The sequence below is a fragment of the Ranitomeya variabilis genome, chromosome 4 (genome assembly GCF_051348905.1).
Source record: "Ranitomeya variabilis isolate aRanVar5 chromosome 4, aRanVar5.hap1, whole genome shotgun sequence".
Taxonomy (NCBI): domain Eukaryota; kingdom Metazoa; phylum Chordata; class Amphibia; order Anura; family Dendrobatidae; genus Ranitomeya; species Ranitomeya variabilis.
In genome coordinates, this window is record NC_135235.1 from 660109965 (window position 1) to 660254143 (window position 144179).

At 44.8% G+C, this 144179-nt stretch overlaps 1 protein-coding gene across 1 annotated transcript; it reads right to left on the reverse strand.

Moving 5' to 3' along the window:
• Positions 1–58739: 58739 nt before the first annotated feature.
• Positions 58740–116001, reverse strand: LOC143767529 (uncharacterized). The gene is made up of 7 exons (XM_077255940.1): positions 115936–116001; positions 95008–95145; positions 94699–94878; positions 94493–94616; positions 94316–94413; positions 74199–74289; positions 58740–60527 (listed from the first exon to the last, which is right to left on the reverse strand). Exons 2-7 carry the CDS (start codon positions 95137–95139, stop codon positions 59341–59343), a joined length of 1812 nt encoding a protein of 603 aa, XP_077112055.1. The 5' UTR covers positions 95140–95145; positions 115936–116001; the 3' UTR covers positions 58740–59340.
• Positions 116002–144179: the final 28178 nt, after the last annotated feature.

Consider the following 144179-nt stretch of genomic DNA (forward strand, 5'->3'; position numbering starts at 1 on the left):
GTTGTTGTCTGTTTTCCAGTGAAAAGCATGAACTCATCAAGAAGAAGTTGTCTTAACGATCCAGACTCATTCTGTTCAATTTGTGGTGAATACACACTGCCAAAACATAGAAGAAACATAAAAGACTTCGTAAAAAAAGTGTATTTTGCCTATTTTGGGGTTATGCTTGGGGACCAAGACAAGTTTTGGGCACCACACATAGTGTGCAAAGCATGTATCGAATTATTACGAAAATGGAGCAAAGGACAAAGAAAAAGCTTCAAATTTGGTGTTCCAATGGTGTGGAGAGAGCCAAAAAATCATCATGATGACTGTTATTTATGGTAAACACAGGTACAGGCACATCTTCACAATGAGGGACAGGCCTTCTTGCAGATTCCATGTTACTCCCATTTTCGTTTCTTATGCTTATTGAATCCTTGCACTTACACTGCACAGAAATAACAGTCATCATGATGATTTTTTGGCTCTCTCCACACCATTGGAACACCAAATTTGAAGCTTTTTCTTTGTCCTTTGCTCCATTTTCGTAATAATTCGATACATGCTTTGCACACTATGTGTGGTGCCCAAAACTTGTCTTGGTCCCCAAGCATAACCCCAAAATAGGCAAAATACACTTTTTTTACGAAGTCTGTTATGTTTCTTCTATGTTTTGGCAGTGTGTATTCACCACAAATGTAACAGAATGAGTCTGGATCGTTAAGACAACTTCTTCTTGATGAGTTCATGCTTTTCACTGGAAAACAGACAACAACATAAAGTTAGTGCAAAAATCAAGCTATGAACAAACTTTTAGAACACTAATTAACACAAAACTATATTGAGAACTGCTCAGTTCAAGTACTAATCCAAAGAAATTAATGAGATGATGCGTCGCATTTACCAACAAGTGCTATAAATAAGATACCAAAAATCTCAAAAACTTGAGCCAATCTGGCAAAACTGATAGCATATTCAGAATCAGCACCCCAAAAATACCCCAAATTCATTAAAATATTTTGGACACCAGAAAAAAAAAATTTTTTTGTTGACCTGTGTTATCAGTGGTCTTGTATGTCTTCCATTTTCTTATTATACTCCCACAGTTGATTTCAGAACACCAAGCTGCTTGCCTATTGCAGATTCAGTCTTCCCAGCCTGGTGCAGGGCTACAATTTTGTTTCTGGTGTCCTTTGACAGCTCTTTAGTTTTCACCATAGTGGAGTTTGGAGTGTGAGTGTTTGAGGGTGTGCACAGGTGTCTTTTATACTGATAACAAGTTCAAACAGGTGCCATTACTACAAGTAATGAGTGGAGGACAGATGAGCCTCTTAAAGAAGAAGTTACAGGTCTGTGAGAGCCAGAAATCTTGCATGTTTTTAGGTGACCAAATAGTTATTTTCCACAATAATTTGCAAAATAATTCTTGCTAAATCAGACAAGGTGATTTTCTGGATTTGTTTTCTCATTTTGACTCTCATAGTTGTGGTCTACCTATGATGTCAATTACAGGCCTCTCTCATCTTTTTAAGTGGGAGAACTTGCACAATTGGTGGCTGACAAAATACTTTTTTCACACTGTATATATGCATCCCGGTCCCTTGTCTTGCCCTCCCCCATATATATATATCCATCCTGGCCACCAATATATATCCATCCTGGCTCCGCCATATATATATCCATCCTGGCTCCCCATATATATCCATCTTGGTCCCTTGTCCTGCCCCCCCCCCCCCGATATATCCATCTTTTTTTAACTTCGTTTATTGAAAATATACATAAGAACAAACACATTTCCATGCCCATAAACAGGAGTACACTTTGTTATTACACTAGTTTACAAAATTAAAAGCAACAATGTGTGAATTAGTAGTGTTCATTCCCATGTCTGGTCATTAACCGTCCAGCAATGTTACACTGTGGTTATATATTTCACATACATCTAACCACTCATTCTAACTTATAATCTCAGTATACGTACATTTACTGGATGCATATAACGTTGACCTCGAAACTTGGAGATCGATATCCAATAACTATTTACATAACAATAACTAAAAATTAGCATTCCTGCTGAAAAAAACCGACGCACCTGTAAATGTAGTTTGGGCACATCCCCTCTACATCAATATTTTTAGGCACTTGTTAGATAGTGACGGGTGTTGAGTTCCAAAAGTCCTATATTTTATAGAATTTCCCAGGGCACCCTCTATTTTGATAGACCGTGTTTTCATATGGAATCACTGAATTGACAAGTTCTACCCAGGATCTCAGTGTTGGGTGTAAACTACCAATCCATCTCAGAGCAATTAATTTCCTAGCCAAAAATAGTGTCTCTTGGAGAAATATTTTAATATAATGGTCCCAATTATCTTGTTCCACGGCCCCAAACAGGCACACCAAAGGATCCAGGGGAATTGGTATTGCTATTAGGGATGACAAGAAGGTGGCAACCTCCTGCCAGAAAGTATGAATTACTGAACACCTCCACATCATGTGTATGAAGTCAGCCTCCAACCCCTCGGGGATTCTGAGGTCTGAGAATGACCCATTTTTGCCCATTTAGCTGGTGTAAGATATGCTTGATGGATTATATTTAATTGGGTCATTTTGTTGTTAGCTGATGGGGAAACCTTGATTGAGGACTCCAGCATCTCCTCCCAGTCCTCCTCCTGAATATCAGGAATCGAGAGTTGCCATTTTCCTTTAACTGTCAAAGGACTAGAGTCCATGTTTGCTGCCAGTAGATAGGTGTATAGAGTGGAGATAAGACCTTGTGGTCCCTGTGATTTAAGTATGCCAATCAGCGGGAGAGAAGATATCTGCGTGCCTGTACCTATGTGGGATTGGATCGCTGATCTAAGTTGTAGATACTTGAAGAATTGAGATCATGGGACTGCATACTGAGTCTGTATCTGTTCAAAAGACATTAGACTATTTTGATTATATAAGTCTTTTACTTTCAATACATTTCTGGAGCTCCAGAAAGCAGATGAGAGAAGGGAAGTATGTGTTCTGCCATAGTGACATTTCTGCCACAATCTCAGTGAAATCAACTACTTTTTTAGCTTGTCTCCAGGTCACACAGACCGCTCTCCAGCGACCAACGATGCCGAGGTCCCCGGGTAACCAGGGTAAACATCGGGTTACTAAGCGCAGGGCCGCGCTTAGTAACCCGATGTTTACCCTGGTTACCAGCGTAAAAGTAAAAAAAACAAACAGTACATGCTCACCTGCACGTCCCCCAGCGTCTGCTTCCTGAAACTGTGTAGCGCCCCCACCGCCGCAGGGCCGAGGGGTACCCGGCACCGGGCCTGCGAGTCTCTGCTCAGGGGTTGTCACGGTGGCTAGGCCCGGTCCGTGACCCTGCCGTGGGGCGCACAGAGAATAAATATGGTGTAGTGGTGCAGTGCAGTAAATAACGAGGACACCAGGTTGCAGTCTCTTTACCTCTTTACTGAAGATCTCTGGGTCCTCAGTCCGGAATCCAGATCACCAGGCTGCGCAAGTCCGGCCGGTCCAATGGCACCTCCAGAGTTCTCTAAGCAGGTGGAAATCTGTGCCTTCCTTCTAGCGCTAGGTGTTGCGGTCCTTCCCTGCTGTGCTTACGGAAAGTCCCCACAACTGTTGTGTCCGTTTCTTAAGTTCCCTCACAACTCAATTAGATGATGTTCTGCTAATTCTTCCGTTCCTCCCTGTTGTTACTGTTAGAACGGCACCCGTTTGACGGGTAGGCTCGGAGCTCTTCCGGGACCCTAGAGTCGCCCCTCTCCAAGTTGCCCCCCAAGACTGCATAGGTGATTTAGGTGAGACAGCCCGCCTTAGACTGACTGTCCTGCCGCTGTTTAGAGTATTGCTTGAAGCTGAATATTATAATACTCCCTCGGCGTTCCGGCCGCCGGTTGTGCGCCTCAGTAGGGTGTTGCCTCGGTCTTACAGCATAACCCCTACTGGTATTCTCCTCTTGCTTTGATCTCGTTTCTCACTCAGCACAATCTATCTCGCTTCTAGTCCTTCCTTGGGCACCGCCGCTATACTGAGCAGGCACGGTCCCTTTACGTTCTCTCAGTTTGCCAAGCCTCTGTCAGGATCCCACTCCTGCCAGAGACCCTACCGAATCTTCCCCTGCAACACCCTCTGCCACAAGGTGTTGCCTGGCTCCAACCCAGTCAGCTTTCTGATCTAACTTCCTGCCTGACCCCCAGTTTACCCACTATGGTGGGGAGTGGCCTAATGAATAGCACCCTTAGCTCCCCCCGGAGGCCCGGCTGTGAAATGTATTGGTGTCTGTGATACCTGATCAGATGAACTCCTTCAGTGCCATCAGACGTACCATGGCTCCCCTTAGTGGCGGAGCCACAGTACTGCAACGACCAGGACTCTGGGGCGCTGCACTCCCCCCTGGTTAAATCCAGTACTCCGGGACTGGGAAGAAAACAACAATACAAGTTAGCAAACAGACATACAATTTTGTTGAGTGCAATAACAATAAGTATATTTGAACAGAGCTTCCCTTTATGGGAGGTGAGGACACTTGAACGTTACAAACATGGTTAAATATCATAGCAACATGCTATAAATAACTTTTTCTTACCCAACCGGGTATTCTACTTAGTACAAATTCTTGAACAATAATTTAACATCGCCTTTAAGGATGTACACTCTGAATCCGCTAAAGACCTTCTTATAATCACATTATAAGGCAATTTAACTTTTCCATTCTCCTTCTTTAAATCTGCAGGACCGCCTGTCCTAACGGCACCAGACCTACTGCCTCTCCTTTCTTACAGGACCGCTCCTTTCAGCCCGAGCCTTCTGTCTTTTCAACTACTATACACAGTATAGAACGTAACATTACTTTCAGTTTTAAGAGCACTGAGCCATCTCTATATGGCTCCTAGGAGGACTCAGGGTTTACCTTCTATCCTCATTTCCTATCAACGTTATCAACATTTTCTTAAAGCATTAACTTCCATCATTACTTTCTTACTAGCAACTATGCAGGACACTACGTCTACCCCTACGGGCCCACTGCATCTTTCTTCTAACTTTCACTTTGTTTCGGGAAACATTATCAGCATTCTTTTACAATTAACTAGTTCAATACATATAACTTTTACATGTAAACATTATCATTTTCTTTCAAGGCATCGTTATCACTTTACTGTTTTAAGGCAGTATTACTCATAAGTACACAGATGGACATCCCCTTTAAGAGGGGAACAAGTCTTTATGAGGTAGCATATCTTCTCAGGCTACCAGTCCATACTCATCAAAGGCTCCGGTGCGGTATCTTCGCAAAGAGTCTCTCTTTAAGTAAAACCAGTAGGGAGCACCTTTAAAAAGGTGCAAACTATTTACAAAAAGTTTGTATCATGCACTGTTCATGATGGCGGCAGTTCTTTGTAAACTTGGGTAAACAAGGAGCAAAAGGAAAATAAAAACTAAAATAAAAGCAATAGGGATCCCGGGTAAACTAAGGGATCCCTTTAAGAATAACCCAGTCGGGTTTAAAGCAGCAAAAAGCAGGGAAACAAGCAGTTAACTATTTACATATTCAGGTTTCCGAGGTTTAGTTGGACGGCTTCCAGGGCTGCACCTGGCACTTAACCCTTCCTGGCCTGGGAAAAGTGAGGTCCAGGGCTACACCCAGTGCTGGACACACGCCGTTAATCCGTCTTTCATGTACGGTTAAATCATGCGCAGCGATGGAGGTCTGCGCAGCTTTAGTATGGGCATTTGCTGCAGCAAAGGTAGCGGCTGCTGCAAGATCAGTCACTGGAACGGAGTCAGCAGTTGTGGCACTAGCAGTCGCTGGAGTGGTGTCGGTCGTCAGGGCAGGGTCGTCCTTCATACCTGCTTCAGATGCGGTCCCTCCGGTGCCGATCTGCTCCGTCTCCGCTGGGGTCTGGAACGCTGGTTGCGGGACCTTGTGCTGCGGCGTTGTCATCTCTGCTCGCAGCATACCCCTTCCCGGCAGGGCCTTGCTTTCCAGCTTCGGAGCGCTGGGACTTCTTTCCTGCTCCGGACCAGATGAGGCTGCCGACAGATGTCCGGTGAGGCTCCTGATGATGGCCTTCTTCCACCCGGCCTCGGTGCTCAGCTGCGTCCGCCGGGGTCGGTCGCCGAGCTCATCCACTCCGGCCTGCAGGAATTCAGCATCAGCGGTGGAGGCCTGGTTGCGGTGCCCCTCCGGGTGGCTGGGGGAGTCCTCTGCTCCGACCCCACGCTCCGGCTCCGGGCGGCTCGCCATGGCGTCCTCCATGTCGCTCACTTCTTCTTCCTGGTCCTTTTCCCGCTCTCTCCTTCGTGGGCGGTTTCGCTTTCTCTGTCTCTGCCCACCATTGAGGATCAGGAGGCGGATCTCGGCTGCTGACGGACACGTCCTCAAGGGGCCGACATATTTAGACTGGGCGGCCATTGTCTTTCGCGCTCTTCAGCTTGTTCACGCCCACTTCCACGCCCTTCTTCTTCTCCTGCGCTCTCCTTAGCGCTGTAATGGCGGCGGTTTTGGCGGGAACTTCTGGCGGCAAGTGGCAATACACAGTCTTCTAATAAAGTACAGTCCAAGCACAGTAAATCACAGTTCCAAGGCACACATGACCTGATTCTTCAGGCTTAAGTAGATCCTGTTCGTGACGCCAAGTTGGAGCGCCCCCACACCGCCGCAGGGCCGAGGGGTACCCGGAGCCGGGCCTCTGGGTCTCAGTCCTGGGGTTGTCACGGTGGCTAGACCCGGTCCGTGGCCCTGTCTGTCAGTGGGGGACGTCCGGTGCAGTAAGTGGTGTTGTAACGGTGCAGTTGTGGGGTGCAGGTCGCGATAAATAACGAGGACACCAGGTTGCAGTCTCTTTACCTCTTTACTGAAGATCTCTGGGTCCTCAGTCCGGAATCCAGATCACCAGGCTGCGCAAGTCCGGCCGGTCCAATGGCACCTCCAGAGTTCTCTAAGCAGGTGGAAATCTGTGCCTTCCTTCTAGCGCTAGGTGTTGCGGTCCTTCCCTGCTGTGCTTACGGAAAGTCCCCACAACTGTTGTGTCCGTTTCTTAAGTTCCCTCACAACTCAATTAGATGATGTTCTGCTAATTCTTCCTTCCTCCCTGTTGTTACGGTTAGAACGGCACCCGTTTGACGGGTAGGCTCGGAGCTCTTCCGGGACCCTAGAGTCGCCCCTCTCCACAAGTTGCCCCCCAAGAATGCATAGGTGATTTAGGTGAGACAGCCCGCCTTAGACTGACTGTCCTGCCGCTGTTTAGAGTATTGCTTGAAGCTGAATATTATAATACTCCCTCGGCGTTCCGGCCGCCGGTTGTGCGCCTCAGTAGGGTGTTGCCTCGGTCTTACAGCATAACCCCTACTGGTATTCTCCTCTTGCTTTGATCTCGTTTCTCACTCAGCACAATCTATCTCGCTTCTAGTCCTTCCTTGGGCACCGCCGCTATACTGAGCAGGCACGGTCCCTTTACGTTCTCTCAGTTTGCCAAGCCTCTGTCAGGATCCCACTCCTGCCAGAGACCCTACCGAATCTTCCCCTGCAACACCCTCTGCCACAAGGTGTTGCCTGGCTCCAACCCAGTCAGCTTTCTGATCTAACTTCCTGCCTGACCCCCAGTTTACCCACTATGGTGGGGAGTGGCCTAATGAATAGCACCCTTAGCTCCCCCCGGAGGCCCGGCTGTGAAATGTATTGGTGTCTGTGATACCTGATCAGATGAACTCCTTCAGTGCCATCAGACGTACCATGGCTCCCCTTAGTGGCGGAGCCACAGTACTGCAACGACCAGGACTCTGGGGCGCTGCAACTGACTGAGCTCCGGCCCTAACAGCACAGCGGTGACGTCACCGCTGTGCTTTCACTTTCACTTTAGGGCCGGTGCTCAGTAGTGTCAGGAAGCAGACGCTGGGGGAGGCGCAGGTGAGTATGTACTGTTTTTTTTTTTTACTTTTACGCTGGTAACCAGGGTAAACATCGGGTTACTAAGTGCGGCCCTGCGCTTAGTAACCCGATGTTTACCCTGGTTACCAGTGTAAAATATCGCTGGTATCGTTGCTTTTGCTTTCAAACACAACGATACACGGCGATCGGACGACCAAATAAAGTTCTGGACTTTATTCAGCGACCAGCGACATCACAGCAGGATCCTGATCGCTGCTGCGTGTCAAACGAAACGATATCGCTAGCGAGGATGCTGCAACGTCACGGATCGCTAGCGATATCGTTACAAAGTCGTTTCGTGTGAAGGTACCTTAACATCCTAGGAATGTTTGGCTTATCTGTCTCCAGAAATCCCAATAAACAGTTCGTCCCTGCTGCTTGTGCCAAGTCATTCCCTGAGTTAGGCAGGGGAGTATCTGACATCCATGAGTCAATTGCCCTAAGTTGTCCCGCTATGTAGTATAAAAAGAAGTCTGGCAGCGCCACGCCGCCTTGCTTTTTGGGCCTTTGTATGGTAGACAGTTTAAGTTTAGGCCTAGAGTTTCCCCAGATAAATCCAGTGATTAATGAGTTAAGAGTTGAAAAGAAGGACTTAGGTATGGGTACCCCACTGTGTTGAAATATATAGCTAAATTCAGGGAGTAGAATAATTTTAACTACATTTGTCCTTCTAGTAACTGAAAGTGGTAATTTGCTCCTTTGTGTGAATTTAAGTTTAGCGTGGCCAAACAAGGGGGAGATGTTAGATGGGAATTCATTTATGCTATCTTTCTCTATAATAATGCCCAAGTATTTAAATTGAGACACAGTTGGGAGCGGAGATAGCTGCTTCAGATGGACCCCTGATGAATGTTGGAGAGGTATTAGTGCTGACTTATCCCAATTTATGTAGAGTCGAGGATATTTCCTAAGTGTGTCTATAGAGGATATGACCTGTGGTAAGGGTTCTTCAACCTTGTCCATAAATATTACTATATTGTCCATGTATAGACCAATAGTATCGGTTCGGTCTGCTATGGTAATGCCCATAATTGTTGTTGTTGTTGTGGAGCATATTCTTATTGCTAAAGCTTCTATGGCTAAAGAAAATAGGGCAGGGGATGGAGGGCAGCCCAACCTCTTCCCCTACCAAGGGGGAAGGGATTGGATGAAATGCTATTGATTATTAATTGAGCTGTAGGGGCTGTATACAACATGTGGACACATTTGGTGAATTTAGGACCAAATGCGAATTTCTGGAGGAATGCGGACAAGAAGGGCCACTCAACCGAGTCAAAAACCTTAGCTGCATCAATTGAAGCCTGGGCCCACTCATTATCTTGTATCAGTGAGCTATATTGTACAATGGTTTGCACTCTTCTGATATTAAATGTGGTTCTTTTCCCTGGCATGAATCCAGTCTGATCTGGATGTATAATTTCGAGAATGGCTCTATTAACCCCTTTCCGACATCTGACGTACTATCCCGTCGAGGTGGGGTGGGCCCGTATGACCACCGACGGGATAGTACGTCATATGCGATCGGCCGCGCTCACGGGGGGAGCGCGGCCGATCGCGGCCGGGTGTTAGCTGCCTATCGCAGCTGACATCCGGCACTATGTGCCAGTAGCGGTCACGGACCGCCCCCGGCACATTAACCCCCGACACACCGCGATCAAACATGATCGCGGTGTACCGACGGTACAGGGAAGCATCGCGCAGGGAGGGGGCTCCCTGCGTGCTTCCCTGAGACGATCGGTACAAGGCGATGTACTCACCTTGTACCGAGCGTCTCCTCCCTGCAGTCCCCGGATCCAAAATGGCCACGGGGCTGCATCCGGGTCCTGCAGGGAGTACTTCCGGGTCCGGAGCAGGATGCAGAGCAGCCTGCTCCGAAGAAAGTAAGATCGCCGATCTGACAGAGTGCTGTGCAAACTGTCAGATCGGCGATCTGTGATGCCCCCCCTGGGACAAAGTAGAAAAGTAAAAAAAAAAAAATTCCACATGTGTAAAAAAAAAAATAAATAAATAAATTCCTAAATAAAGAAAAAAATATATATATTATTCCCATAAATACATTTCTTTATCTAAAAAAAACAAAAAAACAATACAAGTACACATATTTAGTATTGCCGCGTCCGTAACGACCCAACCTATAAAACTGTCCCACTAGTTAACCCCTTCAGTGAACACCGTAAGAAAAAAAAAAGAAGCCAAAAAACGCTTTATTATCATACCGCCGAACAAAAAGTGGAATAACACGTGATCAAAAAGACGGATATAAATAACCATGGTACCGCTGAAAATGTCATCTTGTCCCGCAAAAAACGAGCTGCCATACAGCGTCATCATAGAAAAAATAAAAAAGTTATAGTCCTCAGAATAAAGCGATGCCAAAATAATTATTTTTTCTATAAAATAGTTTTTATTGTATAAAAGCGCCAAAACATAAAAAAAGATATAAATGAGGTATCGCTGTAATCGTACTGACCCGAAGAATAAAACTGCTTTATCAATTTTACCAAACGTGGAATGGTATAAATGCCTCCCCCAAAAGAAATTCATGAGTAGCTGGTTTTTGGTCATTCTGCCTCACAAAAATCGGAATAAAAAGTGATCAAAAACTGTCATGTGTCCAAAAATGTTACCAATAAAAACGTCAACTCGTCCCGCAAAAAACAAGATCTCACATGACTCTGTGGACCAAAATATGGAAAAATGATAGCTCTCAAAATGTGGTAATGCAAAAAATATTTTTTGCAATAAAAAGCGTCTTTCAGTGTGTGACGGCTGCCAATCATAAAAATCCGCTAAAAAAACGCTATTAAAGTAAATCAAACCCCCCTTCATCACCCCCTTAGTTAGCGAAAAATAAAAAAATTAAAAAAATGTATTTATTTCCATTTTCCCATTAGGGCTAGGGTTAGGGCTAGGGTTAGGGTTAGGGCTAGGGTTAGAGCTAGGGTTAGGGTTAGGTGTCATGATTCTCAATGGCGAGAGAACATAGCCCAGCATATATGAGAACTAGCTCTTGGAAGATGGAAACTATACTGACCATGAACTAAACCTGCCGCACAACTAGAAGTGGCCGGGTAGCATGCCTACGTTTTTTAACCCTAGATGCCCAGCTCCAGCCGGAGAACTACCTAATCCTAGCAGAGGAAAAGACAGTCCTGGCTCACCTCTAGAGAAATTTTCCCAAAAGGCAGACAGAGGCCCCCACATATATTGGCGGTGATTTTAGATGAAATGACAAACGTAGTATGAAAATAGGTTTAGCAAAATCGAGGTCCGCTTTCTAGATAGCAGGAAGACAGAAAGGACACTTTCATGGTCAGCAGAAAACCCTATCAAAACACCATCCAGAAATTCCTTTAAGACTCTAGCATTAACTCATAACACCAGAGTGGCAATTTCCGATCACAAAAGCTTTCCAGACACAGTAACGAAACAGCAGCTGTGAACAGGAACAAAATGCAAAAACACACAAGGACAAAAGTCCAACTTAGCTGGGAGTTGTCTAGTAGCAGGAACAAGCACAGAAGGCTTCTGATTACATTGTTGACCGGCAAGAAACTGACAGAGGAGCAAGGTAATATAGCGACTCCCACATCCTGATAGGAGCAGGTGAACAGAGGGGATGATGCACACAAGTTCAATTCCACAAGTGGCCACCGGGGGAGCCCAGAATCCAATTTCACAACAGTACCCCCCCCTCAAGGAGGGGGCACCGAACCCTCACCAGAACCACCAGGGCGATCAGGATGAGCCCTATGAAAGGCACGGACAAGATCGGAGGCATGAACATCAGAGGCAGTGACCCAAGAATTATCCTCCTGACCGTATCCCTTCCATTTGACCAGATACTGGAGTCTCCGTCTGGAAACACGAGAGTCCAAGATCTTTTCCACAACGTACTCCAACTCACCCTCAACCAACACCGGAGCAGGAGGCTCAACGGAAGGCACAACCGGTACCTCATACCTGCGCAACAATGACCGATGAAAAACATTATGAATCGAAAAGGATGCAGGGAGGTCCAAACGGAAGGACACAGGGTTAAGAATCTCCAATATCTTGTACGGGCCGATGAACCGAGGCTTAAACTTAGGAGAAGAAACCCTCATAGGGACAAAACGAGAAGACAACCACACCAAGTCCCCAACACAAAGCCGAGGACCAACACGACGACGGCGGTTGGCAAAAAGCTGAGTCTTCTCCTGGGACAACTTCAAATTGTCCACCACCTGCCCCCAAATCTGATGCAACCTCTCCACCACAGCATCCACTCCAGGACAATCCGAAGATTCCACTTGACCGGAGGAAAATCGAGGATGAAACCCCAAATTACAGAAAAACGGGGACACCAAGGTGGCAGAGCTGGCCCGATTATTGAGGGCGAACTCCGCCAAAGGCAAAAAAGCAACCCAATCATCCTGATCCGCAGACACAAAACACCTCAAATATGTCTCCAAGGTCTGATTAGTCCGCTCGGTCTGGCCATTAGTCTGAGGATGGAAAGCAGACGAAAAAGGCAAATCTATGCCCATCCTAGCACAGAATGCCCGCCAAAATCTAGACACGAATTGGGTCCCTCTGTCAGAAACGATATTCTCAGGAATACCATGCAAACGAACAACATTTTGAAAAAACAGAGGAACCAACTCGGAAGAAGAAGGCAACTTAGGCAAGGGAACCAGATGGACCATCTTAGAGAAACGGTCACACACCACCCAGATGACAGACATCTTCTGAGAAACAGGCAGATCCGAAATAAAATCCATCGAGATGTGCGTCCAAGGCCTCTTCGGGATAGGCAAGGGCAACAACAATCCACTAGCCCGAGAACAACAAGGCTTGGCCCGAGCACAAACGTCACAAGACTGCACAAAGCCTCGCACATCTCGTGACAGGGAAGGCCACCAGAAGGACCATGCCACCAAATCCCTGGTACCAAAGATTCCAGGATGACCTGCCAACGCAGAAGAATGAACCTCAGAGATGACTCTACTGGTCCAATCATCAGGAACAAACAGTCTACCAGGTGGGCAACGATCAGGTCTATCCGCCTGAAACTCCTGCAAGGCCCGCCGCAGGTCTGGAGAAACGGCAGACAATATCACTCCATCTTTAAGGATACCTGTGGGCTCAGAATTACCAGGGGAGTCAGGCTCAAAACTCCTAGAAAGGGCATCCGCCTTAACATTCTTAGAACCCGGTAGGTACGACACCACAAAATTAAACCGAGAGAAAAACAACGACCAGCGCGCCTGTCTAGGATTCAGGCGCCTGGCAGACTCAAGGTAAATTAAATTTTTGTGGTCAGTCAATACCACCACCTGATGTCTGGCCCCCTCAAGCCAGTGACGCCACTCCTCAAAAGCCCACTTCATGGCCAAAAGCTCCCGATTCCCAATATCATAATTCCGCTCGGCGGGCGAAAATTTACGGGAAAAAAAAGCACAAGGTCTCATCACGGAGCAGTCGGAACTTCTCTGCGACAACACCGCCCCAGCTCCGATTTCAGAAGCGTCGACCTCAACCTGAAAAGGAAGAGCAACATCAGGCTGACGCAACACTGGGGCGGAAGAAAAGCGGCGCTTGAGCTCCCGAAAGGCCTCCACAGCATCAGGGGACCAATCAGCAACATCAGCACCCTTCTTAGTCAAATCAGTCAATGGTTTTACAACATCAGAAAAACCAGCAATAAATCGACGATAAAAGTTAGCAAAGCCCAAAAATTTCTGAAGACTCTTAAGAGAAGAGGGTTGCGTCCAATCACCAATAGCCTGAACCTTGACAGGATCCATCTCGATGGAAGAGGGGGAAAAAATGTATCCCAAGAAAGAAATCTTTTGAACCCCAAAAACACACTTAGAACCCTTCACACACAAGGAATTAGACCGCAAAACCTGAAAAACCCTCCTGACCTGCTGGACATGAGAGTCCCAGTCATCCGAAAAAATCAGAATATCATCCAGATACACAATCATAAATTTATCCAAATAATCGCGGAAAATGTCATGCATAAAGGACTGGAAGACTGAAGGGGCATTTGAAAGACCAAAAGGCATCACCAAATACTCAAAATGGCCCTCGGGCGTATTAAATGCGGTTTTCCACTCATCCCCCTGCTTGATTCGCACCAAATTATACGCCCCACGGAGATCAATCTTAGAGAACCACTTGGCCCCCTTTATACGAGCAAACAAATCAGTAAGCAGTGGTAACGGATATTGATATTTAACCGTGATTTTATTCAAAAGTCGATAATCAATACACGGCCTCAAAGAGCCGTCTTTCTTAGACACAAAGAAAAAACCGGCTCCTAAGGGAGATGACGAAGGACGAATATGTCCCTTTTCCAAGGACTCCTTTATATATTCTCGCATAGCAGCGTGTTCAGGCACAGACAGATTAAATAAACGACCCTTAGGGTATTTACTACCCGGAATCAAGTCTATGGCACAATCGCACTCCCGGTGCGGAGGTAGTGAACCAACCTTGGGTTCTTCAAAAACGTCACGAAAGTCAGACAAGAATTCAGGAATCTCAGAGGGAATAGATGATGAAATGGAAACCAAAGGTACGTCCCCATGAGTTCCTTTACATCCCCAGCTTAACACAGACATAGCTCTCCAGTCGAGGACTGGGTTATGAGATTGCAGCCATGGCAATCCCAGCACCAAAACATCATGTAGATTATACAGCACCAGAAAGCGAATAACCTCCTGGTGATCCGGATTAACACGCATAGTCACTTGTGTCCAGTATTGTGGTTTATTACTAGCCAATGGGGTGGAGTCAATCCCTTTCAGAGGTATCGGAGCCTCCAGTGGCTCCAAATCATACCCACAGCGTTTGGCAAAGGACCAATCCATAAGACTCAAAGCAGCGCCAGAGTCGACATAGGCGTCCGCGGTAATAGATGACAAAGAACAAATCAGGGTCACAGATAGAATAAACTTAGACTGTAAAGTGCTAATTGAAACAGACTTGTCAGGCTTCTTAGTACGCTTAAAGCATGCTGATATAACATGAGTTGAATCACCACAATAGAAGCACAACCCATTTTTTCGTCTAAAATTCTGCCGCTCGCTTCTGGACAGAATTCTATCACATTGCATATTTTCTGGCGTTTTCTCAGTAGACACCGCCAAATGGTGCACAGGTTTGCGCTCCCGCAGACGCCTATCGATCTGAATAGCCATCGTCATGGACTCATTCAGACTCGCAGGCACAGGGAACCCCACCATAACATCCTTAATGGCATCAGAGAGACCTTCTCTGAAAATCGCCGCCAGGGCGCACTCATTCCACTGAGTAAGCACAGACCATTTGCGGAATTTTTGGCAGTATATTTCAGCTTCATCTTGCCCCTGAGACAAGGACATCAAGGCCTTTTCCGCCTGAAGCTCTAAATGAGGTTCCTCATAAAGCAACCCCAAGGCCAGAAAAAACGCATCCACATTGAGCAACGCAGGATCCCCTGGTGCCAATGCAAAAGCCCAGTCTTGAGGGTCGCCCCGAAGCAAGGAAATTACAATCCTGACCTGCTGTGCAGGGTCTCCGGCAGAGCGAGACTTCAGGGACAAAAACAATTTGCAATTATTTTTAAAATTTTGAAAGTGAGATCTATTCCCCGAGAAGAATTCAGGCAAAGGAATTCTAGGCTCAGACATAGGTGCATGAACAACAAAATCTTGCAAATTTTGTACCTTTGTGGTGAGATTATTCAAACCTGTAGCTACACTCTGAAGATCCATTTGAAACAGGTGAACACAGAGCCATTCAAGGATTAGAAGGAGAGAAAGAGAGGAAGGCTGCAGTATAGGCAGACTAGCAAGTGATTCAATTAAGAGCACACTCAGAACTAGAGGGAAAAAAAAAAAAAAAAAAAAAATTGTAGCAGACTTCTTTTTTCTCTCCTTTCTCAGCCAGTAATTTAACCCTTTTTTGGGCCGGTCAAACTGTCATGATTCTCAATGGCGAGAGAACATAGCCCAGCATATATGAGAACTAGCTCTTGGAAGATGGAAACTATACTGACCATGAACTAAACCTGCCGCACAACTAGAAGTGGCCGGGTAGCATGCCTACGTTTTTTAACCCCAGATGCCCAGCGCCAGCCGGAGAACTACCTAATCCTAGCAGAGGAAAAGACAGTCCTGGCTCACCTCTAGAGAAATTTTCCCAAAAGGCAGACAGAGGCCCCCACATATATTGGCGGTGATTTTAGATGAAATGACAAACGTAGTATGAAAATAGGTTTAGCAAAATCGAGGTCCGCTTTCTAGATAGCAGGAAGACAGAAAGGACACTTTCATGGTCAGCAGAAAACCCTATCAAAACACCATCCAGAAATTCCTTTAAGACTCTAGCATTAACTCATAACACCAGAGTGGCAATTTCCGATCACAAAAGCTTTCCAGACACAGTAACGAAACAGCAGCTGTGAACAGGAACAAAATGCAAAAACACACAAGGACAAAAGTCCAACTTAGCTGGGAGTTGTCTAGTAGCAGGAACAAGCACAGAAGGCTTCTGATTACATTGTTGACCGGCAAGAAACTGACAGAGGAGCAAGGTAATATAGCGACTCCCACATCCTGATAGGAGCAGGTGAACAGAGGGGATGATGCACACAAGTTCAATTCCACAAGTGGCCACCGGGGGAGCCCAGAATCCAATTTCACAACAGTTAGGGTTGTGGCTAGGGTTGGAGCTAAAGTTAGGGTTAGGGTTGGGGCTAAAGTTAGGGTTAGGGTTTGGATTACATTTACGGTTGGGATTAGGGTTGGGATTAGAGTTAGGGGTGTGTCAGGGTTAGGGGTGTGGTTAGGGTTACCGTTGGGATTAGGGTTAGGGGTGTGTTTGGATTAGGGTTTCAAGTAGAATTGGGGAGTTTCCACTGTTCAGGCACATCAGGGGCTCTCCAAACGCGACATGGCGTCCGATCTCAATTCCAGCCAATTCTGCGTTGAAAAAGTAAAACAGTGCTCCTTCCCTTCCGAGCTCTCCCGTGCGCCCAAACAGGGGTTTACCCCAACATATGGGGTATCAGCGTACTTGGGACAGACAAATTGGACAACAACTTTTGGGGTTGAAGTTCTCTTGTTATCCTTGGGAAAATAAAAATTTGGGGGGCTAAAAATCATTTTTGTGGGAAAAAAAAGATTTTATATTTTCACGGCTCTGCGTTGTAAACTGTAGTGAAACACTTGGGGGTTTAAAGTTCTCATGACACATCTAGATAAGTTCCTTGGGAGGTCTAGTTTCCAATATCGGGTCACTTGTGGGGGGTTTCTACTGTTTAGGTACATCAGGGGCTCTGCAAATGCAACGTGACGCCTGCAGACCAATCCATCTAAGTCTGCATTCCAAATGGCGCTCCTTCCCTTCCGAGCTCTGCCATGCGCACAAACAGTGGTTCCCCCTGACATATGGGGTATCAGCGTACTCAGGACAAATTGTACAACAACTTTTGGGGTCCAATTTATCCTGTTACCCTTGTGAAAATACAAAACTGGGGGCTAAAACAATTATTTTTGTGAAAAAAATAATAATTTTTATTTTCACGGCTCTGCGTTATAAACTGTAGTGAAACACTTGGGGGTTCAAAGTTCTCACAACACATCTACATAAGTTCCTTAGGGGGTCTACTTTCCAAAATTGTGTCACTTGTGGGGGGTTTTAATGTTTAGGCACATCAGGGGCTCTCAATTCCAGTCAATTTTGCATTGAAAAGTCAAACGGCGCTCCTTACCTTCCGAGCTCTGTCATGAGCCCAAAGAGTCGTTTACCCCCACATGTGGGGTATCAGCGTATTCAGGACAAATTGCACAACAACTTTTAGTGTTCAATTTCTTCTCTTACCCTTGGGAAAATAAAAAATTGGGGGTGAAAATATCATTTTTGTGAAAAAATATGAATTTTTATTTTTACGGCTCTGCATTATAAACTTCTGTGAAGCACTTGGTGGGTCAAAGTGCTCACCACACATCTAGATAAGTTCCTTATGGGGTCTACTTTCCAAAATGATGTCACTTGTGGGGGGTTTCAATGTATAGGCACATCAGGGGCTCTCCAAACGCAACATGGCGTCCCATCTTAATCCCAGTCAATTTTGCATTGAAAAGTAAAATGGCGCTCCTTCCCTTCCGAGCTCTGCCATGTGCCCAAACAGTGGTTTACCCCCACATTTGGGGTATCGGCATACTCAGGACAAATTGTACAACAACATTTGGGGTCCATTTTCTCCTGTTACCCTTGGTAAAATAAAACAAATTGGAGCTGAAATAAATTTTGTGTGAAAAAAACTTAAATGTTCATTTTTATTTAAACATTCCAAAAATTCCTGTGAAACACCTGAAGGGTTAATAAACTTCTTGAATGTGGTTTTGAGCACCTTGAGGGGTGCAGTTTTTAGAATGGTGTCACACATGGGTATTTTCTATCATATAGACCCCTCAAAATGACTTCAAATGAGATGTGGTCCCTAAAAAATAATGGTGTTGTAAAAATGAGAAATTGCTGGTCAACTTTTAACCCTTATAACTCCCTAACAAAAAAAAAATTTGGTTCCAAAATTGTGCTGGTGTAAAGTAGACATGTGGGAAATGTTACTTATTAAGTATTTTGCATGACATATCTCTGTGATTTAAGGGCATAAAAATTCAAAGTTGGAAAATTGCGAAATTTTCTAAATTTTCGCCAAATTTCCATTTTTTTCACAAATAAATGCAAGTTATATCGAATAAATTTTACCACTGTCATGAAGTACAATATGTCACGAGAAAACATTGTCAGAATCACCAAGATCCGTTGAAGCGTTCCAGAGTTATAACCTCATAAAGGGACAGTGGTCAGAATTGTAAAAATTGGCCCGGTCATTAACATGCAAACCACCCTTGGGGGTAAAGGGGTTAAGGATAGTGGCTAGAATTTTTGTGAATATCTTATAATCTACATTTACTAATGAGATTGGACTGTATTTTCCACATTCTAGTGGGTCTTTCCCTTCTTTTTTAAGAACTATTATGTTTGCCTCATAAAAGGAGTTTGGTAAGTGTTCCCCTTGTTTGGTCTGCTCGAAGACATCCGATAAAAGGGGAGCTAGAGTATCTTGGTACTTGCTGTATAACTCAATGGGAAAACCATCTGGACCCGTTGTCTTTCCTTTAGCCATTTCTTTAATATCAGTAATTATCTCATCCGATGTAAAATCTGCCTCCAGGATGGATTGCTGAGAATGGGTTAGTTCCGGGAATCAGAAGTCTGACAGGTATGAGAGGCAGTGTGCAGTGTTATAGTCGCTTTTAGACTGATATAGTGATTTATAGTAATCATGAAATTGAGTATGTCTTCAGCAGAGGTGGCTATAGTGCCATCTGGCCTCCTAATTTGAAGTATAGTGTTAGATGCATTATGTTGATGGGCCATGTAAGCCAATAACTTGCTAGATTGGTTACCCAATTCAAAGTAGGATTGCCTTGCGAAGAATAATTTCCGTTAAGATCTAGGTGTTGTGTGTACAATCTATGTGAGCAGAGCCATTCTGACCTGTTGCCACTCTAGGGATCTGCAATATATTTATTTTCAGATTCATTTAATATAACCTCTATTTCTGCATCTTCACTGGATGTGACTCTTAACGTATGAGATTGTAGATGAGAGACAGCCCCTTAGATATGCTTTCAATGTGTCCCAGAATAAGTTGACATTAAGGGGTTCAGTATGTGTTGATATAAAACAGTCTAGTTGTTCTGTCATATGGGCAATTTAATTTAAGCCAGAATGAAATTAATTTCCAAAATGGTCTGCGAGTGATACAACCAAACTTAAGAGTTAACACCACCGGGCTGTGGTCTGACACTCCTCTGCCTCCATGTTCTACTTTATCTACCCATAATGCCAAATTATTAGAGCCAAATATATAGTCCAGATGCGACAAGATGCTTCTGGTAGAGGAGTGACAAGTGTATCCTCTTTTGCACGGGTGTCTCAATCTCCACAGGTCTATCCAACCATTCCCTTCCATACATGTAGCCATGTTGGTGGGAGAAGGTGTCGTTGGAGTGTCACCACTATCTAGTCGTAGTCTATGTAGGGTGTTATCCATTATGAGGTTAAAATAACCCATGCATAAAATATATGCCTCTAGGTAGTTCAACGCAAAGCTCTCAGCTTTTTTTTACAATGCTTATATTGAATGGTGGTGCATTATATATACAGAGAATAACATAATTTTTAGAATTAATATTCGCGTGGACAAATACAAAGCGTCCCTCCAGGTCTCTGCGGGAGGCCTTAACCTCACATCTTACTGACTTATGTGTAAGAAGAGATACTCCTCTTGAATGGCTCGTGTGGAAGGAGAGTAACGACCATTGCACCCATGGCTTATAGATCCATTTGGCTTTATCTCTAGTGAGGTGATTCTCTAGTGAGGGCTGTTATATGAGGGTGGTAATTCTTTACCTGCGAAAAAACTTTAGTTCTTTTCCGTGGGGATTTTATGCCCCTAAGGGCTCATACTCACCTGTGAGAAACTCAGATGAGTCTCACACTTCAATACCCGGCACTACACCCAGCAGTCAGGAGTGGAGCGTACGGCTGCATGTATTCCTATGCATGTATTGACATGCGAGACTCATCCGAGTTTCTTGCAAGTGAGTATGAGCCCTTACATTCCATATCATACATACTAGCTCAGAACCACCTTTCTGGACAGTAGGATTATCAGGAGAGTTTACAAATACCATTCTATAACTTTTTACCAGTCTAATCGTTTGGGCTTTGGTATGTTCTTGTGAGATTCTATATTTATCCACATTGCAGAGATTGCGTAATTTGGAGGGGGTTCCTACTAAAGTACAAAGCATTAGTGCATAATTGTCAGCAAATACGGCAGAGATTCCTCCTTAGCTCCTGTATCCAGCAGAGAAACGCTGGCTGTGGGTCCCTTATTCAGGGCTCTACACCACAGCTCCCACGTTGTATGTAATAAAGGTCAGATCACCTGGCAGGTTGTGGGGAGGGAGTGCTCTCACTGCTCTCTCTGTGTGCCTCAGAACTAGGACCCAAGATGGCCGCTGACACCTCCAGAGCTGTATTATGTGTGGTTGATTTCCTGTTCCCAAAACAGCCCCTCTGGAGCCAGGCTAAATCCACCCCAGGATGATGAGGTTTACAGGCTTACCAGAGCCTCAGGTGTCAGGTATGATGCATGATAATGTACGGATGGCTGGAGCTCCCATCAGATGCAACCTCTCAGGGCTTACATAGCCACGCCCCCTGATATATCCATCTTGGCCACCCATTTATATGCATCCTGACTCCCTATATATATCCAGCCTGGCTCCCCCATATATATCCATCCTGTCTCCCCCATAAATATTCATCCTGGCCAACATATCTATGCATCCTGGTCCCTTGTCCTGTCCCCCATATATCGATTCTGGCCCCCCATATATATCCAGCCTGGTCCCCCATATAGCTGCATCCTGGCCCCCCATATATCAATCTTGGCCCCCCATATATATATACATCCTGGCTCCCCATAAATATATCCATCTTGGCTCCCCCATATATATCCATCCTGGTCCCTTGTCCTGCACCCCGTATATCCATCCTAGCCCCCCATATATATCCATCCTGGTCCCCCCATAAATGCATCCTGCCCCTATATATATGCATCCTGGTTCCCCAATATATACAGTACAAACCAAAAGATGGGACACACCTTCTCATTTAAAGATTTTTCTGTATTTTCATGACTATGAAAATTGTACATTCACACTGAAGGCATCAAAACTATGAATTAACACATGTGGAATTATAAACTTAACAAGAAAGTGTGAAACAACTGAAATTATGTCTTATATTCTAGGTTCTGAAAAGTAGCCACCTTTTGCTTTGATGACTGCTTTACACACTCTTGGCATGCATTCTCTTGATGAGCTTCAGTTTACAACCGGGAGCTGTGCTAATGCAACTATCCTGGTTGTAAACTACTGGGGAATGAATGAAATGCTGGGAGCAGAGCTTCAGTGACTAGCGGTGATGTCACCAAAGCTGCACTCCCTGCCGGTCTGATCTCAGATGAACTCTTCAGCGTAGGAAAATCAGCTGGCATTTTCCCACGCTCAAGAGTTCATTTGAGCTCATGTCAGCAGGGAGCACAGCTTCGGAGACATCACCGCTAGTCACTGAAGCTCTGCTCCCAGCATTTTATTCATTCCCCAGTACACTGTGTTCCAAATTATTATGCAAACTGGATTTAAGTTTCATAAAGATTTAATTGTTTTGCTTTTCAAATAAACTTGTGGATGGTATTGTGTCTCAGGGCTCAATGGATCACTGAAATCAATCTTAAACACGTGATAATTATTTTTCCAGGTGATTCAAATTAAAGGAAAACTACTTAAAAATGATGTTCCACATTATTAAGTAGGCCACAGGTTTCAAACAATATGGAAAATAAAAAGGATCTTTCTGCTGCTGAAAAGTGTTAAATAGTGCAAGGCCTTGGACAAGGCATGAAAACATTAGATATTTCACGAAAACTTAAGAGTGATCATCATACTGTGAAGAGATTTGTGACTGAAACAGAGCGCAGACAGAGTTCATGCAGATAAAGGCATAATGAGGAAGGTTTCTGCCAGACAAATTCATTGGATTAAGAGAGCAGCTGCCGAAATACCATTACAAAGCAGCAAACAGTTATTTGAAGCTGCTGGTGCCTCCGGAGTCTCTCAAATCTCAAGGTGTAGGATCCTTCAAAGGCTTGCTGTGGTGCATAAACCTACTATTCGGCCACCCCTAAACAGTGTTCACAAGCAGAAATGGTTGCAGTGGGCCCAGACATACATGAATTTTCAAACAGTCTTGTTTACTGATGAGTGTCGAGCAACCCTGGATGGTCCAGATTAGGGTTGAGCGAAACGGGTCGATCATTTTCAAAAGTCGCCGACTTTTGGCTAAGTCGGCGTCTCATGAAACCCGATCCGACCCCTGTGCTTGTCGGCCATGCGGTACGCGACTTTCGCGCCAAAGTCGCGTTTCAATGACGCGAAAAGCGCCATTTCTCAGCCAATGAAGGTGAACGCAGAGTGTGGGCAGCGTGATGACATAGATCCTGGTCCCCACCATCTTAGAGAAGGGCATTGCAGTGATTGGCTTGCTGTCTGCGGCGTCACAGGGGCTATAAAGGGGCGTTCCCGCCGACCGCCATCTCACTGCTGCTGATCTGAGCTTAGGGACAGGTTGCTGCCGCTTCGTCAGAAGCAGGGAGAGCGTTAGGCAGGGTCCACTAACCACCAAACCGCTTGTGCTGTAGCGATTTCCACTGTCCAACACCACCTTCGGTGTGCAGGAACAGTGGAAGCTATTTTTTATTTTTTTTTCCTCAGCGCTGTAGCTCATTGGGCTGCCCTAGAAGGCTCCGTGATAGCTGTATTGCTGTGTGTACGCCACTGTGGAAACCAACTGCTTTTTTCAAAGCACATATCCTCTTGTTCCTTTCTGCACAGCTATCTTTTTTGTTTGTCCACACTTTTTATTTAATTTGTGCATCAGTCCACTCCTATTGCTGCCTGCCATACCTGGCTTAGATTACTGCAGGGAGATAGTAATTGTAGGACAGTCCCTGTTTTTTTTTTTTTTTGTGGGAGATTAAGATTGGCATTTCTGCTACAGTGCCATCCCTGTGTGTGCCATCTCTCACTGAGTGGGCCATAGAAAGCCTATTTATTTTTTCCGTGATTTGTGTTCTAAATTCTACCTCAACACAAAAACACTACATCAATCAGTGGTAGAAAAATATTGGCCTCAGTCAGGGCTTGTGTGCCACTGCTGTGTGTGCTATCTCTCATTCAGTGGGCTATAGAAAGCCTATTTATTTATTTATTTTTTTTTCTTATTATTTGGTTTCTAAAGTCTCCCTGAAAAAAATAAATAAATAAAAAAACAGTGGGAGAGTAATATTGCCCTTTCAGCTTGTGTGCCAGTCTTGACTCCTGGGTGTGCCACCTCTCTCTCATTCAGTGGGCCATAGAAAGGCTATTTATTTTTTTGGTTTTTTTAATATTATTTGGTTTCTAAAGTCTCCCTGAAAATAAAAGAAAAAAAACTTAAAAAAACAGTGGGAGAGTAATATTGCCCTTTCAGCTTGTGCGCCAGTCTTGACTCCTGGGTGTGCCACCTCTCTCTCTCTAATTGTGGGCCATAGAAAGCCTTTTTTTTTTGTTTGTTTTTTTAATATTATTTGGTTTCTAAAGTCTCCCTTAAAAAACAAAAAATACATAAAAAAACAGTGGGAGAGTAATATTGCCCTTTCAGCTTGTGTGCCAGTCTTGACTCCTGGGTGTGCCACCTCTCTCTCTCATTCAGTGGGCCATAGAAAGGCTATTTATTTTTTTGTTTTTTTTAATATTATTTGGTTTCTAAAGTCTCCCTTAAAAAACAAAAAATACATAAAAAAACAGTGGGAGAGTAATATTGCCCTTTCAGCTTGTGTGCCAGTCTTGACTCATGGGTGTGCCACCTCTCTCTCTCATTCAGTGGGCCATAGAAAGCCTATTTATTTTTTTGTTTTTTTTAATATTATTTGGTTTCTAAAGTCTCCCTGAAAAAAAAAAAAAACATAAAAAAACAGTGGGAGAGTAATATTGCCCTTTCAGCTTGTGTGCCAGTCTTGACTCCTGGGTGTGCCACCTCTCTCATTCAGTGGGCCATAGAAAGCCTATTTATTTATTTTTTTAAATATTATTGGGTTTCTAAAGTCTCCCTTAAAAAACAAAAAATACATAAAAAAACAGTGGGAGAGTAATATTGCCCTTTCAGCTTGTGTGCCAGTCTTGACTCCTGGGTGTGCCACCTCTCTCTCTCATTCAGTGGGCCATAGAAAGCCTATTTATTTTTTTGTTTTTTTTAATATTATTTGGTTTCTAAAGTCTCCCTGAAAAAAAAAAAACATAAAAAAACAGTGGGAGAGTAATATTGCCCTTTCAGCTTGTGTGCCAGTCTTGACTCCTGGGTGTGCCACCTCTCTCATTCAGTGGGCCATAGAAAGCCTATTTATTTTTTTTAAAAAATATTATTGGGTTTCTAAAGTCTCCCTTAAAAAACAAAAAATACATAAAAAAACAGTGGGAGAGTAATATTGCCCTTTCAGCTTGTGTGCCAGTCTTGACTCCTGGGTGTGCCACCTCTCTCTCTCATTCAGTGGGCCATAGAAAGGCTATTTATTTTTTTGGTTTTTTTAATATTATTTGGTTTCTAAAGTCTCCCTTAAAAAACAAAAAATACATAAAAAAACAGTGGGAGAGTAATATTGCCCTTTCAGCTTGTGTGCCAGTCTTGACTCCTGGGTGTGCCACCTCTCTCATTCAGTGGGCCATAGAAAGCCTATTTTTTTTTTTTTTTAAATATTATTGGGTTTCTAAAGTCTCCCTTAAAAAACAAAAAATACATAAAAAAACAGTGGGAGAGTAATATTGCCCTTTCAGCTTGTGTGCCAGTCTTGACTCCTGGGTGTGCCACCTCTCTCTCTCATTCAGTGGGCCATAGAAAGCCTATTTATTTTTTTGGTTTTTTTAATATTATTTGGTTTCTAAAGTCTCCCTTAAAAAACAAAAAATACATAAAAAAACAGTGGGAGAGTAATATTGCCCTTTCAGCTTGTGTGCCAGTCTTGACTCCTGGGTGTGCCACCTCTCTCTCTCATTCAGTGGGCCATAGAAAGCCTATTTATTTTTTTGGTTTTTTTAATATTATTTGGTTTCTAAAGTCTCCCTGAAAAAAAAAACATAAAAAAACAGTGGGAGAGTAATATTGCCCTTTCAGCTTGTGTGCCAGTCTTGACTCCTGGGTGTGCCACCTCTCTCATTCAGTGGGCCATATAAAGCCTATTTATTTTTTTTTTTAAATATTATTGGGTTTCTAAAGTCTCCCTTAAAAAACAAAAAATACATAAAAAAACAGTGGGAGAGTAATATTGCCCTTTCAGCTTGTGTGCCAGTCTTGACTCCTGGGTGTGCCACCTCTCTCTCTCATTCAGTGGGCCATAGAAAGGCTATTTATTTTTTTGTTTTTTTTAATATTATTTGGTTTCTAAAGTCTCCCTTAAAAAACAAAAAATACATAAAAAAACAGTGGGAGAGTAATATTGCCCTTTCAGCTTGTGTGCCAGTCTTGACTCCTGGGTGTGCCACCTCTCTCTCTCATTCAGTGGGCCATAGAAAGCCTATTTATTTTTTTGGTTTTTTTAATATTATTTGGTTTCTAAAGTCTCCCTGAAAAAAAAAAACATAAAAAAACAGTGGGAGAGTAATATTGCCCTTTCAGCTTGTGTGCCAGTCTTGACTCCTGGGTGTGCCACCTCTCTCATTCAGTGGGCCATAGAAAGCCTATTTATTTATTTTTTTAAATATTATTGGGTTTCTAAAGTCTCCCTTAAAAAACAAAAAATACATAAAAAAACAATGGGAGAGTAATATTGCCCTTTCAGCTTGTGTGCCAGTCTTGACTCCTGGGTGTGCCACCTCTCTCTCTCATTCAGTGGGCCATAGAAAGCCTATTTATTTTTTTGGTTTTTTTAATATTATTTGGTTTCTAAAGTCTCCCTGAAAAAAAAAAAACATAAAAAAACAGTGGGAGAGTAATATTGCCCTTTCAGCTTGTGTGCCAGTCTTGACTCCTGGGTGTGCCACCTCTCTCATTCAGTGGGCCATAGAAAGCCTATTTATTTTTTTTAAATATTATTGGGTTTCTAAAGTCTCCCTTAAAAAACAAAAAATACATAAAAAAACAGTGGGAGAGTAATATTGCCCTTTCAGCTTGTGTGCCAGTCTTGACTCCTGGGTGTGCCACCTCTCTCTCTCATTCAGTGGGCCATAGAAAGCCTATTTATTTTTTTGGTTTTTTTAATATTATTTGGTTTCTAAAGTCTCCCTGAAAAAAAAAAAACATAAAAAAACAGTGGGAGAGTAATATTGCCCTTTCAGCTTGTGTGCCAGTCTTGACTCCTGGGTGTGCCACCTCTCTCCCTCTCATTCAGTGGGCCATAGAAAGCCTATTTATTTATTTTTTTAAATATTATTGGGTTTCTAAAGTCTCCCTTAAAAAACAAAAAATACATAAAAAAACAGTGGGAGAGTAATATTGCCCTTTCAGCTTGTGTGCCAGTCTTGACTCCTGGGTGTGCCACCTCTCTCATTCAGTGGGCCATAGAAAGCATTTTTTTTTTTTTTCCTTGATTTGTGTTCTAAAATCTACCTCAACACAAAAACACTACATCAATCAGTGGGAGAAAAATATTGGCCTCAGTCAGGGCTTGTGTGCCACTGCTGTGTGTGCTATCTCTCATTCAGTGGGCTATAGAAAGCCTATTTATTTATTTATTTTTTTTCTTATTATTTGGTTTCTAAAGTCTCCCTGAAAAAAAAATAAAAAATAAAAAAACAGTGGGAGAGTAATATTGCCCTTTCAGCTTGTGTGCCAGTCTTGACTCCTGGGTGTGCCACCTCTCTCTCTCATTCAGTGGGCCATAGAAAGCCTATTTATTTTTTTGGTTTTTTTAATATTATTTGGTTTCTAAAGTCTCCCTGAAAAAAAAAAAAATCATAAAAAAACAGTGGGAGAGTAATATTGCCCTTTCAGCTTGTGTGCCAGTCTTGACTCCTGGGTGTGCCACCTCTCTCATTCAGTGGGCCATAGAAAGCCTATTTATTTTTTTTTTTAAATATTATTGGGTTTCTAAAGTCTCCCTTAAAAAACAAAAAATACATAAAAAAAACAGTGGGAGAGTAATATTGCCCTTTCAGCTTGTGTGCCAGTCTTGACTCCTGGGTGTGCCACCTCTCTCTCTCATTCAGTGGGCCATAGAAAGCCTATTTATTTTTTTGGTTTTTTTAATATTATTTGGTTTCTAAAGTCTCCCTGAAAAAAAAAAACATAAAAAAACAGTGGGAGAGTAATATTGCCCTTTCAGCTTGTGTGCCAGTCTTGACTCCTGGGTGTGCCACCTCTCTCATTCAGTGGGCCATAGAAAGCCTATTTATTTTTTTTTTAAATATTATTGGATTTCTAAAGTCTCCCTTAAAAAACAAAAAATACATAAAAAAACAGTGGGAGAGTAATATTGCCCTTTCAGCTTGTGTGCCAGTCTTGACTCCTGGGTGTGCCACCTCTCTCTCTCATTCAGTGGGCCATAGAAAGCCTATTTATTTTTTTGGTTTTTTTAATATTATTTGGTTTCTAAAGTCTCCCTGAAAAAAAAAAACATAAAAAAACAGTGGGAGAGTAATATTGCCCTTTCAGCTTGTGTGCCAGTCTTGACTCCTGGGTGTGCCACCTCTCTCCCTCTCATTCAGTGGGCCATAGAAAGCCTATTTATTTATTTTTTAAAATATTATTGGGTTTCTAAAGTCTCCCTTAAAAAACAAAAAATACATAAAAAAACAGTGGGAGAGTAATATTGCCCTTTCAGCTTGTGTGCCAGTCTTGACTCCTGGGTGTGCCACCTCTCTCATTCAGTGGGCCATAGAAAGCATTTTTTTTTTTTCCTTGATTTGTGTTCTAAAATCTACCTCAACACAAAAACACTACATCAATCAGTGGGAGAAAAATATTGGCCTCAGTCAGGGCTTGTGTGCCACTGCTGTGTGTGCTATCTCTCATTCAGTGGGCTATAGAAAGCCTATTTATTTATTTATTTTTTTTCTTATTATTTGGTTTCTAAAGTCTCCCTGAAAAAAAAAAATAAAATAAAAAAACAGTGGGAGAGTAATATTGCCCTTTCAGCTTGTGTGCCAGTCTTGACTCCTGGGTGTGCCACCTCTCTCTCTCATTCAGTGGGCCATAGAAAGCCTATTTATTTTTTTGGTTTTTTTTAATATTATTTGGTTTCTAAAGTCTCCCTGAAAATAAAAGAAAAAAAACTTAAAAAAACAGTGGGAGAGTAATATTGCCCTTTCAGCTTGTGCGCCAGTCTTGACTCCTGGGTGTGCCACCTCTCTCTCTCTAAGGCCGGAGACACACTGGTGCGAGATACGGCCGAGTCTCGCTGGTTAAAAGCAAGCTGTGGCACCGGCATTCCGGAGCGGAGCGTGCAGCTGCATAGCAATACATGGAGCCGCACGCTCCGCTCCGGAGTGCCGGTGCCACAGCTTGCTTTTAACCAGCGAGACTCGGCCGTATCTCGCACCAGTGTGTCTCCGGCCTAATTGTGGGCCATAAAAAAAAAACAAAAAAAAAAAGGCTTTCTAATATTATTTGGTTTCTAAAGTCTCCCTGAGAAAAAAAAATAAATAAATTAGGTGGGAGATTAATATTGACATTAGTGCTTGAGTGACAGTCCTGCGTGTGTGTCATCTCTGTGATTTTGTGCCACAGAAAACAGAGTGTGTAACATTGTGCCTGATTTTCCTTGTGGTCTCACCAACCTGTTAAGGGATATTGAAATCATACTGAAGTTATAGCTCACCGTGTAAGTTGTTTGACAGCAACAAATAAAGTTACTTTGGTTAAGATTTTAAAACAATGAGGAAGTCTGGTGCAAGAGGTCGTCGTGGGCGTTCATTGTCAGCTGGTAATGATGGTAGTGGTAGTGGAGCATCAGGTGGTCGTGGGGATAAAAATATTCCACCTAAGTCTGGAGCTGTGGAGCCAGTTTCGTCGTCAGGCTACACAAGGCCTCGAACGCTCTCTTTTCTGGGAGTAGGAAAACCGCTTTTAAAGGCGGAGCAGCAACAGCAAGTTTTGGCTTACATTGCAGACTCAGCCTCTAGCTCTTTTGCCTCCTCTTCCGAAACTGGTAAATGTAAAAGCAGCGCGTCGCTTGTGGATGTTCACGGTCAGGGACAAGTCGCTTCCTTGTCCTCCTCAGCAAAAACTACAACAAGAGAGAAGGATGCAGCAGGCGACACAACGGGTCACTCCATGGAGCTCTTTACACATACCGTCCCTGGCTTAGAAAGTGAAACATTTAACAGGCCATGCCCATTACAAGTAGATTCTGACATGGAGTGCACTGATGCACAGCCACAGCCAGAGTACTATGCTGCTCCTTTGACTCAGACCACCACATTGCCCTCTCAGGGTACAGATCCACAATCAGACCCTGATGAGACTATGTTGCCCCGCCACGAACGCTATACCACCGACCGACACAGTGACACAGACGAAGTTGCACACGAGCTCGAAGAGGAGGTAATAGATGACCCAGTTATTGACCCCGATTGGCAGCCATTGGGGGAACAGGGTGCAGGCGGCAGTAGTTCAGAAGCGGAGGTGGAGGAGGGGCCGCAGCAGGCATCAACATCGCAACAGGTTCCATCTGCCGGGCCCGTATCTGGCCCAAAATGCGTGTCAAAGCCAAAACCTGTTGGAGGACAGCGTGGCCATCCGGTTAAAGCTCAGTCTGCAATCCCTGAAAAGGGATCCGAGTCTAGGAAGAGTGCAGTCTGGCATTTTTTTAAACAACATCCAACTGATCAGCGCAAAGTCATCTGTCAAAAATGTTCAACTAGCTTAAGCAGAGGTCAGAATCTGAAAAGTCTAAATACTAGTTGCATGCATAGACACTTAACCACCATGCATTTTCAAGCCTGGACTAACTACCAAACGTCCCTTAAGGTTGTAGCACCCTCGGCCAATGAAGCTAGTCAGCAACGCAACATCCCTTCCGTCACTGTAAGGCCACCATTTTCCGCACCACCAGCAGTATCTGTGCAGGTTTCTTTGCCAGCCAAAAGCAGTCAGGGTCAGGGAACCACCAGTTTTGTAGGAGGAAATATTGCATCTAGGGCACCGGCGGAAACAATACCGTCTCCAACCGTCTCTCAGTCTGCCATGTACACCGGCACACCCGAAAGTTCCACGATCTCCAGCTCTCCAGTCCAGCTCACCCTACATGAGACTCTGGTTAGAAAAAGGAAGTACTTATCCTCGCATCCGCGTACACAGGGTTTTAACGCCCACATAGCTAGACTAATCTCGTTAGAGATGATGCCCTACCGGTTAGTTGAAAGCGAAGCTTTCAAAGCCCTGATGGAGTACGCTGAACCACGATACGAGCTACCCAGTCGACACTTTTTTTCCAGAAAAGCCATCCCAGCCCTGCACCAGCATGTTAAACAGCGCATCGTCCATGCACTCAGGCAATCTGTGAGTACAAAGGTGCACCTGACTACAGATGCATGGACCAGTAGGCATGGCCAGGGACGTTATGTGTCCATCACGGCACACTGGGTGAATGTGGTGGATGCAGGGTCCACAGGCGACATCAATTTAGGGACAGTTGTGCCTAGCCCACGGTCTAGGAAACAGTTGGCTGTAGGCGTTCGCACCCCCTCCTCCTCCTCGTCCTCCTGCAGAAGCTACAGCTCTTCCACAGAACGCAGTCTGCCAACCACTCCATCGGCAGATGACACTGTTGCACACCAGTTGTCCCATTATGGGCCAGCTACTGCCAAGCGTCAGCAGGCTGTATTGGCTATGAAGTGTTTGGGCGACAACAGACACACCACGGAAGTTCTATCCGAGTTCTTGCAACAAGAAACGCAGTCGTGGCTGGGCACAGTAGATCTTGAGGCAGGCAAGGTAGTGAGTGATAACGGAAGGAATTTCATGGCTGCCATCTCCCTTTCCCAACTGAAACACATTCCTTGCCTGGCTCACACCTTAAACCTGGTGGTGCAGTGCTTATTGAAAACTTATCCTGGGTTCTCCGACCTGCTCCTCAAAGTGCGTGCACTTTGCTCACATATCCGACGTTCGCCTGTACACGCCAGCCGTATGCAGACCTATCAGCGGTCTTTGAACCTTCCCCAGCATCGCCTAATCATAGACGTTGCAACAAGGTGGAACTCAACACTGCACATGCTTCAGAGACTGTGCGAACAGAGGCGTGCTGTTATTTATTTGTGGGAGGATACACGGGCAGGCAGTAGGATGGCAGACATGGAGTTGTCAGGTGTGCAGTGGTCTAAGATACAAGACATGTGTCAAGTCCTTCAGTGTTTTGAGGAATGCACACGGCTGGTTAGTGCAGACAACGCCGTAATAAGCATGAGCATCCCCCTAATGCGTCTGCTGATGCAAAGTTTGACGCACATAAAGGAGCAGGCGTCTGCACCAGAGGAAGAGGAAAGCCTTGATGACAGTCAGCCATTGTCTGGTCAGGGCAGTGTACAGGACGAGGTAGCGGGCGAAGAGGAGGTGGAAGACGAGGAGGATGATGGGGATGAGTATATTTTTAATGCCGAACCTTTCCCGGGGGCACAGGAAATTGGTTGCGTGTCACGGCCGGGTTCTGGTTTTTTGAGGGACACAAGTGACGTAGATTTGCCTGCAACTGCCCCTCAACCAATCACAACCGGAGATTTGACAACTGTAACTTTGGCCCACATGGCGGATTATGCCTTATGTATCCTAAAAAGGGACACACGCATTACGAAAATGATGAACGATGACGATTACTGGTTGGCCTGCCTCCTTGATCCACGCTATACAGGCAAATTGCAAAATATTATGCCATATGAGAACTTGGAACTAATATTAGCAACCAAACAATCAACTCTTGTTGACCGTTTGCTTCAGGCATTCCCAGCACACAGCGCACGTGATCGTTCTCACACGAGCTCCAGGGGGCAGCAGACTAGGAGTGTTAGGGGTGCACACATCAGAAGTGGCGTTGGACAGAGGGGTTTTCTGACCAGGTTGTGGAGTGATTTTGCTATGACCGCAGACAGGACAGGTACTGCTGCATCAATTGAAAGTGACAGGAGACAACATTTGTCCAGTATGGTTACTAACTATTTTTCATCCCTTATCGATGTTCTCCCTCAACCGTCATTCCCATTTGATTACTGGGCCTCCAAATTAGACACCTGGCCAGAATTGGCAGAATATGCATTGCAGGAGCTTGCTTGCCCGGCAGCAAGTGTCCTATCAGAAAGAGTATTCAGTGCTGCAGGTTCAATATTAACCGAAAAAAGGACTCGTCTGGCTACCCAAAATGTTGACGATCTAACATTCATTAAAATGAACCACAACTGGATTTCGAAATCTTTTGCCCCACCTTGCCCGGCCGACACCTAGCTTTCCTATGAAAAGCTCTTGCCTGTGAATTACTTTTCTAATGTCTAATTTGCTGCAGCTGATTGTACAGCATACGACATGTTTACACCTCCCTAAATGGCAAAACTCCCCACACGGGGCCGTGGTATCGCGACTTGGCGCAAGCACCCGTGAGACTGCTGTTTGTCTGAAGAGGTGGGTGTGCTCGCTTTTGGTTGACGGCATTGCTACTGGGTCCCTCATAGTACAATGTAGTGTCTCTGGCGGTGGTGGTGCGCACCCAACGTCAGACACACCGTTGTAACATGAGGGGCCCTGGGGCGGTCCCGCCGGCCTCAAGAGAGTTCCCCCCTACCCCAGCTCAAAATGTGCTCTACCACGTGCAAAATTATGTTGCACAGCTCCACCAATCTTTAGTCTATTCGCTGACATCATTCAATGTCTGGCACTGACAATACAAATTTGTAGACATCTATGATGCAACTTAAAGTAGTCTGTGTCTGTGTCCTATATTGGCACCATTAAATAGTTACTGCCAAATTACTATGTCAGAAACTCAGTAGATGAGCCCACCCCCGTACCTAAGTATGCCACCTTTTTTTTTTGTTTTGGTTGTTTTGCGAGACATTAACATCTATTTATATTTTGGGAGTACTGGGACAGACACTCCTTGCACTACTCCTCCACTCACCACCAAGCTGCCTGTGTATCCATGTAACCGCTGTAAAGCTGCCATGAGCCTATTGTTTGTTATTTTAGGCCTTTGATAGCCTGTCTGCGGTCCCTACTTTAAATACTCCTCCACTCATCACCAGCTGCCTGCCCGTGTATCCATGTAACCGCTGTAAAACTGCCATGAGCCTATTGTTTGTTATTTTAGGCCTTTGATAGCCTGTCTGCGGTCCCTACTTTAAATACTCCTCCACTCACCACCAAGCTGCCTGTGTATCCATGTAACCGCTGTAAAGCTGCCATGAGCCTATTGTTTGTTATTTTAGGCCTTTGATAGCCTGTCTGCGGTCCCTACTTTAAATACTCCTCCACTCATCACCAGCTGCCTGCCCGTGTATCCATGTAACCGCTGTAAAACTGCCATGAGCCTATTGTTTGTTATTTTAGGCCTTTGATAGCCTGTCTGCGGTCCCTACTTTAAATACTCCTCCACTCACCACCAAGCTGCCTGTGTATCCATGTAACCGCTGTAAAGCTGCCATGAGCCTATTGTTTGTTATTTTAGGCCTTTGATAGCCTGTCTGTGGTCCCTACTTTAAATACTCCTCCACTCATCACCAGCTGCCTGCCCGTGTATCCATGTAACCGCTGTAAAACTGCCATGAGCCTATTGTTTGTTATTTTAGGCCTTTGATAGCCTGTCTGCGGTCCCTACTTTAAATACTCCTCCACTCACCACCAAGCTGCCTGTGTATCCATGTAACCGCTGTAAAACTGCCATGAGCCTATTGTTTGTTATTTTAGGCCTTTGATAGCCTGTCTGCGGTCCCTACTTTAAATACTCCTCCACTCACCACCAAGCTGCCTGTGTATCCATGTAACCGCTGTAAAGCTGCCATGAGCCTATTGTTTGTTATTTTAGGCCTTTGATAGCCTGTCTGCGGTCCCTACTTTAAATACTCCTCCACTCACCACCAAGCTGCCTGCCCGTGTATCCATGTAACCGCTGTAAAACTGCCATGAGCCTATTGTTTGTTATTTTAGGCCTTTGATAGCCTGTCTGCGGTCCCTACTTTAACCCCTTAGTGACAGAGCCAATTTGGTACTTAATGACCGAGCCAATTTTTACAATTCTGACCAGTGTCACTTTATGAGGTTATAACTCTGGAACGCTTTATCGGATCCCGCTGATTCTGAGATTGTTTTTTCGTGACATGTTGTACTTCAAGTTAGTGGTAACATTTCTTCGATATTACTTGCGATTATTTATGAAAAAAATGGAAATATGGCGAAAATTTTTAAAATTTTGCAATTTTCAAACTTTGTATTTTTATGCCCTTAAATCAGAGAGATATGTCACAAAAAATAGTTAATAAATAACATTTCTCACATGTCTACTTTACATCAGCACAATTTTGGAAACAATTTTTTTTTTTGTTAGGGAGTTATAAGGGTTAAAAGTTGACCAGCAATTTCTCATTTTTACAACACCTTGTTTTTTTTAGGGACCACATCACCTTTGAAGTGATTTTGAGGGGTCTATATGATAGAAAATAACCAAGTGTGACACCATTCTAAAAACTGCACCCCTCAAGCTGCTCAAAACCACATTCAAGAAGTTTATTAACCCTTTACGTACTTCACAGGAACTAAAACAATGTGGAAGAAAAAAATTAACATTTTACTTTTTTTTGCAAACATTTTACTTCAGAACCATTTTTTTTAATTTTTACAAGTGTAAAAACAGAAATTTAACCACAAATTTTGTTGTGCAATTTTTCCTGAGTACGCCGATACCCCATATGTGGAGGTAAACCACTGTTTGGGCGCACCGCAGAGCTTGGAAGTGAAGGAGCACCGATTGACTGTTTCAATGCAGAATTGGCTGGAATTGAGATCGGACGCCATGTCGCGTTTGGAGAGCCCCTAATGTGCCTAAACAGTGGAAACCCCCCACAAGTGACACCATTTTGGAAACTAGACCCCCCAAGGAACTTATCTAGATGTGTGGTGAGCACTTTGAACCCCCAAGTGCTTCACAGAAGTTTATAACGTAGAGCCGTGAAAATAAAAAATCGCATTTGTTTTCACAAAAATGATTTTTTCGCCCACAAATTCTTATTTTCACAAGGGTAACAGGAGAAATTAGACCACAAAAGTTGTTGTGCAATTTCTCCTGAGTACGTCGATACCCCATATGTGGAGGTAAACCACTGTTTGGGCGCACCGCAGAGCTTGGAAGTGAAGGAGCACCGTTTGACTTTTTCAATGCAGAATTGGCTGGAATTGAGATCGGATGCCATGTCGCGTTTGGAGAGTCCCTGATGTGCCTAAACAGTGGAAACCCCCCACAAGTGATACCATTTTGGAAACTAGACCCCCCAAGGAACTTATCTAGATGTGTGGTGAGCACTTTGAACCCCCAAGTGCATCACAGAAGTTTATAACGTAGAGCCGTGAAAATAAAAAATCTCATTTTTTCTACAAAAATGATCTTTTTGCCCCCAAATTTTTATTTTCACAAGGGTAACAGGAGAAATTAGACCACAAAAGTTGTTGTGCAATTTCTCCTGAGTACGTCGATACCCCATATATGGGGGTAAACCACTGTTTGGGCGCACCGCAGAGCTTGGAAGAGAAGGAGTGTCGTTTTACTTTTTCAATGTAGAATTGGCTGGAATTGAGATCGGACGCCATGTCACGTTTGGAGAGCCGCTGATGTGCCTAAACAGTAGAGACCCCCCACATATGACACCATTTTGGAAACTAGACCCCTTAAGGAACTTATCTAGATGTGTGGTGAGCACTTTAAACCCCCAGGTGCTTCACAGAAGTTTATAACGTAGAGCCGTGAAAATAAAAAAATCGCATTTTTTCTACAAAAATGATCTTTTTGCCTCCAAATTTTTATTTTACCAAGGGTAACAGGAGAAAATGGACCCCAGAAGCTGTTGTACAATTTGTCTTGAGTACGCCGACACCCCATATGTGGGGGTAAACCACTGTTTGGGCGCATGGCTGAGCTCGGAAGCAAAGGAGCGCCATTTGACTTTTCAATGCAAAATTGACTGGAATTGAGATCGGACGCCATGTCGCGTTTGGAGAGCCCCTGATGTGCCTAAACAGCAGAAACCCCCCAAAAGTGACCCCATTTTGGAAACTAGACCCCCCATGGAACTTATCTAGATGTGTAGTGAGAACTTTGAATGCCCAAGTGCATCACAGAAGTTTATAATGCAGAGTCGTGAAAATAAAAAATATATATTTTTTAACAATAAAGATTTTTTAGCCCCCAAGTTTTTATTTTCACAAGGGTAACAAGAGAAATTGGACCCCAAAAGTTGTTGTCCAATTTGTCCTGAGTATGCTGGTACCCCATATGTGGGGGTAAACCACTGTTTGGGCGCATGGCAGAGCTCAGAAGGGAAGGAGTGCCATTTTGGAATGCAGACTTTGATAGAATTGTCTGCGGGCGTTATGTTGCCTTTGCAGACCCCTAATGTAACAAAACAGTAGAAACCCCCAACAAGTGACCCCATTTTGGAAAATAGACCCCCAAGGAACTTATCTAGATATGTGGTGAGAACTTTGAATGCCCAAGTGCTTCACAGAAGTTTATAATGCAGAGTAGTGAAAATAAAAAATATTTTTTTTCCCACAAAAAAGATTTTTTTAGCCCCCAAATTTTTATTTTCACAAGGGTAACAAGAGAAATTGGACCCCAAAAGTTGTTGTCCAATTTGTCCTGAGTATGCTGGTACCCCATATGTGGGGGTAAACCACTGTTTGGGCGCACGGCAGAGCTCGGAAGGGAAGGAGCGCCATTTTGCAATGCAGACTTTGATAGAATTGTCTGCGGGCGTTATGTTGCGTTTGCAGACCCCTAATGTACCTAAACAGTAGAAACCCCCACAAGTGACCAAATTTTGGAAACTAGACCCCCTAAGGAACTTATCTAGATATGTGGTGAGAACTTTGAAAGCTCAAGTGCTTCACAGAAATTTATAATGCAGAGTAGTGAAAATAAAAAAATATATTTTTTTCCAACAAAAAAGATTTTTAGCCCCCAAGTTTTTATTTTCACAAGGGTAACAGGAGAAATTGGACCCCAAAAGTTGTTGTCCAATTTATCCCGAGTACGCTGATGCCCCATATGTGGGGGTAAACCACTGTTTGGGCGCACGGCAGAGCTCAGAAGGGAGGGAGTACCATTTGACTTTTTTAGCGCAAAATTGGCTGTCGTGTTTGGAGACCCCCTGATGTACCTAAACAGTGGAAACCCCCCAATTCTAACTCCAACCCTAACCCCAACACAGCCCTAACCCTAATCTCAACCCGATCCATAATCCTAATCACAACCCTAACGATAATCACAACCCTAACCCCAAAACAGCCCTAATCTCAACCCTAACCATAACCCTAATCAAAACCCTAAATCCAACACACCCCTAACCCTAATCCCAACCCTAACCCTAATCCCAACCCTAATCCCAAACGTAACACTAATCCCAACCCTAATCCAAACCCTAACCCTAATCCCAACTCTAACCCTAACTTTAGCCCCAACCCTAACTTTAGCCCCAACCCTAACCATAACTTTAGCCCCCGTCGTCACAAAAAAAGTTCAATGTAACCTTTTTTTTGTACGTCGCGTCCGCCATTTCCGCGGATGCGTGGCCGTAACTCTGCCCCCTCCTCCCCAGGACATAGACTGGGCAGCGGATGCGTTGAAAAACTGCATCCGCTGCCCACGTTGTGCACAATTTTCACAACGTGCGTCGGTACATCGGGCCGACGCATTGCGACCGCCCCGTACCGACGCAAGTGTGAAAGAAGCCTTAGGCTACTTTCAGACATAGCGCATTTTTGAGCGCTATTTTGCGGGCGCTTTTCAAAAATGCGCAATGTCATTTTCGTCTGCCGGCAAAGTGAATGAGAAATTCACTTTGCCGTTCAGACACACCGCAAAAAAACGCGGCGCTTTTGTCTGCAAACACGCCGGCGTAAAAAGAATTGACATGTCAATTCTTTACGCAGCGGCGTGTCTGCGTATCCCCCTAGGGCCCCATATTACCTTCCACACACAGCGCCTTTGTCCTGGGTGTCGGCGTCTTTGTACGGAGGGGTTGACACCCAGGACCGGACGTGACGTCGGACAGGAAGAGGGAAGCCCCCGCCCCCCAGTGAAGCAGCATGGAGTCCTTCTGTGTGTGTGTGTGCGTGTGTGTGCGTGTGTGTGCGTGTGTGTGTCCCCATGCGACGCTAGTGCCACCATTGTGCTAAGTCGCCGTATGGGACTACTACTCCCATCCGGTATTAGGATGGGAGAGTTGTCCCTGTGTCCGGCGACTTAGCACAATTGTAAAGTTACACAAAACACCTACACACAATACACATACATGACACACAGTACATACAACATATAACACAGAGTATATACTCACCAACAGCACACTTGTAGGCGAAGCCCTCGATCCTCCAGGAAAAAATCCAAAAATAATAAACCAAATTCATACTCCCTGTCCGCAGAATCCATAAAACGAGTGTCCCACGCCGATCGGCTGCTCTCCGGCGATACACTGCCAGGAGCGAAGCTCCTAGCAGTGTATCGCGTACTGTTCCGGAGTTCAATGGCTCCGGCGTCTCGGTTAACAGCAGTACAGCTGCGTTGAACTTTCCCACGCAGCACTGCCGTTAAGCGAGAGTGCCGGGGTCAATGACCGCCGGTAAACTCGCTCGCGCATGCGCAGTGACACACCGACAGGAACTATGGCTCCTGTCAGTGTGTTGCTGCAGCCGTGGAGAGCAGACATATCTCTGGATGTGTCTGTTCTCCATGGAAAATCTTGATACGTTGCACTTAAATATGTGGCAATTAAATACGTGACACGTGGCACTTATACGTGATACGTGTCACTTAAATACGTGGCACTGAAATACGTGATACGTGGCACTTTGATACGTGGCACGTGTCACTTAAATACGTGGCACTGAAATATGTGGCACGTGGCACTTTGATACGTGGCACGTGTCTCTTAAATACGTGGCACGTGGCACTGAAAGATGTGGCACGTGGCACTTTGATACGTGGCACGTGGCACTTTGATACGTGGCACTGAAATATGTGGCACGTGGCACTTTGATACGTGGCACGTGTCACTTAAATACGTGGCACGTGGCACTGAAATATGTGGCACGTGGCACTTTGATACGTGGCACGTGGCACTTTGATACGTGGCACGTGGCACTTTGATACGTGGCACGTGGCACTGAAATATGTGGCACGTGGCACTTTGATACGTGGCACGTGGCACTTTGATACGTGGCACGTGGCACTTTGATACGTGGCACGTGGCACTTTGATACGTGGCACGTGGCACTTTGATACGTGGCACGTGGCACTTTGATACGTGGCACGTGGCACTTTGATACGTGGCACTGAAATATGTGGCACGTGGCACTTTGATACGTGGCACGTGGCACTTAAATACGTGGCACGTGGCACTGAAATATGTAGGACACGTCGCACAAAAAAGTTACATGTAGTTTTTTTTGTGTCGACGGTCTGCCGAAGCACGACGCATCCGTCGCACGACGGATGCGACATGTGGCAATCCGTCGCAATGCGTCGCTAATGCAAGCCAATGGAGAAAAAACGCATCCTGCAAGCACTTTTGCAGGATGCGTTTTTTCTGCAACGACGCATTGCGACGGAAGCCAAAAAACGCTAGTGTGAAAGTAGCCTAACCCTAACCCTAGCCCTAACCCTAAATTTAGCCCCAACCCTAACCCTAACCCTAACCCTAACCCTAACCCTAATTTTAGCCCCAACTTGTCTTCTCCTGCCGGCCGGCAGATGGCAGCAGATGGCGGGCGCACTGCGCATGCGCCCGCCATGATGAAAAAGCCGGCTGGCAGGAGAAGACAGAAGAGGACCCAGGGACCCCGGGTGAGTATGTTAGGGTCCCCGAATCCCCCTATTTCTCTGTCCTCTGATGTGCGATCACATCAGAGGACAGAGAAATAACTGATCGCTTTTTTTTTTTTTTTTTTTGCGGTCGCCGGTAAACTGTTAATTACCGGCGATCGCAAAGCAGGGGTCGGTGCAAATCGACCCCGATCATGTTCTTTGGGGTCTCGGCTACCCCCGGCAGCCGAGACCCCAAAGAACATCCGGGTGCCGGGCGGCGGGCGTACTGCGCGTGCGCCCGCCATTTTTTCCCGGAAAAGAGATGGCGGCGCCCATGGGGAGACACGAGGAGCACCGGGGGAGGTAGGTAAGTATTGGGGGGCTATTGGGGGCCATCGGGGACCACATTTCTCTGTCCTCCGATGTGCGATCACATCGGAGGACAGAGAAATTAAACGGCAAATCGCGTTTTTTTTTTTTTGTTGCGACCGCCGGTAAACGGTTAATTACCGGCGATCGCAACTCGGGGGTCGGTAAAAACCCCCCGAATCATGTTCTCTGGGGTCTCGGCTACCCTCGGCAACCGAGACCCCAGAGAAAATCCGACTCTGGGGGGCGCTATTCACTTTTTCCACAGCGCCGTTAATTAACGGCGCTGTGGTTTAAGTACCCTTAGCGGCCGCCGTTAAAAGGCGTATCGGCGGTCGTTAAGGGGTTAAATACTCCTCCACTCATCACCAGCTGCCTGCCCGTGTATCCATGTAACCGCTGTAAAGCTGCCATGAGCCTATTGTTTGTTATTTTAGGCCTTTGATAGCCTGTCTGCGGTCCCTACTTTAAATACTCCTCCACTCATCACCAGCTGCCTGCCCGTGTATCCATGTAACCGCTGTAAAACTGCCATGAGCCTATTGTTTGTTATTTTAGGCCTTTGATAGCCTGTCTGCGGTCCCTACTTTAAATACTCCTCCACTCACCACCAAGCTGCCTGCCCGTGTATCCATGTAACCGCTGTAAAACTGCCATGAGCCTATTGTTTGTTATTTTAGGCCTTTGATAGCCTGTCTGCGGTCCCTACTTTAAATACTCCTCCACTCACCACCAAGCTGCCTGTGTATCCATGTAACCGCTGTAAAGCTGCCATGAGCCTATTGTTTGTTATTTTAGGCCTTTGATAGCCTGTCTGCGGTCCCTACTTTAAATACTCCTCCACTCACCACCAAGCTGCCTGTGTATCCATGTAACCGCTGTAAAACTGCCATGAGCCTATTGTTTGTTATTTTAGGCCTTTGATAGCCTGTCTGCGGTCCCTACTTTAAATACTCCTCCACTGACCACCAAGCTGCCTGTGTATCCATGTAACCGATGTAAAACTGCAGTATTTTGCTTATAAAAAAGAAAATACTGGAGAGATATCAAATGCAGACATTTTAACATTAAAAACAAAAACACATACAACAAAAAACTGGTACAGTACAAAAATTGGCCACCAGCTACAAAAACTTGCTCCTGCAAGTAGTTAACTGAAAGGTTTTTTTCCATTGAAAACACAGATATGGCATCCACCGAGTGTTGTCCTGTCGCGTCTTCTTTATATTATTGCCAAGAAGCTGCAACTGAATAAAGCTGAGCTTCTACCTTCTGCCTCTTACTAACTGCTGTTTTTTTTAAAAATTGGCTGTTCCGGCCTACTAAAGGTGTCTGTCTGCCCCTGCCAGGTGTTGTCCTCAACTGAATAAAGCTGAGCTTCTACCTTCTGTTCCAAATTACCATTTTTAAAAATGCAATTGGCTGTTCCGGCCTACTAAAGGTGTCTGTCTGCCCCTGCCTGGTGTTGTCCTCAACTGAATAAAGCTGAGCTTCTACCTTCTGCCTCTTACTAACTGCTGTTTTTTTAAAAAATTGGCTGTTCCGGCCTACTAAAGGTGTCTGTCTGCCCCTGCCAGGTGTTGTCCTCAACTGAATAAAGCTGAGCTTCTACCTTCTGTTCCAAATTACCATTTTTAAAAATGCCATTGGCTGTTCCGGCCTACTAAAGGTGTCTTGTCTGCCCCTGCCTGGTGTTGTCCTCAACTGAATAAAGCTGAGCTTCTACCTTCTGCCTCTTACTAACTGCTGTTTTTTTAAAAAATTGGCTGTTCCGGCCTACTTAAGGTGTCTGTCTGCCCCTGCCAGGTGTTGTCCTCAACTGAATAAAGCTGAGCTTCTACCTTCTGTTCCAAATTACCATTTTTAAAAATGCCATTGGCTGTTCCGGCCTACTAAAGGTGTCTGTCTGCCCCTGCCTGGTGTTGTCCTCAACTGAATAAAGCTGAGCTTCAACCTTCAGTTCCAAATTACCATTTTTAAAAATGCAATTGGCTGTTCCGGCCTACTAAAGGTGAATGTCTGCCCCTGCCTGGTGTTGTCCTCAACTGAATAAAGCTGAGCTTCAACCTTCAGTTCCAAATTACCATTTTTAAAAATGCAATTGGCTGTTCCGGCCTACTAAAGGTGAATGTCTGCCCCTGCCTGGTGTTGTCCTCAACTGAATAAAGCTGAGCTTCTACCTTCTGTTCCAAATTACCATTTTTAAAAATGCCATTGGCTGTTCCGGCCTACTAAAGGTGTCTGTCTGCCCCTGCCTGGTGTTGTCCTCAACTGAATAAAGCTGAGCTTCAACCTTCAGTTCCAAATTACCATTTTTAAAAATGCAATTGGCTGTTCCGGCCTACTAAAGGTGTCTGTCTGCCCCTGCCTGGTGTTGTCCTCAACTGAATAAAGCTGAGCTTCTACCTTCTGCCTCTTATTAACTGCTTTTTTTTAATAAAATTGGCTGTTCCGGCCTACTAAAGGTGAATGTCTGCCCCTGCCTGGTGTTGTCCTCAACTGAATAAAGCTGAGCTTCTACCTTCTGTTCCAAATTACCATTTTTAAAAATGCCATTGGCTGTTCCGGCCTACTAAAGGTGTCTGTCTGCCCCTGCCTGGTGTTGTCCTCAACTGAATAAAGCTGAGCTTCAACCTTCAGTTCCAAATTACCATTTTTAAAAATGCAATTGGCTGTTCCGGCCTACTAAAGGTGAATGTCTGCCCCTGCCTGGTGTTGTCCTCAACTGAATAAAGCTGAGCTTCTACCTTCTGTTCCAAATTACCATTTTTAAAAATGCCATTGGCTGTTCCGGCCTACTAAAGGTGTCTGTCTGCCCCTGCCTGGTGTTGTCCTCAACTGAATAAAGCTGAGCTTCAACCTTCAGTTCCAAATTACCATTTTTAAAAATGCAATTGGCTGTTCCGGCCTACTAAATGTGTCTGTCTGCCCCTGCCTGGTGTTGTCCTCAACTGAATAAAGCTGAGCTTCTACCTTCTGCCTCTTATTAACTGCTTTTTTTTTATAAAATTGGCTGTTCCGGCCTACTAAAGGTGAATGTCTGCCCCTGTCTGGTGTTGTCCTCAACTGAATAAAGCTGAGCTTCTACCTTCTGTTCCAAATTACCATTTTTAAAAATGCCATTGGCTGTTCCGGCCTACTAAAGGTGTCTGTCTGCCCCTGCCTGGTGTTGTCCTCAACTGAATAAAGCTGAGCTTCAACCTTCAGTTCCAAATTACCATTTTTAAAAATGCAATTGGCTGTTCCGGCCTACTAAAGGTGTCTGTCTGCCCCTGCCTGGTGTTGTCCTCAACTGAATAAAGCTGAGCTTCTACCTTCTGCCTCTTATTAACTGCTTTTTTTTTTATAAAATTGGCTGTTCCGGCCTACTAAAGGTGTCTGTCTGCCCCTGCCTGGTGTTGTCCTCAACTGAATAAAGCTGAGCTTCAACCTTCAGTTCCAAATTACCATTTTTAAAAATGCAATTGGCTGTTCCGGCCTACTAAAGGTGTCTGTCTGCCCCTGCCTGGTGTTGTCCTCAACTGAATAAAGCTGAGCTTCTACCTTCTGTTCCAAATTACCATTTTTAAAAATGCCATTGGCTGTTCCGGCCTACTAAAGGTGTCTGTCTGCCCCTGCCTGGTGTTGTCCTCAACTGAATAAAGCTGAGCTTCTACCTTCTGCCTCTTACTAACTGCTGTTTTTTTTAAAAATTGGCTGTTCCGGCCTACTAAAGGTGTCTGTCTGCCCCTGCCAGGTGTTGTCCTCAACTGAATAAAGCTGAGCTTCTACCTTCTGCCTCTTACTAACTGCTGTTTTTTTAAAAAATTGGCTGTTCCGGCCTACTAAAGGTGTCTGTCTGCCCCTGCCAGGTGTTGTCCTCAACTGAATAAAGCTGAGCTTCTACCTTCTGTTCCAAATTACCATTTTTAAAAATGCCATTGGCTGTTCCGGCCTACTAAAGGTGTCTGTCTGCCCCTGCCTGGTGTTGTCCTCAACTGAATAAAGCTGAGCTTCAACCTTCAGTTCCAAATTACCATTTTTAAAAATGCAATTGGCTGTTCCGGCCTACTAAAGGTGAATGTCTGCCCCTGCCTGCTGTTGTCCTCAACTGAATAAAGCTGAGCTTCTACCTTCTGTTCCAAATTACCATTTTTAAAAATGCCATTGGCTGTTCCGGCCTACTAAAGGTGTCTGTCTGCCCCTGCCTGGTGTTGTCCTCAACTGAATAAAGCTGAGCTTCAACCTTCAGTTCCAAATTACCATTTTTAAAAATGCAATTGGCTGTTCCGGCCTACTAAAGGTGTCTGTCTGCCCCTGCCTGGTGTTGTCCTCAACTGAATAAAGCTGAGCTTCTACCTTCTGTTCCAAATTACCATTTTTAAAAATGCCATTGGCTGTTCCGGCCTACTAAAGGTGTCTGTCTGCCCCTGCCTGGTGTTGTCCTCAACTGAATAAAGCTGAGCTTCAACCTTCAGTTCCAAATTACCATTTTTAAAAATGCAATTGGCTGTTCCGGCCTACTAAAGGTGTCTGTCTGCCCCTGCCTGGTGTTGTCCTCAACTGAATAAAGCTGAGCTTCTACCTTCAGTTCCAAATTACCATTTTTAAAAATGCAATTGGCTGTTCCGGCCTACTAAAGGTGTCTGTCTGCCCCTGCCTGGTGTTGTCCTCAACTGAATAAAGCTGAGCTTCTACCTTCTGCCTCTTATTAACTGCTTTTTTTGTATAAAATTGGCTGTTCCGGCCTACTAAAGGTGTCTGTCTGCCCCTGCCTGGTGTTGTCCTCAACTGAATAAAGCTGAGCTTCAACCTTCAGTTCCAAATTACCATTTTTAAAAATGCAATTGGCTGTTCCGGCCTACTAAAGGTGTCTGTCTGCCCCTGCCTGGTGTTGTCCTCAACTGAATAAAGCTGAGCTTCTACCTTCTGTTCCAAATTACCATTTTTAAAAATGCCATTGGCTGTTCCGGCCTACTAAAGGTGTCTGTCTGCCCCTGCCTGGTGTTGTCCTCAACTGAATAAAGCTGAGCTTCAACCTTCAGTTCCAAATTACCATTTTTAAAAATGCAATTGGCTGTTCCGGCCTACTAAAGGTGTCTGTCTGCCCCTGCCTGGTGTTGTCCTCAACTGAATAAAGCTGAGCTTCTACCTTCTGCCTCTTATTAACTGCTTTTTTTTAATAAAATTGGCTGTTCCGGCCTACTAAAGGTGTCTGTCTGCCCCTGCCTGGTGTTGTCCTCAACTGAATAAAGCTGAGCTTCAACCTTCAGTTCCAAATTACCATTTTTAAAAATGCAATTGGCTGTTCCGGCCTACTAAAGGTGTCTGTCTGCCCCTGCCTGGCGTTGTCCTCAACTGAATAAAGCTGAGCTTCTACCTTCTGTTCCAAATTACCATTTTTAAAAATGCCATTGGCTGTTCCGGCCTACTAAAGGTGTCTGTCTGCCCCTGCCTGGTGTTGTCCTCAACTGAATAAAGCTGAGCTTCAACCTTCAGTTCCAAATTACCATTTTTAAAAATGCAATTGGCTGTTCCGGCCTACTAAAGGTGTCTGTCTGCCCCTGCCTGGTGTTGTCCTCAACTGAATAAAGCTGAGCTTCTACCTTCTGCCTCTTACTAACTGCTGTTTTTTTTAAAAATTGGCTGTTCCGGCCTACTAAAGGTGTCTGTCTGCCCCTGCCTGGTGTTGTCCTCAACTGAACAAAGCTGAGCTTCCACATTCTGGCTTTCGCCCTATACTATCAGATATTAAACTGCATTTGGCCTACTAGTGTGGTTAGGCCCTTGAAACAGTGTCTGCTGCTCTTGGGTTTGCTACTCCACTGAACAAAGCAATGCCGCCTGTTTAGTCCTGTTACCAATTTTGAACTGCATTTAGCCTACTTTATTCTTTGGCCCTATATCTGTTTCCTCCTCATCCTGCCCATTTCCCAGCCACTGCTAGATGAGTCTGCTGGTACATTGACCTAGACCACTACATTCCCCTTATACTCTACACAGCCAGAATCTGACCCTGCTGAAAGTAAGGTTCCCCTTCCCGCATGTTATGCCACCTTACACAGGGACAGAGAGGAAGGTGCAGATGAAAGTGCAGGTTCCTTCATCAGGTGGGGGGGCATACTCGTTGGCGACGTCACTGGCACAGGGCCCCTCAGAGTACGCAAAAGTGTCGCTGCTGGTGGGAGGCGCCCCCGCCATGCAAACACACATCGCTGTACTTTGAGGGGCCCTGTGCCAGTGCCAATGCGAACGAGTGGGCCCCCCCTGCTTGCTCAGGATCACAGCACTTGCAACGTTGAAATACTTACCTTTCCCTGCAACACCGCCGTGACGTAGTCCGCATTTCCTGGGCCCACGAAAAACTTGAGCCGGCCCTACTCCCCCCACAACTTTTGCCAAATGACCCCCAATTCCCTATGCCCAACTATTATTATAAAGTTAATTAAGATTGACAAGCTTCAGAAACAAGAATGGATGTTTTTGGCATTAAAATGGGCACTGTAGGTGTTTTCCTGGCCTCCACTCACTGCCGACTATGCTTCCCCATTGACTTGCATTGGGTTTCGTGTTTCGGTCGACCGACTTTTAGCGATAATTGGCCGACTGCACTCGACTCGACTCTGGACAAAATCGGGTTTCACAAAACCCGACTCGATCTTAAAAAAATGAAAGTCGCTCAACTCTAGTCCAGATGGATGGAGTAGTGGATGGTTGGTGGATGGCCACCATGTCCTAACAAGGCTGCGACGTCAGCAAGGAGGTGGAGGAGTGATGTTTTGGGCCAGAATCATGGGGAAACAGCTGATAGGGCCCTTTAAGGTTCCAGAAAGTGTGAAAATGACCTCTGCAAAGTACATAGCTTCTGACTGACAACTTTCTTCCATGGTATAAAAAGCAGAAACGTGCCTTCAGGAGCAAAATCATCTTCATGCATGACAATGCACCATCTCATGCGGCGAAGAATACCTCTGAGTCATTGGCTGCTAGGGGCATAAAAGGAGATAAACTCATGGTGTGGCTACCATCTTCCCCTGACCTCAACCCTATAGAGAACCTTTGGAGTATCATCAAGCAAAAGATGTATGAGAGTGGAAGGCAGTTCACATCAAAACAGCAGCTCTGGGAGGCAATTCTGACTTCATGCAAAGAAATACAAGAAGAAACTCTCCAAAAACTCACAAGTTCAATGGATGCAAGAATTGTGAAGGTGATATCAAAGAAGGGTTCCTATGTTAACATGTAACTTGGCCTGTTAGGATGTTTTGGAGTTAAATAGCTTTTTTGTTCAGTGAATGTGACCTCCAAATGCTGCAAATTCTACAAATGAGCATTTTAATTTCTTTAAAACATATCAAATGTTTAGAAATTCTACTGCCCCTAATAATTTGGAACAGTGCATTTTGAGTTTTTATTCATTTTGGAGATTATACTGTTATCATTGGGAGGTTTCTTCAATAAAATTTGATGTATATTATAACGGGTGATGACTTTTATTAGACTGACTGTCATTTACACCGACCATTTAGGAAAATCTGAGAAAAACGTCATTTGCATAATAATTTGGAACATTGTGTAGTTTACAGCCAGGATAGTCGCATTAGCAACCCTCCCAGTTGTAAACAGGAGATCGAGGGCTTTGCTTGGATTAACAGTAGCAATTAAATGGTCAGTGTTTAGTGTTTTATTTAATTAAAATACGTTATTCTGCATGTGTGTGCTTATTTAACCCTTTACAAACTATAGGATTAGTAATGGATAGGTGTATTATTGACACCTCTTCATTACTAAGCCGGCTTAATGTCACTTTACAATACAAAGGTGACACAAACCCCTTTTTACCCTATATGCCAATGCTACAGGGCAGTGGGAAGAGAGAGGCTAAGTGCCGGGTGGCTGGGGCAGATATTTTTAGCCGGGGGGGGGGGGGGGGGGGTCAATAAGCATGGTCCCTTTCTAGGCTATTAAAGGGAATTTGTCACACCAAAAATCGTATATGAGCTAAGGCCACCGGCATCAGGGGCTTGTCTACAGCATTCTGTAATGCTGTGGATAAGCCCCTGATGTAACCTGAAAGGTAAGAAAAACAGGTTATATTATAATCACCCAGGGGTGGTCCCGCTGCAGTCCGGTCCGATGGACGTTGCGGTCCAGGTCCGGCGCCTCCTATCTTCATACGATGACGTCCTGTCTTGTCTTCTTGCAGGCGCCGGGCCTCCCTGACCTTTACCAACGCCTGCGCACTGCAGTACTTTGCTCTGCCCTCAACAGGGCAGACAAAGTACACCTGCGCCGGAGCCACGGCAGGAAGACAAGAAGAGGATGTTATCATATGAAGATAGGAGGTGCCGGACCCGGACGACGACACCCATCGGACCGGACCACAGTGGAACCGCCCCTGGGTGAGTATAATATAACCTGTTTTTCTTACCTTTCAGGCTACATTGGGGGCTTTTCTACAGCATTACAGAATGCTGTAGATAAGCCCCTGATGCCGGTGGCCTTAGCTCATATACGATTTTTGGGGTGACAGATTCCCTTTAATATCTGCCCTCACTCACTGGCTTTCCCTCTCTTGCGCAGAAAATTGTGCAGGAGCCCACACCATTTTTTTTCATGAAAAAATAATTTTATTAAATACATACAGATTTTACACACGCATACTACTAACAGTATTAGACAGACATCTATAAATCTAACTGTTCTGCATTGGTTTACTGTATGTAAACCATGTCTCCTATCCTGTTGGCTTTGCATTGTTGGGTCTGGTGTTGAGAATTCCGTTTTGGAGCTCCCTCCTGTGGTTGCTAATGGTATTTTTGCGAGTTCTGTCCTTGGGCTCCCTCTGGTGGTTTCGAGTGGAACTGCTGCTCCTTTAGGTCGCTGTAGCAGCTGCCTCCACTGATCGCCTTGCCTGGGTTTGTTATTTAAACCTGCTCTGGGCTTTAGTTCATGCCAGCTGTCAATGTTCTTGGTTGGATTTGGTTCTCTCCTTGGATTTCCCATATGGCCTGTCCTTGTCAGCAAAAGATAAGTTTTTGCTAGTTCTTGTTTGTCCATTTGTTTGGACTCTATTGCTCTGCAAATATGTCTCTTTTTGTCCAGCTTGTCACTATGTCATATTCAGGCTAGCTGGAAGCTCTGGGGAAGCAGATTTGCCCCTCCACACCGTGAGTCGGTGTGGAGTTCATTTTTCTAAACTCTGCATGGATTTTGTAGTTTTTAATACTGACCGCACAGTATCCTTTTCTCTCTGTCTATCAAGTTTAGTATTGGCCTCCTTTGCTGAAATCTGATTTCATTTCTGTGTACGTCATTTCCCTCTCCACTCACAGTCAATATTTGTGGGGGGCTGTCTTTCCTTTGGGGGTTTTCTCTGAGGCAAGATAGCTTTCTATTTCCTACTTTAGGGGTAGTTAGCTCTTAGGCTGTGACGAGGTGTCTAGGGAGAGTCAGGAACATCCCACGGCTATTACTAGTGTTGTTGTTAGGATTAGGAACTGCGGTCAGTAGAGATACCACCTCCTCAGAGCTTACCCTCCTTGTGGAGTGTGTCAATGACTGCCTTCTGGACATATGTCAAGTCAGCAGTCTTCCCTATGATTGTGGAGCCTAGTGAAACAGACTAAGGCTACGTTCACATTTGCGGTCAGCGCCGCAGCGTCGGGCGCCGCAGCGGCGCCGCATGCGTCATGCGCCCCTATATTTAACATGGGGGCGCATGGACATGCGTTGTGCTGCGTTTAGCGCCGCATGGCCGCAAGCGTTGGACGCAAGAAACGCATCAAGTTGCATTTTTTTTGCGGCCAACTTGCGGCCAAAAACGACGCATGCGGCGCAAAACGCAGCGTTTTAGCGTGTGTTTTGCCGCGTTTTTGTTTGCGTTGTGCGCTGCGGCGCCGACGCTGCGGCGCACAACGCAAATGTGAACGTAGCTTTAGGGACCTGTTTAAATGCTTAGGAAGCTTTTGCAGTTGTTTTTGTTAATTATTGTAATTTACTGAGATAATGACTTTTGTGTTTTCTTTGGCTGTAAGCCTTAATCATCAACATTAAAAGAAATAAACACATGAAATAAATCACTATGTTTGTAATGACTCTATATGAGTTTTACTTTTCGTACTGAAGAACTGAAATAAATTAACTTTTTGAGAACAGCCAGCTTCTTTAGCAATGACCTTTTGTGGCGTACCCTCCTTGTGGAGTTTGTCAATGGACTGCCTTCTGAACATCTATCAAGTCAGCGGTCTTCCATATGATTGTGGATTTAGTGAGAAGCACTTGTATGTACACATACAGCTTGGGCAAAAATTGAGAGACCACTGAAAAATGTTCAGTTTGTCTGATTTTTCTCTTTATAGGTATTTTTGAGTAAAATGTAAATTGTTCATCTAATATATAAAGCTGAATGTGTGTGTGTGTGTATGTATGTATGTATGTATGTATGTCCGGGATTGGCATCTGAACCGTAGCAGCTACAGCCACAAAATTTTGCACAGTCACACGTCTGGACCCCGAGAGCGTCATAGGCTATGTTGTGAGGTGAAATTTTAACCCCGCGCTTTCCAATTCACCAAACAATTTTGCCCCTATCTACATAATGGGGAAAAAGCGAAAGGAAAAGTGTTGGAGGCGTCGCAGCTACAGGCACAAAATTTTGCACAGTCACACGTCTGGACCCTGAGAGCGTCAAAGCTATATTGTGAGGTGAAATTTTAACCCCGCGCTTTCCAATTCACCAAACAATTTTGCCCCTATCTACATAATGGGGAAAAAATGAAAGGAAAAGTGTTGGAGGCAAATTAACAGCTGCCAGATGTGAACAAGGGGGACTTAAAGAATGACAGCGATGGCACCAAAGAGTATATACTGTACAGTTGCTAAGGTGGGGCCCCAACATGGGATAATCACACCACCACGGGGATATGAACACACACACAAAATGCGCCACACACTACCACGTGCTCGAACACATATACCACCCTCAGTGCACATTTCACCACACATACACCAACCTCGCCACATAAAAGTAGAAACACAAAAGTCGCCGCTCAAAACTCGCCACGCGCAAAACTCTCCACATGCAAAACTCGCCACACGTGCAAAACTCGCCACACGCAAAACTTGCACACGCAGAAAAATTGCCACACGCAGAAAAATTGCCACATGCACAAAAGTTGCAACACATGCAAAAGTTGCCTCACACAAAACTTGCACATACTCAAAAGGCACCACACATAAAACTCGCCACGCGCAAAACTCGCCATGCGCAAAACTTGCTGCACACAACTTGCTACACTAACCTGTCACATGCAACTCGACACACAAAAAGTTGCTACACGCATGTCGCCACACAAAACTCATCTCACAAAAGTCCCTACATGCATGTCGCCACACGCAACTCAACACACACAACTTGACACACGAAACTCGCCCTAAAACACACACAAGTCTGGTATCCTTCAAAAATAAAAATCTGATTAATAAGCAGACAAACTACAAGAGCAACAAATGTACCATATAGGAATCCGGCAGCTGTCAGTCACATGACCAGTCTATTATGTGTATGTGTGAGCTAATATATACTGCCAGGGGGTGGGCTTACTGTTGGCTGGGGATTTATCAGGCTGCCATTTTAGCTTGCAAATACTGAGGTAAAAATACTGACCAAATAACGTGTGAACGAGGGCTAATACAGGAGGAGATGACATACAGCTATATACTATATACAGGAGATGACACACAGGTATATACTATTTACAGGGGAGATGACACACAGGTATATACTATATACAGGAGGAGATGACACACAGATATATACTATATACAGGAGAGATGACACACAGGTATATACTATATAGAGGAGGAGATGACATACAGGTACATACTACATACAGGAGGAGATGACATACAGGTATATACTGTATACAGGAGGAGATGACACACAGGTATATACTATATACAGGAGCAGATTACCTACAGGTATATAGTATATACAGGAGGAGATGACACAGGTATATGCTATGTATAGGAGGAGATGACATACAGGTATATACTATATACAGGAGATGACACACAGATATATACTATATATAGGTGAGATGACACACAGGTATATACTATATACAGGAGATTACATACAGGTATATCTAATATATAAAGCTGAATGTGTGTATGTATGTATGTGTGTATGTCCGGGATTGGCATCTGTACCGTCGCAGCTACAGCCACAAAATTTTGCACAGTCACACGTCTGGACCCCGAGAGCGTCATAGGCTATGTTGTGAGGTGAAATTTTAACCCCGCGCGTTCCAATTCACCAAACAATTTTGCTCCTATCTACATAATGGGGAAAAAGTGAAGGGAAAAGTGTTGGAGGAAAATTGACAGCTGCCAGATGTGAACAATGAGGACTTAAAGAATGAGAGCGATGGCGACAAAGAGTATATACCGTACAGTTGCTAAGGTGGGGCCCCGACATGGGATACTCACCACACACGGGGATATGAACACAAACACAAAATGCGCCACACACTACCACGTGCTTGAACACATATACCACCCTCAACACACATTTCACCACACACACACACCAACCTCGCCACATAAAAGTCGAAACACAAAAGTCACCACTCAAAACTCGCTACATGCAAAACTCGCCATATGCAAAACTAGGCTCACGCAAAACTCGCCACACGTGCAAAACTCACCTCATGGAAAACTCACCTCATGCAAAACTTGCACACACAGAAAAATTGCCACATGTACAAAAGTTGCACCACATGCAAAAGTTGCCTCACACAAAACTTGCACATACTCAAAATGCACCACACATAAAACTCGCCACGCGCAAAACTCGCCATGCACAAATCTTGCTGCACACAACTTGCTACACTAACCTGTCACATGCAACTCAACACACAAAATGTTGCTACACGCATGTCGCCACACAAAACTCATCTCACAAAAGTCGCTACATGCATGTCGCCACACGCAACTCAACACACACAACTTGACACATAAAACTCGCCCTAAAACACACACAAGTCTGGTATTGTCCTTCAAAAATAAAAATCTGATTAATAAGCAAACTACAAGAGCAACAAATGTACCATATAGGAAATACGGCAGCTGTCAGTCACATGACCTGTCTATTATGTGTATGTGTGAGCTAATATATACTGCCAGGGGGGAGGGCTTCCTGTTGGCTGGGGATTTATCAGGCTGCCAATAGCAACCAATCACAGCTCAGCTTCTATTTTGCTACAGTTAATTAACCTGAGCTCTGATTGGTTAATATAGGCAACAAAGACATTCTCAGTATAACAAAGCTAATATATGTTGTGAAATGCTTCTATTTGCTTAGTTTTTGCCTTTTAATAATTACATTTCTATCTATTTGTTTTGTGGTTTTTGTGTGCAGAATAAATTTTTGTTAACACATTCTATTTTGCTAACAGCAGTCATTAACCCGGGCGAAGCCGGGTAGTACAGCTAGTTTATTCTATAAACTTCTGAAATGTCTCCGAATTTCCCAACAATAAATTTTGTAATTGTTTTCTGACAAAGAAAAATGGTCAAAATAAAAAAAAACCAGTGCTTTTAGACCTCAAATAATGCAAAGAAAACAAGTTCATAATTATTTAGGAACAACAATACTAATGTTTTAACTCTGGAAGAGTTCAGAAATCACTATTTTGTGGAATAACCATGATTTTTAATCACAGCTTTCATGCGTCTTGGCATGCTTTCCACCAGTCTTTCACACTGCTTCTGGCGCAAAAATTTAAGCAGTTCTTTGTTTGATGGCTTGTGACTATCCATCATCCTCTTGATTACATTCACGAGGTTTTCAATGGGATTCAGGTCTGGAGATTGGGCTGCCCATGACAGGATTTTGATGTGGTGGTCTCTTAATTTTTGCCAGAACTGTATTAGGGGAGGTTTTTTTTTACCTTCCCTTGTCTTTCGTATGACTCACATGCCCCTTTGAACCTCCTCTCCAGCAGGAAGATGGGAGTGCAGGGTGCACTGCATGACGTCACTTTATTAAACACAGCTGTGCCCAGGGCCATGTCTGCTAGCTGTGATGAAGCCAGGCAGGCACACAAAGAACTAAGGCGCAGTGCTGGCCCACCTGAAGAAGTAGCCAGTCTTGTGGCCTTTCAGAGCTGCTGGGAGAGCAGCCCAGGAGGCCATATGGTCCTCTACCCCCGTCCCAGCTTGCCCCTGCTGTTTAGGAATGAATCTCCTCCGTCATGCACTGTCACTGCTGCTGCACTGCATGCTGGTGTCTCGCTAACCTGAAGCGCTCATCAGTGAGGTCATTAGCTCTGCTGCTAAGTTACCACAGAAGAGGGCCATCGGTCATGGTATCTCTGAGCTCTGCTTGGCGCCACTTAAATCCTGAGCGCCCGCACACAGCATGCTGCAGACTGACTGATAAACACTGCTTCAGAAAGCTTTGGAAAGCTTTCAGAGCTGAGAGTGCACTGGCATAAGTCAGCTCTATTACAAGTTTATCCACTAGAACAGAGATGGGGAATCTCAGGTGACCTTTTATCTGGCCCCCGGGCAGATTCCTGGGGACCAGAGTACTTGAGCTGGCAGCTGTATTTTGATAACTGGCAGTGCATTCATTTCTTGTTGCTCTTGGATCACGCAATGTTCACTACTGATCGATGAGGCGTAAGCAATGAAAAATCATTTTCTGACTCTGACACCAGTGCTAGCATCAAAACGTACTTTGTGGGCAGAGTTAGGGGGTAATTTGTCCAACCCCCGAATTGGTGTATAAATATTTAACTGGCACTTGGTAGAAAAAAAGATGCCCCACCCCTGCGTTAGAACATCCTTCACTGTTATTTTGTGCTCACACCGAGTGCGTACAACAATATGAATATCTAGGGAATGAGGTCAGTAGATTCCCATTATACTTTGAGGACTTGAACCTACAACAGTTGTTACAAAAGATAAAACAATGAATCATTACATAAAGTTCATCTGTAGTGGGAAGGTTGAACCTGATAAAATGCTGATAATGCCACAGTTACTGCACAAAGAACACAATGCTCCTATTTGGCTCCCACGTAATCATCTTCTCTATATAAATGTGTATTTCACAGATCTGACTTTTAGCAGAGGTCACCAGAGACTAAAACTAGAAGTACTATAAATGGCTAAGGATGATGGACGACTGGCACTTCCAAACCTGTTGCTCTACTACCTTGCAGCAAAAGCCAACCTTTAACAGGATATCCCAGGGACATAAAGTATTCTCGTGGAAAAACCATCATAAACTACAGAACTGATATCCATAGCGCTGTTTCTAATCCGGACAGTATCTACTGTTCACAGTGATGGTTCTCTATTCTGGGACGTTATGTCACAGATCAAGGGCATGGTCTCCTCCTGGCTTCTAGTAAGAGGCAGACACCTAATAACATTTAGTGAGATCAGGGTGTGTGGACAGCCTCTGACCAGCTACAGTCATTCGTCTGTGCTCTGATTGCCCTCCTTTTCTGGAGGAATTTTACCTCCCTCCTAGATGTTTTTATCAATAGTTCCAGGTCTAACACAACTTTGATACATAGAACAGAATTTTATGAAGTAAAGTCATTACAATTGTAAAATCATAATCAGCAGGTTTGGCTGGAGACTCCATGTGGTTTTTTTTATTACAGAATGTAGAAAAATCGACACTGAACATACACGGTAAAACTTCGGTAGGACATTAATTGTTTGTGGCATATATATTTTTAACATTTAGATGGATTTAGATGAACCCTGCTACAAAACGTGATAACAAAATCATTACTACAGAACTGTATGAAAGTGATTTATTCTAAAAGAAACACTAAAAACAAAATGAAAGTATTGTGGCACGGTGCCCAGATTCTATGGGCCTGGGGCCTCCAGCTTGTTAGCACAACATGGGGCCTTTGTCCCTGGAGCTTCTCTACTTGCTATAATGAGAGACTCTGATCTTGTTCATATAAAGAGCGCTTGAAAATACCGTAATAGAAACTGCATAAATATGAGGACCTTGTCTGATCTATATGTCCTTGTATAAAGAACTATGAAGATAGCACTATACCTCTGTATAAAATATGTGATGTTTATGTATTCCTAATATTTCTGTACAGGGGTCTCTGAATAGATAATCTTACCCCAGAGTTTCAAATTGAGATAAGGGAAATGGAGAGAGGGAGACATTATATTTTAATTGGAATGGATCACACCAGACTTTCTAACAAAGGAATGGATCATACAGTTGAAACCAGAAGTATACAAACACTATATAAAAAGACACATATGCATATTTTTCTCAATATCTGACATGAAATCAGAATAAACCTTTCCCGTTTTAGGTCAATTAGGATTTCCATAATTATCAATATTTGCCAAATGACAGAATAATGAGAGAGAGAGACAGAGAGAGAGAGAATGTTTAAGGCATTTTTATTACTTACTGCAAAGTCAAAAGTTTACATACACTAAGATTACTATGCCTTTAAACAATTCTGGACTGCCCATATGATTATGTCATGTGTTTAGAAACTTCTGATAGTTTTTTTGGCAACATCTCAGTTAATTAGAGACACACCTGTGGATGTATTTTAATGCACACCTGAAACACACTGCTTCTTTGTGTAGCATCATGGGAAAGTCTCAAGAAATCAGCCAGAATATCAGGAAGAGAATTGTGGACTTGCACAAGTCTAACTCATCCTTGGGTACAATTTTAAGATACTTGAAGGTGCCTCGTTCATCTGTACAAACAATTATATGAAAGTACAAACAAGATGGGAATGTCAAGCCATCATACTGCTGAGAAAGGAGATGGGTTCTGTGTCAGAGAGTGCTTTGGTCAGACAAGTGCATATCAATTCAAGGATAAAAGCAAAACACCTTGTGAATATGATGGTGGAAGCTGGTAAGATTGTGTTAATATAAACCGTGAAACCATTACTGTATCAACATGGGCTGAAAGGCCACTCTGCCAAGAAGACATTACTCCAAAAGAAACATAAAAAAGGCAGATAAATGCTTGCAAATGCACACAAGACTTCATTTTTGGAGACATGTCCTGTAGTCTGATGAAAATAAAATCGAACTTGTTAGGCATAATGACCATCATTACGTTTGGAGGAAAAAGGGAGAAGCTTGAAAGCCTAGGAACACCATCCCAACTGTGAAATATAGGGGTGGCACCATCATGTTGTGGGGTTGTTTTGCTGCAGGAGAGACTGGTGCACTCCACAGAATAGATTGCATCATGAGAAAAGAAGATTATGTGGCAATACTGAAACAACACCTCAAGACATCAGCCAGGAAGTTAAAGCTTGGGTGGAAATGCATCTCCCAAATTGACAATAACCCAACGTATACTGCCAAAATGATAACAAAGTGGCTTAAGGATAAAAAAAGTCAATGTTTTGGAGTGGACATTACAAAGCCCTGATCCTACTGAAAATTTATGGACAAAGCTGAAAAGGCAGATGCGAGCAAGGCGACCTACAAATTTGGATCAGTTACACCAGTTTTGTCAGGAGGAATAGGCCCAAATTCCAACCAAATATTGTGAGAAGATCGTGGAAGAAGATCCCAAACGTTTGACCAAGTCACTCAGTTTAAGAGTAATGGTGCCAAATACTATGAGATGTATGTAAACTTTTGACTTTGCAGTAAGTAATAAAAATGCCTTTAAACATTCTCTCATTCATTATACTTACAACTGGCAAATATTAATAATGATGGTAATCCTAGTTGACCTAAAACGGGAAAGGTTTATTCTGATTTCACATCAGATATTGAGAAAAACATGCATATGTGTAATTTTATATATTGTATGTAAATTTCTGGTTTTAACTGTATATGTAAATGGTAATTTTCAATATGAACGTTTATTATCACAGTACAGAAAAGTTAATGATGATGTTTGTTCACACATGGAGAATGTGAGTTGAAAGAGATTGATGAATGGTAGATTGCCGAGACTAGGAGTTAGGAAGAAGAGGGAGGAAGAATGTTGGGTGTTTCTGGGAGGCTTAAGGGGAGGTGTAGTAATACTCTTATCCAATAAGCGAATAAATATATGACTGAAATATTCAATGCAGATGGAATATTTCATTTAATTTGCATTTTAGATAACAGATGTTTATTGGTAACTGTATATGTTTTCATTCAAAGGTAAGTTCTCACTTGCCTTCTCATTTACTTTTTTTGTCATTACTTTAACTCTCTGTTATGTGTTTTCTTGTATAGTTTGTCAAAAATATTAGATTTTTTCCTGTGTGAAATTTCTTTTGTGGTTAACAAAACATGATTTTTCAGTAAAGTATTTCCCACATTGTAGGTATGCGAATGACTTCTCACTTTGTGAGATATTTGATGTTTAGAAAGACTCCTTTTGTTGACAAAATATTTCTTACTTTCTGAACATGAAAATGGATGTGTGACTTCTCTGATGTGTATATAATTGGGATTTCTTTGCAAAACATTTCCCACATTCTGAACATGAAAATGGCTTCTCCCCTGTGTGAGTTCTCTGATGTATAACAAAATTTGATTTATTTGCAAAACATTTCCCACATTCTGAACATGAAAATGGTTTCTCCCCTGTGTGACTTCTCTGATGTATAACAAGACTTGATTTATCTGCAAAACATTTCTTACATCCTGAACATGAAAATGGCTTCTCCCCTGTGTGAAATCTCTGATGTGCAACACATTGTGATTTCTTTGCAAAACATTTCCCACATTCTGAACATGAAAATGGCTTCTCCCCTGTGTGAGTTCTCTGATGTATAACAAAATTTGATTTCTTTGCAAAACATTTCTCACATTCTGAACATGAAAATGGCTTCTCCCCTGTGTGCGTTCTCTGATGTGCAACAAGATTTGATTTATTTGCAAAACATTTCTCACATTCTGAACATGAAAATGGCTTCTCCCCTGTGTGCGTTCTCTGATGTGCAACACATTGTGATTTCTTTGCAAAACATTTACCACATTCTGAACATGAAAATGGCTTCTCCCCTGTGTGAGTTCTCTGATGTACAATGATAATTGATTTATATGCAAAACATTTCCCACATTCTGAACATGAAAATGGCTTCTCCCCTGTGTGAGTTCTTTGATGTGCCACAAAATGTAGTTTCTTTGCAAAACATTTCCCACATTCGGAACATGAATATGACTTCTTCCCTGTGTGAACTCTTTTTTGGCTAACATGTTCCAATTTGTGCTTAAGATTTTTCCCATACTCTGAAGAAGAAAATCTATTCTCCTCTAGGTGAATTTTTGGATTTGTAACAAAAGACATTTTGAGGGAAATACTTTTTTCACATTCTAAACTTGAAAATTGCTTGTTTGCTGTAAGAACAGTTAGATTTTTAATGCCTCTTTTGCAACTATTGTTTTTCTTAATAGTCTGTGATGAATCAGAAGATGAGACTTGTTTAGAAGGATCAGATAATAGATCTTTGCTGTGAAAGGATGAAGATATATCTGGAATATTGGTAAAGGTGTCAGTTATATCTTGATTAATATCAAATTCATCTAATTTAAAAATTGAAGATTTCAATTGTCCCTCTGATCTCCTGGTACAGTCATCTGCCAAGAACAAAGATTATTTTTGAAATAATTAAGATGAATTACATTTTTATAACATTTCTAAAATACCAAGAAATGGCACATTATGTAGCAAAATTCAATTATTTACTAAAACAAAAACATTTTAAAAATCTAACACTAAACCTTGAAAAGCAACATGGCCTCCATAAATCAATCCAGCTAAATCTGCATTCCCAAAACCAAATGTCCCCCTCGCTCTTGAGTAGGGTTGAGCGAAACGGATCGGACAAATTAAAAAATCGCCGACTTTCGGCAAAGTCGGGTTTCATGAAACCCGACCCGATCCCACTGTGGGATCGGCCATGCGGTCGGCGATCTTCGCGCCAAAGTCGCGTTTCATATGACGCTTTCCCCAACATTTTTCAGCCAATGAAGGAGTGTGGGCAGCGCGATGACATAGGTTCCGGCTTGCTTTCTGCGGCGTCACAGGGGGTATAACTGCCATCTTACCGTTTGAGATGTAGCGATTTCCACAGTCCAACACAACCTTTGCTTTGCAGGGACGACGGAGGGAGAGAGAGAGAGAGAGAGAGAGAGAGATGCTAGCCAATTAATTTACATTGGGTTTTGGTCGATCCCCGACTTAGCGCCATAATCGGCCGATTTCACTCGACTCGACTTTTGACAAAGTCAGGTTTCGCGAAACTCGACTCGATCCTAAAAAAGTAAAAGTCGCTCAACCCTACTCTTGAGTCTTACAGTGTGCCCAAAGTCTGTTAGCATCCACATGTTTAGCATTGCAGTAATGGGAAGAACCCACTTAAACATTTACAGAGTGCGGGTCTCCAGAAGCACAAGCTGGGCAACACTTATTGGGTACAAAAATGGCATATTTGCAATTGTGATTCTCTGACATCTACTGTGTGTTAGTTTGCAGACAAAACATGTGCAGCCAAAATACTCACTACCCCTAAACATGAATTCACTGAGGGAAACGGAGTAAATTTTATGCAGTCTTCCTCTGCTTTTTCAGCCTTCCTGACACCTTAGTTGATCGGCAAATGGTGCCTGAAACTATTCCAGTAAAATCTGTATTCTCACAGCCAAATGGCACTCCTTTCCTTCTGAACCCTGCCATGTGCCCAAACAGTATAATACTGTCGGATTTAGGAGAAGTTGCAAAATATATTGCGATGTCCATTTTTTTCTATTTCCCCTTGTCAAATTTTAAAATATTGGGCCTACATCAATATTTATTGTGATACACCTGAAGAGTTAAACTTCCTAAATGTGGTTCATGTAAGTAACACCAAAAGTAATTTGGCCATAAAAAAACAGGTTTTATAAATTTCCTTGAACATATAATTAGTTGTTTAAGCCTTTTAAAAACTTAAAAATTAACCCCTTCCCGACCTTTGACGCATACGCTGCGTCATGAAAGTCGGTGCCAATCCGACCTGTGACGCACCATATGCGTCATGGAGGGATCGCGTCCCTGCAGATCGGGTGAAAGGGTTAACTCCAATTTCACCCGATCTGCAGGGACAGGGGGAGTGGTACTTTAGCCCAGGCGGTGTGGCTTTGCCCCCACGTGGCTACGATCGCTCTGATTGGCTGTTGAAAGTGCAACAGCCAATCAGAGCAATTTGCAATATTTCACCTATGAAAATGGTGAAATATTGCAATCCAGCCATGGCCGATGCTGCAATATCATCGGCCATGGCTGGAAATCCTGATCTGCCCCCCCCCCACTGCCACCGATCTGCTCCCTGGTCCTCCGTTCAGTCCCGTACTCCCCTGCGTCCGCCTGTCCGCTCCCCCGTCCTCGTGTCCGCCTCCCCCCGGGCTCCGATCCACCCCCCTGTGCTCCGATCCACCCCCCCACCACCCCTTCATACTTACCGATCCTCCCGGAGTCGGTCCGTCTTCTCCCTGGGCGCCGCCATCTTCCAAAATGGCGGGCGCATGCGCAGTGCGCCCGCTGAATCTGCAGGCCGGTAGATTCGTTCCATGTACATTTTGATCACTGTGATATAACCCATCACAGTGATCAAAATAAAAAAAAGTAAATTAACCCCCCCCCCTTTATCACCCCCATAGGTAGGGACAATAATAAAATAAAGAAAATATATATATATTTTTTTCCACTAGGGTTAGGGGTAGAGTTAGGGTTAGGGGTGGGGTTAGGGGTAGGGTTAGGGCTAGGGTAAGGCTATGTGCACACGTATTCTGGTACTCTGCGGATTTTTCCGCAGCGGATTTGATAAATCCGCAGTGCAAAACCGCTGCGGATTTACCGCGTTTTTTCTGCAGATTTCACTGCGGTTTTACAACTGCGTTTTCTATTGGAACAGTTGTAAAACCGCTGCGGAATCTGCAGAAAGAAGTGACATGCTGCGGAATGTAAACCGCTGCGTTTCCACGCAGTTTTTTCCGCAGCATGTGCACAGCGTTTTTTGTTTCCCATAGGTTTACATTCAACTGTAAACTCATGGGAAACTGCTGCGGACCCGCAGCTGCGGAAACGCTGCTGCGGATCCGCAGCGTTTTCCGCAGCATGTGCACATACCCTTAGAATTAGGCTATGTGCACATGGTGCGGATTTGGCTGCGGATCCGCAGCGGATTGGCCGCTGCAGATTCGTAGCAGTGTTCCATCAGGTTTACAGTACCATGTAAACCTATGGAAAACCAAATCCGCTGTGCCCATGGTGCGGAAAATACCACGCAGAAATGCTGCGTTGTATTTTCCGCAGCATGTCAATTCTTTGTGTGGATTCCGCAGCGTTTTACACCTGTTCCTCAATCGCAATCCGCAGTTGTAATCCGCACAAAAAACAAAAAAACACTGGAAATCTGCGGTAAATCTGCATGTAAAACGCAGTGCCTTTTACCTGCGGATTTTTCAAAAATGGTGCGAAAAAATCTCACACGAATCCGCAACGTGGGCACATAGCCTTAGGGTTAGGGTTGGAATTAGAGTTAGGGTTGGAATTAGGGCTAGGGTTGGAAATAGGGTTAAGATTAGGCTTGTGGTTAGGGTTATGGTTAGGGGTGTGTTGGGGTTAGGGTTGTGGTTAGGGTTAGGATTAGCGTTAGGGTTGGGATTAGGGTTAGGGGTGTGTTGGGGTTAGGGTTGTGGTTAGGGGTGTGTTGGGGTTAGGGTTGTGATTAGGGTTATGGCTAGAGTTGGCATTAGGGTTAAGGGTGTGTTGGGGTTAGTGTTGGAGTTAGAATTGAGGGGTTTCCACTGTTTAGGCACATCAGGGGTCTCCAAACGCAACATGGCGCCACCATTGATTCCAGTGTTGTGAACTCTGTTTTCAGGCTCCCTCTTGTGGTCACAGATGGTATTGTGTGACTTTGTTTTTTTGGCTCCCCCTGGTGGTTTGGTTTATTATCCTGCGGGTCTGCTGGATCAGCTGCCTCGTTATTCACCAGGGAGGCTCCTATTTAGCTCTGCTTCACTTCCACTTGTTGCCGGCTGTCAATGTATTCAGTGCTATTCTGATTACTCCTGATTATCTCGTTTTCTTCCTCTTCAGGATAAGCTAAGTTCTGTTTGAATATTTTTTGCTCATCTGCCTGCAATATGATTTCTGTGTATGATGAGTCTAGTCCAGCTTGCTAACATGTGATTTCTTTTTGCTGGTAAGCTCTGGGGTATGGAGTTGCTTCCCCCGCACCGTTAGTTGGTGCGGGGGCTCGAGCAATCTCTGCGTGGATATTTTGAATAGGGTTTTTTATTGACCGCACAGTTTCCTTCCTATTTTCTGCTATCTAGTATTAGCGGGCCTCATTTGCTAAATCTGATTTCATCTCTGCGTCTGTGCTTTCCCCTTAACTCACCGTTAATATTTGTGGGGGGCTATTCTATATCTTTGGGGTCTTCCACTGAGGCAAGTGAGGACTTACTTTCCCTCCAGGAATAGTCAGTTTCTCAGGCCGCGACGAGACGTCTAGGATTTTTAGGTAACGTTCCACGGCTGCCTATAGTTGTTTGCGGATAGGATCAGGTTGCGGTCAATCTAGTTACCACTTCCCCAGAGCTAGTAGTTTGTTCAGTTACTTAGCTAGTCCGACCTGCGATCCTTGCCACTAGGATCATAACAGTAGATGTGCGTGTCCACAGCTGGTTGTATCCAGCTCACGGGGGGTTCACTGACTCATACAGTTCTATCCATTCCTTTGTCCTTTTTTGCAAACAGTACAGCCGGCCTATAAAGTGTTAATTGCATGGCAAAAGCAGGAGAAAAGAAGCTTGGAGATATTTTTTTTTTTTTTGCTGCCGTGTGTCTAGCTGCTGTGTGTCTGGCTTCTCTCCTCCTCTTAATCTTGGTGTGGCTCTGAGTTCAGCTGCTGATATGGATATCCAGAGTTTAGCCTCCAGTGTAGATCATCTTGCTGCAAGGGTACAAAGTATTCAGGATTTTGTTGTGCACAGTCCTATGTCAGAGACTAGAATACCTATTCCGGAGTTGTTTTCTGGAGATAGATCTAGGTTCCTGAATTTTAAGAACAATTGCAAGTTGTTTCTTTCTTTGAAACCTCGTTCCTCTGGGGATTCTGTTCAGCAAGTTAAGATTATTATTTCTTTCTTGCGTGGCGATCCTCAAGATTGGGCTTTCGCATTGGCTCCAGGGGATCCTGCGTTGCTCAGTGTGGATGCGTTTTTTCTGGCCCTTGGATTGCTCTATGAGGAACCTAATCTTGAGAACCAGGCTGAAAAAGCGTTGCTGGCCCTCTCTCAGGGGCAAGATTATGCAGAGGTGTACTGCCAGAAATTTCGGAAATGGTCGGTGCTTACTCAATGGAATGAGTGTGCCCTGGCTGCAAATTTCAGAAAAGGTCTTTCTGAAGCCATTAAGAATGTCATGGTGGGGTTCCCTACGCCTGCAGGTCTGAATGAGTCAATGACTCTGGCCATTCAGATTGATCGGCGTTTGCGGGAGCACAAACCTGCGCACCATTTGGCGGTGTCTTCTGAACAGACACCTGAGTCTATGCAATGTGATAGAATTCTGACCAGAAGTGAACGGCAAAATTATAGACGGCAAAATGGGTTGTGCTTTTACTGTGGTGACTCAGCTCATGTTATCTCAGCATGCTCTAAGCGCACAAAAAAGATTGATAAATCTGTCACCATCGGTACTTTACAGCCTAAGTTTATTTTGTCTGTTACCCTGATTTGTTCCCTGTCATCTTACCCGGTTATGGCTTTTGTGGATTCAGGTGCTGCCCTGAGTCTGATGGATTTGTCATTTGCCAGGCGCTGTGGTTTTGTTTTGGAGCTTTTAAAATTCCCTATTCCACTAAGGGGAATTGATGCTACACCATTGGCTACGAATAAACCTCAGTACTGGACACAAGTGACCATGTGCATGACTCCTGTTCATCAGGAGGTGATTCGCTTTCTTGTATTGCATAATTTGCATGATGTTGTCGTGTTGGGCCTGCCATGGTTGCAGACTCATAATCCAGTCCTGGATTGGAAAGCAATGTCTGTGTCAAGTTGGGGTTGTCAGGGAATTCATGGCGACGCTCCTGTGGTGTCAATTGCTTCATCCACTCCTTCTGAGGTCCCTGTGTTTTTGTCAGATTACCAGGATGTATTTGATGAGCCCAAACTCAGTTCTCTACCTCCTCATAGGGATTGTGATTGTGCTATAAATTTGATTCCTGGTAGTAAGTTTCCTAAGGGACGACTTTTCAATTTGTCAGTGCCGGAGCATGCTGCTATGCGGAGTTATATAAAGGAGTCTTTGGAGAAAGGACTTATTCGCCCCTCCTCCTCCCCTCTTGGTGCGGGGTTCTTTTTTGTGGCTAAGAAGGATGGTTCCTTGAGACCTTGTATTGATTATCGCCTTCTAAACAAAATCACGGTCAAATTTCAGTATCCTTTGCCATTGTTATCTGATCTGTTTGCTCGCATTAAGGGGTCTAGTTGGTTCACCAAGATAGATCTTCGTGGTGCGTATAACCTTGTGCGTATTAAGCAGGGTGATGAATGGAAAACTGCATTTAATACGCCCGAAGGCCATTTTGAGTACTTGGTGATGCCTTTTGGACTTTCTAACGCTCCTTCTGTCTTTCAGTCCTTTATGCACGACATCTTCTGCGAATATCTGGATAAATTTATGATTGTGTATCTGGATGATATTCTGTTTTTTTCGGATGATTGGGAGTCCCATGTTAAGCAGGTCAGGATGGTGTTTCAGGTCCTGCGTGCCAATACTTTATTTGTGAAGGGCTCAAAATGTCTTTTTGGAGTCCAGAAGGTCTCTTTTTTGGGTTTCATTTTTTCTCCTTCTGCTATTGAGATGGACCCAGTCAAGGTTCAGGCTATTCATGACTGGACTCAGCCTACATCTGTTAAGAGTCTTCAGAAGTTCTTGGGTTTTGCTAATTTTTACCGTCACTTCATCGCTAATTTTTCTGGTGTTGTTAAGCCATTGACGGATTTGACCAAGAAGGGTTCTGATGTTACTAATTGGTCTCCTGCGGCTGTGGAGGCCTTTCGGGAGCTGAAGCGCCAGTTTTCTTCGGCTCCGGTCTTATGTCAGCCAGACGTCTCCCTTCCTTTCCAGGTCGAGGTTGATGCTTCTGAGATTGGAGCGGGGGCTGTTTTGTCGCAGAGAAGCTCTGATGGCTCTGTGATGAAGCCATGTGCTTTCTTTTCAAGAAAGTTTTCGCCTGCCGAGCGGAATTATGATGTTGGTAATCGGGAGTTGTTGGCTATGAAGTGGGCATTTGAAGAGTGGCGACATTGGCTCGAGGGAGCTAAGCATCGTGTGGTGGTCTTGACTGATCACATGAATTTGATTTATCTCGAGTCGGCCAAGCGGCTGAATCCTAGACAGGCTCGTTGGTCGTTGTTTTTCTCTCGTTTTGATTTCGTGGTCTCATACCTGCCTGGTTCGAAGAATGTGAAGGCTGATGCTCTTTCTAGGAGTTTTGTGCCTGACTCTCCTGGTGATTCAGAGCCAGCTGGTATCCTCAGAAAGGGGTGATTTTGTCTGCCATCTCCCCAGATTTGCGACGAGTGCTGCAGGAGTTTCAGGCGGATAGACCTGACCGTTGTCCACCGGAGAGACTGTTTGTCCCGGATAGATGGACCAGCAGAGTTATTTCCGAGGTTCATTCTTCGGTGTTGGCAGGCCATCCTGGGATTTTTGGTACCAGAGATTTGGTGGCTAGGTCCTTCTGGTGGCCTTCCTTGTCGCGGGATGTGCGTTCCTTTGTGCAGTCTTGTGGAATTTGTGCTCGGGCTAAGCCTTGCTGTTCTCGTGCCAGTGGCTTGTTGTTGCCTTTGCCTGTCCCGAAGAGGCCTTGGACGCACATTTCCATGGATTTTATTTCAGATCTCCCTGTCTCTCAGAGAATGTCGGTCATTTGGGTGGTGTGTGATCGTTTTTCTAAAATGGTCCATTTGGTGCCCTTGCCTAAGTTGCCTTCCTCCTCCGAGTTGGTTCCTCTGTTTTTTTCAAAATGTGGTTCGTTTGCACGGGATCCCTGAAAATATTGTTTCCGACAGAGGATCCCAGTTTGTGTCTAGATTTTGGCGGACCTTTTGTGCTAAGATGGGCATTAATTTGTCTTTTTCGTCGGCCTTCCATCCTCAGACGAATGGCCAAACCGAGCGCACTAATCAGACTTTGGAAACCTATTTAAGATGTTTTGTTTCTGCTGATCAGGACGACTGGGTGACTTTTTTGCCATTGGCCGAGTTTGCCCTTAATAATCGGGCTAGTTCTGCTACTTTGGTTTCGCCTTTTTTTTGTAATTCAGGGTTTCATCCTCGTTTTTCCTCGGGTCAGGTGGAGTCTTCTGACTGTCCTGGAGTGGATGTTGTGGTGGATAGGTTGCATCAGATTTGGAATCATGTGGTGGACAATTTGAAGCTGTCACAAGAGAAGGCTCAGCGCTTTGCCAACCGCCGTCGCTGTGTGGGTCCCCGACTTTGCATTGGGGATTTGGTGTGGTTGTCTTCTTGCTTTGTTCCTATGAAGGTCTCCTCTCCTAAGTTTAAGCCTCGGTTTATCGGTCCTTATAAGGAAGTCCTTAACCCTGTGTCATTTCGTTTGGACCTCCCGGCATCGTTTGCTATTCATAATGTGTTCCATCGGTCGTTGTTGCGGAGGTATGTGGTGCCTGTGGTTCCTTCGGTTGAGCCTCCTGCCCCTGTGCTGGTTGAGGGAGAATTGGAATACGTGGTGGAGAAGATCCTGGATTCTCGTATTTCTAGATGGAGGCTTCAGTATTTGGTTAAGTGGAAAGGCTATGGTCAGGAGGATAATTCCTGGGTTGTCGCCTCTGATGTTCATGCGGCCGATTTGGTTCGTGCCTTCCATGTGGCTCACCCTGATCGCCCTGGGGGTTTTGATGAGGGTTCGGTGACCTCTCCTCAAGGGGGGGTACTGTTGTGAACTCTGTTTTCAGGCTCCCTCTTGTGGTCACAGATGGTATTGTGTGACTTTGGTTTTTTGGCTCCCCCTGGTGGTTTGGTTTATTATCCTGCGGGTCTGCTGGATCAGCTGCCTCTTTATTCACCAGGGAGGCTCCTATTTAGCTCTGCTTCACTTCCACTTGTTGCCGGCTGTCAATGTATTCAGTGCTATTCTGATTACTCCTGATTATCTCGTTTTCTTCCTCTTCAGGATAAGCTAAGTTTTGCTTGAATATTTTTTGCTCATCTGCCTGCAATATGATTTCTGTGTATGATGAGTCTAATCCAGCTTGCTAACATGTGATTTCTTTTTGCTGGTAAGCTCTGGGGTATGGAGTTGCTTCCCCCGCACCGTTAGTTGGTGTGGGGGCTCGAGCAATCTCTGCGTGGATATTTTGAATAGGGTTTTTTATTGACCGCACAGTTTCCTTCCTATTTTCTGCTATCTAGTATTAGCGGGCCTCATTTGCTAAATCTGATTTCATCTCTGCGTTTGTGCTTTCCCCTTAACTCACCGTTAATATTTGTGGGGGGCTATTCTATATCTTTGGGGTCTTCCACTGAGACCTCTAGTTACCACTTCCCCAGAGCTAGTAGTCTGTTCAGTTACTTAGCAGTCCGACCTGCGATCCTTGCCACTAGGATCATAACATTCCAGCCAATCTTGCGTTCAAAAAGTCAAATGGTGCTCCCTCCCTTCCGGGCCCTGACGTGCGCCCAAACAGTGGTTTACCCCCACATATGGGGTACCAGCATACTGAGGACAAACTGGGCAACAACTATTGGGGTCCAATTTCTCCTGTTACCCTTGTGAAAATAAAAAATTGCTTGCTAAAACATCATTTTTGAGGAAAGAAAAATGTTTTTTTATTTTCAAGGCTCTGCGTTGTAAACTTCTGTGAAGCACTTGGGGGTTCAAAGTGCTCACCACATATCTAGATAAGTTCCTTGTGGGGTCTAGTTTCCAAAATGGGGTCACTTGTGGGGGGTTTCTACTGTTTAGGCACATCAGGGGATCTGCAAACGTAACATGATGCCCGCAGGCCATTCCATCAAAGTCTGCATTCCAAAGCATCACTACTTCCCTTCCGAGCCCCGGCATGTGCCCAAACAGTGGTTTTCCCCCACATATGGGGTATCAGCATACTCAGGAGAAACTGGACAACAACTCTTGCAGTCAAATTTCTCCTGTTATCCTTGGGAAAATTAAAAAATTCTGGGCTAAAAAAATATTTTTGAGGAAAGAAAACACATTTATTATTTTCACGGCTCTGCGTTATAAACTTCTGTGAAGCACTTGGGGGATCAAAGTGCTCACCACACATCTAGATAAGTTCCTTGGGGGGTCTAGTTTCCAAAATGGGGTTACTTGTGGGGAGTTTCTACTGTTTAGGCACATCAGGGGCTCTGCAAACGCAACGTGACGCCCGCAGAGCATTCCATCAAAGTCTGCATTTCAAAACGTCACTACTTCCCTTCCGAACCCCGACGTGTGCCCAAACAGTGGTTTACCCCCACATATGGGGTATCAGCGTACTCAGGAGAAACTGGACAACAACTTTTGGGGTCCAATTTCTCCTGTTACCCTTGTGAAAATAAAAAATTGTGGGCTAAAAAATAATTTTTGAGAAAAGAAAAATTATTTTTTTTATTTTCATGGCTCTGCGTTATAAACTTCTGTGAAGCACTTGGGGGTTCAAAGTGCTCACCACACATCTAGATTAGTTCCTTGGGAGGTCTAGTTTCCAAAATGGGGTCACTTGTCAGGGAGCTCCAATGTTTAGGCACACAGGGGCTCTCCAAACGCGACATGGTGTCCGCTAATGACTGGAGCTAATTTTCCATTCAAAAAGCCAAATGGCGTGCCTTCCCTTCCGAGCCCTGCGGTGCGCCCAAACAGTGGTTTACCCCCACATATGGGGTATCATCGTACTCAGGACAAACTGGACAACAACATTTGGGGTCCAATTTCTCCTGTTACCCTTGGGAAAATAAAAAATTCCGGGCTAAAAATCATTTTTGAGGAAAGAAAAATTATTTTTTATTTTCACGGCTCTGCGGTATAAACTTCGGTAAAGCACCTGGGGGTTTAAAGTGCTCACTATGCATCTAGATAAGTTCCTTGGGGGGTCTAGTTTCTAAAATGGGGTCACTTGTAGGGGAGCTCCAATATTTAGGCACACAGGGGCTCTCCAAACGCGACATGGTGTCCGCTAACGATTGGAGCTAATTTTCCATTCAAAAAGTCAAATGGCGCGCCTTCCCTTCCGAGCCTTGCCGTGCACACATACAATGGTTTACCCCCACATGTGAGGTATCGGCGTACTCAGGAGAAATTGCCCAACAAATTTTAGGATCCATTTTCTCCTGTTGCCCATGTGAAAATGAAAAAATTGAGGCTAAAAGAAATTTTGTGTGAAAAAAAAGTACTTTTTCATTTTTACAGATCAATTTGTGAAGCACCTGGGGGTTTAAAGTGCTTATTATGCCTCTAGATAAGTTCCTTGTGGGGTCTAGTTTCCAAAATGGGGTCACTTGTGGGGGAGCTCCAATGTTTAGGCACACGGGGGCTCTCCAAACGCGACATGGTGTTTGCTAAAGATTGGAGCCAATTTTTCCTTCAAAAAGTCAAATGGCGCTCCTTCCCTTCCGAGCCCTGCCGTGCGCCCAAACAGTGGTTTACCCCCACATATGAGGTATCAGCGTACTCAGGACAAATTGGACAACAACCTTCGTGGTCCAGTTTCTACTTTTACCCTTGGGAAAATAAAAAAATTGTTTCTAAAAGATCATTTTTGTGACTAAAAAGTTAAATGTTCATTTTTTCCTTCCATGTTGCTTCTGCTGCTGTGAAACACCTGAAAGGTTAATAAACTTCTTGAATATGGTTTTGAGCACCTTGAGGGGTGCAGTTTTTAGAATGGTGTCACTTTTGGGTATTTTCAGCCATATAGAACCCTCAAACTGACTTCAAATGTGAGGTGGTCCCTAAAAAAAATGGTTTTGTAAATTTTGTTGTAAAAATGAGAAATCACTGGTCAAATTTTAACCCTTATAACTTCCTAGCAAAAAAAAATTTTGTTTCCAAAACTGTGCTGATGTAAAGTAGACATGTGGGAAATGTTATTTATTAACTATTTTGTGTCACATAACTCTCTGGTTTAACAGGATAAACATTCAAAATGTGAAAATTGCAAAATTTTCAAAATTTTCGCCAAATTTCCATTTTTTTCACAAATAAACTCAGAAATTATCGACCTAAATTTACCACTAACATGAAGCCCAATATGTCACGAAAAAACAGTCTCAGAACCGCTAGGATCCGTTGAAGCGTTCCTAAGTTATTACCTCATAAAGGGACACTGGTCAGAATTGCAAAAAACGGCCAGGTCATTAAGGTCAAAATAGGCTGGGTCATGAAGGGGTTAAAAGGATGTTTGAGAAATGCTGTCGACGTAAAGTAAAAATACAATAAAGACTGTTTATTACATATTTTCTATAGCATCAATATTTGTTTTAATGGTGTGCAAATTCAATGTTTAAACTTTATAATTCTTAAAAAAAAATTACCAAAATTTCAGATTTTTCCATAAATAAACTCAAAACAAATGAACCTAAAATTACCACTAACGAAAAGTACAATGTGTCACAGAAAAACCCAACAAACTCAAAATCACTTTTATCATGTTAAGCATTTTTTTCAAACTCAAATAGATTTTTATTAAGAATAACATTGCGTGTTACATATTACAGTCTTGTTTTCATTACAAAATTTTGCCAGTATCAACCCCCAATATCCCCAACTTATCCCTCCCCTCCCCAATAAGACAGCTCACATCTTTTAATATCACTTCCACAAATGATACTTAATGGATCTCATCACAATTAGGACCGCATATGTCATGTGTTTTTTTCACTGAGTCAGGCCCTCAACTCTCCTGCCCCCTTTACCTAACCTCTAATCCATTTCAAGCCACGAAGTCCACAGTTTGCCAACCATTTCCATTTTCCCTCTTTTCTTATATATCCCTTTTTCCAATGTCAGACCCTGCTTCACATATTGAAGATATTCTGCTCTTGTGGGCGGTTCATCCTTTATCCAGTTTCGTGCTATTACCTTTCGGGCCATATAAAACAATCTGGCAATTGCCATCTTCAGGTTGTTATCTACTCCAATCTCATCTACATAACCCAGCAAACACACCATCGGATCCCTTGGTACCGTGCATCTATACGCTCCTTCCACACGACTCAAAACCACCAACCAAAAAGCATATGTTAAACATTTTAAGATTATTACTACATAAAGTGTCATTTCAGATGTGAAATATTGGGCCTGGTTAGGAAAAAAATTTGGAATGGCAGAAAGCGAGAGGATCTTGTGCAATAACTACTGTAGAGAAAAACTGTGACATCTATGGGTAATTATAGTCTGTGACCTGGTAGCTCTTACCAATGGAGCTCCTATAAGTTCTGACTGAAAAGGTAGAAAACGTATTAGTGCTCCCCGTTTCAGAAGAGATTGTGCATTAAGTTTTAGCTTAGAGACATATGGCAGAGGTGTAAGGTTTTTTCATTTTCCGCAGTTTATCATGAATCTCTAAAGTTAAGACAGTTGTTTTTTTACAGAAACAGAAAATTAAGGTTAATGGGATAGGTATGGAGAGGAAGACGGGGAGTCTTAATGCCGAAATCCAAATTCTGAGAGGTGGCAGTGATGGAGCCGGAGGGTGCCGATCCCCCTGGTGGACACAGCACTGGGTAAGATATAAAGTTGATTTCTAGATAGCACTCCGTCCAAATAAATTAAAGCAAATTTATTTAATCCATGATTTAAAAGGAAAAACGCATAAAAACAACCTAAAGGTAAGTTGTTTTTATGCGTTTTTTTTAAATCATGGACTAAAGAAACTTGCGTGAATTTTATCTGGACGGAGTGCTATCTAGAAATACATGGTTAATGGGATATTCTTCTATTATTTTACAGAAATTCACATTTTGCCAAGATTAAATTATATTTAATAATTTTTACTCTACTAATATGGAGGAATTTTTATTTTCTGGCCTCACAGATTTAGCAATGAATGACTCCAGTAAATGTTCAAACTAATGGGGACAGTTTGGGGTGGAGGAGCATGCAGTGGCCTAGCAGGAGAATGGTGACCTTTCATTGTGCTATTATCAGACAATGTCACTGATAAAGCAGTGTCAACTAGTGAATGAGAAGAATCTCTGACGTCTCTGCATTTAGTGGTTACTACTTACCCGGGCAGATAACTAAAGGAATCTCCACTTCACATTGCTCATCACAACTCGCATATGTCTCTGTAGTATTAACATGGGTCAGATCTTCACCCTGAAACAAATATTGTAAAAGTCACAGACAGAAGGAGAAGTCACATCTATAGTCAGCTCTAATCCTGTCATCTCCACCGTTCTCATTACACAAGTATAAAACATAATATTTATGATGCTAAGCCACAAATGTGACGCTGAGTTATTACTCACCGACATGTCGGGAGACAGGGTAGTCAAGAGGTCCGGGATCAAATGCAAAGAGAGCTCATCTTAAACAGAGGGGTAATAGAATAGCATATGCAGTTAACAGTCCGAGGTCAGAATTCCAGGAAGGTAGCGAAACAAAGGGGCTTGGCAAACAAATGGCCAAAGACAAGGTCGAAGTTCGGGCAACAAAAAGATCAGAAACAAAGCGCCTTGGAAAACAAGGCAGACACACACCACCGAACTAAAGGTACCGTCACACTAGGCGATATCGCCAGCGATCCGTGACGTTGCAGCGACCTGGATAGCGATATCGCTGTATTTGACACGCAGCAGCGATCTGGATCCCGCTGTGAAATTGCTGGTCGCTGCTAGAAGGTCTGCACTTTATTTGGTCGCTAGGTCGCCGTGTATCGCCGTGTTTGACAGCAAAAGCAAGGATACCAGCGATATTTTACACTGGTAACCAGGGTAAACATCGGGTTACTAAGCGCAGGGCCGCGCTTAGTAACCCGATGTTTACCCTGGTTACCAGCGTAAAAGTTAAAAAAACAAACAGCACATACTCACCAGCGCGTCCCCCAGCCTCTGCTTCCTGACACTGACTGAGCGCCGGCCCTAAACTGAAAGTGAAAGCACAGCGGTGACGTCACCGCTGTGCTGTTAGGGCCGGAGCTCAGTCAGTGTCAGGAAGCAGAGGCTGGGGGACGCGCTGGTGAGTATGTGCTGTTTGTTTTTTTAACTTTTACGCTGGTAACCAGGGTAAACATCGGGTTACTAAGCGCGGCCCTGCGCTTAGCAACCCGATGCTTACCCTGGTTACCCGGGGACCTCGGCATCGTTGGTCGCTGGAGAGCGGTCTGTGTGACAGCTCTCCAGCGACCAAACAGCGACGCTGCAGCGATCGGCATCGCTGTCGCTATCGCTGCAGCGTCGCTTAATGTGACGGTACCTTAAGGCTCCAATTGGCAATAATTAGTTACTGTCTACCAGATAAATAGCCAGGTATTCATTCATCCACAATGGGAGACAACTGGAAGAAACCAAGCTCACCCCTGGCCTGAAGGGCATTTGGACTGTCACTCACAATATTGACAGCTCAGCATGCCCCTGCCACAGATTGGAAGGCTGAGCTGTCACTTACTAAACTGACAACTCAGCACAACCCTGATCTTATAGGGTGGCTGATAAGTAACTTATTATGTCCACGACACAGTGAATGGTAAAATCATGAAAATACCCCCTGTGGCAATATCGCATTTAATCTGAATTATCCAGGCATATTATTTCAGTAGGCCCAGGGTCATGAGCTAGAGTTCATGTGAGAATGACTGTTTGCTCTTATTGTCAGTGAATTCTTGTTCGCTGGCAGCCGTTTGTTGACTGGCTGCTTATTATTGTATCTGTCCTGGTATTGCAATCCTAGTATTGTTCTACTATATTTGAGAAACAAAGGCACAATGTTTGAAAGTTTGTTAATATGTTGATGACCCATTGGTGCTCTGCAATATAAAGGACAATCTATGCATGTTGTTTGCACACTCCAGTAGTGAGGGATGGGCCCCTACCACCTTTCTCCAAGCCTGTGGTGGAATGACTGAAAGAGTGTGACCTATAAAAAGGAGGGAGAACAAAAAGCTAGCACTCGACTATTGTGGAGTTTGGCGGTGCAAGTGAACAGAGCCAATGGTCCCATCAATAGTAGAATGAACAATCACTGCACTCATTCAGTTCAAAAAAGAGTTGCTTAGGTGAATAATTTATTAAAGGCTGGTGAAGGAGGTGAAACGACAGGCAATTAACCTTTCGGCCACCCAGTTTTCTTGATCACAATATTGCCTTTATGGCGGTTCGTTTCTATAAATAGACGTTAAAAAAAAGCTAATTTCACAGCGAGAAGCTCGCGATTCCCAACATCATATATTCTTTAAGCAGATAAAAATTTCCTAGAAAGAAAAAAGCATCTAATGTAAATTAGAGTTTTGGAACCTTGAAATAATATGGTCCCTACACCGAAGCATCAATCTCCCCAATGAATGAAAACATCAATCTCCCCAATGAACGATTCCTGGAGATCGGGTCCAATTAAAATTGGAGTGGACATGAACACTCTTTCAATTTTTTAAAAGCCTCAATAACATCCGGTGAACAAACCTTAAGATCTGCCCCTTTATATGTGAGATCAGTAAGAGGTCTAACGATCTGAGCAAAACCCCTAATAAATTATCTTTAAGGTCTCAAGGTTGAACCCAATCAGGTATGACATGCACCTTCTCAGGATCCATCCTAAACTCTTCAGCCAATACAGTGAACCAAAAGAATGATATTTCTTGAACAGAAAAAGTATATTTCACCAATTAAGCAAAGAATTCTCTCTCAACTCTTGTAATACAAAGCAGATTTGTTCATGGTGCAAATTCAGTTTGGGCAAAGAAAAAGGAGAATAGAATAGAATTCGGTGTTCCACAATAAACCTTCCAATGCCATCAGAAAAGATTCAAACATAAAGATACCAAATGTAAATTTTTGGTGAAGAATCAATAACATGTGGAACACAGTTGTGAAGTTGAGCGAAATTTATTGGTTATTTAAAATTTTTGTGGAAATTCAAAAACTGAAAAGCGGTGCGTGCAATATTATTCGGCCCTTTTAACTTAATACTTTGTTGCGCCACCTTTTGCTGTGATTACAGCTGCAAGTCGCTTGGGGTATGTCTCTATCAGTTTTGTACATCAAAAGACTAAAATTCTCGCCCATTCTTCCTTGGCAAACAGCTCGAGCTCAGTGAGGTTTGATGGAGATCGGTTGTGAACAGCAATTTTCAGCTCTTTCATAGATTCTCGATTGGAGTGAGGTCTGGACTTTGACTTGGCCATTCTAACACCTGGATATTATTTGTGAATCATTCCATTGTAAATTTTGCTGTATGTTTGTTGGAAGACAAATCTCCGTCCCAGTCTAAGGTCTTTTGCAGACTCCAACAGGTTTTCTTCAAGAATGGTCCTGTATTTGGCTCCATCCATCTTCCCATCAATTTTAACCATCTTCCCTGTCCCTGCTGAAGAAAAGCAGGCCCAAACCATGATGCTGCCACCATGTTTGACAGTGGGGATGGTGTGTTCAGGGTGATGAGCTGTGTTGCCTTTACGCCAAACATATCGTTTGACATTGGTGCCAATAAGTTCAATTTTGGTTTCATCTGACCAGAGCACCTTCTTCCACATGTTTGGTGTGTCTCCCCAGTGGCTTGTTGCAAACTTTAAACAACACTTTTTATGGATATCTTTGAGAAATGGCTTTCTTCTTGCCACTCTTCCGTAAAGGCCAGATTTGGGCAGTGTAACACTGTCCCACCTCAGCTGTAAATCTCTGCAGTTCATCCAGAGTGATCATGGGCCTCTTGGCTGCATCTCTGATCAGTTTTCTTGTTTGAGATAAAAGTTTAGAGGGACGGCCGGGTCATGGTAGATTTACAGTGGTATGATACTCCTTCCATTTCAATATGATCACTTGCACAGTGCTCCTTGGGATGCTTAAAGTTTTGGAAATCATTTTGTATCCAAATCCGGCTTTAAACTTCTCCACAACAGTATCACGGATCTGCCTGTTGTGTTCCTTGGTCTTCATAATGCTCTCTGTGCTTCAAACAGATCCCTGAGACTATCACAGTGCAGGTGCATTTATACAGAGACGTGATTACACACAAGTGGACTATATTTATCATCATTAGGCATTTAGGACAACATTGGTTCATTCAGAGATCCACAATGAACCTTTGGAGTGAGTTTGCTGCACTGAAAGTAAAGGGGCCGAATAATATTGCATAATGTTGGGGTAGGCTTTCTGTAAGAGGGACCAGTGTTTGTGGATCACTTTCTCAACTTTGGGCATAAGAGGGTGAAACGTGTGGACAAATGGGATCCTGTTCTCATTGGTGTTCCCCGAAGGCAAGGATTGTGGTTGTAGGATCCTTGTTCTTTCACGGTCGAGTAGACGTTGTGGGTAATTCCTTTCCCTAAATTTTTGGGACATGTCCTCTAGGCGTGTAGGGAGTATAGCCTGATCAGAGACGATTCTGGCTACCCTGGTAATTTGTGAATGAGGAAGGCTATTGCGTGTGGCTTTAGGGTGACTGCTAGACTAGTGCAAAAGACTATTACAGTCAGTTGGTTTGCAGAAAAGGTCGGTTGACAGAAGGCCCTGATCATCCTTACAGACGAGAGTGTCTAGAAAGGAGATTTGATTTGGGTCAAAATGCATAGTAAATTGTAGTTCTGGGTAGACGGAGTTGAGTGTCTGATGAAATGCCTGTAATGTATCAATAGGACCTGACCAAATAAAGAAGATGTCATCTATGTAACGCAAGTAACAGTTGATGTGTTCCTCATATCTGGCATCAGTATAGACAAAACTCTCCTCAAATGAGTTCATGTATGCATTAGCATACGCCGGTGCGACGTTCGAGCCCATCGCGGTGCCCTGGCATTGTATGTAGTAGGTATCCTCATAAAGGAAATAATTTTCGTATAATACTAGTCTTAGCAGGTCTATACAGAGCTGTGTGAAAGTAGTAGATTTGCCTGAATTTTCTAGCAGCGATGTTGTGAATTTGGTTTTTGGGCTCCCCCGGTGGTCGCTGGTGGTACTGGACTTGTGTGCTTCACTTTCTCTGTTCACCTGTTTCCATCAGGATGTGGGAGTATCCTATTTAGCCTTGCTGCTCAGTTATTCTAGTGCCGGCCATCAATGTAACCAGAGCCTTTCTGTTGCATGTTCCTGCTTCTAGACTACTATCAGCTAAGTTGGACTCTTAGTCCTAAGTTTGTTTGCATTTTTGTTCCAGTTCACAGTTATGTTATGTTTCTGTAGCTGGAAGCTCTTGTGGGCCGAAATTACCACTCCGGTGTCATGAGTTGACACATGAGTCTTAAAGTAATTTCTGGATGGTATTTTAATAGGGTTTTCAGCTGACCGTGAAGTTCCCTATTGTATCTTCTATCTAGTAAGCGGACCTCGCTTTGCTGAACCTACCTTCATACTGCGTATGTCTTTTCCTCTGAACTCACCGTCAATATATGTGGGGGGCTTCTGTCTCCTTTTTGGGGGAATTTCCCTAGAGGTAAGCCAGGTCTGTTTTTTCCTCTATTAGGGTTAGTTAGTTCTCCGGCTGGCGCTGGGCGTCTAGGGATAAAACGTAGGTACGTCACCCGGCCATTGTTAGTTGTGTGGTAGGTTTAGCTCACGGTCAGCTCGAGATTCCATCACCCAAGAGCTAGTCTGTTATTTAAGTTCTCTAACGTTCCCTTGCCATTGGGAACCATGACAGTATGGCCGGCCAGGGGTTAAAACCGTTGGCAGAAGAAAGGAGAGAAAAAGAAGTCTGCAGATTTTTTTTTTTTTTTCCCTTCTGAGCTTACTCTATAGTTTACTCAGTTGCATTTCTGCTCTAATTGCAGCCTTTGCCTCTCTCTCTCCTTCTAATCCTTGAATGGCTCTGATCTCACCTGATTAAAATGGATCCTCAGAGTTTGGCTACAGGTTTGAATGATCTTGCTACGAAGGTTCAAAATTTACAGGATTTTGTTATTCATGCTCCTATATCTGAACCTAGAATTCCTATACCAGAATTTTTCTCCGGGGATAGATCTCGTTTCCTGAATTTCCAATATAATTGTAAATTATTTCTTTCCCTGAGATCTCGCTCCGCTGGAGATCCCGCACAGCAGGTTAGGATAGTAATTTCCTTGCTGCGGGGTGACCCTCAAGACTGGGCATTTGCATTGGCACCCGGGGATCCTGCGTTGCTCAATGTGGATGCGTTTTTTCTGGCTTTGGGGTTGCTTTATGAGGAACCTAATTTAGAGATTCAGGCTGAAAAAACCTTGATGGCCCTATCTCAAGGGCAAGATGAAGCTGAAATATACTGCCAAAAATTTCGTAAATGGTCTGTGCTTACTCAGTGGAATGAGTGCGCCCTGGCGGCGAATTTCAGAGAGGGTCTCTCTGATGCCATTAAAGATGTTATGGTGGGGTTCCCTGCACCTACAGGTCTGAATGAGTCCATGACTATGGCTATTCAGATTGATCAGCGTTTGCGGGAGCGCAAACCTGTGCACCATTTGGCGGTGTCTTCTGAGAAGGCTCCAGAAAATATGCAATGTGATAGAATTCTGTCCAGAAGCGAACGGCAGAATTTTAGGCGAAAAAATGGGTTGTGCTTCTATTGTGGTGATTCAACTCATGTTATATCAGCATGCTCTAAACGTACAAAAAAGGTTGATAAGTCTATTTCAATTGGCACTTTACAGTCTAAGTTTATTTTGTCTGTGACCTTGATTTGTTCATTATCGTCAATTACCGCGGATGCCTATGTCGACTCTGGCGCCGCTTTGAGTCTCATGGATTGGTCCTTTGCCAGGCGCTGTGGGTTTGATCTAGAGCCTCTGGAAGTTCCTATACCTCTGAAGGGTATTGACTCTACACCATTGGCTAGTAATAAACCACAATACTGGACACAAGTGACTATGCGTATGAATCCAGACCATCAGGAGACGATTCGCTTCCTTGTGTTGTACAATCTACATGATGTTTTGGTGCTCGGATTGCCATGGTTACAATCTCATAACCCAGTTCTTGACTGGAAAGCAATGTCTGTGTTAAGCTGGGGATGTCAGGGGGCTCATGGGGACGTACCTTTGGTTTCCATTTCGTCATCTATTCCCTCTGAGATTCCGGAATTTTTATCTGATTATCGTGATGTTTTTGAGGAGCCTAAGCTTGGTTCACTACCTCCTCACAGAGATTGCGATTGTACCATAGATCTGATTCCGGGCAGTAAATTTCCAAAGGGTCGTTTATTTAATATATCTGTACCTGAACATGCTGCTATGCGAGAATATATTAAGGAGTCCCTGGAAAAGGGACATATTCGTCCTTCTTCATCTCCCTTAGGAGCCGTTTTTTTCTTTGTATCTAAAAAAGATGGCTCTTTGAGGCCGTGTATTGATTATCGACTCTTGAATAAAATTACAGTCAGATATCAGTATCCTCTGCCACTGCTGACTGATTTGTTTGCTCGAATAAAAGGGGCTAAGTGGTTCTCTAAGATTGATCTCCATGGGGCGTATAATTTGGTGCGAATTAAGCAGGGGGATGAGTGGAAAACCGCATTTAATACGCCCGAGGGCCATTTTGAGTATTTAGTAATGCCTTTTGGTCTTTCAAATGCCCCTTCAGTCTTTCAGTCCTTTATGCATGACATTTTCCGGGAATATTTGGATAAATTCATGATCGTGTATCTGGATGATATTTTGATTTTTTCGGATGACTGGGATTCTCATGTCCAACAGGTCAGGAGGGTTTTTCAGGTTTTGCGGGCTAATTCCTTGTGTGTGAAGGGTTCTAAGTGTATTTTTGGGGTACAAAAGATTTCTTTTTTGGGGTACATTTTTTCCCCCTCTTCCATTGAGATGGATCCTGTCAAGGTTCGGGCTATTTGTGATTGGACGCAACCTTCTTCGCTTAAGAGCCTTCAGAAATTTTTGGGCTTTGCTAATTTTTATCGTCGATTTATAACTGGTTTTTCTGATGTTGCTAAACCTTTGACTGATTTGACCAAAAAGGGTGCTGATGTTGCTGATTGGTCCCCTGCTGCTGTGGAGGCCTTTCGGGAGCTTAAGCGCCGCTTTTCTTCCGCCCCTGTGTTGCGTCAGCCTGATGTTACTCTTCCTTTTCAGGTTGAGGTCGATCCTTCCGAGATCGGAGCTGGGGCGGTCTTGTCGCAGAAAAGTTCCGATTGCTCCGTGATGAGACCTTGTACGTTCTTTTCTCGAAAATTTTCGCCCGCCGAGCGAAATTATGATATTGGTAATCGGGAGCTTTTGGCTATGAAGTGGGCTTTTGAGGAGTGGCGTCATTGGCTTGAGGGGGCTAGACATCAGGTGGTGGTATTGACCGATCACAAGAATTTGATTTATCTTGAGTCTGCCAGGTGCCTGAATCCTAGACAGGCGCGCTGGTCGTTGTTTTTCTCTCGGTTTAATTTTGTGGTCTCATACTTACCAGGTTCTAAAAATGTGAAGGCGGATGCCCTTTCTAGGAGTTTTGAGCCTGATTTCCCTGGTGATTCTGAACCTACAGGTATCCTTAAGGATGGGGTAATATTATCTGCTGTTTCCCCAGACCTGCGACGGGCTTTGCAGGAGTTTCAGGCGGATAGACCTGATCGTTGCCTGCCTGGTAGACTGTTTGTTCCTGATGATTGGACCAGTAGAGTCATCTCGGAGGTTCATTCTTCTGCGTTGGCAGGTCACCCCGGGATCTTTGGTACCAGGGATTTGGTGGCTAGGTCCTTCTGGTGGCCTTCTCTGTCTCGAGATGTACGAGTTTTTGTGCAGTCTTGTGATGTTTGTGCTCGGGCCAAACCTTGTTGTTCTCGGGCTAGCGGATTGTTGTTATCTTTGCCTATTCCAAAGAGGCCTTGGACTCACATCTCTATGGATTTTATTTCTGATCTCCCTGTTTCTCAGAAAATGTCTGTCATCTGGGTGGTGTGTGACCGTTTTTCAAAGATGGTTCATTTGGTGCCCTTGCCTAAGTTGCCGTCCTCTTCCGAGTTGGTTCCTCTGTTTTTTCAAAATGTGGTTCGCTTGCATGGTATTCCGGAGAATATCGTTTCTGACAGGGGGACCCAGTTTGTGTCTAGATTTTGGCGGGCGTTCTGTGCTAGGATGGGCATTGATTTGTCTTTTTCGTCTGCGTTCCACCCTCAGACTAATGGCCAGACTGAGCGAACTAATCAGACCTTGGAGACTTATTTGAGGTGTTTTGTGTCTGCGGATCAGGATGACTGGGTTGCCTTTTTGCCGTTGGCGGAGTTTGCCCTCAATAATCGGGCTAGTTCTGCCACTTTGGTTTCTCCTTTCTTTTGCAATTCGGGGTTTCATCCTCGCTTTTCTTCTGGTCAGGTGGAGTCTTCGGATTGTCCTGGAGTGGATACTGTGGTGGATAGGTTGCATCGGATTTGGGGACAGGTGGTGGACAATTTGGAGTTGTCCCAGGAGAAGACTCAGCATTTTGCTAACCGCCGTCGTCGTGTTGGTCCTCGTCTTCGTGTTGGGGACTTGGTGTGGTTGTCTTCTCGTTTTGTCCCTATGAGGGTTTCTTCTCCTAAGTTTAAGCCTCGGTTCATCGGCCCGTATAAGATTTTGGAGATTCTTAACCCTGTGTCCTTTCGATTGGACCTCCCGGCATCTTTTTCTATCCATAATGTCTTCCATCGGTCATTATTGCGCAGGTATGAGGTACCGGTTGTGCCTTCCGTTGAGCCTCCCGCTCCGGTGTTGGTTGAGGGTGAATTGGAGTACGTTGTGGAGAAGATCTTGGACTCCCGTGTTTCCAGACGGAAACTTCAGTATCTGGTCAAGTGGAAGGGCTACGGTCAGGAGGATAATTCTTGGGTGATAGCCTCTGATGTTCATGCCTCTGATTTGGTCCGTGCCTTTCATAGGGCTCATCCTGATCGCCCTGGTGGTTCTTGTGAGGGTTCGGTGCCCCCTCCTTGAGGGGGGGGTACTGTTGTGAATTTGGTTTTTGGGCTCCCCCGGTGGTCGCTGGTGGTACTGGACTTGTGTGCTTCACTTTCTCTGTTCACCTGTTTCCATCAGGATGTGGGAGTATCCTATTTAGCCTTGCTGCTCAGTTATTCTAGTGCCGGCCATCAATGTAACCAGAGCCTTTCTGTTGCATGTTCCTGCTTCTAGACTACTATCAGCTAAGTTGGACTCTTAGTCCTAAGTTTGTTTGCATTTTTGTTCCAGTTCACAGTTATGTTATGTTTCTGTAGCTGGAAGCTCTTGTGGGCCGAAATTACCACTCCGGTGTCATGAGTTGACACATGAGTCTTAAAGTAATTTCTGGATGGTATTTTAATAGGGTTTTCAGCTGACCGTGAAGTTCCCTATTGTATCTTCTTACTATCTAGTAAGCGGACCTCGCTTTGCTGAACCTACCTTCATACTGCGTATGTCTTTTCCTCTGAACTCACCGTCAATATATGTGGGGGGCTTCTGTCTCCTTTTTGGGGGAATTTCCTTAGAGGTAAGCCAGGTCTGTTTTTTCCTCTATTAGGGTTAGTTAGTTCTCCGGCTGGCGCTGGGCGTCTAGGGATAAAACGTAGGTACGTCACCCGGCCATTGTTAGTTGTGTGGTAGGTTTAGCTCACGGTCAGCTCGAGATTCCATCACCCAAGAGCTAGTCTGTTATTTAAGTTCTCTAACGTTCCCTTGCCATTGAGAACCATGACACAGCGATTTGGATGCTGCAATGCCTTTCTCGTGGGTGATGGAGGTGTAAAGGCTGTTAACGTCCATAGTGACTAGGAGACTGTCAGGGGGTACACAGTTATGTTGTCTCAAAACTCTCAGGAAGTGGCCAGTGTCCAATATGAAGGACTTGTTATTCTTAATCAAAGGTGCTAGGATTTTTTCAAGAAAAACTGATAAAGGTGACAATATAGAACCAGTGGATGCCACTATTGGACGACCGGGGGGATTTGTCAGTGACTTGTGGATTTTCGGTAATATATAGAATACCGGGGTAGTTGGGTGGAGATTTGTGAGGAATTTCGCTGTTTGTTGGTCAATCGTACCATTGTCCCTATAGGTTTTGATGACATGTTCAATCTTTTTGCGGATCTCAAAAGTGGGGTCCCTAGGGATAACCTTATATGTGTTGGTATCTGATAATTGGCGTAGTACCTCGGTGGAGTATAGTGTGCGATCCAATATAACTATTGCCCCACCCTTGTCCGCCGGTTTAATAACAATGGTTTTGCTGTTATGCAGAGAGGTAAGTGCTTGTTTTTCGAACGGTGTCATATTTGCCCGTGTGGGGAAGAGGCCCAATCGATGTTGGTGAGATAGATCCTTCACATCCTTATCGACAAAAGCGGTCCGCTTCTTCCGGGTAACCCTTGGTTACCATTCATTTACCCATGTGTCTCCACCTAATTTACAGGCCCCACCATGAACAATACGGCCTTTCTTTAATAAGTTACGTGTATCTGGGACAGCTGCCCTTACTGGCCTCACTATAAGGTAGTATACTTTATTTGCAATGACCTGTTTATAAAGAGGGTTCCTTTGTTTTGCACCAGTGTAGGCACCCCAATGGGACACATTTCTATAGCACCCAGCATCATCTATTGGGTAATCCATATATTGCCTTGACACATAGAGGCACTTCATTGCTCATAATTTTGTACCATGCCCGGATTAACACCTTATTACCAGTTTGGCCACACATAATATTTTATTAACAACACACGTGTCTGGTACCCATTCTTTACTGATAGGATCTGTATTCCGTACTCTCATGAGCTATATTTACTTAATAATACTTTAATCTTGTCACTGTGACAGGTTATGCTCTTTAAAACAGGGATCGCTTGGTCCTCTTCCACTACTGCCACCTTTATGCGTGTATATCAAAGGACTTAAGGTAAAACTTTGTTTAGCCTATTTTCATGGTCTTTGCACTATATGGCAGTATTGTTTCGCCGCTCCTGATTGTATGACCATTGTCATCTTTTGAGTTGTTTTGTATATAATTACCTTTGCTTATCTTTCCTTTTGGTGATTTATTTTATTTATTATTTTCTAGTTATGTATGTATCTTTGCCAAATGTATGTCATACAATTGTTTATGACGTTTTTTTGTTTTTTCAGTAACCCCATGAATAAGGCCCGGGAGGGTCGAAACGTCGGGTTCTGTTCTATGTGGCAAACTATCACTTTGTTTTTTCTTGAATAAAACTGGCATAAACCTTTTTCTGCATCATACCAGTATCGAGTGTGCGGTAATTTTTTCTATGATAGACTTGACCTTATGGTCAGTTTACCAGCACCTCACTGTCCTACGACCTGAGTGCACACCATTTTCCCTATATTATGTGACTTTTTCTTGGTGTAGCACCGGTCCACCAGATGTCGTCTGATACCTTTGCATACGACGCTGCAACTAGCTCTAACATTCTATCTCGAGTCTCGAACTCCAGCGAGTTCCTGAAGACTCCCCTACATGAACGCAGGACAAGGGACAACGAGAAGGAACGACGTAAATTAATTTCCTTTGACCTACACTGCATCACTCTGGCAGAGTATCACAAGCAAGGAAGGATCCCGAGGGGCCTTAGATGCAACCTACGCCCCACTCTTTTTTCAGAGAATCCTGATTTCTGTGACAAGTACAAAAAGATCCTTAATAAATGTTCTATGGACATTATTATACTGACCATCGAATTTCTACAAAAAGCTATCACCGAGACAAAGGACAGCATTAGAGCCATAGAAACCCAATTATCCTCAACCTTAGCATCTGCGGAGTGGACTAACCTCAAGGAGAAGACAGATAAGATCCTTGCGGACCACCAAAAATTTCTGGAAGAAAGGAAACGCCAAAAGTTTCAACGCGACAACGATGACTTTACCCACAATAGGGTGTACCGATGGAGCGATTCTACAGGCAACCATCCCTGGCGCCGTCCTTACCAACGCAAAACAGGCTGCTTCAGCACGGAGAGCGACTCTTCCACGGGTTCAAGCAGACCTCCTTTTTTGTCCAAAGGCCGCAGGGGAGGTTACCAGCGTACCGACCAACAAGAAGATCGAGGAAAAATGACAACTCGGTCACAGGTAAGGCACCTAACCTAGTCATTAATATTTCAGGTTATACGCTCTCCCCTGCGGAACTCGATGTGCTACAAAAAGGACTGTCGTTCTGTCCCACTCCTATCTGGGATAGCTTCCAGCTGGAGCGGGACTTACAAAGACTATATCGCTTAGTGAGACTGAAGACTCACTTTGGGACATTAACGGGAAACTCCGAGAACAGAGTGTCTCCTAACAGGGACGTCTCTGTTGCGGAGATCCCCCTGGCATCATTGGGACTAAGGAATCCTAGTTCCTTTACCCCACCCCATACATTTCATGCTGTTGAAACATTTATTTATTTTGTCGATAAGGATGTGAAGGATCTATCTCACCAACATCGATTGGGCCTCTTCCCCACACGGGCAAATATGACACCGTTCGAAAAACAAGCACTTCCCTCTCTGCATAACAACAAAACCATTGTTATTAAACCGGCGGACAAGGGTGGGGCAATAGTTATATTGGATCGCACACTATACTCCACCGAGGTACTACGCCAATTATCAGATACCAACACATATAAGGTTATCCCTAGGGACCCCACTTTTGAGATCCGCAAAAAGATTGAACATGTCATCAAAACCTATAGGGACAATGGTACGATTGACCAACAAACAGCGAAATTCCTCACCAATCTCCACCCAACTACCCCTGTATTTTATATATTACCGAAAATCCACAAGTCACTGACAAATCCCCCCGGTCGTCCAATAGTGGCATCCACTGGTTCTATATTGTCACCTTTATCAGTTTTTCTTGAAAAAATCCTAGCACCTTTGATTAAGAATAACAAGTCCTTCATATTGGACACTGGCCACTTCCTGAGAGTTTTGAGACAACATAACTGTGTACCCCCTGACAGTCTCCTAGTCACTATGGACGTTAACAGCCTTTACACCTCCATCACCCACGAGAAAGGCATTGCAGCATCCAAATCGCTGCTAGAAAATTCATGCAAATCTACTACTTTCACACAGCTCTGTATAGACCTGCTAAGACTAGTATTATACGAAAATTATTTCCTTTATGAGGATACCTACTACATACAATGCCAGGGCACCGCGATGGGCTCGAACGTCGCACCGGCGTATGCTAATGCATACATGAACTAATTTGAGGAGAGTTTTGTCTATACTGATGCCAGATATGAGGAACACATCAACTGTTACTTGCGTTACATAGATGACATCTTCTTTATTTGGTCAGGTCCTATTGGTACATTACAGGCATTTCATCAGACACTCAACTCCGTCTACCCAGAACTACAATTTACTATGCATTTTGACCCAAATCAAATCTCCTTTCTAGACACTCTCGTCTGTAAGGATGATCAGGGCCTTCTGTCAACCGACCTTTTCTGCAAACCAACTGACTGTAATAGTCTTTTGCACTAGTCTAGCAGTCACCCTAAAGCCACACGCAATAGCCTTCCTCGTTCACAATTTACCAGGGTAGCCAGAATCGTCTCTGATCAGGCTATACTCCCTACACGCCTAGAGGACATGTCCCAAAAATTTAGGGAAAGGAATTACCCACAACGTCTACTCGACCGTGAAAGAACAAGGATCCTACAACCACAATCCTTGCCTTCAGGGAACACCAATGAGAACAGGATCCCATTTGTCCACACGTTTCACCCTCTTATGCCCAAAGTTGAGAGAGTGATCCACAAACACAATCCTCCTACAGAAAGCCTACCCCAACATTACAAGTTTCTCCACACCACCTCTCATGTGTAACAAAAGAGCCCCTAACATAAGAGACAAACTGGTTCGGGTGGATATAGGCAGCCTACGCCCCACTACAAATCAATCTGTACTGACCCCACAACGCACAGGGACATTTCCGTGTCTCAATTGCGCCTCCTGTTCAAACGTAATTAAATCAGATAGCGTAACACACCCCAGGACAGGTAAAACCTACCCGATCCGTGACTACTATACGTGTGATTCGAACTTCGTTGTCTACATTGTAAAATGCCCATGTGGCCTCCTATACGTAGGAGAAACAACCCAGCATGTGAAGGACCGTATAGCTAGCCACAAATCCACCATTCGGTGTAGTAAAACGTGGCTACCTATCCCTGAACACTTCATTAAGTGCAGACACACGGTGGCGCAGCTCAAATACCAGGTCATTGAGCAGGTCCCTAGACCCAGAAGAGGTGGGAACCATATTAAACAACTGAAAATGAGGGAGGCGTTCTGGATCCACAAACTGGAGACCCTAAGCCCAAAGGGTCTCAACAGGGAAATTGATTGGTTACTATAATGCTTCACTAATCCTTTGATTTTTTACTTTCCAGACACGTTGAGCCTACTTCCCACTAGGTGAGTCCTCCGGCGCATGTCTAGAATTTTTTCCGAACGCTGTAATAATCCCTCTTGTTTGTACTCGCATACTTTGCAAGTATATATGATTTTTTTATTTATTTATTTTTTTATTTTTAATTTTTCATTTTTTATTTATTTCCTTTTTCCTTATTTTACCTCATTTTCTTTTACACAATAATTTTATTTTCATATTTGTATTTTATTTTTCCATCCTCATAATATTTATTTCCACTAAGAGTATCCTCTTCCCAGTGTTTACCTTCCTTGTTTGGCCAATTATTTCATTTTTATTCAATTTTCAATTTTATTTTTATTCATTTTTTATTTTCTATTCTTTATTTTTCATTACTTTATTTTGTCATTTTTATTTTGGTAACCATCAATTCTATCAATATATCCTCAAGTTATCCCAGCAATGACCATATTATACATTATCATCATACACAGTTTTCCCCTTTTGGCGCCTGTAAAGGATCTCCGCAAGCACTTCTAACAGCGCTGCAACACTCCCACTCTTGGGCAATGTTTTGCCCACACATACACACAGGGCTTTGTGCGCATGCGCGGCTCCGCCACTTCCGGTCCGGGACTTCCGGTCCGGCGATATTTTATGGCGGCATTTCCATCCACTCTCACTCTCCAAGCCTCCGTCCAGGACATCACAGCAAGGCGCGGGATGCGCCGCTGACCCTGAAAGAGACCCCCATCAGGTACATGTATGGCGCCACCCCCCCTTCTGCTGCCGGTCAATTCCGACCGCTTCTACCGGGTAACCCTTGGTTACCATTCATTTACCCATGTGTCTCCACCTAATTTACAGGCCCACCATGAACAATACGGCCTTTCTTTAATAAGTTACGTGTATCTGGGACAGCTGCCCTTACTGGCCTCACTATAAGGTAGTATACTTTATTTGCAATGACCTGTTTATAAAGAGGGTTCCTTTGTTTTGCACCAGTGCAGGCACCCCAATTGGACACATTTCTATAGCACCCAGCATCATCTATTGGGTAATCCATATATTGCCTTGACACATAGAGGCACTTCATTGCTCATAATTTTGTACAATGCCCGGATTAACACCTTATTACCAGTTTGGCCACACATAGTATTTTATTAACAACACACGTGTCTGGTACCCATTCTTTACTGATAGGATCTGTATTCCGTACTCTCATGAGCTATATTTACTTAATAATACTTTAATCTTGTCACTGTGACAGGTTATGCTCTTTAAAACAGGGATCGCTTGGTCCTCTTCCACTACTGCCACCTTTATGCGTGTATATCAAAGGACTTAAGGTAAAACTTTGTTTAGCCTATTTTCATGGTCTTTGCACTATATGGCAGTATTGTTTCGCCGCTCCTGATTGTATGACCATTGTCATCTTTTGAGTTGTTTTGTATATAATTACCTTTGCTTATCTTTCCTTTTGGTGATTTATTTTATTTATTATTTTCTAGTTATGTATGTATCTTTGCCAAATGTATGTCATACAATTGTTTATGAAGTTTTTTTGTTTTTTCAGTAACCCCATGAATAAGGCCCGTGAGGGTCGAAACGTCGGGTTCTGTTCTATCTATGTGGCAAACTATCACTTTGTTTTTTCTTGAATAAAATTGGCATAAACCTTTTTCTGCATCATACCAGTATCGAGTGTGCGGTAATTTTTTCTATGATAGACTTGACCTTATGGTCAGTTTACCAGCACCTCACTGTCCTACGACCTGAGTGCACACCATTTTCCCTATATTATGAATACTTTGGCAAGGCACTGTATAATTCCATGTCTATCATTTGTATTCTATTTGGCATTGGATTATAAAAACTCCTTCAGTGTGCAGTTGCAACAGAACACCAAGCCGTGGTGGGAAAGGGGTCGAGAGTCAAAGGGCTGTGAGTGACAGAACTGACAGAACCCTGAACAGCTCAGAGCAGAACAAAAGGCTTTCTTCCATGTGGAGACCATGAAATTGCTTTGTTAAATCAGCTATGATTCCATGAGGAAGTATGGAGATACTATATGTCCTAGCCACACATTGTGTATAATTCCAAGATCTCTGGATCGGACAAAATGGCTTCCATGGTCTTGATCTGTTTTAGAACCTAGGGATATTGAGATACATAAAACAGCTACTAGGAGCCAGATAGTAAAGCTGTGTTTGGTCTTAATGCGAAGGAAGAGCCCGGCCGAATTTGATGGTGCCAGAAACGCAGCCCTAGAACCGTACAGAACTCAGAGCTGCATCACTCCTCAGAACTTCAGTGGACCATGGCCAGAAATCGGTACTATAGTCCTTGAGGGAAGTCCCAAAGTATCAGGCTCATGATTCTTGCCTCCGTGACATGGATCCTATCAGGTTCATCATAGATCAACCCTAAGGCGTTAACAGTTGAGGGGGCAAAGAAAATGCCTGAGTCTGAGCCCCCTATGTCTCCCAAGAAGGGACATGGTTATTCCCACCCACTGTGACTCATCATGAGGACAAGTGTCAAAGGGTAAAAAATAGCTTACAGCTATTCTTGAACACTCTAAACTGGTTTTTGTCCCCCTAAAATTTGTCAGGAAGGGTCACTACTGGTTCGGGAGAGACCAACTGCACGTCAGAAGGTACAGCCGTCATAGCTTTTGTCATGATATGACTGCAGAATAGCAAAGGCTTTGGGCTCTAATTCCGTCCCTCAAGCTAAGGGACCCTAGGATATCCCAGTCCCCAAGATTACCCCTGATGGTGGGCAGAATAAATGTAAGCTCCTATTTTTTCACCATCCATTGTGTCGCTGTCTCTTTGTTTTTTGTGGTCCTGGTACTGTCCGGGATGGGCTCCCTGGTTTTGGACATGCGCCCTTGTGTTCGCTGAGACCTTCAATCTTTATATAAAAGGGTGCGGTTTTGACTTTCTTTTGTTTTTACCCCTAATGGTGGGGACGCCTGAGTCTTGTACCTTGCTATTCTCTGGGTGGGGGAGGGGATCAGATTAGTTCAGTTGAAGAGAAGAAGGGACCAGAAGGTGTATGGGTTAACACAGACAGGGGAATCAGAAGCTCAGTCACACAAAACTCACACAGGAATAAACACTAAGGATAAAAAAAGCCAGTGAGGCAAAGAAATTACATAAAACATCAAAGGAGAAGTTAAGGTTTTCACCAAAAACCAAACACAACGATTGCAGAGCAACTACCAGAAATGCCTGGATATCACCAACTCTCCAGACCAGGTCAAGACAATCTATAGCTGGCACGAACTGAATAGTCCAGCTCATATATAAAGGTTAATTGAAGATATGACTAGTTCTCCCATAGCATGTGACCAAGAAGTAGCCCAGCAGAGATTTAATGCTTTGTAATCTGTCTGGGATACACAAGTCTCTATGTCGACAACCAAGTCTCACTGCGCTGATTACAGCCATTAGTGAAGTTACAAAGAAGAGTGCAAGAATCTAGAGTCCACAGACGCAGACGCCGCCATAACAGACAGCGATGTTTGCATAAATCCCATTGTAACAGCTACTACCAGTTGTGGAGAGCTTTGGGAAGCGATCACCACGCAAGAAAACTGACACTGCAGCTGGGACTGCAACAATTCTAGATTCTGGTGCTCCTTGGCCACCTGATCGCAAAGTGTACAAATTGTATCCATACTGGTGCAGAAAAAAGTACAAGGCCAGTCATAATGTGACGTTGAGTTACAAATGTGATGCTGAATCACTATTAGTCAAAAGGGGGTAAGATAAAGGCATTGTCAGGTCACAGTCTAAGGTCAGAATTCCAGGAAGCGGATCAAAACAAAGGGGCTAAGCAAATGGATTATCAAAGGTCCAAGATCGGGTAGCAAAAGATCAATTAAAAAGCACTGGAAAACAAGGCACAAACACCACCGATCTAAGAATATGACTGTCAATCAGTTACTAACAGCCAGCTAAATAGCAAGTTAATCACCTAGAATGGGTGACACCTGGAAGAAACCCAGTGCTCCACTGTCATGATTTGCGGTTGGACTGTATTTTACAATACTGACAGCTAATCATGCCCCTGCCTCAAATTGGATGGCTGAGCTGCCACTCACAAAACTGAAAGGTCAGAATGCTCCTGCCCAACAATGAACGGCTGAGCTGTTACAACACTGACAGCTCAACGTGACCTTGACCCTATAGGGCAGCTGAGTTGCCACTCACTGCTTCATTGACACAGTGAGTGGTGGAATTGTGATAAAGGTACCGTCACACTAAGCGACGCTGCAGCGATACAGACAACGATGCCGATCGCTGCAGCGTCGCTGTTTGGTCGCTGGAGAGCTGTCACACAGACCGCTCTCCAGCGACCAACGATGCCGAGGTCCCTGGGTAACCAGGGTAAACATCGGGTTGCTAAGCGCAGGGCCGCTCAGTCAGTGCAGGAAGCAGACGGCGGGGGACGCGAAGGTGAGTATGTACTGTTTGTTTTTTTACATTTTACACTGGTAACCAGGGTAAACATCGGGTTACTAAGCGCGGCCCTGCGCTTAGTAACCCGATATTTACCCTGGTTACCATTGTAAAACATCGCTGGTATCGTTGCTTTTGCTGTCAAACACAACGATACACGGCGATCTGACGACCAAATAAAGTTCTGAACTTTAATCAACGACCAGTGATATCACAGCAGGATCCTGATCGCTGCTGCGTGTCAAACACAACGATATCGCTATCCAGGACGCTGCAACGTCACGGATCTCTAGCGATATCGTTTAGTGTGACGGTACCTTAATACTGGTGGATAAAACAATACTGAACACAAGACCATCACAGTCTTCTACATATCATAGTGGAGATTTCATGACACCTTCTCTCCATCTACCTGATGATCCTGAGGAACAATGGGATTCTCTTGTTTCCTATTCTGAGGAAGAAGAGGACGTGGACATCTCTCTGGTGTTGTTAGCTTACTAGATAAAACTGGAGGAAACACAAACAGGGACTGAATTCATTCTTTACATACAGATAATTATAGGCCTTGTATGTTTAGTCCTATTACCTGGTGATGTGAGGGGCTGGGAAACCTCCATCATGACGTCCTTGTACAGATCTTTTTGTCCTTCTAAATACTCCCACTCCTCCATGGAGAAATAGACCGTGACATCCTGACACCTTATGGGAACCTGACACATACAATGATACCATCATCCCCTGATCCCTTCATGGCATTACTGTATAATGTCCCAGCATTCCCAGCGGTGTCACCTCTCCAGTCAGCAGCTCAATCATCTTGTAGGTGAGTTCTAGGATTTTCTGGTCATTGATGTCCTCACATGTGAGGAGGTGAGGTGGAGGCCCTGTATTTGGGCTAAGGGGTCTTCCCCATCTCTCAGACACAGGGTCCTGACAGCGTTCACTAGAGGTCTTCTTCACTACTGTATAATCCTGGTTATGGAGAGACACATTAATAAATCTCACTACAGACATTTCCAGAGTCCTCACCTCTCCAGTTATGTCCATCTGTTATTCCCATAGATAAGAATGATGTAATGTGACGTTATCAGAATCTCTCACCTCTCCAGTAAGCCGGAAGAGGATCTCTAGGGTGAGGTGTAATATCTTGTTGCTGCTTCTTTCCATGCTTGACGGGTCAAACAAGAAAATTCTTTTATGTAGAAGATCTCTGCTGAGAGGATCCAATATCATGGGAACCTGAATGGGAAGATGATATAACTTTATAAAGTATCCTGAGTAATAATAAAATTACTGGAGAAAATAAGGGGAATATATAATGATGTATAACGTGTAGATGTTGTATTCTCAGATCGTATAAACTGGAATGTCATAAACATCACCAACTTGCTGCATTTGTGACTCTGATGAGACTGTACAGGTTAAAGGCCCCGTCTCACATAGCGATTTACCAACTATCACGACCAGCGATACGACCTGGCCGTGATCGTTGGTAAGTCGTTGTGTGGTCGCTGGGGAGCTGTCACACAGACAGCTCTCTCCAGCGACCAACGATCAGGGGAACGACTTCGGCATCGTTGAAACTGTCTTCAACGATGCCGAAGTCCCCCTGCAGCACCCGGGTAACCAGGGTAAACATCGGGTTACTAAGCGCAGGGCCGCGCTTAGTAACCCGATGTTTACCCTGGTTACCAAAAAAAACAAACAGTACATACTCGCCTTTCGGTGTCCGTCAGGTCCCTTGCTGTCTGCTTCCTGCTCTGACTGAGCCGCCGTACAGTGAGAGCAGAGCGCAGCGGTGACGTCACTGCTGTGCTGTGCTCTCACTGTACGGCGGCACTCAGTCAGAGCAGGAAGCGGACGGCAAGGGACCTGACGGACATCAGATGGTGAGTATGTACTGTTTGTTTTTTTTTACATTTACGCTGGTAACCAGGGTAAACATCGGGTTACTAAGCGCGGCCCTGCGCTTAGTAACCCGATGTTTACCCTGGTTACCAGTGAAGACATCGCTGGATCGGTGTCACACACACCGATTCCGCGATGTCAGCGGGACCTCAACGACCAAAAAACGGTCCAGGCCATTCCGACACGACCAACGATCTCACAGCAGGGGCCTGATCGCTGGTACGTGTCACACATAGCGAGATCGCTACTGAGGTCGCTGTTGCGTCACAAAACTAGTGACTCAGCAGCGATCTCGCTAGCGATCTCGCTATGTGTGACGGGGCCTTAAGACCCAGGGTTGTATGTACACTGCGCTTATCTAAGGGTCAATAGGTTAAATAAACACAGAATGGCATGTAATAGTTTGGGCACCCCTGGTGAAAATTACTGTAAACAAAGTTGGAGATGAAATGATCTCTAAAAGTTAAATATAATACATTTCCTCTGTATTTTATGAAAAAGAATGATTTTTGTTTACATATTAAAAATTACAAAAAGGAAATTGGGCCGATGCAAATGTTTGGGCACCCTGCATAGTTTGTACCTACGAGCATCCCTTTTGTAAGTGTCACAGCTTGTAAACACTTTTTGCAGGCAGCCAAGAGTCTTTCCATTCTTGTTTGAGGGATTTTCATCCATTCTTCCTTGGAAAATTCTTCCAGTTTTGTGAGATTCCTGGGTTGTCTTGCATGCACTGCTAGTTTGAGGTTTAGCCACAGATTTTCAATGATGTTCAGATCAGGGGACTGTGAGGGCCATTGTAAAACCTTCAGCTTGCGCCTTTTAAAGTAGTCTGTTGTGGATTGTGTCGTGTGTTTAGGAACATTATCCATTTGTAGAAACCATCCTCTTTTCAACTTCAGCTTTATTACAAATGGTGTTATGTATGCATCAAGAATTTGTGAAGTTTCATTGAATCTATTTTCTCTACCTGTGAAATGTTCCCCGTGCCATTGTCTGCAACACAATCCCAAAGTATGAATGATCCACCCCCATACTTAATGGTTGGTGAGATGTTCGTTTCCTGAAATTTTGTGCCCATTTTTCTCCAAACATTCCTTTGATCATTGTGGCAAAAGAGTTCAATTTCAACCTCATCGGACCACACGAATTGTTTTCAAAATGTATCAGGCTTGTTTAAATGTTCTTTTGCGCACAGTCGGGGAAATAAGCATTTGATCCCTTGCTGATTTTGTAAGTTTGCCCACTGACAAAGACATGAACAGTCTATAATTTTAAGGGTAGGTTAATTTTAACATTGAGAGACAGAATATCAAAAATAAAATCCAGAAAATCACATTGTATAAATTATATACATTTATTTGCATTTTGCAGTGAGAAATAAGTATTTGATCCCCTACCAACCATTAAGAGTGCTGGCTCCTACAGACAAGTAAGAAGCTCCTAATCAATTTGTTACCCGCATTAAAGACAGCTGTCTTACATAGTGACCGTTATAAAAGACTCCTGTCCACAGACTCAATTACTCAGTCAGACACTAACCTCTACAACATGGACAAGACTAAAGAGCTTTATAAGGATGTCAGAGACAAGATCATAGATGTGCACAAGGCTGGAATGGGCTACAAAACCATACGTAAGATGCTGGGTGAGAAGGAGACAACTGTTGAAGCAATAGTAAGAAAATGGAAGAAATACAAAATGACTGTCAATCGACATCGCTTTTTGCACCATGCAAAATCTCACCTCATGGGGTATACTTGATCATAAGGAAGGTGAGAGATCAGCTTAAAACTAGATGGGGGGAACTTGTGAATGATCTTAGTGCAGCTGGGACCACAGTCACCAAGAAAACCATTGCCAACACATTACGGCGTAAAGGTTTAAAATCCTGCAATGCCCACAAGGTCCCCCTGCTCATGAAGGCACATGTGCAGTGCCAATGAACACCTGGATGATTCTGTGAGCGATTGGGAGAAAGTGCTGTGGTCAGATGAGACAAAACTTGAGCTCTTTGGCATTAACTCAACTCGTCGTGTTTGGAGGTAGAGAAATGCTGCCTATGACCCAAAGAACACCGTCCCCACTGTCAAGCATGGAGGTGGAAACATTATGTTTTGGGGATGTTTCTCTGCTAAGGACACAGGACTACTTCACCGCATCAGTGAGAGAACAGATGGAGCCATGCACCTTAAAATTCTGAGTGACAACCTCCATCCCTCCATCAGGACATTAAAAATTGGTCGTGTTTGGGTCTTCCAGCAAGACAATGACCCAAAACATACAGCCAAGGCAACAAAGGAGTGGCTCAAAAACAAGCACATTAAGGTCATGGAGTGGCCTAGCCAGTCTCCAGACCTTAGTCCCATAGAAAACTCATGAAAAGAGTTGAAGCTCCGAGTTGCAAAGCAAAAAGCCTCAAAATCTTAATGATTTAGAGATGATCTGCAAAGAGGAGTGGACCAAAATTCCTCCTGACATGTGTGCAAACCTCATCATCAACTACAAAAAACGTCTGACTTCTGTGCTTGCCAAAAAAGGTTTTTACCACCAATTATTAAGTCTTTGTAAAATATAAATAAGCAACTAAGGGTGCAGCACACAGTCTCGAGTCTCTGTAGCAAATACCACCCTATTTGTCCAGTATAAAATGATTTGTAAAAGAGGAATTTATATTTGCGCTAAGAAACTGAGAACACTTAGAGAACAAAAAAATCCAACCTAATATGCGAATAAAACTGCAATATAAAAGGAAGAGAAAACCTTGATACTCAGATAAAACCAAAAAAGAAAATATTAAATTACCTCTCTGAAAAAGGATAGTGGCGTACGAATGATGGTCCCAACTGAGAGCAGTTCTTATGGTGTGTAGGTCCTCTTGTTTGAACGTGGTTCAATGTCCACCACGGTATGGCATCATAACCAGAGTCTAGAGCAAGGGTCCCTAACCTGTAGCTCGGGAGCCACATGTGTCTCCCGATCCCATGAATTGTAGCTTGTGACTTTCTGCCAGCTTGGTGCATTAGCTCCAGGTCTAGCAAACAGGTATGAAGAGCACATCTCAAAATGGTAAATTTTGTGAGTATCTCTGCCCAGAAGAGGAGATCTGGATGCACATATACTGGTCTTAGGGGTTTAGAGATGATTTAGGTATGGTACGCTGGAGGATGATACTACCTGTCAGAGGATGTTCTCGAAGCTGGATGTGACAGCGTGTTGGGAGTGCTTGTTCCGAGAGTACTGAATGGGGGTACTGTGGGAACCCCTGGATCTCCGTGTACTGCTTTGGAGTGATTTCTGTGGAAAAGCTTTGGAAATCAATGTACCTGTAATGCAGGCATTGGTTGACACTACTCTGAGGGGGCAAGAGCAGGATGTTGCTCGCGATCCCCTCTCAGAGCTGAATGTGGCTCACGACCTTCTCTCAGTGCTGAATATGGCTCTCAAGGTCAAAAAGGTTGAGGACCGCTGGTCTAGAGCAAGGGAAAAAAAGAAAAATTATACCCAAAAAGTTGCGGCGCCGTTCCGGCCGGTAACAGGTGCCCTTCTGGGAAATATCAAACTGCCACGTGCAGTAGATGCTTGTACGGGATCTATAGTAAAGCCGGCCAGGTGCAGAGGAGCTGCAGCACCTTGCGTGATGTCACTGGCTATGGAGCGCACAATGGACCAAAATCCAACTAGTTTCGGAATACACTGATTCCTTCGTCAGGGATCCAACTAGTTTCGGAATACACTGATTCCTTCGTTAGGGATCCCTGATGAAGGAATCAGTGTATTCTGAAACTAGTTGGATTTTGGTCCATTGTGCGCTCCATAGCCAGTCATGTGATTCATCACGTGACCGCGACGTCACGCAAGGATGTTATTCCTCTGTAAAGTATCTGATTGCCGTATAGTCATACATTTGTTGTATAATATGTAAGCTATGCCACATGATCTGTTTCTTGTACTGCCCTTCTGCCTTTATTTTAATATTGCATGTTTATAAATTGTTAATTAATAATGATACAATGATATATCAAGTGACTAATAAGCGCACTTTGCACTTGCACTGAGACACCTTATACAGTATATATATGATGCAATACCTTTTTTTCTAATTACGTACATTGTATTTATCAGTCACTTGATATATCATTGTGAATTCAATCTATTTTATAGGTCTCCTTGACCATTTAAAGAGGCTTCTTGCCCTTTCTGATACAAATTCTATTGATTTATCATCTGCTATTTGTTGCTGTAGTCTTTTTTTAGATCATCCTAACCCGTGGCACATTTTTCCATATTGGTCAGGCCAACTTCATTTTGTACTACGTGTCTTCACAATTTTATTGTATTTTTGTTATTTGCTAAAAAAAAATTTAAATACGCATTTTAAAAAATTCACACATACGCGAAATACGGACGAGTCTCGCAGGTGAAAACCCAGCTCTGGCGCTGGCTCTCCGGCGCGGAGCGTGCAGCCGCACAGCAATACATGGAGCTGCACGCTCCGGAGTGCCGGCGCCAGAGCTGGGTTTTCACCTGCGAGACTCGGCCGTATCTCGCGTATGTGTGATCCCAGCCTTACACTGACAGGCAGGGATAATACACCGCACTACAGTAGTACAGGGCATCACTGGAGCAATCAGAGGCTTGTATGTTGTATGATCAAGAAGAGCAAAAAGAAACCCTGGTATATATTTGGATAAAGTAAAATGTAACTTTTATTTAATATATCTATAAAAATAATAAACAGACAACAATCACTGTGCAAATATAGTGCTGACTATGCTCACTTTACACTTTTACACCCTATGCCGAGTGTCTGCCTGACAGCGGAGGTTGGCACCCTATACATAGAAAGGAGCAGTGGAGCGGCTGTACCTTAAAACTCCTGAATGACCCTATGTTTGTGCTTCATTCAGTCAGCCATTTATACAAACATAGGGGAAGAGAGCATGATAGTATACCGTCCGAGGACTGGCAAAAGAGGCATGAATGTGCATACAAAGGGTGAGTAGAATCACACTAATAAAGTGACATGTGCATAATAAAAACGTGTGTGTGTATACCCAGCTATGCTGTCACCTGTTACATCAATACCTGCCTAACAGCGGAGGTTGGCACCCTGATTGTCAGCGAGTATGGCGCCCCCGCTCCACGGCGGCTGACCCTGGGAATCCCTTTTTGATAAATAACAGTATCTATCACAGGGCTGTCTAGCAAAAAAATTATATATTCAGGCGAAAGCACTTAGATTATAAACAAATGTATGTTAAAAAGAAACATATACAGAGAAATCTCATGATGAAGACAATATGGCAAAGAGGTCTTGAGTAGGGTTGAGCGAAACGGGTCGATCATTTTCAAAAGTCGCCGACTTTTGGCTAAGTCGGCGTCTCATGAAACCCGATCCGACCCCTGTGCTTGTCGGCCATGCGGTACGCGACTTTCGCGCCAAAGTCGCGTTTCAATGACGCGAAAAGCGCCATTTCTCAGCCAATGAAGGTGAACGCAGAGTGTGGGCAGCGTGATGACATAGATCCTGGTCCCCACCATCTTAGAGAAGGGCATTGCAGTGATTGGCTTGCTGTCTGCGGCGTCACAGGGGCTATAAAGGGGCGTTCCCGCCGACCGCCATCTTACTGCTGCTGATCTGAGCTTAGGGACAGGTTGCTGCCGCTTCATCAGAAGCAGGGAGAGCGTTAGGCAGGGTCCACTAACCACCAAACCGCTTGTGCTGCAGCGATTTCCACTGTCCAACACCACCTTCGGTGTGCAGGAACAGTGGAAGCTATTTTTTTTTTTTTTTCCCCTCAGCGCTGTAGCTCATTGGGCTGCCCTAGAAGGCTCCGTGATAGCTGTATTGCTGTGTGTACGCCACTGTGGAAACCAACTGCTTTTTTCAAAGCACATATCCTCTTGTTCCTTCCTTTCTGCACAGCTATCTTTTTTGTTTGTCCACACTTTTTATTTAATTTGTGCATCAGTCCACTCCTATTGCTGCCTGCCATACCTGGCTTACATTACTGCAGGGAGATAGTAATTGTAGGACAGTTTTTTTTTTTTTTTTGTTTTTTTTTTGTGGGAGATTAAGATTGGCATTTCTGCTACAGTGCCATCCCTGTGTGTGCCATCTCTCACTGAGTGGGCCATAGAAAGCCTATTTATTTTTTCCGTGATTTGTGTTCTAAAATCTACCTCAACACAGAAACACTACATCAATCAGTGGGAGAAAAATATTGGCCTCAGTCAGGGCTTGTGTGCCACTGCTGTGTGTGCGCTATCTCTCATTCAGTGGGCTATAGCAAGCCTATATTTTTTTTTTTTTTTTTTTTTTAATATTATTTGGTTTCAAAAGTCTCCCTGAAAAAAAAAAAAAACCTAAAAAAACAGTGGGAGAGTAATATTGCCCTTTCAGCTTGTGTGCCAGTCTTGACTCCTGGGTGTGCCACCTCTCTCCCTCTCATTCAGTGGGCCATAGAAAGCCTATTTATTTTTTTTTTTAAATATTATTGGGTTTCTAAAGTCTCCCTGAAAAAAACAAAAAATACATAAAAAAACAGTGGGAGAGTAATATTGCCCTTTCAGCTTGTGTGCCAGTCTTGACTCCTGGGTGTGCCACCTCTCTCCCTCTCATTCAGTGGGCCATAGAAAGCCTTTTTTTTTTTTGCTTTTTTTAATATTATTTGGTTTCTAAAGTCTCCCTGAAAAAAACAAAAAAAACATAAAAAACAGTGGGAGAGTAATATTGCCCTTTCAGCTTGTGCGCCAGTCTTGACTCCTGGTTGTGCCACCTCTCTCTCTCTAATTGTGGGCCATAGAAAGCCTTTTTTTTTTTTTTAAATATTATTGGGTTTCTAAAGTCTCCCTGAAAAAACAAAAAATACATAAAAAAACAGTGGGAGAGTAATATTGCCCTTTCAGCTTGTGTGCCAGTCTTGACTCCTGGGTGTGCCACCTCTCTCCCTTTCATTCAGTGGGCCATAGAAAGCCTATTTATTTTTTCCGTGATTTGTGTTCTAAATTCTACCTCAACACAAAAACACTACATCAATCAGTGGGAGAAAAATATTGGCCTCAGTCAGGGCTTGTGTGCCACTGCTGTGTGTGCTATCTCTCATTCAGTGGGCTATAGCAAGCCTATTTTTTTTTTTTTTTTTTTTTTTTTAATATTATTTGGTTTCTAAAGTCTCCCTGAAAAAAAAAAAAAACCTAAAAAAACAGTGGGAGAGTAATATTGCCCTTTCAGCTTGTGTGCCAGTCTTGACTCCTGGGTGTGCCACCTCTCTCCCTCTCATTCAGTGGGCCATAGAAAGCCTATTTATTTTTTTTTTTAAATATTATTGGGTTTCTAAAGTCTCCCTGAAAAAACAAAAAATACATAAAAAAACAGTGGGAGAGTAATATTGCCCTTTCAGCTTGTGTGCCAGTCTTGACTCCTGGGTGTGCCACCTCTCTCCCTTTCATTCAGTGGGCCATAGAAAGCCTATTTTTTTTTTTTTTAATATTATTTGGTTTCTAATTCTCCCTGAAAAAAAAAAAAAAACCTAAAAAAACAGTGGGAGAGTAATATTGCCCTTTCAGCTTGTGTGCCAGTCTTGACTCCTGGGTGTGCCACCTCTCTCCCTCTCATTCAGTGGGCCATAGAAAGCCTATTTATTTTTTTTTTAAAATATTATTGGGTTTCTAAAGTCTCCCTGAAAAAAACAAAAAATACATAAAAAAACAGTGGGAGAGTAATATTGCCCTTTCAGCTTGTGTGCCAGTCTTGACTCCTGGGTGTGCCACCTCTCTCCCTTTCATTCAGTGGGCCATAGAAAGCCTATTTATTTTTTTTTTTAAATATTATTGGGTTTCTAAAGTCTCCCTGAAAAAACAAAAAAAACCTAAAAAAACAGTGGGAGAGTAATATTGCCCTTTCAGCTTGTGTGCCAGTCTTGACTCCTGGGTGTGCCACCTCTCTCCCTCTCATTCAGTGGGCCATAGAAAGCCTATTTATTTTTTTTTTTAAATATTATTGGGTTTCTAAAGTCTCCCTGAAAAAACAAAAAATACATAAAAAAACAGTGGGAGAGTAATATTGCCCTTTCAGCTTGTGTGCCAGTCTTGACTCCTGGGTGTGCCACCTCTCTCCCTTTCATTCAGTGGGCCATAGAAAGCCTATTTTTTTTTTTTTTAATATTATTTGGTTTCTAATTCTCCCTGAAAAAAAAAAAAAAACCTAAAAAAACAGTGGGAGAGTAATATTGCCCTTTCAGCTTGTGTGCCAGTCTTGACTCCTGGGTGTGCCACCTCTCTCCCTCTCATTCAGTGGGCCATAGAAAGCCTATTTATTTTTTTTTTAAAATATTATTGGGTTTCTAAAGTCTCCCTGAAAAAAACAAAAAATACATAAAAAAACAGTGGGAGAGTAATATTGCCCTTTCAGCTTGTGTGCCAGTCTTGACTCCTGGGTGTGCCACCTCTCTCCCTTTCATTCAGTGGGCCATAGAAAGCCTATTTATTTTTTTTTTTAAATATTATTGGGTTTCTAAAGTCTCCCTGAAAAAACAAAAAAAACCTAAAAAAACAGTGGGAGAGTAATATTGCCCTTTCAGCTTGTGTGCCAGTCTTGACTCCTGGGTGTGCCACCTCTCTCCCTCTCATTCAGTGGGCCATAGAAAGCCTATTTATTTTTTTTTTTAAATATTATTGGGTTTCTAAAGTCTCCCTGAAAAAAACAAAAAATACATAAAAAAACAGTGGGAGAGTAATATTGCCCTTTCAGCTTGTGTGCCAGTCTTGACTCCTGGGTGTGCCACCTCTCTCCCTCTCATTCAGTGGGCCATAGAAAGCCTTTTTTTTTTTTGGTTTTTTTAATATTATTTGGTTTCTAAAGTCTCCCTGAAAAAAACAAAAAAAACATAAAAAACAGTGGGAGAGTAATATTGCCCTTTCAGCTTGTGCGCCAGTCTTGACTCCTGGTTGTGCCACCTCTCTCTCTCTAATTGTGGGCCATAGAAAGCCTTTTTTTTTTTTTTAAATATTATTGGGTTTCTAAAGTCTCCCTGAAAAAACAAAAAATACATAAAAAAACAGTGGGAGAGTAATATTGCCCTTTCAGCTTGTGTGCCAGTCTTGACTCCTGGGTGTGCCACCTCTCTCCCTCTCATTCAGTGGGCCATAGAAAGCCTTTTTTTTTTTTGGTTTTTTTAATATTATTTGGTTTCTAAAGTCTCCCTGAAAAAAACAAAAAAAACATAAAAAACAGTGGGAGAGTAATATTGCCCTTTCAGCTTGTGCGCCAGTCTTGACTCCTGGTTGTGCCACCTCTCTCTCTCTAATTGTGGGCCATAGAAAGCCTTTTTTTTTTTTTTTTTTAATATTATTTGGTTTCTAAAGTCTCCCTGAGAAAAAAAAAAAAATAAATTAGGTGGGAGATTAATATTGACATTAGTGCTTGAGTGACAGTCCTGCGTGTGTGTCATCTCTGTGATTTTGTGCCACAGAAAACAGAGTGTGTAACATTGTGCCTGATTTTCCTTGTGGTCTCACCAACCTGTTAAGGGATATTGAAATCATACTGAAGTTATAGCTCACCGTGTAAGTTGTTTGATAGCAACAAATAAAGTTACTTTGGTTAAGATTTTAAAACAATGAGGAAGTCTGGTGCAAGAGGTCGTCGTGGGCGTTCATTGTCAGCTGGTAATGATGGTAGTGGTAGTGGAGCATCAGGTGGTCGTGGGGATAAAAATATTCCACCTAAGTCTGGAGCTGTGGAGCCAGTTTCGTCGTCAGGCTACACAAGGCCTCGAACGCTCTCTTTTCTGGGAGTAGGAAAACCGCTTTTAAAGGCGGAGCAGCAACAGCAAGTTTTGGCTTACATTGCAGACTCAGCCTCTAGCTCTTTTGCCTCCTCTTCCGAAACTGGTAAATGTAAAAGCAGCGCGTCGCTTGTGGATGTTCACGGTCAGGGACAAGTCGCTTCCTTGTCCTCCTCAGCAAAAACTACAACAAGAGAGAAGGATGCAGCAGGCGACACAACGGGTCACTCCATGGAGCTCTTTACACATACCGTCCCTGGCTTAGAAAGTGAAACATTTAACAGGCCATGCCCATTACAAGTATATTCTGACATGGAGTGCACTGATGCACAGCCACAGCCAGAGTACTATGCTGCTCCTTTGACTCAGACCACCACATTGCCCTCTCAGGGTACAGATCCACAATCAGACCCTGATGAGACTATGTTGCCCCGCCACGAACGCTATACCACCGACCGACACAGTGACACAGACGAAGTTGCACACGAGCTCGAAGAGGAGGTAATAGATGACCCAGTTATTGACCCCGATTGGCAGCCATTGGGGGAACAGGGTGCAGGCGGCAGTAGTTCAGAAGCGGAGGTGGAGGAGGGGCCGCAGCAGGCATCAACATCGCAACAGGTTCCATCTGCCGGGCCCGTATCTGGACCAAAACGCGTGTCAAAGCCAAAACCTGTTGGAGCACAGCGTTGCCATCCGGTTAAAGCTCAGTCTGCAATCCCTGAAAAGGGATCAGAGTCTAGGAAGAGTGCAGTCTGGCATTTTTTTAAACAACATCCAACTGATCAGCGCAAAGTCATCTGTCAAAAATGTTCAACTAGCTTAAGCAGAGGTCAGAATCTGAAAAGTCTAAATACTAGTTGCATGCATAGACACTTAACCACCATGCATTCTCAAGCCTGGACTAACTACCAAACGTCCCTCAAGGTTGTAGCACCCTCGGCCAATGAAGCTAGTCAGCAACGCAACATCCCTTCCGTCACTGTAAGGCCACCATTTTCCGCACCACCGGCAGTATCTGTGCAGGTTTCTTTGCCAGCCAAAAGCAGTCAGGGTCAGGGAATCACCAGTTTTGTAGGAGGAAATATTGCATGTAGGGCACCGGCGGAAACAATACCGTCTCCAACCGTCTCTCAGTCTGCCATGTCCACCGGCACACCCGAAAGTTCCACGATCTACAGCTCTCCAGTCCAGCTCACCCTACATGAGACTCTGGTTAGAAAAAGGAAGTACTTATCCTCGCATCCGCGTACACAGGGTTTTAACGCCCACATAGCTAGACTAATCTCGTTAGAGATGATGCCCTACCGGTTAGTTGAAAGCGAAGCTTTCAAAGCCCTGATGGAGTACGCTGAACCACGATACGAGCTACCCAGTCGACACTTTTTTTCCAGAAAAGCCATCCCAGCCCTGCACCAGCATGTTAAACAGCGCATCGTCCATGCACTCAGGCAATCTGTGAGTACAAAGGTGCACCTGACTACAGATGCATGGACCAGTAGGCATGGCCAGGGACGTTATGTGTCCATCACGGCACACTGGGTGAATGTGGTGGATGCAGGGTCCACAGGCGACATCAATTTAGGGACAGTTGTGCCTAGCCCACGGTCTAGGAAACAGTTGGCTGTAGGCGTTCGCACCCCCTCCTCCTCCTCCTCGTCCTCCTGCAGAAGCTACAGCTCTTCCACAGAACGCAGTCGGCCAACCACTCCATCGGCAGATGACACTGTTGCACACCAGTTGTCCCATTATGGGCCAGCTACTGCCAAGCGTCAGCAGGCTGTATTGGCTATGAAGTGTTTGGGCGACAACAGACACACCGCGGAAGTTCTGTCCGAGTTCTTGCAACAAGAAACGCAGTCGTGGCTGGGCACAGTAGATCTTGAGGCAGGCAAGGTAGTGAGTGATAACGGAAGGAATTTCATGGCTGCCATCTCCCTTTCCCAACTGAAACACATTCCTTGCCTGGCTCACACCTTAAACCTGGTGGTGCAGTGCTTATTGAAAACTTATCCTGGGTTCTCCGACCTGCTCCTCAAAGTGCGTGCACTTTGCTCACATATCCGACGTTCGCCTGTACACGCCAGCCGTATGCAGACCTATCAGCGGTCTTTGAACCTTCCCCAGCATCGCCTAATCATAGACGTTGCAACAAGGTGGAACTCAACACTGCACATGCTTCAGAGACTGTGCGAACAGAGGCGTGCTGTTATTTATTTGTGGGAGGATACACGGGCAGGCAGTAGGATGGCAGACATGGAGTTGTCAGGTGTGCAGTGGTCGAAGATACAAGACATGTGTCAAGTCCTTCAGTGTTTTGAGGAATGCACACGGCTGGTTAGTGCAGACAACGCCGTAATAAGCATGAGCATCCCCCTAATGCGTCTGCTGATGCAAAGTTTGACGCACATAAAGGAGCAGGCGTCTGCACCAGAGGAAGAGGGAAGCCTTGATGACAGTCAGCCATTGTCTGGTCAGGGCAGTGTACAGGACGAGGTAGCGGGCGAAGAGGAGGTGGAGGACGAGGAGGATGATGGGGATGAGTATATTTTTAATGCGGAAACTTTCACGGGGGCACAGGAAATTGGTTGCGTGTCACGGCCGGGTTCTGGTTTTTTGAGGGACACAAGTGACGTAGATTTGCCTGCAACTGCCCCTCAACCAATCACAACCGGAGATTTGACAAGTGGAACTTTGGCCCACATGGCGGATTATGCCTTACGTATCCTACAAAGGGACACACGCATTACGAAAATGATGAACGATGACGATTACTGGTTGGCCTGCCTCCTTGATCCACGCTATAAAGGCAAATTGCAAAATATTATGCCACATGAGAACTTGGAACTAATATTAGCAACCAAACAATCAACTCTTGTTGACCGTTTGCTTCAGGCATTCCCAGCACACAGCGCACGTGATCGTTCTCACACGAGCTCCAGGGGGCAGCAGACTAGGAGTGTTAGGGGTGCACACATCAGAAGTGGCGTTGGACAGAGGGGTTTTCTGACCAGGTTGTGGAGTGATTTTGCTATGACCGCAGACAGGACAGGTACTGCTGCATCAATTGAAAGTGACAGGAGACAACATTTGTCCAGTATGGTTACTAACTATTTTTCATCCCTTATCGATGTTCTCCCTCAACCGTCATTCCCATTTGATTACTGGGCCTCCAAATTAGACACCTGGCCAGAATTGGCAGAATATGCATTGCAGGAGCTTGCTTGCCCGGCAGCAAGTGTCCTATCAGAAAGAGTATTCAGTGCTGCAGGGTCAATATTAACCGAAAAAAGGACTCGTCTGGCTACCCAAAATGTTGACGATCTAACATTCATTAAAATGAACCACAACTGGATTTCAAAATCTTTTGCCCCACCTTGCCCGGCCGACACCTAGCTTTCCTATGAAAAGCTCTTGCCTGTGAATTACTTTTCTAATGTCTAATTTGCTGCTGCAGATTGTACAGCATACGACATGTTTACACCTCCCTAAATGGCCAAACTCCCCACACGGGGCCGTGGTATCGCGACTTGGCGCAAGCACCCGTGAGACTGCTGTTTGTCTGAAGAGGTGGGTGTGCTCGCTTTTGGTTGACGGCATTGCTACTGGGTCCCTCATAGTACAATGTAGTGTCTCTGGCGGTGGTGGTGCGCACCCAACGTCAGACACACCGTTGTAACATGAGTGGCCCTGGGGCGGTCCCGCCGGCCTCAAGAGAGTTCCCCCCTACCCCAGCTCAAACTGGGCTCTACTACGTGCAAAATTATGTCGCACAGCTCCACCAATCTTTAGTCTATTCGCTGACATCATTCAATGTCTGGCACTGACAATACAAATTTGTAGACATCTATGATGCAACTTAAAGTAGTCTGTGTCTGTGTCCTATATTGGCACCATTAAATAGTTACTGCCAAATTACTATGTCAGAAACACAGCAGATGAGCCCACCCCTGTACCTAAGTATGCCATCTTTTTTTTTGTTTTGGTTGTTTTGCGAGACATTAACATCTATTTATATTTTGGGAGTACTGGGACAGACACTCCTTGCACTACTCCTCCACTCAGCACCAAGCTGCCTGCCCGTGTATCCATGTAACCGCTGTAAAACTGCCATGAGCCTATTGTTTGTTATTTTAGGCCTTTGATAGCCTGTCTGCGGTCCCTACTCCTCCACTGACCACCAAGCTGCCTGCCCGTGTATCCATGTAACCGCTGTAAAACTGCCATGAGCCTATTGTTTGTTATTTTAGGCCTTTGAAGCCTTTCTGCGCTCCCTCCTTCCACTAGTCCTCCACTGACCAGACCACTGCTGCCCGTGTACCCCTGGAACCAATTTTAAAGTGCCTACAGCCAGCCCATTTTATTGTGTTAGGCCTTCGAAGCCTGTCTGCGGTCCCTCCTTCCACTAGGCCTCCACTGACCAGACCACTGCTGCCCGTGTACCCCTGGAACCAATTTTAAAGTGCCTACAGCCAGCCCATTTTATTGTGTTAGGCCTTCGAAGCCTGTCTGCGGTCCATACTTCCACTAGTCCTCCACTGACCAGACCACTGCTGCCCGTGTACCCCTGGAACCAATTTTAAAGTGCCTACAGCCAGCCCATTTTATTGTGTTAGGCCTTCGAAGCCTGTCTGCGGTCCATACTTCCACTAGGCCTCCACTGACCAGACCACTGCTGCCCGTGTACCCCTGGAACCAATTTTAAAGTGCCTACAGCCAGCCCATTTTATTGTGTTAGGCCTTCGAAGCCTGTCTGCGGTCCCTCCTTCCACTAGGCCTCCACTGACCAGACCACTGCTGCCCGTGTACCCCTGGAACCAATTTTAAAGTGCCTACAGCCAGCCCATTTTATTGTGTTAGGCCTTCGAAGCCTGTCTGCGGTCCATACTTTAAATACTCCTCCACTCAGCACCAAGCTGCCTGCCCGTGTATCCATGTAACCGCTGTAAAACTGCCATGAGCCTATTGTTTGTTATGTTAGGCCTTTGATAGCCTGTCTGCGGTCCCTACTTTAAATACTCCTCCACTCACCACCACCAAGCTGCCTGCCCGTGTATCCATGTAACCGCTGTGAAACTGCCATGAGCCTATTGTTTTTTTATGTTAGGCCTTTGATAGCCTGTCTGCGGTCCCTACTTTAAATACTCCTCCACTCACCACCACCAAGCTGCCTGCCCGTGTATCCATGTAACCGCTGTAAAACTGCCATGAGCCTATTGTTTGTTATGTTAGGCCTTTGAAGCCTTTCTGCGCTCCCTCCTTCCACTAGTCCTCCACTGACCAGACCACTGCTGCCCGTGTACCCCTGGAACCAATTTTAAAGTGCCTACAGCCAGCCCATTTTATTGTGTTAGGCCTTCGAAGCCTGTCTGCGGTCCATACTTCCACTAGTCCTCCACTGACCAGACCACTGCTGCCCGTGTACCCCTGGAACCAATTTTAAAGTGCCTACAGTCAGCCCATTTTATTGTGTTAGGCCTTCGAAGCCTGTCTGCGGTCCATACTTCCACTAGGCCTCCACTGACCAGACCACTGCTGCCCGTGTACCCCTGGAACCAATTTTAAAGTGCCTACAGCCAGCCCATTTTATTGTGTTAGGCCTTCGAAGCCTGTCTGCGGTCCATACTTCCACTAGTCCTCCACTGACCAGACCACTGCTGCCCGTGTACCCCTGGAACCAATTTTAAAGTGCCTACAGCCAGCCCATTTTATTGTGTTAGGCCTTCGAAGCCTGTCTGCGGTCCATACTTCCACTAGGCCTCCACTGACCAGACCACTGCTGCCCGTGTACCCCTGGAACCAATTTTAAAGTGCCTACAGCCAGCCCATTTTATTGTGTTAGGCCTTCGAAGCCTGTCTGCGGTCCATACTTCCACTAGGCCTCCACTGACCAGACCACTGCTGCCCGTGTACCCCTGGAACCAATTTTAAAGTGCCTACAGCCAGCCCATTTTATTGTGTTAGGCCTTCGAAGCCTGTCTGCGGTCCATACTTTAAATACTCCTCCACTCACCACCAAGCTGCCTGCCCGTGTATCCATGTAACCGCTGTAAAACTGCCATGAGCCTATTGTTTGTTATGTTAGGCCTTTGATAGCCTGTCTGCGGTCCTTACTTTAAATACTCCTCCACTCACCACCTAGCTGCCTGTGTATCCATGTAACCGATGTAAAACTGCCATGACTGCCTACTGTTTGTTATTTTAGGCCTTTGATAGCCTGTCTGCGGCCCCTACTTGCAATACTCCTCCACTGACCACAATGCTGCCTGGAGTGCCTGCCTGTGTATCCATGTAACCGATGTAAAACTGCCATGACTGCCTACTGTTTGTTATTTTAGGCCTTTGATAGCCTGTCTGCGGCCCCTACTTGCAATACTCCTCCACTGAGCACAATGCTGCCTGGAGTGCCTGCCTGTGTATCCATGTAACCGATGTAAAACTGCCATGACTGCCTACTGTTTGTTATTTTAGGCCTTTGATAGCCTGTCTGCAGCCCCTACTTGCAATACTCCTCCACTGACCACACCAATGCTGCCCGTGTACCCCTGGAACCTATTTAAAAGTTCATAGAGCCTAGTTATATATTTTATTTACTATTAATAAGGCCATGATGGACTACGCTGTACCACGCTACAAGCTAACCAGTCGACACTTCTTTTGCGAGAAAAGCCATCCCAACCCTCCACCAGCATGTAGAAGACCGCATTGTCCATGCACTCTGGCAATCTGTGAGTACAAAGGTGCACCTGACAACAGACGCATGGACCTGTAGGCATGGCCACGGAAGATTACGTGTCCATTACGGCGCAATGGGTTAATGTGGTGGATGCATGGTCCACAGGGGACAGCCTACTAAGTCTGTCTGCAGTCCCTAATTCAAATTGTCCTCCACTGTCTAAATCGGAACTTCCACCTTCTGGCTTTCGGCCTATAGTATCAGAAATTAAACTGCATTTGGCCTTCAACTTTGGTTAGGGCCTACTAACGGCTTCTGCCCCTCCCTGGTGTTGCCCTCAACTAAATAAAGCTGAGCTTCAACCTTCCGGCTCTCATTATGTGGTTTTAAAAAAAAAAATGGTGGTTAGGGCCTACTAACGGCTTCTGCCCCTCCCTGGTGTTGTCCTCAACTAAATAAAGCTGAGCTTCAACCTTCCGGCTCTCATTATGTGGTTTAAAAAAAAAAAATGGTGGTTAGGGCCTACTAACGGCTTCTGCCCCTCCCTGGTGTTGTCCTCAACTAAATAAAGCTGAGCTTCAACCTTCCGGCTCTCATTAAGTGGTTTTAAAAAAAAAATGGTGGTTAGGGCCTACTAACGGCTTCTGCCCCTCCCTGGTGTTGTCCTCAACTAAATAAAGCTGAGCTTCAACCTTCCGGCTCTCATTAAGTGGTTTTAAAAAAAAAATGGTGGTTAGGGCCTACTAACGGCTTCTGCCCCTCCCTGGTGTTGTCCTCAACTAAATAAAGCTGAGCTTCAACCTTCCGGCTCTCATTAAGTGGTTTTAAAAAAAAAATGGTGGTTAGGGCCTACTAACGGCTTCTGCCCCTCCCTGGTGTTGTCCTCAACTAAATAAAGCTGAGCTTCAACCTTCCGGCTCTCATTAAGTGGTTTTAAAAAAAAAAAAAATGGTGGTTTGGGCCTACTAACGGCTTCTGCCCCTCCCTGGTGTTGTCCTCAACTAAATAAAGCTGAGCTTCAACCTTCCGGCTCTCATTAAGTGGTTTTAAAAAAAAAATGGTGGTTAGGGCCTACTAACGGCTTCTGCCCCTCCCTGGTGTTGTCCTCAACTAAATAAAGCTGAGCTTCAACCTTCCGGCTCTCATTAAGTGGTTTTAAAAAAAAAATGGTGGTTAGGGCCTACTAACGGCTTCTGCCCCTCCCTGGTGTTGTCCTCAACTAAATAAAGCTGAGCTTCAACCTTCCGGCTCTCATTAAGTGGTTTTAAAAAAAAAAAAAATGGTGGTTAGGGCCTACTAACGGCTTCTGCCCCTCCCTGGTGTTGCCCTCAACTAAATAAAGCTGAGCTTCAACCTTCTGCTCCAAATTACCATTTTAAAAAATGCAATAGGCTTTTCCGGCCTACTAAAGGTGTCTGCCCCTCCCTGGTGTTGTCCTCAACTGAACAAAGCTGAGCTTCCACATTCTGGCTTTCGCCCTATACTATCAGATATTAAACTGCATTTGGCCTACTAGTGTGGTTAGGCCCTTGAAACAGTGTCTGCTGCTCTTGGGTTTGCTACTCCACTGAACAAAGCAATGCCGCCTGTTTAGTCCTGTTACCAATTTTGAACTGCATGTAGCCTACTTTATTCTTTGGCCCTATATCTGTTTCCTCCTCATCCTGCCCATTGCCCAGCCACTGCTAAATGAGTCTGCTGGTACATTGACCTAGACCACTACATTCCCCTTGTACTCTACACAGCCAGAATCTGTCCCTGCTGAAAGTAAGGTTCCCCTTCCCGCATGTTATACCACCTTACACAGGGACAAAGAGGAAGGTGCAGATGAAAGTGCAGGTTCCTTCATCAGGTGGGGGGGCATACTCGTTGGCGACGTCACTGGCACAGGGCCCCTCAGAGTACGCAAAAGTGTCGCTGCTGGTGGGAGGCGCCCCCGCCATGCAAACACACCGCCGTACTTTGAGGGGCCCTGTGCCAGTGGCAATGCGAACGAGTGGGCCCCCCCTGCTTGCTCAGGATCACAGCACTTGCAACTTTTAAATACTTACCTTTCCCTGCAACACCGCCGTGACGTAGTCCGCATTTCCTGGGCCCACGAAAAACTTGAGCCAGCCCTACTCCCCCCACAACTTTCCCCCAATTCCCTATGCCCAACTATTATTATACAGTTAATTAAGATTGGCAAGCTTCAGAAACAAGAATGGATGTTTTTGGCATTAAAATGGGCACTGTAGGTGTTTTCCTGGCCTCCACTCACTGCCGACTATGCTTCCCCATTGACTTGCATTGGGTTTCGTGTTTCGGTCGATCCCCGACTTTTAGCGATAATCGGCCGACTGCACTCGACTCGACTCTGGACAAAATCGGGTTTCCCAAAACCCTACTCGATCTTAAAAAAATGAAAGTCGCTCAACCCTAGTCTTGAGAGTTGAATACACCTCTATATTAGGGAGTCTCTTTTTGATAGACAAAGCATTACTCCACCAGATCACCCATTATATGAGAAAATGATGTCTGTGATCACCATATATCAAAAGGGTCAAAACATATGCATATAGAGAAATCTCAACATGATAACTGTTAGGGTTTGCGGAACGCACCGAATATATTTATTGATGTGATTGGTGCGTTCACAACCCGGGATCCACCGTGCAGGAAATATCCTGCCGCTAAGTGAATGGCGACACTATATGGCGGTATTAACCAGCTCTGTTAGCTTCACAGAGCAGCCGAGAAAGCAAAGCTCTGTGCCCTGTTAACTCTCACAGAGACACAGGCTAACTACCCAGAAGAGAGCAGTCAGTGGTCATGCATGCACACAACACTCCTCGCCGGAGGTGCCAGCATTCTAGGGGCTTATTTCAGCCAGGTCCCTGAATACTCTCATACACAGTCTCCTCGCCGGAGGTGCCAGCATTCTAGGGGCTTATTTCAGCCGGGTCCCTGAATACTCTCATACACAATCTCCTCGCCGGAGGTGCCAGCATTCTAGGGGCTTATTTCAGCCGGGTCCCTGAACACATTCACGCATATGACCACAGTGGCGCAAAGCATGTAACTTTAGAAGATACTAGCGCATGGCCATGCGGCCATGCGAGCCTTAAATAGCTGCAACTCGTACAGGACCTTCCAAAAGAGGACCAATGAGAGACTGCTACAGAGCCTGCGTACCTACAGGACCTTCCTAGAAAGACCAATAGATTTGGCTGCAGTACCTGAACATGTGACCCTTGAGCTCCACTGAGAGATCTTACCCTGGGCATGCTCAGTGTGTGCAAAGCAGGACTTACTCCCAGAAAAGCCTATTCGCCGTAGATCAGTGCAGGGTACAATAGCAGAGCCTGGGGAAGCCGCAAAAACCCTTTGTACTGAATCAGACTCAGTGAGACGCTGGGACCGATGTCCCCGCTGAGCAGGCTCCACTGCGGCCGATGGAGAATGGGAGACTGCAGCAGAGACGGATCGAGATATAATGAGAACCTCTACGCGTTTCTCCACTTAAGGATCATCAGGAGGCTAGATATTTTGATGCTGCATGGTGATTTTGTTCCCTTTTATGCATGCACAGTCCAGTTACCATCAGAAAGACTTCCCTCATCCGCTAAAGGTCTTTTTTATTTCACCCCATACTAGGGCTAGTCAATTGCTAACCTCGGTTCGCGGGCCACACTGAGACAGCCAGAGAGCCGGACGCTGCCCACGAGCCACACTTTGCCCAGGTCTGTATTAAATAATAAAGAGAAAACAGCAAGGTAAAATCCAGCTACATTCACTAAAGAGAAAAAGTTCTACTGTATCTGCACCAGGAGTGGGGGAAGGGAGGAGTTATTCATTAGGAGGTGGGTGGTGCCATATTGTGGGGGCAACTTGTAGTGTCATAATGTGTGTGTGTGGTGGTGCTAGGGGGACATTATACTGTGTGTGGGGAGATGGCGGTACTGTGGGAACATTATACTGTGTGTGGGGGGATGGCAGTACTGGGGGAACATTATACTGTGTGTAGGATGGCAGTACTGTGGGAACATTATACTGTGTGTGGGGGATGGCGGTACTGTGGGAACATTATACTGTATGGGGGATGGCGGTACTGTGGGAACATTATACTGTGTGTGGGGGGATGGCGGTACTGGGGGAACATTATACTGTGTGTGGGGGGACGGCGGTACTGTGGGAACATTATACTGTATGTGGGGGGATGGCGGTACAGGGGGAACATTATACTGTGTGGGGGATGGTGGTACTGTGGGAACATTATACTGTGTGTGGGGGGATGGCGGTACTGGGGGAACATTATACTGTGTGTGGGGGGATGGCGGTACTGTGGGAACATTATACTGTATGTGGGGGGATGGCGGTACAGGGGGAACATTATACTGTTTGTGGGGGGATGGCGGTACATTATACTGTGTGTGGGGGGATGGAGGTACTGTGGGAACATTATACTGTGTGGGAGATGGTGGTACTGGGGGAACATTATACTGTGTGTGGGGGATGGCGGCACTGTGGGAACATTATACTGTGTGGGGGATGGGGGTACTGTGGGAACATTATACTGTGTGTGGGGGGGATGGCGGTACTGTGGGAACATTATACTGTGTGGGGGATGGAGGTACTGTGGGAACATTATACTGTGTGTGGGGGATGGCGGTACTGTGGGAACATTATACTGTGTGGAGGATGGTGGTACTGTGGGAACATTATACTGTGTGTGGGGGATGGTGGTACTATGGATAAATCTGTAGGGCAAAACCGCTTTGGTTATCCCTGCAGATTTATCGCGGTTTGTTTTGCGATTTCCGCTGCGGGATTACTCCTATACTATTGATCCTGCATATGCAGCAATATGCAGCATCAATAGTAATGTTAAAAATAATAAACATTGGTTATAGTCACCCTCTGATGTCCGGATCTCCTCGACGCTGCACTCGGCGGTCCGATTCCAAAGATGCTGTGCCGAGAAGGACCTTCGTGACGTCACGGTCATGTGACCGCGACGTCACCGCAGGTCCTGTTTACACACCAACCCTGATACCGGACGGCCGCGTGCAGCGCTGAGAGATGAGTATATCATTATTTTTTATTTTAATTCTTTTTTTTTTACACTAATATGGTTCCCAGGGCCTGGAGGAGAGTCTCCTCTCCTCCACCCCGGGTGCCATCTGCACATTATCCGCTTACTTCCCGCATCGTGGGCACAGCCCCATGCAGGAAGTTAGCGGATCAATGCATTCCTATGGGTGCAGAATCGCAGTGATTCTGCACAAAGAAGTGACATGCTGCGGAATGTAAACCGCTGCGTTTCTGCGCGTTTTTTCCATGTGCACTGCGGTTTGCGGCTTCTGTAGGGTTTACATGTTAATGTAAACGCAATGGAAACTGCTGCGGATCCGCAGCATCAAAATCGCCGCGGATCCGCGGTAAAAACCGCAAAGTGTGAACATGGCCTAAGAACAAGACAGACCTTATTACATGTAGTTTGATGATGAACAGTCACAATTAGGCATGTGCAAACCCGAATGGCAAGGTTTGGGGTCCCAGATGTGTGCGTTACGCTGGAGTCACTCACAAAGTATAAAAAATCGGTCCGTTTTACACGGTCGAGAATCGCAGAAATGATCATGAACATTGATCCATATGTCATCCGTGTGCAGTGCGAGGATTCAATTTTTTTTCTCCAAAAAGTATCCGTGTGTCATCCATACGGTGACATTTTCTCGTCGGCTTGCAAAATGGAAATATAATGGATTCATGGGCTCAAATATTCGTGAAAACATATATACAGTCTATGTATATATATAGAGAGAGAGAGAGAGAGAGAGAGAGAGAGAGAGAGAGAGAGAGAGAGAGAGAGAGAGAGAGAGAGAGAGAGAGAGAGAGAGAGAGAGAGATTCGGAGAAAAAGGAACAGCACACTGCTCACCAATGACGGGTGCCTGGCCCCCTGGATAAAATGGTCCAAACATTTATCCACCATGTATACCAGATAGCAAAAAATGAAGGCAGCACTCCCAGGTTTTCAAGTGAAATAAAGGTGAAGTTTAATCGACCCACATCACTGCGCGACGTTTCGGCTCCATGAGCCTTTTTCAAGCAGTGGGTGTTAACAACAGTCATGTTTTTATAGGAACCATTTGAACTAGTTTGCATAATACAATTGCCATAAACAAATAAATAAATAGTTATACATTATACCAAATTGTGCATATTATATATTTAGTGCAATCTCTGTGCTTCTTTAAAGTGCTATATTGCTAGTGAAATTTAGTAATCTACCACTTTCTCCTCTACTTCATAGATAATCCTCTTAAGATATATTATATTTATATTAATCTTATATTATAGCCCTCACCTTGCCGTGATTCAGAGTACCACATGGAGGGTTGTACTGTCGCCGTTATCGGCGTTCAACAAGCTCTATTGCGCATGTCTGCAGATTTGGTTGCTATGTCAACATGTGTCGGCCAATGGGAGTTCTAAACTCTTTTCTTTTCGTAGCGCATGCGCACTACCGTTGTGTCAGTGCCGCAGCGCCATCTTTAATGTGGCAGAGTTTTTAACTTTTCCAGCCATATAGGCTACTACAGCAATCATATACTAGCGCATATATTTGTATCCTATAGTGGATATTCCTAGGTACTTATAGAATATATATCCAAAGGATGGAAATATCTGTATATATTCATTGATTAGATACTTAATGGCTAAACAGTTATTGTCCTCACTCAGACAAAACGGATGAAAGCCTTACTCAGGCAACCTCCATTTGTCTGTTTCTCCAAGTCGATGCATTGCCTCTCCAGGCCATGACATCCCCCTTCAGAGAAAACAAGGAAGTGAACATATTAAGTTACCATGTATCTAAAGATGTGGCTAGTAGATAATATTCTTTTTCTCTATGCAGATATTTTTATTTTAATTATATATAAGGAACCATAGCCATTGGTCAGCATATGCGACAAGCAGTTTGAATCAAAAAACTAAAGAAAAATATTTTTTTTTACAAAGAAAGATAAAAAACATAATATAAATAACAAAAATTCTATTTTGTTTCTCCATATGGGTACTTCATCAGGCCGCTGGTTAGGGAACACATAAGGCCCAAGGTTATACGGATATCTATGAAACAACAGATGAAAAAAGAAAAATGTTAAAATCAATGCACTCTGCATCATATCTATGCATAGTGCTACAAATCTCAAGAACAAGGAGCCTATATATACACCCAGGGTCGGACTGGCCCACCGGGAGATCGGAGAATCCTCCGGTGGGCCCTCCCCCCCACCAAACTCCTGCTCTGTCTTGTATTTTTAGCGCATTATGATTGCATGCACCCAGCAGTGAGTGTTATTCCATACCCGGTGCCGGCCGCCTGCACTGCTCAGTAACATGTGAGGTGAGGTGAGAGCTTTCTCATCACCTGCTGCGGCTTCTACTGATGTCTTGGCGCCGCTCTCTCAGCTGCGCAGTGCTCATGAGATCAATAGAAGCGGCAGCAGCAGGTGATAGAAAGCGCTCACCTCACATCACTTGGTGCTGAGCCGTGCAGATGGAATAACCCGCACAGCACCACGCACCGCACAGAGCCACAGGCTAGAGACACTGCACACAGCATCTAGAACGGAGTTGATTTTTCGAGGGCATGATGTCACTGGAAGGGGCGGGGCCTCCATCAGACCAGTGACCAGATACCAGGAAGCAGCGCTGTGCTCACTGAGGCTGCTGGAGCCCTGTGACTACTAGAGGACCGAGGGGGCTGCACTATGGAACTGTGTAAGGAGAGGAATGAGGGTCTGCACAATGGACCCTTGCACAGATAGGAATGAAGATCCAGCATTCAGTGTCAGTGGTCAGAGGATGTATTTATTTGATGTAAATTGAAAGGGGCTGTGTGGAGAAGGAGGAATGTTGAGGGGGCTGTGTGGCGAAGGAGGGATGATGAGGGGGCTGTGTGGAGGAGGGATGCTGAAAAGGCTGTGGAGAAGGAGGGATGATGAGGGGCTGTGTGGAGAAGGAGGAATGATGAGGGGGCTGTGTGGAGAAGGAGGGATGATGAGGGGCTGTGTGGAGAAGGAGGGATGATGAGGGGGCTGTTTGGAGAAGGAGGGATGATGAGGGGGCTGTGTGGAGAAGGAGGAATGATGAGGGGGCTGTGTGGAGAAGGGATGCTGAAAAGGCTGTGGAGAAGGAGGGATGATGAGGGGGCTGTGTGGAGAAGGAGGAATGATGAGGGGGCTGTGTGGAGAAGGAGGGATGATGAGGGGATGTGTGGAGGAGGGATGATGAGGGGGCTGTTTGGAGAAGGAGGGATGATGAGGGGGCTGTGTGGAGAAGGGATGCTGAAAAGGCTGTGGAGAAGGAGGGATGATGAGGGGGCTGTGTGGAGGAGGGATGCTGAAAAGGCTGTGGAGAAGGAGGGATGATGAGGGGCTGTGTGGAGAAGGAGGAATGATGAGGGGGCTGTGTGGAGAAGGAGGGATGATGAGGGGCTGTGTGGAGAAGGAGGGATGATGAGGGGGCTGTTTGGAGAAGGAGGGATGATGAGGGGGCTGTGTGGAGAAGGGATGCTGAAAAGGCTGTGGAGAAGGAGGGATGATGAGGGGGCTGTGGAGGAGGGATGCTGAAAAGGCTGTGGAGAAGGAGGGATGATGAGGGGCTGTGTGGAGAAGGAGGAATGATGAGGGGGCTGTGTGGAGAAGGAGGGATGATGAGGGGCTGTGTGGAGAAGGAGGGATGATGAGGGGGCTGTTTGGAGAAGGAGGGATGATGAGGGGGCTGTGTGGAGAAGGAGAGATGATGAGGGGGCTGTTTGGAGAAGGAGGGATGACGAGGGGCTGTGTGGAGAAGGAGGGATGATGAGGGGCTGTGTGGAGAAGGAGGGATGATGAGGGGGCTGTTTGGAGAAGGAGGGATGACGAGGGGCTGTGGAGAAGGAGAGATGATGAGAGGGCTGTGTGGAGAAGGAGGAATGATGAGGGGGCTGTGTGGAGAAGGAGGGATGATGAGGGGCTGTGTGGAGAAGGAGGGATGATGAGGGGGCTGTTTGGAGAAGGAGGGATGATGAGGGGGCTGTGTGGAGAAGGGATGCTGAAAAGGCTGTGGAGAAGGAGGGATGATGAGGGGGCTGTGTGGAGGAGGGATGCTGAAAAGGCTGTGGAGAAGGAGGGATGATGAGGGGCTGTGTGGAGAAGGAGGAATGATGAGGGGGCTGTGTGGAGAAGGAGGGATGATGAGGGGCTGTGTGGAGAAGGAGGGATGATGAGGGGGCTGTTTGGAGAAGGAGGGATGATGAGGGGGCTGTGTGGAGAAGGGATGCTGAAAAGGCTGTGGAGAAGGAGGGATGATGAGGGGGCTGTGGAGGAGGGATGCTGAAAAGGCTGTGGAGAAGGAGGGATGATGAGGGGCTGTGTGGAGAAGGAGGAATGATGAGGGGGCTGTGTGGAGAAGGAGGGATGATGAGGGGCTGTGTGGAGAAGGAGGGATGATGAGGGGGCTGTTTGGAGAAGGAGGGATGATGAGGGGGCTGTGTGGAGAAGGAGGAATGATGAGGGGGCTGTGTGGAGAAGGGATGCTGAAAAGGCTGTGGAGAAGGAGGGATGATGAGGGGGCTGTGTGGAGAAGGAGAGATGATGAGGGAGCTGTTTGGAGAAGGAGGGATGACGAGGGGCTGTGTGGAGAAGGAGAGATGATGAGAGGGCTGTGTGGAGAAGGAGGGATGATGAGGGGGCTGTGTGGAGAAGGAGGGATGACGAGGGGCTGTGTGGAGAAGGAGGGATGATGAGGGGGCTGTGTGGAGAAGGAGGGATGATGAGGGGGCTGTGTGATGAAGGGGGGATGATGAGGGGGCTGTGTGGAGAAGGAGGGATGATGAGGGGGCTGTGTGGAGAAGGAGGGATGATGAGGGGGCTGTGTGATGAAGGGGGGATGATGGGGCTGTGTGGAGGAGGGATGATGAGGGGGCTGTGTGGAGCAGGAGGGATAATGAGGGGGCTGTGTGGAGCAGGAGCGATGATGAGGGGCTGTGTGATGAAGGGGGGATGATGAGGGGGCTGTGTGGAGAAGGAGGGATGAGGGGGCTGTGTGGAGGAAGGATGCTGAAGGGGCTGTGGAAAAGGAGGGATGATGAGGGGCTGTTTGGAGGAGGGACAATGAGGGGCTGTGTGGAGAAGGAGGGATTATGAGCTTTGTGGAAAAAGGGGGGTGATGAGGGGGCTGTGTGGAAAAGGGGGGATGATGAGCTTTGTGGAAAAAGAGGTTATCCGGGGCTGTGTGGAGAAGAGGGGGAGTGAGAAAAAGCCCACTGGTGAGTTCACCGCCTCTGCACTGTGGGACTTTCTCACTGCGCTAGTGGGAATCTCACCAAGGTCACCACAGTTCAGGGGCCTGGCTGGGAACAAAGCCTCAATAGCTTGCCATAACCTCGATGAGGTTAGCTGACCCCAGTGACCAGAGGTAAACTTTATACCTCCGATCACAGCTGCGGGTTCGCATCATTTGATAGCGTGTGAACATCAGCTTTCAGACTGGCAGTAATGATTTTACCGCCGATCAGAAGCACTGTTAGCCGCTCTGTCGTGTATCTGACAGAGTGGTAAACACTTGATGTATTGGCCCCCCATTCAAATGAATAGGGTCCAGGTACTTTTCTGGTACCCGAACCTGGACTCATTTTTAACTGTTCGGCCGGACCCGAACATCTAGGGGTCCGCTCATCTCTAATCCTGTGTCTAGTGTGTGACTGGTGTATGTATTGTTGTGATTTTGCTTTTTGCTCCCTCTAGTGGTCATTAGTGATTTGACTCTGGAGCTTCTGTCTTTTCCTATATCCTCACCTGGGCCGTTAGTTCAGGGGCGTTGCTATATAAGCTCCCTGGACCTTCAGTTCAATGCCTGGCATCGTTGAAATCAGAGCTAATCTGTTGTGCTCTTGTCCTATGATCCTGGTTCCTGTATTTCAAGCTAAGTCTGCTTCCTTGCTTTTTGCTTTTGTTTTGTTTGGTATTTTTGTCCAGCTTGTTCCAATCTGTATCCTGACCTTTGCTGGAAGCTCTAGGGGGCTGGTGTTCTCCCCCCGGACCGTTAGACGGTTCGGGGGTTCTTGAATCTCCAGCGTGGATTTTTATAGGGTTTTTGTTGACCAGATAAGTTATCTTGCTATATTCTGCTATTAGTAAGCTGGCCTCTCTTTGCTGAACCTGGTTCATTTCTGTGTTTGTCATTTCCTCTTACCTCACCGTTATTATTTGTGGGGGGCTTGTATCTTGCTTTGGGGTCCCTTTCTCTGGAGGCAAGAGAGGTCTTTGTTTTCTTCTCCTAGGGGTAGTTAGATTCTCCGGCTGGCGCGAGTCATCTAGCGATCACCGTAGGCATGATCCCCGGCTACTTCTAGTGTTGGCGTTAGGAGTAGCTATTTGGTCAACCCAGTTACCACAGCCCTATGAGCTGGATTTTTGAATCTCGCAGACTTACACGTTTCTCTGAGACCCTGTCCACTGGGGTCATAACAGTATGCCAGGCCAGTATTAAATGTTTAATGCATTGCAGAAGTGGGATTATAAGAAAGAAAATTTTGAGTTTTTTTTTTTTCCCTCTCTCATTTTTTTTTTTTCTTTTCCCCTTTACCTCAGAGTGGCTTAAGCTTGCTGCAGACATGAATGTCCAGACCTTGATTACAAGTGTGGACCAGCTTGCCGCTCGTGTGCAGGGTATACAAGATTATGTTACCAGAAATCCTAGGTCTGAACCCAAGATTCCGATTCCTGAACTGTTTTCAGGAGACCGATTTAAGTTTAGGAATTTCAGGAATAATTGTAAATTGTTTTTGTCCCTGAAACCTTGTTCGTCTGGAGACTCTGCTCAACAAGTAAAAATTGTTATTTCATTCTTACGGGGTGACCCTCAAGATTGGGCTTTTTCGTTGGCGCCAGGAGATCCGGCATTGGCTGATATTGATGCGTTTTTTCTGGCGCTCGGTTTACTTTATGAGGAACCCAATCTTGAGATTCAGGCAGAGAAAGCCTTGCTGGCTATGTCTCAGGGCCAGGACGAGGCTGAGGTGTATTGCCAAAAATTTCGGAAATGGTCCGTGCTGACACATTGGAACGAGTGTGCACTGGCCGCTAATTTTAGAAATGGCCTTTCTGAGGCCATTAAGAATGTTATGGTGGGTTTTCCCATTCCCACAGGTCTGAATGATACCATGTCCCTGGCTATTCAAATTGACCGGCGGTTGCGGGAGCGCAAAACCGCAAATTCCCTCATGTTGTTGTCTGAACAGACACCTGATGTGATGCAATGTGATAGAAAAACCGCAAATTCCCTCATGGTGTTGTCTGAACGGACACCTGATTTGATGCAATGTGATAGAATCCTGACTAGAAATGAGAGGAAAATTCATAGACGCCGGAATGGCTTGTGCTACTACTGTGGTGATTCTACACATGTTATCTCAGCATGCTCTAAACGTATATCTAAGGTTGTTAGTCCTGTCACCGTTGGTAATTTGCATCCTAAGTTTATTCTGTCTGTAACTTTGATTTGCTCACTGTCATCTTATCCTGTCATGGCGTTTGTAGATTCAGGTGCTGCCCTGAGTCTTATGGATCTCTCATTTGCTAAGCGCTGTGGTTTTATTCTTGAACCATTAGAAAATCCTATCCCTCTTAGGGGTATTGATGCTACGCCATTAGCAGAAAATAAACCGCAGTATTGGACACAGGTTACCATGTGCATGACTCCTGAACACCGCGAGGTGATACGTTTTCTCGTTCTACATAAAATGCATGATTTGGTTGTTTTGGGGCTGCCATGGTTACAGACCCATAATCCAGTCCTTGACTGGAAGGCTATGTCGGTGTCTAGTTGGGGCTGTCGTGGTATTCATGAGGATTCCCTGCCTGTGTCTATTGCTTCTTCTACGCCTTCGGAAGTTCCGGAGTATTTGTCTGATTATCAGGATGTCTTTAGCGAGTCCAGGTCCAGTGCATTGCCTCCTCATAGGGAATGTGACTGTGCAATAGATTTGATTCCAGGCAGTAAATTTCCTAAGGGAAGACTGTTTAATCTGTCGATACCTGAACATACCGCTATGCGTTCATATATCAAGGAGTCTCTGGAGAAAGGACACATCCGTCCGTCTTCTTCCCCTCTTGGTGCGGGATTCTTTTTTGTGGCTAAAAAGGACGGATCTTTGAGGCCTTGTATTGACTATCGGCTTTTAAATAAGATCACTGTCAAATTTCAGTATCCTTTGCCGCTGTTGTCTGACTTGTTTGCCCGGATTAAAGGTGCCAAGTGGTTTACCAAGATAGACCTTCGTGGTGCGTACAACCTTGTGCGCATTAAGCAAGGGGATGAATGGAAAACCGCATTCAATACGCCCGAAGGTCATTTTGAGTACTTGGTGATGCCTTTTGGGCTCTCTAATGCCCCTTCAGTTTTTCAGTCCTTTATGCATGACATTTTCCGGAACTATCTGGATAAATTTTTGATCGTTTATCTGGATGATATTCTGTTTTTTTCTGATAATTGGGACTCGCATGTGGAGCAGGTCAGGATGGTCTTTAAAATTTTGCGTGAAAATTCTTTGTTTGTCAAGGGCTCAAAGTGTCTTTTTGGTGTACAGAAGGTTCCCTTTTTGGGGTTCATTTTTTCCCCTTCTGCTGTGGAGATGGACCCAGTCAAGGTCCGAGCTATTCTTGATTGGACTCAGCCCTCGTCAGTTAAGAGTCTTCAGAAGTTCTTGGGTTTCGCTAACTTCTACCGTTGTTTTATCGCTAACTTTTCTAGCATTGTGAAACCTTTGACGGATATGACCAAGAAGGGCTCCGATGTGGTTAATTGGGCTCCTGCTGCCGTGGAGGCTTTCCAGGAGTTGAAACGTCGGTTTACTTCGGCGCCTGTTTTGTGCCAGCCTGATGTCTCGCTTCCCTTTCAGGTTGAGGTGGATGCTTCAGAGATTGGAGCAGGGGCCGTTTTGTCGCAGAGAGGCCCTGGTTGCTCTGTTATGAGACCTTGCGCCTTTTTCTCTAGGAAGTTTTCGCCTGCGGAGCGAAATTATGATGTGGGCAATCGGGAGTTGTTGGCCATGAAATGGGCATTTGAGGAGTGGCGTCATTGGCTCGAGGGTGCTAAGCATCGTGTGGTGGTCTTGACTGATCACAAAAATCTGATGTATCTCGAGTCTGCTAAACGCCTGAATCCTAGACAGGCCCGCTGGTCATTGTTTTTCTCCCGTTTTGACTTTGTTGTCTCGTATTTACCAGGTTCAAAAAATGTGAAGGCCGATGCTCTTTCCAGGAGCTTTGTGCCTGATGCTCCTGGAGTCGCTGAACCTGTTGGTATTCTTAAGGATGGTATTATCTTGTCAGCTATTTCTCCAGATCTGCGACGTGTGTTGCAGAGATTTCAGGCTGATAGGCCTGATTCTTGTCCACCTGACAGACTGTTTGTGCCTGATAAGTGGACCAGCAGAGTCATTTCCGAGGTTCATTCCTCGGTGTTGGCAGGTCACCCAGGAATTTTTGGCACCAGAGATCTGGTGGCCAGATCCTTTTGGTGGCCTTCCTTGTCTAGGGATGTGCGGTCATTTGTACAGTCCTGTGGGACTTGTGCTCGAGCTAAGCCTTGCTGTTCTCGTGCCAGCGGGTTGCTCTTGCCCTTGCCTGTCCCTAAGAGACCTTGGACACATATCTCCATGGATTTCATTTCTGATCTTCCGGTGTCTCAAGGCATGTCTGTTATCTGGGTGATATGTGATCGCTTCTCCAAGATGGTCCATTTGGTTCCTTTGCCTAAGCTGCCTTCCTCTTCCGATCTGGTTCCTGTGTTTTTCCAGAACGTGGTTCGTTTGCACGGCATCCCTGAGAATATTGTGTCAGACAGAGGATCCCAGTTCGTTTCCAGATTCTGGCGATCCTTTTGTAGTAGGATGGGCATTGACTTGTCGTTTTCGTCTGCTTTCCATCCTCAGACTAATGGACAGACGGAGCGAACTAATCAGACTTTGGAGGCTTATTTGAGGTGTTTTGTCTCTGCTGATCAGGACGATTGGGTGACCTTCCTGCCGTTGGCTGAGTTTGCCCTTAATAATCGGGCTAGTTCCGCCACCTTGGTTTCGCCGTTTTTCTGCAACTCTGGTTTCCACCCTCGTTTTTCTTCGGGTCATGTGGAACCTTCTGACTGCCCTGGGGTGGATTCTGTGGTGGATAGGTTGCAGCGGATCTGGAATCTTGTGGTGGACAACTTGAAGTTGTCACAGGAGAGGGCTCAGCGCTTTGCCAACCGCCGCCGCGGTGTGGGTCCCCGACTACGTGTTGGGGATTTGGTGTGGCTTTCTTCCCGCTTTGTTCCTATGAAGGTTTCCTCTCCCAAATTTAAACCTCGTTTTATTGGTCCTTACAAGATATTGGAAATCATTAATCCTGTATCCTTTCGCCTGGATCTTCCTGTGTCGTTTGCTATCCACAACGTGTTTCATAGGTCCTTGTTGCGGCGGTACGTTGTGCCTGTGGTTCCTTCTGCTGAGCCTCCTGCTCCGGTGTTGGTTGAGGGCGAGTTGGAGTACGTGGTGGAGAAGATCTTGGATTCTCGTCTCTCCAGGCGGAGGCTTCAGTACCTGGTCAAGTGGAAGGGCTATGGTCAGGAAGATAATTCCTGGGTGGTCGCCTCTGATGTTCATGCGGCCGATTTAGTTCGTGCCTTTCACGCCGCTCGTCCTGATCGCCCTGGTGGTCGTGGTGAGGGTTCGGTGACCCCTCACTAAGGGGGGGGTACTGTTGTGATTTTGCTTTTTGCTCCCTCTAGTGGTCATTAGTGATTTGACTCTGGAGCTTCTGTCTTTTCCTATATCCTCACCTGGGCCGTTAGTTCAGGGGCGTTGCTATATAAGCTCCCTGGACCTTCAGTTCAATGCCTGGCATCGTTGAAATCAGAGCTAATCTGTTGTGCTCTTGTCCTATGATCCTGGTTCCTGTATTTCAAGCTAAGTCTGCTTCCTTGCTTTTTGCTTTTGTTTTGTTTGGTATTTTTGTCCAGCTTGTTCCAATCTGTATCCTGACCTTTGCTGGAAGCTCTAGGGGGCTGGTGTTCTCCCCCCGGACCGTTAGACGGTTCGGGGGTTCTTGAATCTCCAGCGTGGATTTTTATAGGGTTTTTGTTGACCAGATAAGTTATCTTGCTATATTCTGCTATTAGTAAGCTGGCCTCTCTTTGCTGAACCTGGTTCATTTCTGTGTTTGTCATTTCCTCTTACCTCACCGTTATTATTTGTGGGGGGCTTGTATCTTGCTTTGGGGTCCCTTTCTCTGGAGGCAAGAGAGGTCTTTGTTTTCTTCTCCTAGGGGTAGTTAGATTCTCCGGCTGGCGCGAGTCATCTAGCGATCACCGTAGGCATGATCCCCGGCTACTTCTAGTGTTGGCGTTAGGAGTAGCTATTTGGTCAACCCAGTTACCACAGCCCTATGAGCTGGATTTTTGAATCTCGCAGACTTACACGTTTCTCTGAGACCCTGTCCACTGGGGTCATAACAATGTATGGCGCGTGAGTGTGTCATGTGGCTAGCGTGTGACTGGTGTGTGTGTCACATGTATGTATCCTGTGTCTAGCGTGTGACTGGTGTGTATGTGTCGTGTCTATTGTGTGTATGTGGCACATGTCTAAATAATAAAATCTTTCTGTGCTTATAGAATATCATTGTTCTAGGCAGCACTTGTCTTGTTTACACAAAATTATCCGCTGCAGATAAGGGTGCTTAACTAGATGGAAACTTAGGCTACTTTCACACTTCCATCTTCAAAATCTGCACAGGATCCGTCAAGACGTTGAAATGACGGATCCTGTGCAGATTGTGGAAAACGTGTGCACTGGGCCCGTCGAGGCTATGTGCACCTGTTGTGTATGCGTCTTCGCAGCGGTTTTCCGCTGCGAAAACGCATACACAACACTAACCAGGTTTTAAAAAAATTAAAAAATTGCAGTGTTCTCACCTACCGGCGTTCCCACGCAGTGTCATCGATGCTCCTGGCAGCTAGCGTTCCTAGCAATACTCTGCGAAATCTCGCAAGAAGTCACAATGTATTACTAGGAACGCTAGCTGCCGGGAGCATTGGTGACGCTACGCGGTGACGCTACGCGGGAACGCCGGTAGGTGAGAATACTGCGATTTTTTTATTTTTTTAATTATTTTTAACATTATATCTTGTTACTATTGATGCTGCATAAATTCGTAGAAAAACTTGGCACTCAAGGGTTGTGAAATTTTTTCTAAAGTTTTTATTTAACATCCAGAGAAATTAGTCAATTGACTAATTTCTCTGGATGTTAAATAAAAACTTTAGAAAATATTTCAAAACCCTTGAGTGCCAAGTTTTTCTACGAATTTATCATTGGGGGTCGGATACCCTACTTGAGCACCTACGCCTTCCTTCTTCAGAGTGCCGTGTATATATTTTATTGACTATATTGATGCTGCATAGGCAGCATCAATAGTAAAAAGAGAGAGAGAGAGCGAGCGAGAGAGTTTCCCTGACGGGAAATTCTTCCACGCATGCTCTCTTTGAAAAGACGGGACCAGTTGCTGGATTCCTGCTTTTCACAGGCAGCGACGCATCCTGTGCCCATAGGCTTCCATTGTAGCCAGTGACGGACAGCGCAGGATGCGTCGCTGACCGATTTTCCGACGTGCAGAAAAAACGTTCCTCTGAACGTTTTCTCTGCCCGACAGACCGTTTTTATGCAGGATCCAGTGAAAGAGGGAAGACTCTGCTGCTAGTACCCCTTAAGCATGGTGGGCCCTTAGAATGATTTTCTCTGGTGGGCCCAAGCTACTCCAGTCCGACGCTGGTCGCGATCCCTCACTAATACAAGCCTATGGGTAAAAAACGCATACTGCGAGCACATTTGCAGGATCCGTTTTTTTCCCAAAAAGACGGATTGCTAAAAACGCAAGTGTGAAAGTAGCCTTATGCTGCTTTCACACTAGCATCGGTAAGGGGCTGTCGTGCTGCGTCGCTAATAAAAGTCTATGGAGAAAAAACGCATCCTGCAGACAACTTTGCAGGATGCTTTTTTCTCCACAACGACGCATTGCGACGTGCAGTGCACGGCGCTAGTGTGAAAGAGGCCTTAGAAACATCGGCCTTTCTATTATATATCTATGGATATATCTATCTATAGATATATTTATAGATAGATATATCTATAGAAACATAGATGTATCTATCCATATATTTGGCTGCTTTCACACATCAGGTTTTTGCCGTGAGGCACAATCCGGCGAGTTTTGAAAAAAACGGATCCGTTTTTTTCTCATAGAGTTGTATTAGCGCCGGATTGTGCCTGATGGCCACACGTTTCATCCGGTTTTTACCAGATCCGTCTAAAAGCTGTTTCTGCCAGATGGAAAACACATACAGAGGAACGTTTTTTCTGACCGGCGAAAAAACGCACAGCGACGGATCCGGCAAAAAAACGTATGAAACCGAGCTGTGAAATGATGAATCCGGCCTTGGAATCCGTTTTTTCATGCATGTTTCCATTCAAATCATGCACATTTTCCGTTTATTTACTTATTTCCAAAAACGGCATTAAAACCGCACCAAAAAAAGCATCAAAACTGCACCAAAAACTGCATCAAAACTGCACCAAAAACTGCATCAAAACCTGGTGCAGTTTTGCAGTTTTGGTGCAGTTTGCAGTTTTGGTGCGGTTTTGATGCAGTTTTTGGTGCGGTTTTGATGCAGTTCTTGGTGCGGTTTTGATGCAGTTCTTGGTGTGGTTTTGGTGCGGTTTTTGCACAGTTTTGATGCAGTTTTTGGTGCAGTGTTGATGCAATTATGGTGCGGTTTTGATGTGTTTTTTTCAGTTTTGATGCGTTTTTTATGCAGTTTTTTGCACGGTTTTGATGCATTTTTTAATTTGCTTTTGTTGCGGTTTTTGCGCGGTTCTTAGGCGTTTTGGTGCGTTTTTGAAAGGTAAATAAAGATGTATTATTGAACAAAAAAAAAAAATATGTGATGTCATTATTGTCCAACCCACACTCCATTAAACACACAGATAGACAGATAGATGATAGATGAAATGGATAGACAGATCTACATATAGATAGATCTATAGATGCATACATCTATCTATTCATATATCTATCTGTAGATGTGTCTGGATAGATATATCTATTGATAGATGTATGGATAGCGTAGGGTGTGTGTCCACTGTCCGGATTACATCCGAATGAGCTGCAGATTGGATGCTGCGTACTTGTAGTCCCATCGGATGATGCCTGCACACACCCCAAAAGACCCCCGCACAGCCCCGCACACATCCGAACAGCCCACAGACCCCGCACACACCTGAACAGTCCCGCACAGCGCCGCACACATCCAAACAGCCTGCAGACTCCGCCCGCACACACATACATGCACACCGTCACCGCCCACACACTTCCATCCTCCCGAGCTGCAGCGTTTCTCGGACCCACATCCGCTGCAAAACTGCAGATCTTTTTTACATCTGCGGTTTTGCTGCGGATGTGCCCAAGTCAATGAAAGTCTATGGGTGCAGAAACGCTGCAGTTCCGCACAAAAGAAGTGACATGCTGCAAGAAAAAAAAGCTGCGTTTCGGTGCGTCTTTTTCCGTAGCATGTGCACAACAAGTCTGCGGCTCCCATAGACTTACATTGGTTGTGCACTACACTGCGGATTTGATGCAATTCAGTGCGGCAAAAAACGCTGCGGATCTGCAATCAAATCCACAACGTATGCACACAGCCTTAGCATTTAGGGAACCTAGCAAAAAAGCCAAGCAAAAAACAAGTGTGGGATTGCACTTTTTTTGCCATTTCATCGCACTTTGAATTTTTTGCACATTTTCTGTTACATGACATGGTAAAACCAATGGTGTCGTTCAAAAGTAGAACTTGTACCGCAAAAGATAAGCCCTCACATGGCCGTATTGACAGAAAAATGATGGCTCTGGAAAGAAGGGGAGCGATAAACGAAAACAAAAAAGCTCCAGGGGTGAAGGGCTTTGGAAACATGGATATGGGCATATCTATGGGAATAGACATAGATATATCTGTATCTATCTATCTATCTATCTATCTATCTATCTATCTATCTATCTATCTATCTATCTATCTATCTATCCATCTATCTGTGTGTAATGGAGTGTGGGTTGGACAAATGTAAAAGAGGAGGTTGGACAGAAATGACATCACAAATCTTTTTGAGGATAGAGGAGGGAGAGGAGGGAGGGGTTTGGGTGTGTTTTGGAGTGGGTGTGCCAGGTTCGGGCTTAGTAGCAGTGCAATGCATCATGGAACTTGTAGTATTAGAGCACAATAACTCAGGAGAAAGGAAGTTGTCGATTAACCCCATGAGAGCTGAATCCAGCACTACAGATGTGCTGCTACAGCATGATAAAAGGTAATATTGCTAAAATAAACACAGTAGATGTTTTCAGTGGCACAAAATAGCAAGATTTATGAAAAAAAAAAAGGTTATAGTAGTGGACAACTTCTTTAATCACAAAAATCCAAAAGAGGTCATTCAAAATGGCACTTCTCAAATAATTTTAAAAAAGTTTTAGCTAAAAATTTGTGGCCAAAAAAGGAAGAGATCCATCAAAATAAAGAAAAACATAGTCATAAGGTGCTATCAGTGATTAGAACCCTCGTCAGTAGTGAAGTCATACCTTCTGATGCCAAGAAGTGAACACTCAGATAGCGCTTGTAGATGCCCAGTGTAGGGGGTGATCACTCCTTGGCATCAGAAGGTATGACTTCACTACTGACAGGGGTTCTAATGACTGATATGGCTAAAACTTGTTTGAATCTGCAAATGGTGCCTGAAACTATTCCTGCAAAATCTGTATTCTCACAGCCAAATGGCATTCCTTTCCTTCCGAGCCCTGCCATGTGCCCAAACAGTATAATACTGTTTGATTTAGAAAATATATTGTGATATCCATTTTTTTTTCTATTTCCTGTTGTAAAATTGAAAAAATTGGGCCTGCATCAACATTTATCGTGATACACCTAAAGGGTTAAACTTCCTGAATGTGGATTTTGTAAGCAACTCCAAAAGTGATTTGGCCGTAAAAAAAAAAAGGTTTTATAAATGTCCTTGAAAATATGATAATTGGGTGTTTAAGCCTTTTAAAGACCTAAAAAAATAAAAAGATGTTTGAGAAATAATGTCAACGTAAAGTAGAAATACGATAAATACTGTTTATAAAATATTTTGTATAGTCTGAATATTTGTTTTAATGGTATGCAATTCAATGTTTAAACTTTCTAATTCTTAAAAAAAATTACCAACATTTCAAATTTTTCCATAAATTTTTCCATAAATAAACTCAAAACAAATTAACCTAAAATTACCACTAACGGAAAGTACAATGTGTCACGGAAAAACCCAACAATCTCAGAATCATTTGGATCAGGTTAAGCATTTTAACCCCTTAGTGACAGAGCCAATTTGGTACTTAATGACCGAGCCAATTTTTACAATTCTGACCAGTGTCACTTTAAGAGGTTATAACTCTGGAACGCTTTATCGGATCCCGCTGATTCTGAGATTGTTTTTTCGTGACATGTTGTACTTCAAGTTAGTGGTAACATTTCTTCGATATTACTTGCGATTATTTATGAAAAAAATGGAAATATGGCGAAAATTTTTAAAATTTTGCAATTTTCAAACTTTGTATTTTTATGCCCTTAAATCAGAGAGATATGTCACAAAAAATAGTTAATAAATAACATTTCTCACATGTCTACTTTACATCAGCACAATTTTGGAAACAATTTTTTTTTTTGTTAGGGAGTTATAAGGGTTAAAAGTTGACCAGCAATTTCTCATTTTTACAACACCATGTTTTTTTTAGGGATCACATCACCTTTGAAGTGATTTTGAGGGGTCTATATGATAGAAAATAACCAAGTGTGACACCATTCTAAAAACTGCACCCCTCAAGCTGCTCAAAACCACATTCAAGAAGTTTATTAACCCTTTACGTACTTCACAGGAACTAAAACAATGTGGAAGAAAAAAATTAACATTTTACTTTTTTTTGCAAACATTTTACTTCAGAACCATTTTTTTTAATTTTCACAAGTGTAAAAACAGAAATTTAACGACAAATTTTGTTGTGCAATTTTTCCTGAGTACGCCGATACCCCATATGTGGAGGTAAACCACTGTTTGGGCGCACCGCAGAGCTTGGAAGTGAAGGAGCACCGTTTGACTGTTTCAATGCAGAATTGGCTGGAATTGAGATCGGACGCCATGTCGCGTTTGGAGAGCCCCTAATGTGCCTAAACAGTGGAAACCCCCCACAAGTGACACCATTTTGGAAACTAGACCCCCCAAGGAACTTATCTAGATGTGTGGTGAGCACTTTGAACCCCCAAGTGCTTCACAGAAGTTTATAACGTAGAGCCGTGAAAATAAAAAATCGCATTTGTTTTCACAAAAATGATTTTTTCGCCCACAAATTCTTATTTTCACAAGGGTAACAGGAGAAATTAGACCACAAAAGTTGTTGTGCAATTTCTCCTGAGTACGTCGATACCCCATATGTGGAGGTAAACCACTGTTTGGGCGCACCGCAGAGCTTGGAAGTGAAGGAGCACCGTTTGACTTTTTCAATGCAGAATTGGCTGGAATTGAGATCGGATGCCATGTCGCGTTTGGAGAGTCCCTGATGTGCCTAAACAGTGGAAACCCCCCACAAGTGATACCATTTTGGAAACTAGACCCCCCAAGGAACTTATCTAGATGTGTGGTGAGCACTTTGAACCCCCAAGTGCTTCACAGAAGTTTATAACGTAGAGCCGTGAAAATAAAAAATCTCATTTTTTCTACAAAAATGATCTTTTTGCCCCCAAATTTTTATTTTCACAAGGGTAACAGGAGAAATTAGACCACAAAAGTTGTTGTGCAATTTCTCCTGAGTACGTCGATACCCCATATATGGGGGTAAACCACTGTTTGGGCGCACCGCAGAGCTTGGAAGAGAAGGAGTGTCGTTTTACTTTTTCAATGTAGAATTGGCTGGAATTGAGATCGGACGCCATGTCACGTTTGGAGAGCCGCTGATGTGCCTAAACAGTAGAGACCCCCCACATATGACACCATTTTGGAAACTAGACCCCTTAAGGAACTTATCTAGATGTGTGGTGAGCACTTTAAACCCCCAGGTGCTTCACAGAAGTTTATAACGTAGAGCCGTGAAAATAAAAAAATCGCATTTTTTCTACAAAAATGATCTTTTTACCTCCAAATTTTTATTTTACCAAGGGTAACAGGAGAAAATGGACCCCAGAAGCTGTTGTACAATTTGTCTTGAGTACGCCGACACCCCATATGTGGGGGTAAACCACTGTTTGGGCGCATGGCTGAGCTCGGAAGCAAAGGAGCGCCATTTGACTTTTCAATGCAAAATTGACTGGAATTGAGATCGGACGCCATGTCGCGTTTGGAGAGCCCCTGATGTGCCTAAACAGCAGAAACCCCCCAAAAGTGACCCCATTTTGGAAACTAGACCCCCCATGGAACTTATCTAGATGTGTAGTGAGAACTTTGAATGCCCAAGTGCATCACAGAAGTTTATAATGCAGAGTCGTGAAAATAAAAAAAATATATTTTTTAACAATAAAGATTTTTTAGCCCCCAAGTTTTTATTTTCACAAGGGTAACAAGAGAAATTGGACCCCAAAAGTTGTTGTCCAATTTGTCCTGAGTATGCTGGTACCCCATATGTGGGGGTAAACCACTGTTTGGGCGCACGGCAGAGCTCGGAAGGGAAGGAGCGCCATTTTGCAATGCAGACTTTGATAGAATTGTCTGCGGGCGTTATGTTGCGTTTGCAGACCCCTAATGTACCTAAACAGTAGAAACCCCCACAAGTGACCAAATTTTGGAAACTAGACCCCCTAAGGAACTTATCTAGATATGTGGTGAGAACTTTGAAAGCTCAAGTGCTTCACAGAAATTTATAATGCAGAGTAGTGAAAATAAAAAAATATATTTTTTTCCAACAAAAAAGATTTTTAGCCCCCAAGTTTTTATTTTCACAAGGGTAACAGGAGAAATTGGACCCCAAAAGTTGTTGTCCAATTTATCCCGAGTACGCTGATGCCCCATATGTGGGGGTAAACCACTGTTTGGGCGCACGGCAGAGCTCAGAAGGGAGGGAGTACCATTTGACTTTTTTAGCGCAAAATTGGCTGTCGTGTTTGGAGACCCCCTGATGTACCTAAACAGTGGAAACCCCCCAATTCTAACTCCAACCCTAACCCCAACACAGCCCTAACCCTAATCTCAACCCGATCCATAATCCTAATCACAACCCTAACGATAATCACAACCCTAACCCCAAAACAGCCCTAATCTCAACCCTAACCATAACCCTAATCAAAACCCTAAATCCAACACACCCCTAACCCTAATCCCAACCCTAACCCTAATCCCAACCCTAATCCCAAACGTAACACTAATCCCAACCCTAATCCAAACCCTAACCCTAATCCCAACTCTAACCCTAACTTTAGCCCCAACCCTAACTTTAGCCCCAACCCTAACCATAACTTTAGCCCCCGTCGTCACAAAAAAAGTTCAATGTAACCTTTTTTTTGTACGTCGCGTCCGCCATTTCCGCGGATGCGTGGCCGTAACTCTGCCCCCTCCTCCCCAGGACATAGACTGGGCAGCGGATGCGTTGAAAAACTGCATCCGCTGCCCACGTTGTGCACAATTTTCACAACGTGCGTCGGTACATCGGGCCGACGCATTGCGACCGCCCCGTACCGACGCAAGTGTGAAAGAAGCCTTAGGCTACTTTCAGACATAGCGCATTTTTGAGCGCTATTTTGCGGGCGCTTTTCAAAAATGCGCAATGTCATTTTCGTCTGCCGGCAAAGTGAATGAGAAATTCACTTTGCCGTTCAGACACACCGCAAAAAAACGCGGCGCTTTTGTCTGCAAACACGCCGGCGTAAAAAGAATTGACATGTCAATTCTTTACGCAGCGGCGTGTCTGCGTATCCCCCTAGGGCCCCATATTACCTTCCACACACAGCGCCTTTGTCCTGGGTGTCGGCGTCTTTGTACGGAGGGGTTGACACCCAGGACCGGACGTGACGTCGGACAGGAAGAGGGAAGCCCCCGCCCCCCAGTGAAGCAGCATGGAGTCCTTCTGTGTGTGTGTGTGTGCGTGTGTGTGCGTGTGTGTGCGTGTGTGTGTCCCTATGCGACGCTAGTGCCACCATTGTGCTAAGTCGCCGTATGGGACTACTACTCCCATCCGGTATTAGGATGGGAGAGTTGTCCCTGTGTCCGGCGACTTAGCACAATTGTAAAGTTACACAAAACACCTACACACAATACACATACATGACACACAGTACATACAACATATAACACAGAGTATATACTCACCAACAGCACACTTGTAGGCGAAGCCCTCGATCCTCCAGGAAAAAATCCAAAAATAATAAACCAAATTCATACTCCCTGTCCGCAGAATCCATAAAACGAGTGTCCCACGCCGATCGGCTGCTCTCCGGCGATACACTGCCAGGAGCGAAGCTCCTAGCAGTGTATCGCGTACTGTTCCGGAGTTCAATGACTCCGGCGTCTCGGTTAACAGCAGTACAGCTGCGTTGAACTTTCCCACGCAGCACTGCCGTTAAGCGAGAGTGCCGGGGTCAATGACCGCCGGTAAACTCGCTCGCGCATGCGCAGTGACACACCGACAGGAACTATGGCTCCTGTCAGTGTGTTGCTGCAGCCGTGGAGAGCAGACATATCTCTGGATGTGTCTGTTCTCCATGGAAAATCTTGATACGTGGCACTTAAATATGTGGCAATTAAATACGTGACACGTGGCACTTATACGTGATACGTGTCACTTAAATACGTGGCACTGAAATACGTGATACGTGGCACTTTGATACGTGGCACGTGTCACTTAAATACGTGGCACGTGGCACTGAAATATGTGGCACGTGGCACTTTGATACGTGGCACGTGTCTCTTAAATACGTGGCACTGAAAGATGTGGCACGTGGCACTTTGATACGTGGCACGTGGCACTGAAATATGTGGCACGTGGCACTTTGATACGTGGCACGTGGCACTTTGATACGTGGCACGTGGCACTTTGATACGTGGCACGTGGCACTTTGATACGTGGCACGTGGCACTTTGATACGTGGCACTGAAATATGTGGCACGTGGCACTTTGATACGTGGCACGTGTCACTGAAATACGTGGCACGTGGCACTGAAATATGTGGCACGTGGCACTTTGATACGTGGCACGTGGCACTTTGATACGTGGCACTTTGATACGTGGCACGTGGCACTTTGATACGTGGCACGTGGCACTTTGATACGTGGCACTGAAATATGTGGCACGTGGCACTTTGATACGTGGCACGTGTCACTTAAATACGTGGCACGTGGCACTGAAATATGTGGGACACGTCGCACAAAAAAGTTACATGTAGTTTTTTTTGTGTCGACGGTCCGCCGAAGCACGACGCATCCGTCGCACGACGGATGCGACATGTGGCAATCCGTCGCAATGCGTCGCTAATGCAAGCCAATGGAGAAAAAACGCATCCTGCAAGCACTTTTGCAGGATGCGTTTTTTCTCCAACGATGCATTGCGACGGAAGCCAAAAAACGCTAGTGTGAAAGTAGCCTAACCCTAACCCTAGCCCTAACCCTAACCCTAAATTTAGCCCCAACCCTAACCCTAACTCTAACCCTAACCCTAACCCTAATTTTAGCCCCAACTTGTCTTCTCCTGCCGGCCGGCAGATGGCAGCAGATGGCGGGCGCACTGCGCATGCGCCCGCCATGATGAAAAAGCCGGCTGGCAGGAGAAGACAGAAGAGGACCCAGGGACCCCGGGTGAGTATGATAGGGTCCCCGAATCCCCCTATTTCTCTGTCCTCTGATGTGCGATCACATCAGAGGACAGAGAAATAACTGATCGCTTTTTTTTTTTTTTGCGGTCGCCGGTAAACTGTTAATTACCGGCGATCGCAAAGCAGGGGTCGGTGCAAACCGACCCCGATCATGTTCTTTGGGGTCTCGGCTACCCCCGGCAGCCGAGACCCCAAAGAACATCCGGGTGCCGGGCGGCGGGCGCACTGCGCGTGCGCCCGCCATTTTTTCCCGGAAAAAAGATGGCGGCGCCCATGGGGAGACACGAGGAGCACCGGGGGAGGTAGGTAAGTATTGGGGGGCTATTGGGGGCCATCGGGGACCACATTTCTCTGTCCTCCGATGTGCGATCACATCGGAGGACAGAGAAATTAAACGGCAAATCACGTTTTTTTTTTTTTTGTTGCGACCGCCGGTAAACGGTTAATTACCGGCGATCGCAACTCGGGGGTCGGTAAAAACCCCCCGAATCATGTTCTCTGGGGTCTCGGCTACCCTCGGCAACCGAGACCCCAGAGAAAATCCGACTCTGGGGGGCGCTATTCACTTTTTCCACAGCGCCGTTAATTAACGGCGCTGTGGTTTAAGTACCCTTAGCGGCCGCCGTTAAAAGGCGTATCGGCGGTCGTTAAGGGGTTAAAGTTATTACTACATAAAGTGACATGTCAGATCTGAAATATGGGGGCCTGGTTTGAAACAAAACTGGAAAGGTAGAAAGCGATTAACTGAGAGGATCTTGTGCAATAACTACTGTAGAGAAAAACTGTGACATCTCTAGGTAATTATAGTACCGTATTTTTTGGACTATAAGACGCACCGGACTATAAGACGCACCCAGGTTTTAGAGGTGGAAAGTAGGGAAAAAAATATTTGAAGCAAAAAAAGTAGTAAAATATTTAATAACATCCTATTATATGTGGTGTTATTATATAATAGTATGTTATTATGTTGGAAGCTAAGGGGAGAAGATGATACTGTGGGACCAGTGTGGTGTCTGTAAAGTACTATGGAAGACGCTGGAGGGTGAGTATAAGAATGGGGGCACAGGGCTTATATTGAAAGCACCACTCCAGCACTGAAAAATAACACTGGAGTGCTGCTTTAAGAACCCATGGGAGAACTATAACTTCCAGCCTGTCCTGCAGATCCTATGACATGCTGGGAGTTTTAGTTCATCACAGGAGTGGCAGAGTGCTTTATTGTGTGTTGTAAAGACTAACCTTTTAATTCTTAGTTGTTCTGGCTGGGCAGGTCCGGCAGCCAGCCAGCCACACTGTGGTGAGGTAAAGAGCTGGAGCATCCCACGACTGCACACACAGAACCCTCCTTCTTGTTGCCTCTCCACAGCACAGGTCATAAGAGGAAGCCTGCAGATTCTAGTGCAGTGTCTGAAGGACCTGTGATGACATCAAGAAGAGGGAGGGCTCTGTGCCGTCATGTGATGCTCCAGCCTGCCCTCTTTATGACATTACACAGGTCCTTATGCCTCAGCATCCAGCACAGCCCAGCAGGTATGCAGCGATCTTGTCTCCCCTGGCCCCCTGCTCCTGTTCCCTTCTCCACCGGACACAGATCTCCCCAGCTGCTGCAGGAATCCAGCACTGGGGAAACTGTGGGTCCGCTGTTTAAGTGAAGGACTATTCATTTGCTGCTCCCCGCTCACTGCTCAGCGCTGACAGGTGGGCGGGGAAGCGGCTAATGAATATTCACTGCACTTTAATCATCGGGATCACATGGTTTCCCCAGCGCTGCAGCCAGGAAGCGGGGAGATTTTTCTGCCTCCTGTGAGTGGGATCACAGTGGATCCCGCTCGCCGCTGCCCCCCTACCCACATGATACATCCGGATCATAAGATGTTCCCAAATTTGGACGAAAAAAGTGCATCTTATGGTCCGAAAAATACGGTATGTAACAAGATAGCGCTCAGCAATCCAAACTGTCTTAGGGAACAATATTTTCTGTCAGATGAGTTTCTTTAAGAAATAATAGACATTTAGGGTATGTTCCCACAGTCAGTAAACACTGCGGATTGTGTTGTGAATTCCGTTCTTGGGCTCCCTCCGGTGGTTGTAAATGGCACTTTTGTGAATTCTGCCCTTGGGCTCCCTCCGGTGGTTTTAAGTGGAACTGCTACTCCTTGGGTTTAGCATTAGCAGCTGCTTCCACTGATCATCTCTCCTGGCTCTGCTATTTAGCCTGGCTCTAGTCTTCAGCCAGGGCCAGCTGTCAATGTTTCTTGGTTGGATTCAGATCTCTCCTTGGATTTCTCTGATAGCCTGTCCATTTCAGCAGAGATAAGTCCTTGCTTGTTCTTTTGGTTGTCCACTTGCTGTGGACTTAATCGTTCAGCTCATGTTATGTTTTTTCTTGTCCAGTTTGTCAGTATGATATTTTCAGCTTAGCTGGAAGCTCTGGGGAAGCAGATTTGCCCTCCACACCGTGAGTTGGTGTGGAGATTTTTTGTAAACTCTGTGTGGATTTTTTAGCTTTTAATACTGACCACACAGTATTCTTTCCTGTTCTGTCTATCTAGTTAGAATTGGCCTCCTTTGCTAAATCCTGTTTTCATTCTGTGTATCTCATTTCCCTCTCCACTCACAGTTAATATTTGTGAGGGGCTATCTGTTTTTTGGGGATTTTCTCTGAGGCAAGATAGCTTTCTGTTTCCATCTTTAGGGGTAGTTAGTTCTCAGGCTGTGACGAGGTGTCTAGGGAGTGACAGGAACATCCCACGGCTACTTCTAGTGTTGGTGTTAGGATCAGGAACTGCGGTCAGTACAGATACCTCCTCCTCCGAGCTCGTCCCATGTTGCTCTTTAACCACCAGGTAATAACAGTACAGCTGGCCAACAATGTGTTGAATGCATCTCAAAAGAGGGGAAAAAAAAGTTCTGAGCCATTTTTTTTTTCTGCAGCCTGTTTTGTCTTTTTTATAAACAGTGAAGAAAGCGGCAGCACTCACCAAACTTCTTGTGCAGGTCACTTTATTGTGTCAATATCTTCACGGCACGGGGGTGTATGTACAAGGTAATGTGGCAGCTGAACAACGGCCGTTTCGCACCTGTCCGGTGCACCGGACAGGTGCGAAACGGCCGTTGTTCAGCTGCCACATTACCTTGTACATACACCCCCGTGCCGTGAAGATATTGACACAATAAAGTGACCTGCACAAGAAGTTTGGTGAGTGCTGCCGCTTTCTTCACTGTTTATATGAAATACGACGTACTGTTCTGGCTAAAGCACCCAACACTTAGCAGACCAGCGGGAGTTAATTCACTCATATGCTCGCAGCCTGACGGATCTGTGGTGCGGATCATTGCTTTTTTTCTTCTTGGACATGATATATGTTTTGTCTTTTTTTTCCCCTTAATCTCCGGGTGGTTCAGGATTTTGGTGCTGACATGGATGTTCCGGGTTTGTTCTCTCGTGTGGATCAACTCGCTGCAAGGGTACAGAGTATCCAAGATTATGTTGTTCAGACTCCGGCTTTAGAGCCTAGAATTCCTACTCCTGATTTGTTTTTTGGGGATAAATCCAAATTTTTGAACTTTAAAAATAACTGCAGATTGTTTTTTGCTTTGAGACCCCGTTCCTCTGGTGACCCCATTCAGCAGGTGAAGATTGTCATTTCTCTGCTGCGTGGAGACCCTCAGGATTGGGCATTCTCCCTTGAGTCAGGGGATCCTGCATTGCTTAATGTAGACGCATTTTTTCAAGCGCTCGGATTGCTGTATGACGAACCTAATTCTGTGGATCAGGCAGAAAAAACCTTGCTGGCTCTGTGTCAGGGTCAGGAAGCGGCAGAAGTATACTGCCAGAAATTTAGAAAGTGGTCTGTGCTCACTAAATGGAATGAGTATGCTCTGGCAGCAATTTTCAGAAAGGGTCTTTCTGAAGCCCTTAAAGATGTTATGGTGGGGTTCCCCACGCCTGCTGGTTTGAACGAATCAATGTCTCTAGCCATTCAGATTGATCGGCGCCTGCGCGAGCGCAAGGTTGTGCACCAAAAGGCAGTGTCCTCTGAGGAGAGTCCTGAGCCTATGCAATGTGATAGGATTTTGACTAGAGCAGAACGGCAGGAATTCAGACGACAGAATAGGCTGTGTTTTTACTGTGGTGATTCTGCTCATGTTATTTCTGATTGCCCTAAGCGTACTAAGCTAGGTCTGTCACCATTAGTACTGTACAGCCTAAATTTCTTTTGTCTGTTACCCTGATTTGCTCATTATCGTCCTTTTCTGTTATGGCATTTGTGGATTCAGGCGCTGCCCTGAACTTAATGGACTTGGAGTTCGCCAGACGCTGTGGTTTTTCCTTGCAGCCTTTGCAGAGCCCTATTCCCTTAAGGGGGATTGATGCTATACCATTGGCCAAGAATAAACCTCAGTACTGGACACAGTTGACTATGTACATGGCTCCAGCACATCAGGGGGATTGTCGTTTTCTGGTGTTGCATAACTTGCATGATGTTGTTGTGCTGGGTTTTCCATGGTTACAGGTACATAATCCGGTGCTGGATTGGAAGTCTATGTCTGTGACTAGTTGGGGTTGTCAAAGGATACATAGTGATGTTCCTTTAATGTCAATTTCTTCTTCCCCCTCTTCTGAAGTTCCTGAGTTTTTGTCGGATTTCCAGGATGTATTTGATGAGCCCGAACCCAGTTCCCTTCCTCCTCATAGGGACTGCGATTGTGCTATTAACTTGATTCCTGGCTGTAAGTTCCCTAAGGGCCGACTTTTCAACCTGTCTGTGCCTGAACATACCGCCATGCGGAGTTATGTTAAGGAGTCTTTGGAGAAGGGGCATATTCGCCCGTCTTCGTCACCGTTGGGAGCGGGATTCTTTTTTGTTGCCAAGAAGGATGGCTCCTTGAGACCCTGTATTGATTATCGCCTTCTCAATAAGATCACGGTCAAATTCCAATACCCTTTACCTTTGCTTTCTG

Bases quoted from the DNA above. Each gene is read 5' to 3' on its own strand.
- LOC143767529 (XM_077255940.1), bottom strand. From the start codon at position 95,139: ATGATATTGGATCCTCTCAGCAGAGATCTTCTACATAAAAGAATTTTC. The intron at 94,617-94,698 runs GTGACACCGCTG...TGTATGTGTCAG, and splicing joins TTGAGCTGCTGACTGGAGAG to GTTCCCATAAGGTGTCAGGA. The intron at 74,290-94,315 runs GTAGATGGAGAG...TATTTGTTTCAG, and splicing joins TTGTTCCTCAGGATCATCAG to GGTGAAGATCTGACCCATGT.